The 131422-nt window shown below is 39.2% G+C and overlaps 1 protein-coding gene across 3 annotated transcripts; it reads right to left on the bottom strand.

Moving 5' to 3' along the window:
- Nucleotides 1–5990: 5990 nt before the first annotated feature.
- Nucleotides 5991–110144, bottom strand: RSPO2 (R-spondin 2). 3 transcript variants are annotated; one of them, XM_030967923.1, is made up of 6 exons: nucleotides 109567–110144; nucleotides 53446–53634; nucleotides 47445–47588; nucleotides 46565–46753; nucleotides 8908–9013; nucleotides 8088–8106 (listed from the first exon to the last, which is right to left on the bottom strand). In XM_030967923.1, exons 1-5 carry the CDS (start codon nucleotides 109658–109660, stop codon nucleotides 8949–8951), a joined length of 681 nt encoding a protein of 226 aa, XP_030823783.1. In that variant the 5' UTR covers nucleotides 109661–110144; the 3' UTR covers nucleotides 8088–8106; nucleotides 8908–8948. The 3 variants fall into 3 exon arrangements, with proteins under 3 accessions (XP_030823775.1, XP_030823768.1, XP_030823783.1); XM_030967915.1 differs by lacking the exon at nucleotides 8908–9013 and having other exon boundaries at nucleotides 5991–8106; nucleotides 46565–46750; XM_030967908.1 differs by lacking the exon at nucleotides 8908–9013 and having other exon boundaries at nucleotides 5991–8106.
- Nucleotides 110145–131422: the final 21278 nt, after the last annotated feature.

The following is a 131422-nucleotide window of genomic DNA, read 5'->3' on the forward strand; positions in this document are numbered from 1 at the left end:
TTTCTGAGGTGCTGTCATTTGTAAACTGCTGAACACAGATGCATTTCCATTCACTTCATTTCAGCGACTACACATGGATCTCAGTGGGCACAGCTGGGGACAAGGGCTGGTGACAATTGCTGAGGAGCACACGCACAACAAATGCCATGGGGACTGCAGCCTGGCCAGGGCACCAGACACTCAGAGACCCAGCAGGCAGCAGTGACCCCCAGGCTTTTGTGGACTTGGACTGTGAGGGTATAAAAGCCCAGGGGTGCCTTTGTTCAAGGTCCCTTCTGGGAGGCACCAGCTCAGGCTGTTAATTTGTTATGTAATTGTTAATTTGTTATTGAATTTTCCACCAAGATTAAATTATTTAAAGGATCCCCACATCTTATCTTCTGTTCTGGGGAGCACAGGGTCCAGCTGGCCAGGAAACCTGTTCTGACTGTGGGAGTGTGGGGTGTGTAGCCATGAAGGGGCCTCAGTCCCAGCTCAGGTGGTGTGATGTGGCAGCGACTGCCAGGGTGGGTCCTGGATGGTTAGAGGGGAAGTTTCCTTAATAGTGATGATCCCTGGAATCTGTGGAGAAGATGGGTGGGAGCTCCAAAGCATCTGGTTACCACAGTTATGTCAAAGAAGGCTTGTGACTCAGTCCTCAGCCATGCTTTCTCAACTGTAAAAGACGCATATAGACACAAGAATTAAAAATTACCAGCTGTGCTCTGCCCTTGCTTCTGGCATATGCTCACCTAGTTCTTCAGGATGTTACAGAACAAGCTGTATTTCTTTAAAAAGGCATCTATGCAGCAGTAAGGGAAGACCTTGGAAAATTCTTTTAACCTTAACACAATAGTGTTTCATCCTTTGCCATGATTAATGCTTTGTTTTGTACCATACTATGCACAGTAAATGATATAACATTCCTAATAACTTTTATAATTAATCGTTTTGATTAATTTTCTAATTAATTGCTTTAAATAATAATAAGCAGTGCAATTATCCACTCTGTCACATACCATTGTAGCCAGCATTTAGCAAGGTTTGTGATAAGCTGCTATTGTGGGAAGACAGTTTGGGAAAATTAATGAAACTCTAAGCTTTACTAAAGCAGTTGTAATCAACTTGATATGCTTCAAGGAGCATATCAAGGAGGAAGGAGGTTAACAAAGCCTTGGGAGAGATCTATATTGCTAAAATGGGGCACAAGAAATGCAGAATTCATGGACCACAAGGATATATTTCAGAACCCTGAGATAAAAAAGAAACTAACAAGGACAATTTAGCAATTGTCCTGAAACCCAGTCTGGGTGGACTAATTAGCATGAGAAGTGAGAAATCAATAACCAATAGAAGAGAGAATGCTAATTAATGAAGCAAGTTACATAATTTATGAACATTAATGAACCAATGAAAATTAATTTGTTTGCTAAAATGTATAAATAATGAAAAGTTTTGAAAGTGTTTGTGTATGTTAGGTGGAGTTATCCCCATGCACCTACAATGCTGATTAAAATAATTCTGACTTTCTAACCTATCAAACTGGTTGGAGAGTTTATTTCTAAAAATCTAGATGATCTTTAAGGTTCCTTCTGACCCAAACCATTTTATGATTCCACAATATTGCACTAAAGAAATTAAAATTGGCCTGCTCCATGTTTCAAATCCTATTCCACATCTTAAAAAAGTTGATCCTAGGATTCAAGACTGGTCTTGAATAATGCCTTGGTGGTACAGTAGTCCAGGCTGAAATGCACACATTTTCTTCATGCAAAGAGTCCATGAGCGTTAAATGATTTTTATTTGCTCAAGAAGACTTTATCTATATTTTTATCAGTTATTTGCCATTTTAATAGGGCAAAGGTAATTTTATGATCAGATTATTTGTGGCATGAAGTTCTGTTGTGGAGCTGAGTTCTCCATCTCCTCTGTCTATTCAGCACAACAATAGTAGCATTCTGCTTAATACTACACCAATATCAATATTTTTCAATTCTAGTATGGTAAAAAATCTTTGCTTTTCTAAGTGGATTTGAAGGCTTCCCAGAAAATATATCTGCTCTTTCTTCTTGCATCACACCTAAAAGAATGAAACTGACCAGGGAAAGAATAAGAATGAATATACTTATCAAGAATGCGCATGCTATCTACTTTCTCTCTCAGAATAACATCTGGATTTTCTTTCAGGTGCCTGGCTGTGTCACTTGAAAATACATGCCGAAAAACATCCAAGTCAGCTGTTCATTGCAAAGCATCTGCAGCTTTGGGCTTGTGGGAATCCCTAGAATTATGGCAGATGGAGCACCAGGGAGCAGGAGGGGAGGGGAAGAAAGAGTAGGCAAAACCCCCAAATCCTTGTGCTGCACTGCTAGCATGAAAGAAAAAAATAAACCCAAAATTAGAGTAAAAATGAAGATATATTGCCTCATTTAAATAATCAGCATAACTGCAGTTACTTACATACAGAAGAAACACAATTTTGTTCATCTCATTACAGATATTTAAAATGCTATCATTCAGTATTCACACATATCTATCATTACTACATATAAAATTAAGACTGAAAAATATTTCTTCCACATCTTTCTTCCTGTTGCCAAGTTTCTACAAGCTATCACCTTGTCATTAACTGTCACAGTTTTAGTTCAAAGTCAAATATACCTTTAAGGGATAAAGACATTTTACCTTCCCTGCTGAGATCACTGACTGCCATCATCCACAGTCCCAAGAGAACTGATCAAAGACTTTGATTTTAAACAATCCCATTGACCTGGGATCAAACTGATTTGAATTTATAAATACATTATGAACCATAAAAAAAAGTCAGAAAACCCATTATCTAAACTATCTTAGTAGAGCAGCAAACACAACATACTTTTCCATAAAAGCCTAAAAGAGAAGGTCTACCAAGTCAAACCAACAGTTTAATATTCTCTCTCCAACAGTGGCAATGGGCAATACTGTGTAGTACCTGAGCCATTATCTGCTGTGCATTGATCCCATATTCCCTCAGCATCTGCAATCACTGGATCAGGGATGGTCATTATGTTTACCTATACATCTACCTATTTATGTATTGGATTATAGCTGTGAGAGTTTACATGTCTCTCATCATCTGTTTATAGACCTTTAGTCCTTGAATTTCTCTTTAACTGTCTCTAGAGAGAAAATATCTGACCACAAAAAAAATTACTAGGATCAGCCTTAGAGTTTCTGAGAAAAAAAAATTAAAATAAATAAATTTTTTAAAAAAAGGGGGATATCAGGAAAAACAAACAAACAAACAAACAAACAGCCCCAACTAAACCCCCAAAACTTTTATCTTTCTCATAAACCCCCTTAAAGTCTGAAGGAAAGCTAAGAAACAGTTGCAAGCCATGACACATTTGCTTTCTTGAGCTGAATTTCTATTTTGAAAATAGAAATTCACAGGGGTAGAACAAACCAGCCTCATTTTTAGTGTTTCTTCATTTGTGGTCTATGAACTGGTAGCTTCATCAGTATTGCCCAATTAAAATCAAGTGTGACAGGAGTGTCACTGAAGACACAATTTGAAAACAAGGAGGCTGGGAGCCTTTTCGCACAACCACAGACCTATTACTGGCCCTTTAAGAAAGTATACAGCTTCACTGAGGTTGAAGACATATGTTTATTAGACATAAACAGAACTAGTTTGCATTTAAGAAAATCAGTTGAAGTCTGAAAGAGTTTGGCAATGGACTAAAGGCTGGGCTCACTTTGGACACTCTCTCTAGTCACACTTTTCTTAAAGTTTTTCTCTTGTGAGAGGAACTGCACTTCAAATACTGGGTTGCTCTTCTCCCAGATGTCCTGCAGGTCAGGCTGCTCTAATACTTCCTAAAGTTAATGTCCTTTCCTCAGTCCTGAGGCTGAGGCTTCTCATAAAAGAAACAATGCCAGGTTCAGCACAGAGCTTTCAGTAAAGGACTAAACAAAAAGCTGACAGTGGTTTCTGGGTTACACTTTCAGAAGGGTACATTTTGTTCTTCTTGGTGTCAGTCCAAAATAACTTCAGTCTAGAGCTTACTGGAATTCATGCTGGCTTACACCATTGGACGTGAAAGTGGACCGGTGTCCAAAGACAAATACATTTTGTTGGTGAAGAGAGAGAGTTTGAATTCAAATGTCTCATATCCTCTGCTAAGTGGTAGCATCAGCCTTCAGTAACATCACCCACTTAAAAAAGCATGGCACTTGTGCCAGAAATATCTGGCTATTTTTATTCTATACTCTATTTCATCAGCATAAAGAAGCTGAAGCACCGAATTTGATTTTAATCTGTCTGGAAAAGATCTGTCTTCTCATTTTATGAGGTTTCAATCCAGATTTTAGCAACATTTTTGTTTAAAAAAATTAACATGGCACTTAATTGATCTTTGGTTTGTTTTTAGCTAACATGGATGAAAATCTACTTTTTTTCTGCCCTGCAGTTTTCTGTAACTCATTCTGATAAATGAAGACACATCATGTAAGCTCTATAACTATTCACTATTCCTTTGCTGACATCTTTATACTGAGCATACAGGTCTAAGAGAACAATGTCCTTACACTGACATTCGGAATATGGAAGGTTTGCATTACCATAATGTGGAATGCAACATTGGTTTTTTTCCCCCCAGGAATAAACAAAGAGACATATAACAATAATTTCTCACCAACAAGAGTCGCTGAGATGCAATAAAGAGGAGTCAGCCACAAAATAATTGCTTTAAAGATACATCTGGGGTATTTTTTTATTTATTCTTTTTCTGTTTTGCTTTGGTTTTGTTTTGTTTTGTTTTAATTTAAAGACAGATATTAAGAGGCCAGGATAAGCTAAGACAAACTGAGAATAGAGAGTTCCTAAATACACAGTGCACTAGGCAATTGTCTTTTCTGGGACATGTGAATAAGATATAAAATAACGTATGGTTTTGGAAAAGCACTTTCTACTCATAATAGCAACGTAACTGCATTTTAAAACCAATGACTATAGCATATGAAGTTCTTTGTCCTCCTAATTTGAATTTTTTGTAGTCTAAAATAATTTTCCAATAGTTGAATTGTTAAACTAGGGCATTAAAGCCTCGTGAACACAAAAGTTACACTGCTCTGAAACCTTCTGCTGTTTAAGAGAAACAGATTCAAAAAGCAGTAACAGTTATAAAAGGAGGGAAAAGGTGGCATTTGTACTTGATCCATTGCATACTGGAAAAGAAATATGATCTTTGTGAGTCCACTTCTGATCAAATTTAAATGAAATAAGAGCCACAGTGGGCACAGTCTGTTTTTAGACTATCCAGCTTTGAAAACCTGATCTTCTGCACTTTATCAAGAAACAGTATCTGAAGATAACTTCAAGGTAGCCCTGTTTCAAGCAAATATTTTGACTAACTGATCTCTCAAGGTCATAGATTCATCAAATCATAGAATATCTCAAGAAGGAAAAGACCCATATGGATCACTGAGTCAAACTCCTGCTCTTCACAGGAGTACCTGAAACTAAACCATATTACTAAGAGCACTGTCCAGACACTCCTTGAACTCTGACAGGCTTGGTGCCATGACCACTTCCCTGAGCAGCCTGTGACCAAACACCTTCTCAGTGCAAAGCATTTTCCTAATGTCCAAGGAACCATCCTTTCCAACCCACAAAGTGTGATCCTACAAAACCCCAGGGCTGTGAACACACTGACAGGGTCCACCACACACAGGCAGGATGTCCAGGACAAAGGAGGAGCTACAGAGGTCTACTTAGGGATAATTTTTTTTTCATTCTACACTCCCAAGAAAACTCTTGGTGTGAAGGTGACTGGGGCAGGAGAAATCAATGTACATCTAATGCTCAGGGTCTTTTCAAACAAAATAGTTGTATGGAAAACCCTCACATTTTTTACTCCAGTGGAAGGAAATCTGCATCTCCCCACCTTCTGCAATTTTTCTACATGTATGAAATTCCAAAAGAATATGCTATTTGAATCAAAAAGGACCAAAAATATTTTACTCAGGAGTTTGTGACACCATTTTATTGTATTTTGTAGCATTCTTTCCATGACATGCCTAATACAATATTTGTAACCACTACTGAAAGGCTTGTATGAGGGCATTAACTGAACTTACAGCCAAATTTGATAACCAATAAGCAGACAGACAGCTACAGTTCTCTTTTTATTTTTTTTTTAAGTGAGCATTTTATGTCCAAAATAGCATCCCAGGATTACAGCAATCTTACTGTCTGTAGCTTTATTATGTTCTAGGTAAATGTGAACATACAGTGAAAGCCTCATGGCTGAGTGGAAGTCCACAAGCAGTTTGATGGAACATTCATATGTGTCTAACATATGTACATTTTGGTAGTAACACTTGTCATAGCTAAATGCAAATATATTTGTGCTTACAGATGCTTTATTTCTCTAGTTTATTTGAAAAACATATACCCGATAAAACTAAAACTGGAATTGGTGGGATTTTTCTAAAGTATATGTCAAAAAGAGGTTTGTGGAGGTCTGGGGTCTGTTCTGCTGCTTCATTTTTTTGTGTAGCTTGTATGCAAGTTTTAGGTCTAAAACTGAAATAATTTCTCTTTAGTGACAGTTATTTTAGTGTAGGCTTTCCCTACAGGTGATTTTTGGAAACCTGTCAGGTTTCCAAAAATCACCTTGAATGCTAGCCCAATAATGCTAGATTACCAAATTACATATCCTGTGCCATTTTAATGTCCTACACAGAAAATTATCTCTACCTCTCCCCCCCCCAAAAAATCCCAAAGCAAACAATAGGTGCAGAATAAATTTGTTAAGCTTCTACAAATAATCGGCAATACTGGGGAATTGGTGTTTTCTATACTTCTGATGGTTGACCTTACATGACCTTTATTTGGTTTCTCTTTTATTCAGGGAGAAAAATTATTTGTTTTCTTATCTGACTGCATCAGGACTAACTGAAATAAAATGCTGCATTACATAGGGGAAAAAAAAAATATCCCAAACTACATATACAGTCTTAGATACCAAGAACTTTACAAGTAATTTCTCTCCTGACACTCAAAACTTCTATCATCATCATGCCTTGTCTTAAAAAACATTAAACTTCTTTTTCTGAGACAAAATACATGGGGGCAGAGACAGAAGTACTGAATTTCAGAAAGAATTTGTGGATTACTAGTCTGGCAATTATACTTCAGAGCTGACACTCCATTGTGAGTGTCAGTGCAAGGTAGTTCTGCAAATGTGTGCCTTGCAAATGAGAAAAAAAATCCAGTTTGTAACTATTGAGAAACATGATAAGATTGTTAAAACATAGCCAAAAGTAAACATTTACTGGATTATTTAAAGTACATAACTAGAATCAACAGAACATACCTTTAAATGTGTATAAAGTATTATACATAAAAATGCATAGATGTACAGTAAATATGTTCATTTATATGTAGACAGAGTAATATGTACACACAGTCTCTTGTGCTTGGGGGAGTCTGAGCAGTGAATCCTGCAGAACGTTGTCTTGAAGCAGTTTTATTTCACAACTGTGTCGACGTAGCTGGCGTGAGAACACTGTACATTACCACTCAGTAGGTAAGTCATATCCATTTACTGTAGAAATGTACAAATATAGGAAACAAAGGCCATAAATCCAATTGTACCTACACCTCCAAGACTTCCTTTTCCCACTCTTTATTTAAATATGCACAAGTCCACCTACTGGTGCTGTGTAGGTTTCTTTCCTTGCCAACATGTTGACCAGCCACTCAGAACAATATCGCTGATGCACTTCAGGACCACTTCCACTGATCCAACTCAGTGCACTCTTGAACTTGAAGTCTTCAGGTCAAAAATGAGAGGAAAATATAAAATAAAAAGTATATAAATAAAGCAAACAAGCTTGTGGGCTTTATTTTCACAAGTTATTTGCCACCAATACTGTCAAAGCAGCTGAACTGTAGTGCATCCATGGGCAGGAGCTTATAGCAGCTTTTGTGCACTCTGCAAAAACAAATACATTAAGGAAAATCAAGTCTTTACTGGCTTGTTTTATCTGTTGCTAAAAAGATGCTGTGCTGCTTCTGAGCCCTTTCCATCAAATTTTTTTTCTTCTTTTTTTTGTCCTTTGTTTTTGCTGGCCTTCTCCCTAGAAAAAAAAAAAAAGGAAAAACAAATAATAGCAATGAGTCAGGTAAAGAATCCAGAAGTGACAAAAAAACCCAACAAAAACAACTCAGTGGTACAGAAATTACCAGTAGGGACTGCAATGGTAATGCTGGCTAAAGAGCTTCAATCATCAGTGAAAACAGAAGTTTTCAGCGTGTTACAAAAGGAAGCAGGATCCCTGACTGTCATCACTTGTCCACGGGCACAATTTTTCTGGTATGAGTAACCATGTTGATGCAGGTTTCATTTTTGGCAGGGTAAGTTACACAAGCAACGTTATGCAAGAGCCCAAGGCCCAGAGCCAAATGAGAATGCAGGCTCCTTACCCACTGGAAGCTGGATATACACCTTAGACCCTTGTGTAAATTTGTTTGAGTGAGTAATCCTATTTAAGTCATGTCCAACACATCTGTGATTTCAATGAGGAATTTGGCATTACAGCCCAAGAACTTGGTTGGACGCCATCCTACCTGCTTTGGCAGAGACAGTACCAGAAGTGTTGATATTGCTTATTGGTACATTGTGCCTAATTCTCACAGTATATAACTGTGCAGAAAAAAAAATTTAATTACATGCTTCTACTATTGAAAGTTCACTGAAAAATAAACAAAATTGGGAAATTACCATCAATTCAGAAAAAAAAAGTTTGCAAGCTTTTTGAATGAGAAAGTTTTTCCTGTTTAGCTCTAATAATAAATCAGTGCCCTTTGGTTATCTCAGCAAAGATAGCATGGACAGAAAAAATGTCAGATACAAAGGCCCTCATTGAGCAGTGCATTACCTTTTAAGTATATGCTTAAATCCTATCAAGTCTAGTAGGATTTAAGGAGACGACCAAATGTTGTCGGATGTGAGAATGGTCTGGATTTTCTTGGCAGTATCATATACTAAAATACGTGATCAATGGTAAAAAAATAAGGTTATTAAACTCTAGTAGCACCAACTTTATAAACTTTCAGGAGCACTTAATGAACTTAAGACAGTAAAAAGAAATTCGAATAGCAGATTACACAAAAATGTGAAAATGCATTTTTAATCTACATTGTCAGTACATTATTTATTGGGAAAAATGTTTGCCAGTCTGGTTTTGTCTTATTTCCATATTGTTTCTTAATTAAAAAGGCCCAAACCAGCGCAGAGAGTTTTTCTCTATTTGATAATAATATTGAATAAATCTGATTATAAAATTATCAACATTTATGATTAATTAAAAATATGTACATACTTCAGATTACACATTTGTAATACACTTTCTAGGTTACTGTTCTCTAGGGATTATTGGAGTACTTGTATATAAAATAGGACAGGACATTAAGGTAACGAGCACATGAGTTTAGTCCATATTAAAAATCATAAGGGTCCTTGGAGTTTACTTCTGCTTCTCATTAAAGTCTGGCATTAAAGTTGCTATGGCATTTTGCCATTTTTAAATCTAGTTAATCCTACACAATAAATCCTCAGTCCAACTAAGCATTAATCAAAGCAGCTTTTAAGTTAAAACTCCTTAGTAACAGTGTATCTAATGACGAGGCACGCCTAATGAGGTCAGAGGGAAGGAACACTTGACACAAAGCGGCATAACAATAAGGTGGTTTGAATTACAGAAATTTCAATATAATATTTTTTTATGGAATTCTACTGGTTGGTATATTTTAAGACATCAGAACTTGCATTAATGTATTTCTCAACCCTGTATTCTAACTTGTACTTTCAATATGCGAAATATTTTTATCCAAATCTTTGAAATGCTTATTAAGGAGGACTAGATGAGGGGAAATAATATGAAGTGACCAATTCTGCTGGTCAATTGATTCTCACAAGACCAGCAGAATCATCAGGAGCTTTACTGGAAATTTCCTACCCAGTTTGCTCAGTGATCTTACCTTCTGGGGTTTTTCACTAAATAGACTAATCAGTAAAAGAAATATAAACTTCAGTCAGTGTCTCATCTAGTTTCTCTATGACCTCCTCCAGAGAACTAACATAATTGCTTACTATAAGTTTAAGGTAGTGAAAGATCCTATCATTTTTCCTCTAAAAAACTGTGAGTTGAGCTGATAAAATAACACACAACACAGTTGGTATCTCTATCTAAGCCTTAAAAAGCAGCTCCTGCAATACAAACATCAAACCGAATTGCCAGCACACTCCCCATATGAAATCTTTAAAATAGAAACGAACAGGACTCGAAATCAATGATTTGACATCACTGTGCAACAAGCACATTGCAATGCTCCTGCTGCTCTGCAGCAATTGTCTCCCTCCCTGCTTTTTTATTCCAAGGGACAACAAAGGCAAATTAACTTCTACCTGTGCTGTGGACTAGCTACCCATGCAGAGGCAGCATCCCTGAGCCACTGATAAATGATAGCTTGTTCTTCAGTTAGGAGCTCTTTGGCTGCTCATCATATCTCAAATTGTCCTGTTATACAGATTAAGTTTCATTATTTTCAGGACAATATTAAACCAGAAAGAGAAAATATAGATGATTTGGTGATCCTAAGAGTCCCAAATTCCAAATGTCATTTTAACCAGAAAACTGAATATAAAAGGTATTTCTTGGGTAACCACCAGTTCCCATACTGTTAGTAGAAAGTAATAGAAATTAGAGATTAGCAAGAAAAAACTGATTATGAAGACTAGAGTTCAAACAAAGTATGCTGCTGAAGTCCTCATGCACAACAACTTTTATTAAATGCAGATTTCAATTACAGAGTTTATTTTATCAGCAGAAGCACAGTGAACAGAAGTGTCCCCTGAATAGCTCACCACAGACATCTTTTGAAGAACATGATGTTTATCCTCTGAGAGGATCTGTGAGCCAAGCTATCCCATTTCCCCAACTGGAGGGCAGTGGGACGAGGACAGGCAATGGAGGAGGCTGTCCTCTGGGGCCAGGATGGCAGCAACCACCTCTGCTCTGTGCCATGGGTCAGGCTGTGTGCAGGTTGTGTGCACAACCTTCCCCACACCTTGCCATGCTCACTTCCTGCTCCTTAGAGCAAGAGCCCTGACCCCAGGTTTGTCTCTCCATAGGAAGCAGTAGGGCTCTGCCATGCTTGGCCCTGTTGTGCAGTTGAAAAGGAGTGGAATTTTTTAGCAGCACTCTATGACAGTCTAGAACCTGCTGGGTCACAAAAAAGGTAATTCCTGACTGAAGTAAACGAGGAGAGTGAGCAAAGGGACTCTGCCTCTTTAGAGAGGTTTTATCACCATCAAAACAGAGGGGTTTTATCACCACCAAAACCAGGCTACAATATTATTGTACAGAACAGAAAGCCGCAATACAAGAGAGGGATTTCTTACAAGGAAGGGCATGTGGTGATAGGGCAGGAAAAAATAGCTTCAAACAGAAGGAGGGTTGGTTAAGATTAGATACCAGGAAGGAATTCTTTACTGTGAGGGTAGTGAGGCTCTATTCTTTACTGCAAGTTTAGTGAGGAACAGGTTGCCCAGAGAAGTTGTGCCTGCCCCACCCCTGGAAGTGTTCATGGCTAAGGATGGATGAGGCTTTGAGCAACCCAGTCTAGCGGAAGGTGTCCCTGCCCATGGAAGGGAGTTTGGAAGTAAATGATCTGTAAGGTCCAACCCAAACCATTGTATGGTTATGTGAATATCTGAGATATTAAGTCTGATCCAATTATCCTATCAACCTCTCCTGATCAGAAGCAGAATCCAAGCAAGCAAACAATCCATTGCAACTGCCTAGAATCCACAGTCAGCACTGATCTTTTAAGTGACATTACATCCTTCCTACTGGAAGGATGCTCATCTGCTTGTCATCTGGCAGATGGCAGTGCACCTTGCTTATGCTTTCTGAGTTATAGGTCTCCAGGCATCATCTTCAATCTTTGTTTTATGACTGCTGTCTCTTTTTTTTTTTAATACTTTGATGCTAGCAGCAAGGGGAGCAAATACAAATAATTCATGCTAAGAGCAGGATATCTGAGCACTGTTCAGATATACAGCATACTGTATTCTTATATTTATTTTGACTATGTTTTCCCTTGCATACAAACTAGCTAATTAGATTTTTGTTGGAAAGCATTTTTTATCTCTGACTGTCTAAAACAGGCTCCTCAATTTCTGTATCAAAGTCAGCTCTGAACATGATTTACGCAATTTGTTTAATTCTCTGTAAAGTCATATGTATACACTGGAATCTATAGGGCCCAAGAAAGATGTGAAATGTAGTTGAATTCAGTGTTCAGCTTCCTACTATAAAAGAAGCCTCGAAAGCCCAATGTATCATTCTATATCTTGCATTTCCGCACAGGTTATTTCTGTAGAAGCAATACTGTAATTTAAACTATTTATTCCAATTTTTAAAAAATCAGTTTTGCAATTTGCTTTATAAATTACCAATGAGCAAGTCTTTATTTTTTAAGTAACTTATCCCAATGGGTGGTGTCTTTGCAGTGTTATTCATTAAACTTTTGTTCAGCCCACTTAGTTCTGGTAGGTAGATGGGCAACTAATATGCTATGCAATGAAATATTATCATTAGCTAACCATGTATTTTAATGGCAACATATATGTAATGGTCCAATAACATATAGGTTATAATGCAATTATAACAGGAATTCCTGAAAAACATTATTTTTGCTTATATACCCAGCAATTGTCTGTACAACAAAGAGTAACAGCTACAAAAAAAAAAAGAACCTTAAGTTGGATCTTGCTGGGTTTTTTTTTTTTATTTCTTGTTGCTTTTTTACCATTTTATCAGCATTCCTCCTACAACTCATGCACTTGTGCTCAGTTTTCTCGTTTGTCTTATACCCCAAGCTGAAAGATGCTCGGAAATACTGGGTATCCCTTCTGAATGGACCCACCTGGCCAACTGGGGATACACATTATCTGGTTCAGAAGGAGCCTTTATCACCTTCTAGCAGCTGCAAAGGCAGCTTTCTCCAGACAGAATTTGAGCAGCAGATTCCCAACACCCAGGGCAGTCCTGGCCCTCCAGAGTTAAAAGGCAACAAATGTATTCACAGGGACTCCCAGACACATTTCTTGAGATTCTTGACTCAGCCAGAGAGCACCAGTTCAATGCCTGAACTGTCCATCTGGTGTATAAACAGTGCTGCAGGTACTGCTGTCCTAAGGAATCCTGTCCATCAGGAATTTCAGCAGAGCAAGTATAGTACGCAGCCACATGAGGGCAGCAAATTGAAAACATTTAATAAAAGGGAAGAACAAAACAACCTTCTGCAGTTTTATTTCACAGTGTAATTTCAGCAGTCTTACATACAAATAAATCATCATATTAGAGCTACCAGAATGCTTAATACTCCCTTCCTTATTGAAATGTTTTTCACTTCTATTGATGATTAGTAAATGATGGGATTTACATGTGTGCACCCTTTTCCCTTCCATGGATATTCATGCACAGAACTTTCACTACTAGTAGCAAGGCACAGGGGAGTCCTAAGATAAGAGCAGACCCTGCTAAATACATCTTTTAGTCTTTTCTCCCTTTTGACTTGTCCTTTAAGGAGATAAATGCTGCATGTTTGTACATCATGCTCTTACAGACACAGTTCTACCACAGACCTTGTGTGTGGCAGCATTTCATCCATGTGGAAAGCTAGAAAAGTTATTAGCCATTAGACATATCACTGAAGGATGGCAACATTAGGGAACTAATGACAGCAGAGGAAAGATGATAGATACTCAATGATTAACCAGTCAACAAGATCAGCTCAAGAGAAAGATGGCAGGTCATGGAGTCATAGAATAGAGTCATTAAAGTTGGAAAGGTCATCTAAGATCATCAAGTCCAACCACCAGTAAAGCACCACCACCATGTTTGCCACTAAACCATGTCACAATCACAGAATCCCGGTACCATTGAGGCGCTGGAAAAGACCTCTAAGATTGAGTATAATCAATCACCAGCTTGCCAGCTAGATCACGGCACTAAGTGCCATGTCCAGTCTTTTCCTAAACACTTCCAGGAATGGTGACTCCACCACTTCCCTGGTTTAACAACCTTTTCTGTGAATAAATTCTTTCTGATGGCCAGCCTGAACCTCCCCTGGCACAGCTTGAGGCGATGTCTTCTAATCCTGTCTCTTGCTGATGGGTAGAAGAGCCCGACCTCCGCCTGGCTCCAGCCTCCTTCCAGGTAGTTGCAGAGAGCAATAAGGTCTCCCTTGATCCTCCCCTTCTCCAGGGGAAACACCCCCGGCTGCCTCAGCCGTTCCTCAAATCAGCCTCTGGAGGAGCCCCCTCTGGTAGAACACTGGTCATGCACAGACACAGAAATGCCTCATCACTTACTTTGCATTTGCACCACACATCAAGCTACACATAAACACTGACTGAAAAAATCCAAAAACCAAGCAAACAAAGAATTCAGTCCAGAAATTATTCCCAGAAATAATTTATTTCTCAAGGCTTTCAGTTAAAAATTCTGCATACTGAAACTGCCAGAGAAATGCACAAATTGTTAAGAAATCTTATAAACACACACTCAATGGAAAAAAAATTCCTCACTGCTACAGAGTCATCCTCTTCCTAAAGCATGATTTACAAACCAACACTGACAAGTGGCCCAGAAGAAGGGGACATACAGAGCTTTAGTAAATTTGCAAACTACAACCCATGGGTATCTCTACCAATCTCACCTGCTACTGAATTAATGACAGTTTTCCTAAACTAGTTTGCAGTTGTGGATTTTTTTAATGCCATAACATTTAGGCTGAAATTGTCTGTGCTCAATATGTTCTTTAGGAGGAATATGATTTGGAGGAAACCAGCCAAAGTAAAATATCTTTTTGGACAAGGAGTGAAAGACATTTTTTCTTGAATGGTGACGCAGAAAAAGAAATTTATGAGATGCAACAGAAAGGGTCAAGTGTCAGAAACCACTTCCTCATTTTTCTGGGTGAATTTCTGATGTCATTTGACAAAGTTTTGCTAACATGTATTTGCCTCTGAAGACAGCAGAAGGGATGGAATGATCACACAGAGTACATCAGCTGCCCACGATACCATTTCAAACCCCCAAGGACCAGAATGTGTAAAGGTGGGTTAATAAACATTTGCAAAGCAATGCAACATGGTAACACCGGGCATCACAAAAAGTAAGGAATTCTTTAATCATTCTTTCTTCATCAGCAAGTTAGGTCTTACAACAATTACTGAATAGGAATACAAAAAACCCATAACATAATTATAGCCATCATCAAAACAGATAAAAATAAGCAGCAAATGAAGGCACTTCTTCAGCTTTGCATTGCCAGAACTTACTGGTCTTGTTTTATTCTTTTTGGTGTAATACTGGTAGCTAATTGCATAAATATATATTCCAAGTCTAATGAAATTAGTAATAGACTAAGAATTGGAATTCATTTTTGCAAACACAGAGTTTGATGTTTTGCATGCATTCTTGTCTATTTGATGCCAGCTTTCCTGATGAAATCAGGAAAATTTCTGTCTTGAGTAAACTTTGCAATTTCTACACAAACCATTACAAAAGCACTCAGTGCAAAGCTGATCTGAATGATATCTTACTCAGTTCCTGACACCCAGAATCCTAATAGTTTATTTACAACTTAATAATGTCACAACTTTGGGTAAACTATTATATCTATCCCAACCAGTGTTGGAATATAATATATCTATCCCACTCAGTGTTGTGTATACTTGATGTTTGCATCCATCAGACATCAGCTACTTAGATGAAAGCTAATTTAAAAGATTAGATGAAAGCTAATTTAAAAGATTCAAAGACTAATTCTTCAACTAAAAGGAATATTAAAATATCTCAAGTTCCTGCATCTAAATCCTGCTAGGTTTTTGTTTTGGCATTTCCATTAAGAAATTAAAGAAATTACTACTTAGGACAAGAATAAGCAAAGTGAGGTATTCTTTTTCTCCCAAACTACCCATCTATTTTTCATCTGGCCTGAATACAAACTAACTAAGCAATACTATATAATCTGATGTTCTTTCCTTCTGGACAATTTGGTGTAGTCAGACATTGTTATCTGTTAAAGAAATCTTGATTCCTACATAAAGAATGAATTCACATGTCATAGCCTATTGAAAGTTCACTAATCTTTTTCCTCAAACTTAGGACAAATTAACTGGGAAAAGAGCCATCTTACACAGCTGAAATGCAATGCATTTCCCACAGTGCAGTTTTCCAGCACACACAGTAGATGGCAGTCAGATATGAACTGAAAACTGGCTTGCTCTCACAACATTTCCAGGAATATTATTTTTTATTTGTAGAAGCACATATTCATGAAAGAATATGGAAAGTGAAAGACTAAAAAATTCACAAACATACTCAGAGAAGAAAGCAAGAATAAGCACTCTTGAGGTAGAGGAAAACCAGTAATTTCAAGGGGACGTGGAAACTATAAAACTCTCATAGAAGACCCCATGTTTAACTGAATACACAGATGTTGAAATGTTGGGTGCCACTGCCCTCTCAGTCACAGTTCCATGAAAACAGGCAAGTCTCCACTGCAGCCAAAATGTTTGTCTAATGTAAATTTAGCTCAGAATTCAAACAACACGAATATCAGTTGCATGCAGGGTACTCACTATTCTCATCTTAATCAACACCGTGTCAGACCAGATACTTTGCAAGCAGAGCCAAGCAAAATATTTACAATGGAAAGTTTGGAATTATTTATTTTCCCTCCTTTTACAGATAAATATAAAGCAAATTTCAAAATAATAAAAAAAAAATTATACTGTCAAGAGAATGCATACACATGTAAATACATTCTAACCCTACAGGCAACATTTTTAGGTAAAAACTAATTGGCCTGAACTTCTCTAGGCTTGACTGGATACTAATCTGACTTTAAACTCCTTCTGCTCACTATTTCAAAATTGATTCTTTATTTTTCTTCCTGTTTCCAAGTGAATTTAATTAATTGTATTTTTATCTCATCATACTGGGAATAAAAAACGAATTTTATTGAAGCAACATTTATTTTTGGCACCCCCAAGGCTTAATTTCATACTGGAAATTGCATTTTATTCAATTAAGGGTTTCTTAAGGACAGGAAGATTTTACTGAGAAGCGAATTTTTTTAGAGATATATTTTCTTCTGTGGAATACTGTTTAGTTATGAAGAGCTGGTCCTTTTTAAATTCCCTTCAAAGATTCAGGTCAAGAACTGAGGAATAAATTTGTTTCAGGGTATTTTTATTTTATTTTATTTTATTTTATTTTATTTTATTTTATTTTATTCCTTTTTTATAACTGAAACAGCTCAGAAATTATTTTTATTATCCCTAGTGTTCCTCCTTAATATAGCACAGTAAATCTTATAGATGTTCAGAAGGAGGCTAAATTAAACACCTGACAACAAACTAAAGTACAGTCCAGCAGGAGGACTCCTTCTGAATAATAACAGAAAGTGAATATGAATGTATTGTTTCTAATATGGTGTAAAATTATTGCCTCATTCTTCTCACATAGTGAAGAGCGTACCAGGTGAGCTGTGCACCTGCACTGCTCCCTGGCACTCACTGGATTTCTGGCGTCAGGGTGCTCAGGATGTTCCTGTGCCAGCCTGAATTTGGTCAGGCAGCCTCTGTTTATCCATAACCACTGAATACAGTGCACACCTTTCCCTTCTCCCCAGACATTTGATCAGACCAATGATCCAAATTTAACTTTGAGGACTTCCCCTTGCCTGTACACCCATACACTATGGCCACAGACTTCTCCCTAATAATGCTAGGCCTGCATTATTAAACCCATCAGTGCTAGAGAACATCTCCAGACCCTACCTCCATGGTCTGAACTTTGATCTGGGGCAGCCCTGTCCTTCCCAGAGAGGCAGCATGGGCCAGGGCTGCTCCCGCAGGCATTTCCCTGCCTTGGGAGCTCTGAGCCAACCGATATGGATGTGTCACCAGCTGTGCCCCCAGTGCAGTGCCAGGCCACAGCCCAGCAACTCCACTGAGCTCCTGCAGAGAGAGTGACTGTGCATGAACTGTGGCCAGGCAGGAGTTGCAGGATGTTCTGAGTTACATGGCTTTATCCCTAAAATGTGTTGCTTTCTTGCTTGTTCAATGAGAAGCACTTTCCCAAGACTGTGAGGACCCAATGATTCACACCTGCATACCTGTTCAAAGTCTGTAGATTAAATAATAAATACATAGGCAAATTAGATAATATTGGTCTCGTTCAGAATGCCTACACTTTACATTAATTTAATTGAAAACATGTTTTATTGCCTAAAAATTAAGATGATGCAGTGATTACAAGTGAGAATTGGGGTCAAGAGAACCTTTAGTGGGATTTCTTACATAAACACGAGAAATGAAACATTAGTTTCATATGCTGTTGAGGCTACTAACTTGTTGAAGAAATTTGTCCAATCTAAATCCAAAGACAAGAGAGATGGAGGGTCCAATACTTTGGTAATTGTTCCAGAAATTAATCATTCTACCACCAGAATTTCTGTCCAATTCCTAACTTGAATTTTATTATGCAGATGTTATTTCTCATTATTCCTTTCTGTCCTACATCAGATTTTAGATTAATATTTGTTCATCACCTGAGAATTTAAGCATATGGCAGATTTTGTGCACCTTTCTTTTAAGTTTATTTTGTAGCCCTCATATAATTCTTTTTTTACTTGTACCTACATTTTCCAACTGAACTGTTTTTCCAATAGTTTCTATAAAATACAGGTCTCAGTCTGGATGTCAGAATTCTGAAATTTATTTATTTTGCTTCATCCTTTTTACTAGAGTTATACAGAAAGGAGTTGCATTTGAAGTTTTTCTCTACATATCACAGTGGACTCAAATGATTTCTTTTGAGAAACACCATTTTTGGATGCCATTCCTCATCCTGCAACTATGTTTTCCTAGTTATAACTCCATGATTCTGCAGAATAGTTTTACATTTAACTATATGAAAAGTAACTGTGATTGCTTTATGAATTAACCTACATTTTTCTTTGGGTCTACCCTATAATATAGGTTCCCATTATCCTCAGATTATTTCTTTTTCTAAAAGATATTTATATAACATCTTTTAGACTAAAACAATAAGTAAAGCTTATAGATACAGCTAGAGGCCATCACCACCTTTTCCTAGACATCCAGCCAGCAAATGCTTTAATTTTATTTTGTGGTAAAGATAAAAAAAATTCAATAGATCTATTAATTTCCCGAGTCTGAACGCATTCAAGTATGGTAGGTAGACCTGGACATGACTCCTGTGATTCTTCTGTTAGCTTCATTTCTACAATGAAGCTGCAAATATTAATCCAAAAGGAACAAACTTTGCAGAAGCTTTCCATATATGAATGTACAGGCTTAGTCTCACAAAAAGAAATTCTACTTTAAAAGTAATTATGCTTGGTTAAACTCTTCCGATGGCATGACAACACCAAAGAAAACCAAAACAACCTGGGCTGGACTTAACCGTATGCCTTTAACACCTTTCACATCAGAAGCCGCAATAAGCAAAATGTGGCTTCTCAGAGTGGTTCCACAGAGCCCAAGCCTGTTATTTATCTTCACTATTGAAATGTATGTCTAGGAAAAGCCATCAGAAACATAACTTGAGTATTTTCAGAATGAAATCAGTATTACTACAATTACAGGGAATGTCCCATTTTTGAATCCAGCTGCAGCTGCTGGGGACATTTTTGTCCGAGCTCTTCCTCAGTGCCCACCAACCCAGCAACTACTACTCATAGCTTTGCAGACAGAAGAGGATGCACTAAAATTGTCAGCCCATGGAAGCAAAGTGTGCCTGCAGGAAGGCTCAGCTCCACCCATGCTGCTGGAGACTGGATGGACAGCTGTGCACGTGTGTGTCCCTTCTCAAGACAGCTGTACACGTGTGTCCCTTCTCCAAACAGCTGTGCACGTGTGTGTCTCTTCTCAAGACAGCTGTGCATGTGTGTGTCCCTCTTCCAGACAGCTGTGCACTCCCATGTCCCTTCTCTGGACAGCTGCAGGAACACCTTCAGCAAAGCAGTGCTGGCCTCATGTACAGCAACCACCCCAAACTGAACAAAGGCTTACCTGAACATTTTTTTCCCTAAACTGAAATAAGTCCATGACAATAAATTTATCCACATTATTCACATGCTTAAATATGCTAAATAATGAGTATGTATTTCAACCTAAGTGCATCAGTGTTTAAGCACATTGTACTTAAAAGCATGTACTTTTTACATTCAGCACTGTCCTGAAGAACACAACTAAAAAATGCCTTTTTTTCCCCTTCCAGAGCTAAGAGACTGATTTGCTAGGGGAATCAATGAATGGTCTGCAGCATCTCTGCTGCAGCAGCCTAGCATTGTAGATGCTCTCAGCACCACAGCAGGCTGTCTTTCCCCTCAGATCCCCCTCATATACACAGCAGCTGGAGACACACTTGGCATCACATCATATAAGAAGCAATATAATATGGTGTAATTATTATTATGGCAATAATAATACATGTGGAGTTGACAAATAAGTTTTCTTCTTATTCTGAGATATATCTGCAAGAAAGATAGTACTATAACCTCTACCATCAGTTTCAACAACATGTCAAAACTCAATTGAAAAACTGAAGTTTTTCTTGCATAAAACATTTTAGGGTATATATTCACTGAAAATTCAACTGAAATTGAAGGAAAATGTGTGGATACTTTCTTAAGAAGAAAAGGAAAAAGAATACATGAAATAAACACAGCATGTAGCTTAAAGACTACTTGCCATAAAAGGCTTTTCCTGACTGGAAGTTACAGTACAGATGTGCTTAAAAAACAGATGTACATCAAAGACTGTTGATTAGAAGCACAGAGAGAAGTAATTATCAGTTTCATTTTTAAAAAAAAAAGAAATTCTTTATTCTAATACCAATAAAGCCCTAGTATGTACAGAATGATTCTATGGGTTTAATTAACCATATGAAAAATATAAATGCATCTGCCGTTCCAGCTCCACATCATCAGATTCTTACGGCTACTTTGGTGAGCTTCTAATGTATGTGAGATGTTGCCTTTATTATTTTGTGACAGTATTAGCTGAAATACTGAAACTGTTCAAGATCTTTTTTTTTTTTTTATTGCTTAGAAATGCCTGGTGCTATTAATTCTTTGTGCACCAGAGGTATTTCCACCAGTAGATATTGAGGATGGCAGTCAGAGACTGGAATACAGTACAGCAGCACAAACCACAGTCCTTGCTAAACTGGTGGCCAGCTGCAAGTGCTACACTTTATGAATAAAATCAGTAACCTGATGTGGCTGGCATCCCTGGCCATGGCAGGAGGGTTGGAATTAGAAGGTCATTAAGGTCCTTGCCAATACAAACAATTCTATGTTTATATGAAAATAAACAGAGCTAGAGCACAAGTTTGAACACTGTCCTGAAACACTAGCAGGTTTCCTGGCATGTTTCTTGTGCCAACTGTCTTCCAAGAATGCTACTTTCCTGTTTGTCTGTTCTTTGCAAAAGATTAAGAGATGATGAAATATTTACCCGAACCCCTGAGACCTCACTAACTTCAAATTAACAACAGTTTTTCAAGCTGAACAATTTTTACAGATTAGATGCATGAGTGATAAATGCCTGGACTGGAATACATGGTCCTAAAAGCCAGACATGCAAGCTGTGGTTTAACCCAACAGGCAGCTGAACACTGCACAGCCATTTGCTCACTCCTCTTCAACAGGATGGGGGAGAATTGGAAAAGAGGTGACATTCATGGGTTAAAGACATTCATGGTGATATAGACAATTTCATAGGACAGAAAAGGAAGGGAAAATAACAATAACAACATCAACACCCATGATGGTGATAGAATATGGAAAACAAGTGATGCACAGTGCAATTTCCCAACCAGTCCCTGAGACGTAGCTGCTAGGCCCCAGACAATTCATCCCAGTTTTGTTGTTCAGCATGATGCCCTATGGTCTGGAATATCCCTTTGTTCAGGTGGGGTCAGCTGTCCTGGCTGTGTCCCCTCCCAGCTTTTTGTGCCCCCTCCAACTCCTTGCTGGCAGGGCAGCACGAGAAGCTGAGAAGTCCTTGCCTTAGTGTAAGCAACAACCTTAGTGTTCAGCAACAACTAGCACATAAGTGTGTTATCAACGTTATTCTCATCCTAAATCCAAGCACTGTACCAGCTACTAGGAAGAAAATTAACACAAATGTATGACTTTGGCTGCATACTTGGGACTGGCTGATATAGTTTTAAGTGCTGGAAGGAACTATTAATTTGGACCAAGCTCAGCTAAGTCATTATCAGCTCCTCTCATTGAGGTATGACTGATCTCTACCAAATGCTAATTATTTCATCATGTCTGCAAATACTCATTTCTTGGCCAGCACATTCATCACAATCTGTTCCATATGTTGATTTAAACTGTCCTGTAAGATTAATCGTGGATGACAACTGGATCATTTAGGGTGTGACATACTTATCAAATTAGTTACAAGCATCCTCTCAATTGTTTATTTTCCCTACTGAGACAATTAAACCACTATTACAGCCAGTTTCCTCCTCTCTGAGACTGGAAGCATTTTCTTCTCCTCATTTACCGACTTCACAAAAATCCTTTCAAAATCCTGTCTGAATTTATTATCTTCCCAGTTATGGGTAATATCTTCCAGTTTTCTTCTGTGTAGTCAAATAATTACTTACTGCCTAATGCTAACTAGTTATTCTTTTTTAAACTTCTTTCCACATACACAGGCTTTGAACATGTGATTTCTGTTGCTGCTCTTTCTGTGTAAATAAACTTTAGGTAATAGCTCTTTCCTCAAACCTGATTTCAACAGGAAACGTCAAGCACTAACACACAGCTGAAAAGAAATGTTTGTACTACAAAACAAGCATTTCTCACTAGTTTGTTTGTAAATTACAGGCAATTTAAATCTGAACAATCATTTGGATTATTAGTTAGAAATTGACAGTGTTAAAGCTTGTTTCTATCAGAACTATGGAAACATTGCAGGTAAGAATAACAATGCAGATTAATTCTCATAGCTCCATGATGAACATTCACAACTTGCATTAATCATTATTCATATGTAATTAACTAAACCAAAAGATCCTGCCACCAGCACTATAAACATGACATCTAGAAAAAAAAAGTTGTAAAATGCACATTAGGATTTAATACCAACATCATACCACAAGTTACAGAGTTATTTATATATTCGATTTTCATTGATACACAGTGAGCTTTTCAAAGGAAAATATCTTAGACATTTGAGCATTTCTAGAATACTGAAAAAAATTTACCATTTTAAACTATGGATCTGCACAACAGACAAAACACACAGAAACATTTAAAAGTGATTAGTAAGGTAAGAGCAAGAAATCAATTATTCATTGTCAGGAAATGTGTCTATTTGGATTAAGTAATCATAATATTTCTTTCCAACAAATACAATTCTCTAATCTCTAAACAATTCATTATTTTTAAATACCTCTGATTTTATAAATTAGATGACTGATTTATTTTTTAATATCTGGATAAACATACGAGTGAAATTTTTGTGAATCAAGACTTTCCAAGCCAAGTCTCAACTGTAAGGGATTTTATGATTAAGCATGAATTCCTGGAAAACATGGTTTATCATAGAAAAATTGGCAAAACTTTCATAGTATTTGCCCCAACAGGCGCCACTGTAATGGGCTGCAGATCTATGAATAGGCCAAGTACAGAAGCTAAAACTAACACTGAACAATACAATATGTTACTGAGTGGGAAGATAGGGTTTTCTTTTTTTTTAAATTATAATAGATGGATTGATTTCATCCATAATTTACATAATGAACAACTTAACTAGCCTGATCTCATCATTTCTCAAAAACATTGTTTTGATAAATGATTCTCTTCTGAAATTTCATCTGGCAATGAAATTTTGGTCATCTTTGAAGAACTGATTTATTCGCTTCTTATGCGCAAGAATTACTACTTGGAAACATAATTGAGCTTTCAAACAACAGACCAGATATAAGTTACTATTACTAGCAGAATTTTGCTCATTCCATGCTGGCCATAAGTCTTGAACAATCACTGAAACTCAAATTTCACAAATCCTTAAAAGCCTATGTGCATAATGTTATGGTCTGCAAGAGTCAGCCGGTGGCATCAGAATACAAAAACATGAAAGTGGCGGCTCTGGGTGAACCAAGGATCCACCAAAACCACTACTGCAGCAGTAGCCCAAAACTTACATGTCAGTAACAGTGTAAAAGTAGACAAAGACATGTACTCCCTCTCTCAAGAAGCTTCCCTAACACACGAGGCCTGGCGTGTCCATGGCCATATGCAGGCTCTCACTGCAGAAGGGCTTGGAAACAGGTTTCTGCTGGAGAACATTTGTCCTGTCCTGAAAGCCTCAGCCTGACCTTTCACCACTCAGGAGCTTCTTTGCCACTTCATGGTGCTAATCCTGCATATCTGGTTAGGACCAGGTAACCATGATATTCTGACTTTCAATTTTTCAGCTGATAATAGACCAGGACAAACTTTTTTGTACAGAAGGGACAGCGATTTTGCATGAAACTAAAAATGTATGAAATCTAGGGTTAATAAACAAGCACGAGACATGGATTTAACCTGCAAGTCTCACATGTGCTGCCTGAGACATGAGAGATCAGAAACAATATGGGAAAATGTGAACTGCTGTATGAGATTCCACTAACAGAGAGTAAAAGAAAGAGTGGAGGTGCAGCTCACCATAACAGTGTTTTCATGCTAAAATCAGGATATTTATTACCTTATGCCCTGAACAACAGGTCCATTCGTGATACGATAGGTCATGAATCTACTTCTTTTGCAATGCCAACCTATAGCATCATGTAGCCATCAAGATGCTGCCACTTCAAACTTGCAGCTCCATAGTGTCATACAAAAATGTGTGCATGACTCCATCTCTAATTTAAACTCCTTACAAATCAGACACACAGTGCCTGCGTTTCAGTTATCTGAAGTTTCCTACTATAAAAAATAATTGCATTTTTTGCATATGGCTTTCAAGTACCACAGTTTGGAAAGACTGGCCCAGGATGGTAGCTACAAAACATGAAAGCATGTGGAGACTAATTTCTGATAAAACAAATGGTTAAGACTTCTGTTATAAGCTGACTACATCAGGCAACACACTGAAGTAAGACTTCTATCACCTTTGGGAAAGAAAACAGAAAATTATTTTCACTGTGATTAAATGGGGTCAGAAAAGAGAAAGGCATCTGTTAATATTCTGTTGTGAGGCAAGCCTATTCAGCCAACTATTGTGCTAATGCAAATGGTAACAGTTTGTTGCAGATGTGCAGTGGAACATAATACAGCCAGATCCTCTGGGCTTTTTGAAGTAAGAAACTATACACAGAAGACATTGGTGTGTTTAATAACCATTATAAAAGAGAATTTTAAGCACAGTGCCCTTTGCTTCAACCACCAACACTGGAAATGTTCAGTTGTAAATGTTATTTTGAGGAAATGAAAATGTAGGTCAATTCAGAAATCAAAGTCCAAGTAGCTAAGGGATTTCAGGCTTCTGTATTGACATTTCAAGGCAGACAGAATCTTCTTAGGTTCTAGTAATTTATTATTTGATTTTAATTAATCTTGTAGCAGAGAGAGATAGAGTCTAAAATAGGGAAATTATTTTAGGATAGTAAGAAAGAGACACAAATGGTGCTAATGTCTCAGTTGTAAGAAAAAAGCATACACAGTATAGCAAAGAACTACATTCCACTTTCAGCTACATCAAGTAAATTGCAGACATCTTGCTGGCATTATATATCTCATGTAAGTTCTCACTATTTTTTCCATAGTGCTCTGCTAGTTTCAGAAATTTTCTCTACAATCACCCTCAGTGTTCCAGTGAGGTGCACAGTTTCCCATCAGTCATTTAGTCACATAAATTGCCCTTCCCTGGTAAAGCAACAGACTGAGAATGTCTGGTGGACTAAAATGTCAGGTTCTCTAAATTACATAGTATGAAAGCACATGTTACATCACATTTCGGGGTTTTTTTATGAATAATGGAGAACCATGTCATTCATAAAAAAGCCATGAACTTTTTACCTCTGGCAATATGCTTGTATTTAAGATAGCTAGTAAAACAGTTTTGATACATATACCACCACTTCAAATTTTAAATTGAGCTATGCATAGCAGAAAATGGTTGAAGTTGGGAAGGACTTCAAGCTTAAAAAGAGATGTCATCTGGTCCAACATCTCCTGCTCAAGCAGGAGCCATTTGCCTCAGACTATGTTCAATTTGCTTTGGAACATCTCCAAGGTGAAAGACTCCCCAGCTTCTTTGAGCAAACTGTGCCAGCTCTTGGTTTCCTCACAATGAAAAAGTGTTTCCTGATATTCAGAAGGAACCTCCTGTGTCTCAGTTCATGCCCATTGCCTTATTTCCACTCTCTCTTCAGGTATTTAAACACATTAGTAAGACCCCCTGAGCCTTCTCTCTGGGCTGAACAGCTTTGCCTCTCTCAGCTTTTCCTCACAGCAGAGACAATCCAGTCCCTTCCATCATCTTTGCTTAACCCTTCACTGAGCTCTCCCCAGTATGTCCATGTCTTTCTTATACTGGGGAGCCCAGAGGTGGGGACACCACTCCAGCTGTGGCCTCACCACTGCTGAGTAGAGGGGAAGATTCTCCCTCATCCCATTGGCAACACTTCTAGTGCAGCAAAGGACACCATTAACCTTCCAGGCTGTAAAGGCTGTTATGGCACATTGCTGGCTCAAATACATAATTAAATTGAGATTTCTTATTTAAAGGTTAGATAAATACATCCCACTCACTTAGATTACCCATTAAATACAAAGTGGTATCACAATTATTGGGCAGGCTGATAAAAATTATCACTCTAGATTAGTTACATCAATTAATTTTTTTTACACAGATTGAAGGAGCTTGCAAAATTGAATGAGTGAACTATAGCTTTAATGAGTAAATAGAAACGACATACAGAGTAGAAACCCTTGTTTATTGAAGAAAAATAAAGTACAAGCACAGGAAGTAGAAGTAAACCAGGGAAGTGGGGAGGAATATGGTTAAACAGGGTGAAATGTCACCCTGTTTTTTTGAGATTTTCTAAGCCTTCTGATGTTGACATTTTTGTAGTGAACTTTATCACACACTTTCTGTAAATAACCCATTGTTTTGTCTTCCTTTATGGAGGAGGAGAAAGTTGATGGACTGTTGGTTTGACCAGCATCATTGGAGAGGTGTCACTGTCACCCTCCAATCTGCTGTCACTTTTGGAAAACTATAAATGTTGGGGTCAGAAAATAAACTGCCCTTTTTCTTCCTTCACCTTGAGAACAGTGGTGTGCTTGTGTTCCTTCGTGTCCTATAGTGACAGAGAAATGTGTCAAAAACTGAAGGAAGAAGAAAACACACAGGGGCCCAGAAATAGTTTTGGAAGGTCCAAAAGTGCTAGAAGGCTGGCAGTCACTAGGCACAACCAATGCCATGACAGAAGAAATGTTGACATGGAAATTTTGATGAATTTATGTTAAGTGATGGTTTTTGTAATAATCCATGAAATAAAGTAATTAATAATTTTATATAATGCTTTTAAAATTAAATACTGCAATTATTTTATGGAGAGAAGAAAACTCACATCACTATGCATGTTTGCTAAGCTCAGCAGCTTCAAAGATGGAGGTTTTGGTGAAGCTACAACAATTTCATGAATACTTGAAATTGTGATTTTCAATATGCACTGTGCCAGCACCTCTTTACAAGCATCCTGAGTGCAGAGTTGCTCCATCAAACAAGAGTATCAAATCTCGTCTCAGTACAGGACTGAAAAAATACACATTATTTGAATGGAATATTAGGAAATACTATGAATTTTCTGTTTTCTTCAAGGGACTTAAGAAAACATATCAAATTTTTTTGTGGTTATGTTAGAGAGCTAAATAAAAAAAAAATACCCAGAAGTAGAAATGTCCCAACAAAAATGCACAGTGTGAGCAGCAGCTATGTCTCCTCTCCAAACTGCATTATTCCATTGAAAATCATTTATTTTAGCAACCAAGAATTGGAGTTCTAGGGTTATTTAGTAGCCACATCTTGACATTTAGAAAAATAGCTGTATATCAAGTATCACAATTACACAGTACAATAGCAATATAATCATACAAAACAAAATGCCATCCATTAACCACAATTTGAATATTTTCATATACTTCTGCAATTCCTACTTTTAGCCAGTTCTGGAAGCTCCAAAATCCTGGAAGAAAGTTTGTTCTTATGGCATGATTTTGAGAATTTTTCATTCCTTTATAATGGTAAGACAAATCAAATAATGATCAAGACTTTTTGCAGTTATATAGAAAGTTAAATATTCTTGAGGTCATGGTTAGGATTCTAGGGCTGTGGGTTAATATCCAGATTATATTCAAAGACATACCGTGCAACCATTATTCCAAACTAATATGTAATTCACAGGCAGATAAAACACAAAAATCTCTATCCTTCTATTCCATCCCTTGATTTAAGCCTTGCAAAAATAGGGTATTAAATAGTTGAAAATAAATTGTGTATATTTTCACTGATATCAAGCAATTCCAAGAATAGTGCAACAACATTTTTATTGATAAACTGTTTAAAATTCCCATTTCTAAGCCAGTCAGGGAGGGCTCCTTGTGGAGTGTTCAGCAGGTCTGACAACCAAGCTATTTGTTTAGGTTGAGAGGTGTAACTGTAACATAGTCAGAAATATTTCATAAATTAGGACGCTGCTTCTGAGGAAAACAAGAGAATATGATTTTATGGCACTATTTATAATCTAGCATTTTATAATCTTGAAGTTTAGTGTGAACAAGTATAAGACTACAAAAATCTCCCAGCACGCTCTGCAATGCGACTACTCTGGGCAGAAAGACCAACTTTACGATGAACATTTTCACAAGCCCCTGAGGGATTTAGAGCAGCAAGCCCATCTAGAAGTCAGTGAAGCGTTTTTATAAAAGCTGAAGGAAACTTTGAACACACTCATCCCTCAGAAAGAATACTATTCAGCAGCAAATGTTCAAAAGTGCTCAGCACTCCTTAGGGCATGATAATAACAAAATTGTTATGGAACAAATTTTTGAAAGCCTGAACAACAGCAGCTGTGTATTAAAAGAAACACCAATAGTGAAAGATTAAAATTTTTCTAGCTGCAAGCATCTTCTGGAGTTAGGAAACACCAGGAAGCCTGGGAGCACACAAATGCTCTAAGTTCTGTGCTTGTACACATATATTTTAGTATTAATATTATATCTAAACAGATGACTACTGTCCCAGTCTCTCTAATGTGGGGGTGTTAGCTTTTTGGGATAACCCAGTAAGCTTTAGGTATAAATGAAAACCTTGATATATATAGCAAAATTAATCAAGCACACACAAAATCTAAGTTCCCATAGCATAGCTAAATGTGTTGAGTTGAGAAAAATACAGGCAGAATAATAAATGTTGGCTCTTGAGGCACAGTCACTCAGTCAAAAATGTTTCTACATTTTATTATTATATACACATATAGATATTCAATTTCCTGGTATTTTTCCATCAAAATAAAGCTAGACTGTAATAAGCACTGTTTGAATCAAGGAAGATCCAGATCTGATTTTTATTATTATTATCTTTATAAATTTGGTAGAAAAACCCTTCAAAACTTCCAAACTAGGCAAAGTACCTCTTGCATTTATCTTCAGAAGTGTAAGATCACCCTAAGTACAATTCAGCTCCTTTTTAATGGTAAAATATGTTTGCTAGCTAAAATGAGATTATGGAGTTTGTTTAGTAGTAACTTCTGCCAAGCATAAGCAATGTTTCTCTGAGTTACTACTGACTCATATGGCTAATGGCAGTGACTATTATCACTTCATTTTCTCTAAAATGGCTTAGGCTTGAAACCTCCCACAACTGACCTCTGTGATAACTCATAATTGTTAAACAATCAGCAAGCACTTGCTTTCCAAATCTCATACCTGTGGTAGCATCCATCTCTACCCTTCAACAGCCCTTTAAAATGAGTTTTTTGATTTTAACTTATGCTCAGCTGAACACCATATTCACGTGAACACTGCTGTAATAGGACAACTTCAATCAACTCAGCTTTGAAGAAATGTTTCTTTTTCACATTTTAAAAGAAAGCCATGTTTTACTAGCAGAACATAAATATAACTGAAGACTGAAGTATTTTTATCTGAAGCAGGAAATTGCTGTGCTTAATACAGGATTTGGAAAGTCTGACTATATCACAACTGGGTTTAGAGCAATCTCTTTTTGGACACACAATTATACCTATTCAAGACAAATGAAACTGCTGACAGGAACCAAGGAAGTAAATTACCAGCTATTATTTTGTTCAGTCACAATGCATTGCATTAGCTCATTTTTTAGAGTTTAATAGAGAATATGAATTTCTAATCTTCTCAAATTAGCATGCCAGATAGTGCATTGAAGTGTTCCTTCACTAATAACACTTGATTTTTTGCTGCTGACTAGGTTTTACATAAATACATAAAATGAAATATGTAAATGAAAACCAAATGTTTTCACACAGAAATACATCAGTTTTCACATGAATACCTAAGTGAGACGGTATTTTAGCAAACATTGAAAACCACCACCTCTAAACATGTTCCCTTTGGAGTGGATGTCAGGTTAAAGTTGACAACCATATGGAGTCAAAAATCATAAGCCAGTTCCAAGTAAAATTTAAAACCACTGGCTTTTAGTGGAATAATCAATTTCCAGTGCTTTTCGTTTAATTTCTGGTGTTGAAACATTCAAAGTGTCCATTTTCTCCCACTCTTGCCTGCAGCTATAAAGACTGGAAAAACAGCTAAAACATTAAAAGTATTATGTGGTAGTTCCAGCAGCTAAGCTTTAAGAAATGAGGAAACTGGTGACAAAAATTACACAAGAAAGCAATACAGGGAATTAATGTCCTCACTACTACTTTATTCTCTAAATCGCTTTAGGAAGTAATAAGGTAAAACCTTTTTATACCAACTCCTGCAAGTGATACATGGTAACCTTCACAGTTCAATGAGTTCTGCTGAAGGAAGTACCTGAGATTCCTCAAAGTGTCCACAAGGAAAAAATACTCTTACAGATTTCAGGGCATTTGTACCTTTCCTTTGGCAGCTGAAGCATTACTACACTGACAGCATTGGAGTTTCACTCCCTAAAAGAGGTGTGTTTCCAAAATCACTAATTTTTGGTTGAGGGAGAAGAAAAATTCTGCACATGACACTGTTCTCAGAAGGCATCCACTACCCTGTTGTCTGCTATTGCCTTAGAACAAGACAATTAGAAAAATTACTGTAAGTGGTACAAAAGACAAACACACCAATTCAATTGCTGTTGAACTGACATGAAGCCCCTACCAATTCTAGAGAATTTACACAGCTAATTGTCCAACTAGATAAAGCTTTGGTTCACATAGAAAAATGAACCTCCTATCAATAGATCCACACCCTTCTTTAATAGCCCTGAAAGACGATACAGAGATGCTGACTTGAACAACTGTCTAAAAAGGAATAATAATTTTTAAGTGGTTGTTTTGAAGCATGCTGCTCCCAGCTTTGAAGTGCACTCACTGATGCAGACAGTTATAACTCCAAGTCCAGCAATGCTGTTTAAACTCTTATTCTATACTCAGCTGAGGAAAGTGTATCACTTTTTGGGGTTTTTTTATTATTTCTTCTAGGACAACCTTCACTGAAATAGAGAGAGGTTCTAAAATTGCTCAATGAAGTGAGAAGGACTCTGGTTATATTTTGGCTCCTATTTTACATTCACTTGTAAGTTCTGAGGTCCCGTTACTTCATGGAACAAGTAATAATTACAAAACAGGTAGATTTGCTTCTCATTTAAACCAACCAAGCAGCTAAACTTTGCTAGCTTTGCTAGCTTTGATGGGACTTCTGATTTTTGGCAATAACCATAAAGAAGTTCACATTTATCAATGCTATGAGAGATTAATAGCAATTCATCTATAAAACACCACCAGCCTCTTCCAGATAAGCATCTTACGCAAAGAACTCGGAGGTGAATGCTCTATAAGCTTCTGTCACAGTTTGAGATACTGTAAACCTGTGACACTGTAATAAAAGGGGGGGAAAGTTTCCCTCCAAAGAAATTTAATTTCTTTTATCTCTCTAAAAAAATAATTGAGCTGTTTGGAAGAAAACTAAGAGAAAAGTAAAATATTATTATTTCACAACATACTCCACCCAAAAAACCATTATTCTGGAAAAGACATATGAATCAACTCTTTTTTTTAGAGCTTGAAATTTGAAGAACAATTACTTATATAATTAAAAAACTCCACTTGAAAGAACTGTTCAGCATGTTATAAAACTTCTCTCAAAACACTGTGCTGTTTTTTAGGTCATCTCTATTTCTGAGTTCTGCAGAAATAATAAATCCTCTTCTCTTTTTACTTGCCACAGCTGCAAGAAAAAAAATGAACTTTATCTCCCAGGATTTTTCCATTTATATGTCTAAGGCTCATCATCCACTGGCGTCCCCTGTTCTCAAAAGAGGAATTATTGCAGCGTATGTTGAAGCTGGCGCTGGATTGCAGACACGATTAACAAAGTCTGGTGGCAGAATAATCATGTGCTGAGTGCTGGGAATTAGAGCTGATAGTATCTATTCATCCCACAGAGAACATACATAGAATCACCTTCAGTGACTATGAAAACCTGATTCTGACCTTACATTAGAATGTCAGTAATTTGTATTATTACACTGACACAATCTGTAATGATCTTGAAACAACTTCCTTTTTCTTCAGACTAGCCTCTCTTTATTTTGCCACAGTACTTTCTTTTAGCTAGAAACCTCCCACCACTTACTCCAGTTGCCTAAACAGTGCAATGACCTGAAGCCTGACACAGGACTTACTCAGTAGATATTTTTCATCTGTCAAGGTTTTATGGCCCAGAAATTTCTTCAGCCATCAGTTATCAAATGCAAAGTCTTTTTTTCCTGTTGTAAATACACTCAGAGTCCTACTCGTATATCACTCAGTGCTACATGGCAGAGTTGCAAACTGATTTTTAGTGCATATCCCCTGCACAATGTTTTGCAATGCTTAAGATTATCCTCTATATTTGACCAAATTGTGGTTTTCTTTGCAAACCCTAACAGAAGTTTTTTCTTCTTGTTTAGAAGTTACAAGGAACAGATGGTAAATGAGGAGGTAACAAAATAATATGGTCCATAAATTCACAGCAAAAATAAAAAGTCAGAATTTAACCATCTTTTTGGTAGCTTATAACTAGCTTTGTTTTGGAAACTCTTTAAACATTTGTCATGTCAAGTAGCAGATAAATGTAGCAACTTTGTCGGTATTGAAGAAACTATAGTATAGATGCAATTCTGCTTCAGGGCAGCTATGCTAGATCTGATCAAAGCTGCTTGGCACTTGCCTCTAGTCAACAGCTAAGGTTTCATTCTGCAACATTAAAAGCAACGAATTAAAAGAGTGTGACAGTTTTTATAGTATTCTTTCTACTGTGCTGAACTTTCTGTAGAAGTACAGTTGGCAACCCATTCAAAATGTTCACATTTGTATCTGACAGAGAAGCAGAGTAATTTAAGAGCTGACTGCCATTTTCATCAGGAGTTACTCTAGCAAGCGCCATGGTGTTAACATGGGATATTGATGTCATTGGAAATACCTGTGATCTTTATGATCCATGATAGCTCAAGCAGCTATGTTAGAGTTGCAAGTCATGTCCCTTGTTTGAACTTCTTGCAGTTTTTAATAAATCTGACATGATGTAAAGCACCTGCTTTGGAGTCCTACTGCTGCTGCTGCTCTTTGCAGCTAGATACCTCTGACTTGGCACCTGGTTTGCAAAAGTCATCACACTTATTGTATGTAGATAAGAACACCAAGGAATGCTCACAGGAAACCAATAAAAGGCTTAAAATAGACAAATATAGGAACAGCCAAGCTAATACAGGTGTGTAAGTAGAACAGTCTTAAAACATGATCTAAAAGCTTGCTATCATGTCTGCAGTACCGCTACACAGTAAATAGATGTGCACAACATATGACTGAAGCGTCAAACTCGCAGGTGCTATATAAGGCTGCATAGGCTCAGCATCATTTGAACCCCAGTTGCCTTCTACCTGATACACACTTTTATAAAGAAACACAAACTGATAAACTCTCACATTAAATGGCAAAGATGATGTAAGATACTAACTCTGGGGAGCACATTAAAACATACTTTTGTGTCCCTTTCAAAATCTTAACAGTGACACACAAAATAAATATGTTTATGATAGAGGATTTATTGCACAAAAGGGCCCTGCATTTTGTCCATCATAATTAATACTGCTTCTGTGTTTGATCACATGGTGCAGAATGCTTATACTGACAAAGGGAAAGTATTGAGATATCTCCGTGGTACTGCATCTTTACATGCTACTATTCATTTTAGACTAATTTATTCTTAAGACTGTGCTCAGAAAATTACTAAAACTACTCATTTTTAATGGGTACAATGCAATGTTACATCAATGCAGAGTGGGGATGCCCTGTCCACCATCAGAAATTCTTGTTTTCTCTTACTCTTTTCCTACGCTCAGGTTCCCATTCCTTCACAAAACACTGTCTGCAGTTCTTTAGAATGAACCAGGAATCCAGTGCTCAAGAGGAAATTCTTTGCATTCACCTTTGAGGTGTAAAGCAAAACGTACTACAGGAATCAGTGATGCTCAAACTTTCCAATCTGAAATAAAATTATCTCAAATTATCTCAAAAAGCTCTAGAAAGACAACAATGACACCAAAGGCAAAACCAAGCAACAATTAAAAAAAAAAATGAGTAGCAGATCTGTTCTTCCTTTCCCCTTCTTCTATTGCCCTTCTTCTGCTATGCACAAGAAGTAAAGTTGCAAACATATCTAGAAGCTTCCTGTGAAGAACTTGCACCGCACAGCCTTAATAATCAGTGCAGTTGACTCCAGCCTAGTTCTAGCACTGGTGGTCACACAAATGAGAGCAGCTGGGGAGATTGTTCCTTCACATATTCCCTCTTGGCACTCCCCCTTCACTCCTCTAGCTGTCTGCTGCAAGTTAATTAAATTAAATCTGGCCTGCTGGCCTGCAGCAGAGTACTGGAAGCTGCTGCATTTATGCATTGAGCAGTGTGCCCTTCCAGAGTTATTGTGAGTGTCTCTGTAATAATTAGACAGGAATAAATCCCACAAGAGAATGAGTCCCCCAAGTGATCTATGCACCCATAGAGCAAATCACAATTCTTCATCCCAAACATAGTACCTCATGACCTGAAAACATTATATCTGCACAGCACCATGCCAGATCTAATAAATTGTGTGTCTCAGCAGGGACCATTAACTCCTGCACAGCATTCTGCTGACACTTTTAAACTCTCCGTTTTGTGAGCTACTTTATGTAGCATTGGCTTAGGAGTCTCACATCACTGTAGAACTGCACACTCTTTGTCTGATTTTGGAAGGCATTGGAAACCATTCAGCAAATCATCATGTGTGAACAGGGTTTATCTTCTCCCATTGTCTAACAAAGCCATTAATTAGGAACCATATGTCTGTACCTTCATGAATTTTTTCTAAAGAACCAAAGAAGAGGAAGAGGCATTCACTGTATTTCTCAGATCCTTTCTCCCCTCCTTCTCTTTTCTGGATTCTTTGCCCTCCACATTTGCACTCTCTGGCTGTAGGAAAATAAGTAAACCACTTCTCTGAATTTAGCCTGAAGCTGTGAGGCTCCTGTCTTAGGCTACCTTAGCTTGGCACAATCTGTCAAGCAAGCAGGCCACAGAGCATTCAAAATGATACTCCAGAATAACAAAGCTATTAGGAAGGGTAGAGAGGAGACATCACAATCACAGTTACAGCAGTGTAATGAGTTTCTATCTTAGCAGTCAAGCAGCTGCACTTAGCTTGTATACACTGCTGGCTACTGCACTTGGGAGGGTGATCTAGATAATCTGCATTGGTACTGGACAAGAAGTACTGCACCTGATGGTAACTAACACAAATGATCATTGACATCAGTGACACCAAGATTGGAGGAAACCTGGGCTGCTGTGATCATGCCCTGGTGGAGTTTGTAGTTCTTATGGATATAGGTCAGGCAAAGAGAAAAGTTGGGTTCCTGAATTTTAGGAAAACAAAATTCCAGCTGGTCAAGGAACTGGTCAATAGGACTCCCTGGTCCTATTTCTGTTAGTCAGTAGAAACCCCTGGTTTCCCCCCAGGAAACTTCCCTCAGGGACAAGAACTGGTAGAACTTAAAGGATGCTGTCTATAGAGCACAAGAGCTCTCTATTCCCAGTTGTAAGAAATCAGGAAAGTAAGGCAAGAGAGCAGCATGGCTGAATCAAGACCTACTGGTCAACCTAAAGGGCAAGAAGGAAATCCACAAGCAATGGAAGCAGGGCCAGGTATTCTGGGAACAGTATAGGCTCTCTGCCTGGTTGTGTGGAGGTGCGGTCAGGAAGGCCAAGGTACAGCTGGACTTAAACTTGGCAAGGGATGCAAAGAACAGGAAGGGCTTCTATAGGTGTGTCAGCCAGAAAGAGAAGGTCAAAGAAAGTGTACCCCCCTGATGAGAAAAACTGACAAAACTGGTAACAACAGATGAGAAGAACATTGAGGAACTCAACAACTTTTTTGCCTCAGTCTTCACCAGCCACCTTTCTTCCCGCACCACTTGAGAGAACAGACTGGAAGATGAGGGGAGCAAAATCCACCCTGCAAGAGAAGTTCAGGTTCATGACTGCCTGAAGAACCTGAATGTACATAAGCCTATGGAGCCTGATGAGATGCATCACAGAGTCCTGAGGGAACTGGCTGATGTAGTCACCAAGTCCCTCTCTGTGATGTTTGAAAAACCATGGCAATCAGATGAAATATCAGGTGACTGAAGAAAGGGAAACACTACACCCACTTTTCAAAAGTGCAGGAGGCAGAATCCTGAGAAATACAGACTTGTCAGCTTGACCTTTGCGCCTGAGGATACCAAAGTCAGGATGTGGCCCTTGTACCAATGCTGTGAATACAAATAGTCTCTGTATACCCTAATAGGTTTATTACTTAAGAAGAGACTTCTGTGCAAAGAAAGCCTTATTGAACCCTTAAAAACAGAAAGGCTGCCACACCTGAGGCAGATGGCTCTCCAGACCTACCATACCCAGGCTTGTGGTTTGGCAGAGGATATGCATAGAACTGTGCATAACTGATTGATCCTAAGGGAGAAATATGTAATCTCAGGCAGGTGAGCATTTCCTGGTTTCTCTGCTGTGACTGAAATGGCTGACACCATAATGTACAAAAATAGCTCTTTGGTCAAGAATTAGAAATAAGTATGTATATGACTTTTCCTCCTACAAGTGGATTGTGGTTTCAGAATGAGCAAGAGACAAAAACCAACAGGAGTTACTTCACAAGGGTATGCACAATAAAACCCACCAAGTGCCTTTTATGGACAAATTCAATCTGTGCACTTGGATCAGCCACAGCTCTTTTCAGAATTTGTATTTCCATGTGGATTAGCAGCTGGCTCTCCTTCAGTATTTTTAAATAACCCTGAATTGTATAATTGCCATGGGACCATTCTAACTCATACTCTGGTCATTTACGAGGATTTACACTCTGGTACACTCAGTTATTCATTAAAAACAGATAACTCCCACAGGAGACACTGCATCACTCAATACTCACGCTACTTCTGAAATATGGTATACTTAAAGAAACACACATGTTAAAAGTACTTATCTGGTCTAAGATATAATAATGGCAATAAATAAATAAATTGTGCATACTACCTTTTAATGATTGGGAAAACTATGTTAATGTCTGCCCAAGAAAATAGTTCATATTACTTAAATTAAAAAGGAGGATTGAAGGATAATTTATATTCAGAAGGAAGGGAAAAATGTACTTGAGTTAGCTTTTCTGCACTGCCAGTAATTCCCTCGAAAGCCTTTAAAAATAAGCTGAAAATGTAGCCTGCCAATATGATAAAACAATACATAAATTTCCACAGGCTGTATCATCCTGATAAAGTATGGAGAGTTAAAACCTTGTGCTCAGTATATATAGTCCATTACAAGATATGCTTTGGAGAGTGGTACTGAAGAGGAAAACTAAGAAATCAAACTACAACAATGCTTTTCTACATAGCTGTTTTGCTACTGTCATGGAAGGTACCCTCTACAGATCACTTTAGACAGATTTAACTTCTAGTTTATGCATTTTTAAATTCTGCTTCATTCAAACAGACTGAAGTTGCTTAAGACCTTTAAAATGTAATCCATCAGTTAAAAAAGAAAACCAAAATCACACTTCACTGCAACAGCACTTCAAGGAAGTTTAGGTTAGCTATGTCTATCTAAGTTACAGATTTCAATATAAGTAGTGCATTATTCCACCCATTCACACAAATCCACAAATTTTAATAATTGTAACTGTAACCCATAGTAGCATTGATACAGACAAAAACAGCAAAAAGTTTTGTAGGAGTACAGTGACATAGTCACAAGCTGCCTCAACTCCCATGCAAGAACCACCATCCCACTTCCAAGGAAAATGCAAACCCAAACACTGAACAGTTACCTAAATGACCTAAATCTCAGAAGGATTATTCAATAAGTGTTGATATTGTTTCAGAGCACTTAATTAACTGCTTACTTTAACTTACCTGATTCCGAACACGTAGAAAAAGGAGGATCAGTCAACACCTATATCTTCTTGACAGAGTTTTAAGAGGTACCTCAACCTTCAAGCAATGTGATGCAATCTATTAGCAGAAAAGAGGAGGCATTCCTGCAAAATCTGCCTGTTGGTCCTTGATGGATAGTACTTGGTTTCAGAATTGAACACGACTGCTACTCAAACTGACGTTCAAGTTTATGTGGCTTATAAAAACCATTTCTAACTACTTTTCAAATATGAGTCCAATTGGATTGCATTTTCTCTTTGGAAAATAACTCAGGAATGGATTGGTCCCAACAGTACAAAAGAAAAATAACAGCAATTGTTTAAAAGGCACAGTAAATTTGTTTGTGAACTCATTTTAATGGATATGAATCAAATGCATGCATAATACAGAGAGAGCTATTTGCTCTCTCAGCAACCACCCCCCAAAAAGAAGCACAAAAAATACCCATGTAATATCTTGTTTCTAAGAAAAACGGCTATAGAAAACATGAAATTTTAATGCAGGAAAAAAACCCAGAGTTTCTTGCTTCATTTGAGTTACTTTATAGTAGGCTATCACCTGAGAGGTACACTGCCTAACTTTTACCTGCAAATCTAAGAAGCATCAGGTATAGAAGTGCTCCAATACAGGCACATGCATGCATGTACATCTATCAATGAATGCAAATGTCTTGAAAATAAACCTACAAATTTGCTGTACATTTCTATATTTCCACTTTGAAAAAAATAAAAGCAGCAAGTTGTAAATCATCATCTCTGAAATAAGCATATGAAAAGGAACATAACTAAGACCAAAAAATGGAGACTATTTAATGTCTGAGGGTTGTGAGAGTAATGGCTAATCCTGGTTTTCTCACAACTGACCTGATTTAAGCAAGAGGCTGGACTAAATTACCTTCTATGTTCCTTTCCAACCTGAAACCACTCATGATTTGATATTCACTTTTTTTATTGCTACCAAACAGAGATTAAAAAATTTCTGCTCTTCTTATAAGCTGGTATAAACTTAATTGACTATTGATAATATAACTATAGTTCCTACCCATGTGCCTTAATTAAAGTACATAGTCTAATTGCAGGCACTCCCACTGAAATGAGCAGTAATATGTGTTTCATTTTCTTCAGGATCTAGATTTCCTTTACAATTAGTTTTCACTGGCTGTAGCCCCTTCTGAATGTGATCAGCTAAAGGGTAGAAAAAGACCCACATTTTAATACTTGCAGCACAACATTCTCTGTACAAAGTAGATGTTGACAATCCAGAGAAACAGAATCTGCAGCTGGCAAAGGTCTGTTTCCTGAACAAATGTACTAACAAGCATGCCAGGCTCTGAGGGTTAAGCCACACTGTAAAGTAGTTCTTGTTTCCTGGAAAGCCTCCAAAATACAGCAGACTACTATTTTGTCCTTTTGTGCTCCCACTTATTTGGTCCTTCCCAGAATGGCCATCAACTAAAATACTCACAAAAATATTTCCTCATTACTGTTGCTTTCCCACCCTCCACTGTGCAATTAGGTGGCTTTGGTGGAGTTTACGTCTTGTAAACTGATGCTGAAGCAGGTTTCCCTTCTCTCCTTCAAAAGCTTTGATTCATGATTTGTAAATGAAAATGATGGGTCATATTTTCAGACAAGCTAAGGACAAATCTTCTTGTCCATGGTGATATGCAAAAAAAAAAAACATCAAGGAGGGAAACCTGCCTGGTGACACCAGGATTCTAGCAGAGCCAGCACTCAGTGAAGCTACACTTTATGCAGCTTCTACCTGTCTGGTGGGTGCAAACAAGGGCAGATTTGGTCCAATGTGACTCCAAAATTAACAGAGAGCTGCAGCAGGCAATGACAGTATAATTGTGGTCTATTCTATGTACTACAGTCTTGTTTAAAATGCCAATAAGTTTAAAATTGCCAATAAAATGCCAATAAAGCCATAATTTTAGTCTTAAAGTGGTAAATAATATTCCAGTGTCTTAAAAGAACCATGCAATACTAACAAAGTAGTACAATCTGTTTGTAAATCTCATCATCTTTCCCTAAACCACAATGGTTTCTGGTTGCTACCATCTCTGGTCCGATCATGCCTAAACGTATAAGATAATATTTTCTAAATGGGATCATTTTCTTTTATGTCTAATTTGACACAGACATTTATGTCATGACTTAAATAGCAAAGGAATGAAATCCTAATTTACTAAAAATGTTAAAAAAATCGAACTTTTTTTTTAAGATGATGTGAAAAGTCACAGCAACTCCAAAATACAGTCTTATACCTGCATTTCTATAGTTCTGCTGGTCTTCCAATGTTTTCTTAGACTGCCATAGTGCATTAACTTAAAATAGAAGTGCATTGTTCAATGGATCTTTTAGATCCTATGCATGATTATGAATTTAGAAGTGTGCAGCATTCAGCCAAAGACAGACAAATAACAACAAATAAATCAAGAAATCAGCACTTTGAACTAAGCTTTTATCCTGGTTAAGACTAAACTTGGAAATGCATGAAACAATGGTTAACATTATATTCAAAACATGACACATAATTTGTATATAATTTCAACCAGAATAAAATAGACCAAATGAAGATATTTCAGCACTATAGCAGCCACAATAAAGATTTAGTTTGCTCCTATTCCCTACAACCAGTCATTCCAGCTTGTCTCTAATTCAGAGCAGAAGTTATCAGAAATTTTGCAAAACTCACAGAGGAAGAACAGTGTTCTTTCAGCACATACCCACAGGAGGTGCTGCCCTTCAGACAGAATCACTCAGACTGGTCCCCAGTCCAATCAGCAGGACTGAGACCCCCAGTCCAACATCCTCAGTAGGACTGAAACCATTCAGACTAGATTGTTCAAAAGTTTGTCAAGTCAGGTCTTAGAAACTTCCAAGGATGGTGCCTACACAGTCTACTGAACCAATCCAGCCAAATGCTTGACAGTCCTCATGGAGGAGGCAATAGTTCTTGCTGTTCCTGGACCAGCCTTTGCCACTTAGCTCTCTGTTTCTGTGGCAACATAGCACAACCAATAGGAGACAGAGAATATGGTGGTTATGCTTCCTGAGACCCAGATAAAGAATGCCCTAGCCTTGACTCAAAGGGCAGATGGTGTTTGTAGGTATTTGGCACTGAGACAGTCTATAAGTGCAATATATCAATTAAGGTCTCAAAAGAGTCCCAGCTTACAAACTTTTCAACATTGGATACTACAATGTAGATGTATAAAAAAGCTCAAAAGAATGTGGTCAACTGCCTGATCATTCCCTGAGGTCTGGTGTTATATTTATTTTGACTGGTTTTTATTTCACTCATGAGGAAAAGATTCATTGTAGCTGAAAGGAACTTCATGAAATTCAACAGAGTGCAAAGTCCTGCATCTGGGAAGGAAGTACTCCTTGAAAAAATATGGGCTGGATATGGACTGTCTGGGGAACAGCTCTCCTGGGAAGGTCCTGATCAAACTTGAGCTAAATGTGAGCCAACTTTGAGCCACAGCAGCAGTGAACACTTCCTTCAATCTGCTGACCTGTTAATACAGCATGACAGCAGATTAAGGGAAGTGATCAACTCCCTTTATTTGACACTCATCAGACCACATCTAGAACACCATATGCAGCTTTGGGTCCCTCAGCTCAAGAAAAGAAAAATATTGATAGAGTTTGGCACAGCATCACCAACTCAGGAGCTGAAGTGTTTACCCTGTGAAGAGAGACTGAAGGAACTGGGTTTGTTGAGCCTGGAAAACAGAAGGTTTTGGTGGCCTAGAAGGACCTGGGGGTGCTGGTGGGTGAGAGGCTGGGCATGGGACAGCAATGTGCACTTGCAGAAGTATTATTTTGGCACAGAGTAATATTTCAGACAGCCTGAAGAACTGAAGTCTGATGAGCACTTAAATATCAGAGAGCTGCTTCGCTTGCTTATGTAACACTTAATATGAGTAATTAAACCAATCTGCAGGTTCCTGGAGTGTACAAACAAAAGAGGAGCAACTTCTGAGGTAAACATGAGCAACATACAAATAAGACGTACAAATAAAATATTTATAGTAAATATATGGGAAAACATAAAGAGAGCAAGATTTATCAGCCTATTTTACATTTCTGACTGCTGATTTCCCCATTGGTTTTTTGAAAATTCTGGTTTTCTCTCTTTTTGAACTAAAAAGAAAATTCCTTATCAGGAAGAGACCAGCACAGGTAGAAGGTGGCCTGAACAAGCCAAGTCTCCTTTGTCTAAGTCCAACCTCTCAAAGTAGAATTCACATTACAGTCAAAGCCACAGGGTAACTTACATAACATTAACAGATATACAAATGTGACATTTCCACACAGTAATAGTTAAATCAATAGCTACTGGCACTAAGGAAATATCTCTAAGTAACAAATAAGAAATTAATGTTATTCTTATGTTGCTAGCTTCAGTAGGAAATAAGTTAAATTATCTTTCACTTGTATTCCAGTTTGTATCTCTACAGCTCTGCAGACACTGGAGAAAGTGATAAATCATTCATCAAAAACTGAAGTTGTACCACTGCTATATGGCCAGCTGGGTAGCGCCTTAAAAATATGAAACTGAAATAGTTAGTAGGAAAACAGAATTTGACTCTTCTTCTTTAACTTTCCTTCTATTGCAAATGCATAAAAACCTGTTTTGGATGTTCCCCTGTAGTGTGGACCATAAATAGTAACTTTAAAATATACAGAAGTGGAAAGCACATGACAAAAGTACTTTATTTGACCCTATTCTACCAAAAATATCCTTACTTCCTGTGCTCAGCTTAATCCATCACAATCTTCAATCATTTTAGCTGTATAATCCAATACTTATTCTCCACATTTGTGTGAGTTTATGTACTGAGAACATTAGGATGAAAGGATTTATTAACAGCTTCTCAACTGACATTTACAGGGGATTATGGTTCTTCAGTCTCCCAGAAGTGCTAACCTTACAATTTTTTTTCTATTATTTCTTCAGTTTAAAAGTTCAGTCACAAAATTCCTAACATTAGAAAAGCACCATATTTTTAAAGACTCAGAATCTCTTCCTCAGCAGCCAGAACTGTAAGCAGTGTCTGAGCCTCCCACTATGTCACAGTGATCAAATAGGCAATAAAACATTTTGAGTGTCTCATGTGGCAACCTGCTACTAAAATATGATAAAGGAACAGGGTCTTAGACTAGCCCTATATAGTATAAAGTAAAACATACTACAAAGCAGAAGTTCTGTACAGGGCAGCCTCTGTGGCTTCCTCACCTGCAGAGATAACCAGGTCTGGGGAAGACTTACCCTAGGCACTTAAAACACTACTAACACTCTCCCTGGAGCTTCTTAGGAGAGAGAAAGGAGCCCATACTCTGGGAGGTGTTTTCTAGGATGGCACAGAAGCAGTATTAAACACTGTAGTCAGTGTGGAGAGTTCAAACCTGCAGTTTTGTACACATTTATTTTTATCTCTGAAAACAGATGCAGAAAATTCCGCACCATGGGAGGACAGGACTGTAATCTTTAGGATTTACTGAAGCCCATGAAAGAGCACTCCAAGTGCTACACTGAATTTGTATTTGCAGCAACAACTTTCCTGATATGTGGTGAAAAAAAAGAAAAGATTGTATCATGGATCTTAATAGAGACAATATGGAAATAAATACTAGGAAATAAATATCCTCACTCTTAGGAAAGCCACTGTGCCTTTGAAAATATAAATTTGAGATGCAAATCTTTAAGCAGTGACCTGAATTGCTAGACAAGAAAATTTGAAACAACCTAAGAGAATATGACATAAAAAGGTATGAATGTCCAAATTAACATAGTTACATGAGCATGCTACAGCATTCTAGAATATTATGGTTCACTTAAGCACGCTTCTCAATCTATTTACAACAATTTGAATAATTTGTATCCTAACTAAATTATCAAGACTAAACCTATATTTCTACTTGCTAGGAGTTTTTATAGAAGTTGGATGCTGCATCCATAAAATACCTGCCTTTATACATACCAAGTACATAAATGACTAAATCTGTACCACATGATGTTGAATTGAAAATATTCTGCAATTTTTTTCAAATTTTCCACTGCAAGCTAAACTGCCTGCTTTTGAAGGCAAATGAAAAGAAGGAAAACGCTGATTGGAGATTTAGTAGAACTTGTCATGGGCCCTTTTTATTTCCTTTCATTTCAGCAGTAAAACATTTCCTCAGTTGATCTGATTACTAACCCGATTTGGGATCCAGAGTCTGTTACAAGTAACTGGATCACTCAGCAGGCTGCAAGCACTGGTAAGTGCCACTACCTTGATGCAGAGGCAGCAGACTAATATTCAAAGATACCATGACTCACATACCATGGCAGCCCAAATCAGCCTTCACTTTTACCTTTTCTTCTTCTTTCCTACAGAGATGTTAATTTTGTAGGTTCCTTTGAGAATGCCTTTGAGAATTCTATTTAGGTTGCAGATTAACTGTGCTGTACAATGCCCTCTGTGCCACTATGAATGAGCCCTATGTGTGCCCATGTGTGTATGAATACAGGGAGTGGGATAGGGAAGTACATCATAGACTGTCAACCTAGATAACAGAGAATCAGCTTTATATGCTCTTCCAGACTGACTTGCAGTCCTAGACACAAAAAATGAAGCTTACAGATATTTAATCTGTATCCATAAGATAAAATTCTATGTATAACATACATACACACTGGTAGGCAGAATGTTCAAGCCAAGACAGACACCTTCAACAATCCCAGAATACAAAGCAACTTATTTATGTACCTTTTCTAAGACTGTTTCAGGTTTATCTTATTCATCATGTTATGGCTTTCCTCAGGATTCCTCAAACCTTTATTTCTTTTTTTATTTGTCTGATTTCACAGTTGACCCAGCTACCAGTAGGAGGTTTGACTTGAGATCTCTTGAAGTCCATTCTTTATTTAACCCTGTGACTGAAAGGAATGGCATCTTGATCACCTGCTGATCACCCACCTCTCCTTGAAACCTGTTTAAGTTGTCAGAATCCATACCTGAGAGGTTAAACTTTTCAACTTAAAAGATAACAAAAACTCTCCAGCAGTGATGTGTCTTCAGTTTGGAGTCTACAAAAACCAAGCCCAAATTTGAAACTTGATTTCCTTTCTCACATCAGCATCACTATTTAAGTCTTGGAACACCATGATAAAGAAATTTGATTTTATTTACTTGGGCCAGTTGCCATAGGCTGGTCTCAAGCTGAAAATCTTGATATCTATCACTGTTCTGCTTGTATCACATCTATCACAGTTTGGCCTCGCTCCAGAATATTCAAAACAAATAACATGTTCTAGCTAATGGTTCCAGCTAACAATGCCATGTGTAACTAACTTCTTTTAATTTAAATACCCAGCACACCAGCACTGTGTGTGCCACCTGCAGAGTGGTTTAGAGTCATAATCTTTCCTGCCACGTGCAGAGTAAGTAGTTCTTCCACCATCAGCATCATCTCCATGCTGAAGCTCAAAACTGCAACCTGTTACAGGTCTTCCATGAGGTACCTCTTTGAAAAATCATCAGGACCACACCAGGAAAAACACAGTTTCACAGTCTGCTGAAGGACTGATTACTCCCAAGCCGAGAATTTCCCTGGAGTCTCTCTATACAGACTAGGAATTATGTACTATTGCTGCTTTTCAACCTTGTCTGGCAGAATAGAGACAGAATTTGGCCTTCAGCTCATAAAGATTTTTCTGGCATGGGCTACACTTACCTCCTGGACAATGCCTCATGGCCATTTTACACCGTCTGGATTCTGCAATGGTTGGACATAGTATTGTGTCTTTTGCTGGCTTCTTCACAATTTGTCTTGTTCTCGTTTCCAGGCCCCACTTAAATCCACATGTTTTGTTATTTCTGCTGCAAGTTCCCCACTCACTCCATTGACCCACTTCACAGCCTTCTGATAAAGCAAAAGAAAACATAAGTAAGCAATTCTTCTGGGTGTTTTTTTGGTTTTCCTTTTTTCTTTTTTTTTATCAGAATGCAATGTACATTGTTAGAAAACAACACTTGACAGTTTTACCATTAGCAGGTAAAAATCTAGAAACAAAATTAAAATGTCTTACAGAATCTGAATCTTTTTAGCCAGCATCAACCCAACCAAAAAAAAAAACAGAATATAAAACTGTATGTTTGATATGTTATGACAGTTCCAAATATTCAAAAACTCTCCTAAGCTAATGAGATTGACTTTTTTTCTATCTAATATATAGATCCTATTTGGTTGTCACCTGGGTTTGAAAACTTCAGAAGTTCACATTTCCAAGTCCTCTCCATCATGAAATGCAAGAAATACTCTTGAAAGAAAAAGTTTGTTCCGACATAAGTCCTAAAATCTTACAAATTCCCAGCTGAAAATCTTCATGAAGGTGATTTTACAGTTAAGAGGACAGAACTTTGTGATGCTCAAGAGAGAGAGTGACATTCCCAGTGAAGCGTATTTTAAAGTTTGGAAAAATTTACTAGTATTATCAGTAAAGAAATCAATAATAATTCCTTACTGAATATTTCCTGATAAGAAATACTAAGCATGATCATAAAGTAGGGCATATTTAAATATGGCCACCTGGCAAAAGAGCTACGTGACTCACCCACACATTCCATAAGCTCTTCCAAGGCTGCAAATCCAGCGGGACATCCTCGAAAGCAGCGGCCTCTGTGCGAGTAAAAGCCACTTTTGCATTTGGTACAAAAGTCTCTGCTAAAGCAGGAGTCACAGTTTTCTATTCTGCATCCTAAATCAAAAGGATCATAAGGAACAATGAGACAGCAAAGTTAGGGCAAGACTGAAAATGAAGGGACTTATAAAGCGATAAAATAGCAAAGACAGAAATGCTATAATACTGTCATCCTGAAATCCATCTGGTACATAGACAAAATTAGAGGTAACTGTGTTTCCCACATTTTCCTTTATGTCCTTATAATCTTATTTTTCTAAATCAAACTGTAGATAAAACCCCTAGTTTAATTATATTTGAGTTAACGACATCTCTGTGGAGGAAGAATGTTCAGTACAAATTATTTTCATGTGTAATTTCGATGAAACTGAGATGCAACAAATTATTTTGGGAAGTATGCATGTTTTATATGTATTGTCTTCAGTTTATAATTTATCACTGAAAGCAGGATACTTTTTCTTTCTATGAGTTGACCTTAAGAATAGCTGAGTGGATGCTTTCATGTAGTGTATCTGATGTCTGTGTCTACATATATGCATGTGCAAGAAGCCTCATTTTTTCTGGATTTAGCTCCTCTCTATAATTAAGATACTTATTCCACAAAAAATAACCATTCTTAAATGACTAGGAGACATACACCATAATGTATAGAATAAAAATTAAAAAATAAAAAAAAAACCAAACCAAACAACTATTATCTTTATGAAATAGTGTATTTCTCAGAAAATTTAAGAGGAATATGACCTGCAATAGATGACAGACTCAGGTGTAGGCTTTTCAGAAATATCCTATTCCATATTAAAACATTTCAACTTGGAAATGAGCTAGTTATTAATGATCATATGTATACCATACACACCTACAAAAAATACCAGGGAAAAATATTCCAAAGATTAAGAAGGATAAGCCATTATATTTGGAACAGTAATGATCATTTTATAATTAATTTCTTAAAAATCTAATCCTTCAGCTAACAAAATTAAATAAGCTACAATAGCTGTATCCTCTCTTCAGCTATCTGAAGCCACAACAAGAAGCATTTTTTATTCATGTTATGCAACAATATAATAATAATTTTGGTAATTCTGTCACTCATTTATTTTTCATTCTTTTATAATGGAAACATAAGCACAAACCATAAGGTCATTATTCTGAAATAGTAATTAGTAAATATCGCAAATCAACACTTCAAATTTAGCCAATATTTATGAAACAGATTTTAATATTTATTCTTGAACTTCAGTAGGCTAAAACAGGGCATCCCACAATACTTAAACAGTGTGTGAGTGAGTGTGGTTATGTAAAATCCTTTGTTAGCAATTAGGGAAATATGATTCTTTTTAGATCAGATTTCTTGTGGCATTGGGCAAAAAACTAGGCAGATTGAATGAAAAGAAAAATGTATATTTCTAGTGGTGTTGATCTTTGCTTGGTTAAAAGGAATGTGAGCATCAGTTTGAAGCCTTGCCCTGACAAGGATAACCTCCGCTGGCTCTATTTAGGCACAACCACACATAACCTGAATGTACCAACTCTGGCATCCAGCATTCTCCAAAGGGGCTTTTAGAACTCGAGTCATATAAGCAGCACGACTTGGGCTTCTTGTCCACACTTAGGGTCATAGGAAATTCCTTAGAATAATAATTTCTTTTCACAAGAGTTGAACTAGTCCCTAAAGAACAGGATCCTGGTCAATGTCTACACAGTGATTCTGCAAAATCACTTTCCTAGATTAATGAATTGCAATGCAAAACCAACCAGGTGAGCTGCTGTGGAGATGTACCACAATACTTAATTGCTAATCTGGTTTGTTACACTCAAGATGTACTGCAAGTATTTTATTAAATGTAATGCTTGAGTCAAACATCCTGTGTATTTAAGTATTCAGAAAAAACATTTTCCTCTTGCTCACTCACCTGAGACACTTGAAAAGAAATCAGGGTTTTTACAAATTGTGTAGTCCCAATTTAAGATGCAGACCAGAAGATTGAAAGAAAAATCAGCATCATGCAACCCTCCCTCACATCCAAGTGACACAACAAATATTAAACAACATTTTAACCATTGCTTTCAAAAAACATGTTGGGAGTAACATGCTAAAATTTTCTCTGTGTGTGTGGAAAAGGAACAAAAGGAAAAACTTTCAACAGAAGTTAACATTTGACATGATACAGACATGCTGGGCGGGTGGAAGCCGGCCTCACATTGCACAGGGGATTCCCTCCATAAAACTATCATTCATTCAATGAATTAATACATTCTCTTTCAGTTTTGATCGTACTTCAAAACTCCCATCTTGTTTGTATTTTCTTCTTTACCTGCAATGCCAATTTCCTTTTGTGTCACAGCAGAGTCCTTGAGATAAATATCTTTTAGAAGTTTTAGTAGGTGAAGGTTGGGAGGAGTGAAGGTTGGATGAAGGTTGGGTGGAGATTTCCACCAAGACAGTTTAGACAGTTTATTTTCATTTTTTTCCTATGAAAATAAACTACTCCAAACATGAAAGACATATTATTTAATCTGTATCAGATGCAATTTAGGGAAAAATACTGAAAGAGTATTAGGAATACTGTAAGAAATCTGAAATAAATATATTAATTCATCAGAGTGATATTCATCATAATGTTTAGGGTTACCAAGTGCTAATCATAATGATAATTTAACTGTAGCTGAAGACAAACTATGAGTGACAAAAACCTGACTCTTCTACAATTTCACCAACCCAGACTGTCCCCATCACCATGACACTCACTCCTTTCAACTCCTGCTTCCATCCCTCTGCTGCTCACTAGAACAGCTTTGGTGCCACAGATCCAACTTCACACCACCATCCTGAAGTGTCCACTGGCTCTGCACTGATCTGTCATTGACCAGCAACACCTTCTGTGCTATTTTTTCTGGTAATTGAACCCCCTGACTGCTACAGTTGCAATTACAACTGTCTCAAAGGGGCGTATGCTCTACTATACTACTACATAAGTATAGTTCAAGCAACAGCATATTCATGAAGTCCTGCTATTTTGTAACACTGTTAAAAAATTCATTCCCTTTCTTAATGAATTGAATTAACTACATGTGTTTAATAAATGCTCAATTTGTTTAAAAGTTTCTCTTGATCTTGTTTTTACTGAAGATGAATGGAAGGAGAAATTACAATGTTCGGTCCACCTAGGAGAAAGAGGGAGAACCTAAACAAACAGTCAACCAAAGCTGAAGAGAGCTGTAATTTCTAATCTCTGAGTGGTTTCTCCTCCTAAAATTATATAGGTTACCATGGCCATGTACTAAGTTGAAAGGTTCAAGACAGGTTTGATACATTAATCAATGCAACCACCAAACTGACAGGTTTCATCTTACTCTTTAAATTCGGTTCTGTTTTTTCCTCATGAGATTATGTCTTGTTGGAGCAGTTCAGTTCAAAGTCATTAATTATTAAAAAATTATTGGAAAATTAACAAAATGTTACTCATCTCTTGGGCATTCTTCTACAGGAGAGATTCAATACTTTCCAAGTTCATGTCCAAAAGGACTGCATTCTCATACTGCAGTGTTCAAGGTGGAAATCATATCCAGCAGGAAACTGCACTGATTTCTAGAGACAAACAGTCTCAAATTTCATTATTCACTGTTACTAGAAAAATAGTCTAGAACCACTTAGCAAATTCTAGGAACACATACTGCTTACGTATAGAAAAGAAAATTTGTCTTGAAATCCAAAATTTCCATCATTTTAGAGCTGTTACACTTGGCTGTGGTATTTATTGTGTTACATTTGGCACTGACAATGTTTGGCTTTTAAAATCAAGACAACATTTTCCATAAAAAATATTTTTTATAGCTTCTCTAACAAAAATGGGAGTGTTCCAGTAAAAAATGTTTAAAAGCTTTTGTGCCTATGAAGACATTATTAAGGCAGAAATTATTTCAGCTTATGTAATTCAAACCCTGTAACTCCCATAAGGATTTTAACATAGCCAAAATATTTTATTATTTTTAGCTGAGACAATGCTATCTGAGCAATGGAATCTGTAAGCATACCTAAGAAGAACAAGTAGGAAGAAACCTATTAAATTTTTAAGGATGTTTATTCCAACTCAACTTCAGCCAACAAAATGTCTGTACGTCCACAGTGCTTCATATGTGCAAACCAAGATCACCAAACCAAGAAAAAAAAAGAGAAGTGGTGTGTAAATAGTTAGCAGTTACACTAACATAAAAATATACAATACAAAAATAATCAGAGGGGAACCAGGACTGGTCCATAAATGCAAGTGCATCATTGTTCTCACAGGGGGAGACTTTGAAAAGCATGAGGATGAGATAAACATCAAGTGCTCAACACATGCCTGTATGAGTTAGACAGAACTTGTATTTATGCTTTTCAAAATCAATCCTGTAATTCAGGGGACAAAGCCATGTTCCATAAGTGGTAAAACCAAAATAAATATTATTTTGAATTCACCCTCAACCTTCTGCAATTAGCTTCTCTATTTTTTTCTTTTCAAGAAACCAAAGAATACTGCCAATAAGACCACTTTGCCTTTCTCACAAGCACAGTACAGGCTAATAGAAATAAATCAATCTATCTCCTAAACCTACAAATATATTCAAAAACATTTTTACATGGGAAAGTATTTACAGCCAACTTTCGAAAGATTTCAAGTGCAGAAGTTGAATTCAAAAATGTGTTAGGAAAACTAAGGCAAATATTCTAAATTACTTTACAGAATGGATGCATAAACCATATACTGTCTCATTGAATTTTTGATCAAAACTTAACCACCTGGTACAGATTAGGCAGCACTCTGCAATATTACACAACAGTTGGGAACACTATATCCATGGAGCCCACGCAGGGAATGGGGAGAAAGAAGTGGGATAGCTTGGGACAGGTCCAAGCATGGCCATAAGTGCTCCTCATCCAGCCAGACTGCCACTGAGTGACCTCATGTGAGTCTCAAGATGATGTGTGATGTGAAAACCAGCACACGCTTTCTCACAACGCTGTGCTCCCTATGACACGGCACAGCCCTAGGGGAAAGGTGCCACACATTTAGCAGACACTTGATTATTGCAGGAAGAAAAGAAAAGCTATTTCTCACTTCAGGTTCTTATGTCAGGTGACCTGATTCTGGTTAGACTATGACAAAAACATTCTCCCCCTAAATAGGAATAAGAGGTAACAGCAGTGATTAATAATCCATATGGGTAATACTACACATATGAGCATATGGAAAAATCGATACAAATCAGCACAACTGCCAGACAGATGTGAAATAATGTGAGATACCAGAGCATTCGTGGATTTTAACAGTTGTGCTTCTAGGCACAAACATGCAAACAGGGAATCCTGTTGCACATTAGCAGGTTGTAAATTTCCAAATAAAATGTTTCACTAAAAGTGAAAGGTTGTTTGTTTGTTTTTAATAGTACATCTGTTTTATTAAATTAGCAACACTTACATATTAAAGCATGTCTGGTGTGAGGTGTCTGGTCACCTGAAATTTGTGTGGGAACAAAAAATATGACAAAAAGGCCACCCATATATTAGTGTTTATACTGACCTGTACCTACATGTTAAATTTATTCTGAATCCTTTATATTTTCATATAGTGGGAATTTGTTTCTTAAAACTAGGAGTATCTGTGTGAATCATATATTTTTTCCCTAAATTACCCCTCTAATTAAACTAATAATAATAACAATAAAAAATAGGTCGATTCATCAACTAGTTAATCTGCTGAATGTTAAATATGTCAGAATGAGCTGGGACATTCTTTAGCAAAGAAGTTTAAGATGATCTTCAGATATCTGTGAAAATGCAAATGTGTTTCACAACCTACCATCTTAAAAACCGACCACGAATTATAGCCTTCTGACAAAAGTGAGTGTAAGGGTTGAAGAAATAACTCACTTGAGCATCTGTTCATGTCTGGCGTTCTCAGTCCGTAGTAGCCCGACGGGCAGGAGTGCAGGCATTCCCCGTACTGCCTCATCCCTTCTCTTCGCAGGAAGAAGAATAACTTGTGCTGGCATCTGATACACCCATTATCCTTTGAACAAGATAAGCAACCTTTGCAAATTGGATTTGGTCCATAGTTAGCTGCAAAATAAGATGAATTACACTTTAAGGTCATTTGGAAAGTATTTTAGCTGGAGGTCCTCTATCCTCTAAAGTGTTACTCATCTTTTGCATGACTACAAACAGTTTTGAAAGGAGAGTTCTGAGAGTGCACTCACTTTCAGACATCTGCATGGGCACTGAATAAAAAGAACTGCAATCTCTACATTTTCAATTGTATGTAGGGCAGTTTAAGGATTTTACACACATTTAAAATACAGGCACAGGCAAGCAGAGACCAAGCTTTATAAAGCTCACAGTATAAAGCTGGCTAAAAATGCAATGCTGCATTCTGTGAAGCTGGGGACATAAGCAGACAACAGCAACAAAATATAAGAACTTCAGCATCCTGACATATACACATGGAATGATATGCCTGTGGAAACTGATCAACACCACTAATGCAATTTCTGATTTGTGAAGCAAGCAATATTCAGAGTACAGAAGCCTCTGCAGAGCAGGTGCAGCACTAGCAATGTGTGCTGCCCCCTCACTCTCAGGGTCCTAGAACAGCTGTCTTCATACAGACTCTTCTTGACCTGAGTATCAAGACAAATTTTTCAAAAAAAGAGAAGCAGTTTTAAGAGCCTTCTTCTCTGGGCTGAAAACCATATGCCATTACCAAAGGAGCACAATTAGTGCAGGTTACCATTTTAGGTCACCAGCTGCCGTGCATTCAAGTCTACGCTCTGATTTTGTTGGATTATTTTCTTTTTTTCTTTTGAATTGCTTGGCTGATAACTGCAACACAAACTTCAGTCACATCACTCTTTGTTCTTATGAGCTTTTATTATCCTGCCTTTCTGCAGAGTTGCAGAACACTCCTTTGTCCCCATGGGCCATCAAGTCCTTCTCAGGTGCTGGGTCAGCACAGTAGGTCAGCAGAGGGAGAATGACTCAAGACATTCCTGAAACCAGCACAACTTCACAGGTCTGTTTTAAATAATAAATTGCCTACAGGACTTCACAGAAATTTGCCAGCTCAAACCTGGTTTACCAAAAACAAAAGAAACATATTATGCAACAAAGGAAAGTGTCTTTGGGGTCCCAAGAGGTTTTTAATAGAGGCCACCCAGGGAGCAGCTCACCAAAAAGGCCTATGTTTAATTGTCATATTTTTAAATATTTAAAATTATTCACACCCTTATGTAGTGATCTGGTACTTTTACCTCGTATGGCTGGATAACTAAGGTTGTTCAACTGATGACTTCACCAGCAGAGTCAGGAAAAAAACCAAAGAAAAGCCCACTACCCTCTGGAACCAGTAGCTGATAAGCTTTACTCTCACCTTCACACATCTGCACACCACATTCCAATTCCCTCTCTGCTCCCATCCCCCATGCAGGACTCACTAAGTTCAGCATGACAGCATTCAACTCCAGTCTTGGACAAATAATCCTAGCGGGTGGCAGGCAGGACAAGAAGTGAAGCAATCTGGTGTGAAACAGCTCAGTCAGTGGGACACTTTGTGAGTGTTGGAATACCGTGGTACCAGTCTCACCAGGTGAGATCCTCTTGAAGGGAAAAGAATCCCTTCAAGAGGATCTCACCTGGTGAGACTGGTACCAGGGGATATCCCCCAAAGGATACGTATGATTCTTCAGCACTCTGTTAACCCTTTTGTAATGAGACACCCTAACAGACCAACCGCCTTACACTCCTAAAACAGTTCCCACCTCCTGTTGCCTAAAAGACTTGAGATATAACTTTTCCTACACTTCATCTTGTAACTATTTTCATTCCCAACCAACTTCTTCAAAGACATGCAAGACAAACAAATTATGAACTAGGCATGGCTGCATCCCTCCTCTCACTGTGGGCAGGGATTGCCTTGCTGTAACCACATCAAATAATATCTGACCATGTACACAAAACAATTGTTCCTTAACACATAGTGGGCAATCCTGTAGACTTCTGACTTTTCTTTTAGTCTCCTTGGATGTCACTCTCAGTAAATCTTTACCTCCAGCTTATTCAAGGTTCCCCAGAGAAGCCTGTATTATAACAAAAGAGTTAAAAGGAATAAAGCAAAAGCAAGGATGCAAAATGCCTGAGCTCACTCACTACTCAGAGTGTTTTTTAGAGTTCAAAACAGCTGAAATCATGTATATGATTTTGTCTTGGGGCCAGGCCAATTGCTGAACAGCATCAATTTAGATAAAGGCTACCATATACATATATATATACATATACATATACATATACATATACATATACATATACATATACATATACATATACATACGGATAAATGTTATACATATGGATATAGCTAAAGGGAACAAAACAGCAGGCCTGCTGGAAACAGACAGGGCAAAACTGTCTCAAAGAGAGAAAAAGATCTTTCCACAGGAGTTAGCAGGGCTCACTGAAAGAGCTTTGAAGAGATTTGAAGGGAGAAAAGGATAAAACAAGGCTTACTGAAGTCTGAGAGCAGTGTGCCAGTGCCTGAGAGACAGGTACTAGCAGGGTATGTCAGTTTGCTGTCAGTGGAGGTAGGGGTGTTTTGGCTCTCTAGAGCTTAGTGATGGGAGGATAGGGTTGAATGGTTTTGAGTAAGAATTGGGGGAAGGCCAACAAGGCAGATGTCATAGTGGGAGTTTCCAACAGACCCCAAACCAGGAGAAAGAGGCAGATAAAATATTCTATAAGTAGCTGGGAGAACTCTAACAATCACTCACCCTTGTTTTCATGGGGAACTTCAACTTACCAGATGTCTGTTCGAAACACAGCACAGCAAAGAGGAAAGAGCCTAGGACATTTCTGGATCATGGGGGCACATAACTTCCTGACGAGGCTGGTGAGGGAGCAAACTAGGGAAGGTAACTGCTGGACCTGGTTTTTGGGAATGGAGAAAAACTTGTGGAGGATGCGATGGTTGGAGGTCACTGCGCCCATCCTGGGCATAGTGATCACCAAATGCTAAGTTATGGATTCTTGGTGAGGTAAGGAATGGGGTCACCAAAACCTCTACTTGGAGCAACAGAGTCCAAGAAGGCTAGAAAGCCTCCAAGAAGGAAATCCTACAGACACAGGAGCAGGCAGGTGCCACATACTGAAAGAGGATCCAGGGGGAAATAAGACTAGCTGAACAGAGAGTTTTGGCAGGAACTCAGGAAAAAAAGCAGAGTTTATAACCTTTGGAAGAAGAGGCAGACAATTCAGGAGGACTCCAAGGATATCATGAGGTTATGCAGGGAAAAAATTACAAGGGCCGAAACCCAATAAAAACTGCATTGCCACTTCTATAAAGAGTAATATTTCTATAAATACATTAGCAACAGCAACAGAGCTAAGGAGAATCTCCATTCCTGATTGAACATGGGGGAAAACACAGTGACAAAAGATAAGGAAAAGGCTGAGGTACATAATGTCTTCTTTTCTTCAGTCTGTAACAGTAATAAGACCAGTCTTTTTCTGGTACCCAGCCCCCTGAGCTGAATGACAGGGACAGAGAGCAGAATAAAGCCTTCATAATCCATGGGGAATGGTCAGCAATACCCCTTAGACCCATCCAAATTTATGTGGATGAAATCCACACAAGGACACTGGGGGAGCTGTTGGAGGATCATTTACTGGTCAGCCAGAGAGGTCCCAGCTGACTGGAGGTTGGCCAATGTGACACCGTGTAGGAGATGAATCAGAAAAAGGATGAGGTAACTACAGGCCCATCAGTCTGACCTCAGTGCTGGGGAAGGTCATGGAGCAAATCATCTTAAGTGCCATCATGCAGCACACACAAGACAAGAATGTTATCAGATCCAGACAGTATGATATGAAAGGCAGGTCCTGCCTGACTGACCTCACCTTCCTCTGTGACATGATGAACATAATAGATGAAGGAAAGGCTGTGGATGTTTCTACATGGACTTTAGTAAAGCCTTAGACACTGTTTCCCACAGCATTGGCCTGGAGAAACTGGCTGCTCATGGCTGGGATGCTGTACTCTTCATTCAGGAAAAAACCAGGCTGGATGACCAGGTTTAGAGAGGCTTAGAGAGTGGTGGTCAACAGAGCTGGCAACTGGTCACCAGTGCTGCTCTCCAGGGCTGAGCGCTGGGGCCAGTCCTGTCTAATGTCTTTATCAATGATCTGGACCAGGGGATGGAGGGTGCCCTCTGTCAGCCTGCAGATGACATAAGTTGGGCAGGAGTGTTGATCTGCTGGAGAGTAGGAAGGCTCTGCAGAGGGATTTATGGACCAAGGCTAAGAGTACAAATTTCAGTGAGGTCAAGTGCTGGGTCCTGCACTTGGGTCACAAGTACAAACCCATGCAATAGGGAAAGTGTCTGGAAAGCTGCGCAGTGGCTGAACATGAGCCAGTGTGTGCCCAGGTGGCCCAGAAGGCCAATGGCATCCTGGCCTGAGTCACAAATAGTGTGACCAGCAGGAGCAGGGCAGTGATTTTACCTCAGTACTGAGCACTGGTGAGGCCACACCTCAAAACCTGTGCTGGGTTTTTGGCCCCTTATTACAAGACACTGAGGAGCTGGAGCATGTCCAGAGAAGGGCTATGTTGCTGGGGAAGGGTCTGGAGCACAAGTTCTATGAGGAGCTGCTGAGAGAGCTGGGGTTGTTTAGCCTGCAGAAAAGGGTCAGGGAGCACAAAATTCTCTACAAATACCTGAAAGAAAGCTCTAGCAAGGTGGAGTTCAGTCTTTTCTCCCAAGTAAGAAGCAATAGGATGAGGGAAAATGGCCTCAAATTGTGCCAGGGAGGTTTAGATTGGATATTAGGAAAATGTTTTTCCATGGAAATGGTTGCCAAGCCTTGGAAAGGGCTCCCCAGGGAAGTGGTTGAATCACCATCCCTGGAGTTATTCAAAAAATGTGTAGATGTGGTGATTAGGGACATGGTTTAGTGGTAGTCTTGGCAATGCAGGGTTAATGGCTGTATTCAATGATCTTAAAGGTCTTTTCCAACTTAAACAATTCTGTGATCTTGTGAAGCAAGAATTAAGCTCTGGAGCAGATACAGATCAGGGATCCATGTAGGTTTGTTTGCCATCTTCTCTCATGGATCTCCATGAAAATTCTGACTTCTTTGCCCCAAAATATGTCTGAGTTTGACTCTAGTGTCCAACTTTCTTTTATTACTGCCACATGTTACTCTTCCCAAGCACACTTTCTGTGCTTGTGGTAAGATGTCTTTATTGATAACCCTTTCTTTCTTCAGGCAAATTTAATTATGCTGACTCCTCTTGGCTTCAGCTCCATAGAAAAGGAGGTAACAGCATAAAATGATCTTCCATTATCCTATGCTAATATTTGTTCAGGAAATGGATGGCACATCTTTCACAGCTTAAGGTCAACTCGAGATATATTAAAGACTTCAGTAATATATTAATTCTGTAAATTGTAATTAAATATATTAATTCTGTAAATTGTAAACCATGAAATCTGGACCGTCCTCATTCTTCATCTCCTAAGCAGACTTAAAAAATTATTTTTTTAATTTCTATAGCTGTATGTTTTTAACTTCTTATAGAAATGCGTTGAGATTCAAAACTTGTGAACTGCTCTGAAATCCTCAGATATATTGTATTTATTGTTACTTAAATGAAGAATTATTTAATTCATACATTGAATTTGGACAGTGTTCAAAATCATCAGTTAATTAATGGTCACATATTGATGAATTTTCCTGTAGGTCTCCTAGCTTTTTTCTTTCTTTAGCGCCTTAAGAAATTAAAAATCACTGAAGAATTATAATGGTAAAGAGGAGATAATATGATTTGTATGTTGCATTACAAAGAGCAAACTTTGTGAAAGAATCTGAAAACTTCCCACTGTGCTGCTTAGGCATTAGACTGACTAATTTCTGGGTAATTTGCATATAGTAAATTACTGTAAAGCATGTACCACTGAATTTATCTTCTTCCACATTGTTGTTGCTTGTTTTCTTTTCAGAGCTTCATGAGAAGGTCTGAATTCTGCAACCTTTCCATTATTTCAATTTCTCCCAGAGCCAGGGAAAGTTGTGACATGATCTACTAACAAATTACGTTGACAATGAACATACACATTCACAAATCAAATACCATAGCACTGGTTTTGGGGTCACATAAGGATGCCATCGTGAAGACTCCCACTTAACTGTGCATCTTTTGACCCTATATATATAGGCCATAATTAAATCCAATGAAATCCTCCTTGCCTCAAATTCTTCCCTTCCCATCTCATTCCCGATCTCATTCCCATTCCCAATACATCCAATTGGATGTATGGTTATCACATACAGCTTCTCCAGTTCACATATAATTGTTCTTTGAGGAGGAAGTGAACACCTCCGCCCTTAACAGAAACATCTATACACTTCCTTTTTAATTTCTTCAGAACTTCTATTTTCCCCCCTTTTTTTGCAATAAAAAAATAAAAAGCTTATAAAACATGGTCTATCACATTCCAGATTAGTGACTGCATCACATGCAATGTAAAACTTCATGCTACTCATCCTTATTTCAACCCTGCCAGGAACACCCTCCTCATCTCTGCGTGCCAGGCAGGCAGGTCTCCTCCAGCCAAATCCCTCGTGGAAACTTGCTCCTTCCACACGGCCCACAAATGTTAACCAGTGTCAGAGTGCTGCTGTCATCACATCACAAAACTGGAAATGCACACATGCTGTAAGTTAGCACCATCCTCTGGCTCTCAAAGCACAGAGGATTGCCCTTGTTCTCTGTGAAGACTGTAAGCTCCCTGCAGCAGGAGTAACATTTTGTACAGACACATAAGTGTGTACACAAGTGTGAACACTGCATATAAACACAAGTACACACCTTAATACAGGTAACACATTTTCTATTCCTTCTGCTTCTACAACTATAGTCCAGAGCACGTCCATAGTTAAAGAAAAAACATTTACAGACTTGATTCCCCATGTAATGCCTTTATTTTAAATCTGGTATTAAATTTGCCAAGTTTCAAAAGGTTACTTGAGAACACAGACTAATACCCAAACACTGAATGAAACACTTCTGAACCCTAAGGGTGTTCAAAGTTTCATGGTTTGGATCCATATCAAGTAAAATCAAATATCAGCTAATTACTTTAACTCTTGTCTAGATCAAATGTATTTAAGCCACACTGCTGAAGCAGTTTTAAGTGAGTTGTTATGACTATTTGAAATCACAAGAGAATCAAATGAGTCTAGCCTGTTCCCCACAAGAATACAAGTTGTTCTGTAAGCAAGAGAACCTAGAGTATTTGATTTTCTGTGATATTACTGTCCTGCAGCCCATACTACAACTGCTTCTAATTTGTGTCTTTCTTGTATACCCATTTGTTGGGTGTCACAAAGCTCTTTTGAACCTGGTGTTTCAGCTCACCACAAGAACCTGGTATTTTTATGCTTCTGAAAAAACCAGGCTGAAATAGACAAATGAATCCAAAACCAGTTGGAGAAAGAGGAGATCCTGGCAGAGAAACAAGCATTAAAGTCATTCCCTAAACATTTCTTCAGAGAGCCAGGCTAACATGCTCACTATGCCCCTAATATCACTCTGTATCTGCTCACTGTGTCTCTCTTTGGCAGTGTTTGGTCTTTTGAGTTCTCTGAAGCCAGAAACTGAGCTTGCTGATACAATGGCCAGCTTAATGACACTCTCACCCTAACTGGGATTGCAGCCACAGGAATGCTGGTGACTGGATTTCAGTACAGATCTAGCAGAAATGTCTCCAAGACACTTATCGCTGTAAACACAAGATGTGCAGATGGGACTCAGAGGAGGTGAGGAACTAAAAGACCACTGAAAGCTGCATTTATTGCAAAATAGTAGATTTCATAATCCTGAATTCAATTAATGCTTTGAAGACATCCCATACATATCTCAATAAAGTACATTTGTGCTTGGCTTATGTCTTCAGGAGTGCCAAGGAATTGAACAAAAAATACAGCCTTATAGATAAACCAATACTACATAGTATATCAAGGCACTGAGCCTGTAACACTGCAAGTCCACTACAGCTGAAAAACATCTGACTGGGTATGAACAGAAGCTGGCCATGAAAAACACCTATTTTTCATTAGAACTTGGTAAAAGCAAAAGTAAGTTTTAGGCAGAAAACTTCAACTTAAAAAAAATACTAATTTTTTTTCTAGTAATTATCTTTAAGAGAATTTAAAAATTCACGGTCAGAGGGGATTTTTATGAACAATTAAGCCAATGCCCTGTACAAAGAAGCCACAGAACTTTTGCTTTACTGAAACGTATCATTTAAGACCATTCAATCTTAATTTTTAAATTGTTAGTGGTAAGGAAACCACTACAACCTTTGTTAAGATATCACAGGGGCTAATCACTCACACTGATGAAAATGTGCAGTGGAATTTTGAATTTCAAGGACCAACCACTGGACCTTTTTATATCTTTGCCTGCCAGTTTGTTAACAGTTTTTCAATTATTTTTTTCCCAATGCAGATCCTCTGATCAGGTCAAGTCCAAGCTTTCTCATGGGTAAGATAAACAGAGCAAGATTCCAGAATGTCTCACCACAAGGCAAAGTATCCAGTCCTTTGATCAATCCCTTACAATTTTATCAGCAGGCTTATGGATACTCAAAAAAAGCTCAGCATTGGAAAAGCAACTGTACCAATGCCAAAAAAAGAAGTGATATAACTTCTCAACTTTTCCTAGATTTTACTCTCCTGAAACATTCATGTGTTATGGTTTTTTTTTACTAAGAAGATACCATTTCCCAAGTACCATGTTGCTCTGGGTAGGATACAGCCTTTTTTTTGTTGTTATACAGGAGATCACCCAGTGTTCCTTCTCAGGCCACCAGGCCTTCACCACTCAGAATTATTTTCTCTAAAGTTTTCCACAGCTGAGGAAACACATGTTCCCCACTCTTCCTCTGAAGGCAGACTAACTGTAGAGAAGCATTTCACTTCAATGAGTTTGGTATAAATCTCATAAAATGTTGCTTGTAAGTGAGCAATTTTACCTGGTTATTATTCCTTCACTTCCTTTGGAGGTCTTCATTATATTTTCAATATCACAATTTTATGCTAAAACTACTCTCACTTATCAGCTCATTTCATTATCTCATTTTTGATATAATATCTTTCTGGTTATTCTAGTGTAATCTTCCAAGAGACTTGTCTTCATTCCATCCATACTCAAAAGACAGTGGCATTTTATTCCACTTCCAAATCAAAACATTTTACTGTTGCTACACAACTATCCAGCTGAATACTTCAAGAATTTTCTGTAGGGTTTTCCCCACCACCATGACATGGAGAATCACTGTGAGGATCAGTTTGATATTATTCTCCTGCAGCACCCTGGCAAGTCTCAAGAAATCACCTACATATTGAGACATTTTGCAATATTTAGTGACTCTAGGCATTAGCACCATTGCATACTGACTACCAAGTTCAGAAGTCTACTTTACCAATAAAATGACATGTATGTTGGTTTCAGGATGCTTGGTTACTAAGATGTTTTGAGAACATTACCAATTTTCTTTCCAGCTGGGATAAACTGCTACAAACAGAGGCATCTCAGCCCTCTTTCTTCATTTGAACATCTGGATCTTTTAAAGGTATCTCTCATAGTTCACTTTCTGGATACCTATTGTCATCTGGAAACATTTAACTCTTCTTGTCCTCTTCTATTCACTGTTCAGCCTACCAATCCTCACTTCCCTTAACTCTACTGAATACTGTTTCCTTCTTCTACTTGGGATGTGACTTTTCCTCCACAATTTCTCTGTTTAGTTCCTAGACATTTCCTCTTCCCCTGAAAATGCCTCTTGCATTTCCCCACTAGTGTTTCCCCACTAATAGTACTTGTCTTTCCAGTATGGAAATCTGGAGCTGTCACCAATTTACATTTTATCCATGGAAAATTCATTCTGTCTACAGGATGGAAAAAAAAAAAACGGAACATCTGTTGCAGGTCACAAACACCACCCCATCACCTGCCTTCCTAAAAACAAGTACAGAAATAGACAGAGAAAGTGTCATACTCCCTGTTGCAATGTCCTAGGAAATATTAGCTTTTACTGATATTTTCTGTTCACAGATTCACCAATTTTATTTTAGGTCTTCCTGTTACAACTGAGAGTAATTCAACATACACACTTGAAACACTGGCGATAAAAGGTCCAAGTATCACAACCACAGAGTATACTCAGAGACAAGAAAAATAAAAAAGATAAAGTAAAAAAGTCCTGCTCCATTGTGTTCATGCAAACAGGACAGCCAAAGTGCCTGTCCAGAAAAAAAGAGCAACACAACAACCAGGCTGATTCACAAATACCACTCAGAGGTCATTTCTTTCAAAGCCTAGTTCCCCAGCCATTCCCCATCAAGTACTCATTTTGGTAGTCAAAAGTCTTACATGACACACATTCATGTGTATGTTGCCAATCCCATTTCTGAGTTTGAGTTTATAGGCCAATCCATTTCATATACAGTAAGAAATTAAATTACTCCAACAGATGAACCAGCCACTTCTTTTAATCAACTGAAGTTCTTGATTTGTAAAGTGGCTGCTTCAGTTTTCATCATACTGAGAACAGTCTGTCCAAGATGACCTCTTTTCATCTCTTTATGAGTTGATAGATTGTTGCTTTTTTAGAAATCCTGTAAGTCTAACAGTAGCAAAGCACGGACAATATCTGCCAATTGCATACTATTTGCGCAGCTCTGGGCAGTTTTGTCTACTCCAAATCTCAAAAGTCTTTTCTTTTACGGTTTCTTCAATCTTTGCAAAAATATTCATGATATAAGCTTTGCATAAACTTCCATTAGGTTTTAGGATACTTTGTAAGCCCCAGATAATGTGATCAAATGTCAGTAGTTTCATGTATAGTAACCTCAAGAAATTCCAATCACAAAACTCAAGAGGACTTTTAACATGCAGTACTTTTGAAAGATAACTTGTCTCTCAAATGCTGTTATTTAGATTTTACATTAATTGCACTTCCTCCTTTTTCCATGTCTATAGAGTAAAATGTAGAAATCCTGCAAAACAGCTCCTTAAAGAGAAGCTGCTGTTCTTCCTCAAACCCCAGCAATTCAGACAGGGAGGAAGAGCACCACAATCATTGACTTTGGCCACAGCACAGATTATTTATATCTGATGAAGACTGCACAAATCAAGTGATGGGACAGAGGCCAGACAGCCAGTCTGCTCTACCCCTCAGATCTACCCCAATGTTCAGTCCTCTCTGAAATGCACTTCAAGCAATGACAGGGCCCTTCTGTCTTAGTGGAAAAAGGGCTGGGGGTAAAATAAGTGGAAACTGAGAAGTTACATTCACACCCTAACATAAATTGTAATGCTGTGTAAATTACAGGGTAAAATACAGCTGCTGCTCCCTGGCTGGAACGCTCCACAATGGCTCCCCGTACACATGATCTGCAACCAAGAGGGATGGAATGGACAGTGGAGAGGAGTGGAGACACCACAGCCAGGCTCTGTAGAAATCCTTGGAGGGAGGGGAACTCAATGGTACTTTGCAGCTGATAAACTACACAGCACCTGTCAGCCAGGGGAGACAGGAGAATGTGTCCAGCTGCTGAGCCAGCAAGTGTGGTGAAATTGCTCTCCTCAGATGAACTCAGTTCACTGTAACTTAATTAAAATATTAATCTCCATCCAAAGTTTCCTGACTCCAAGATATAATCACCCATCACTCTATATTTTGACACGTGTTCTATATTTTTGACAGTATTTTTAAGAGCAAAGCAAGGTAATTTTACACCACTCAGTAACAAAAGTATGTATGACTAGAGCCACTCAAGCTCCACCTAAACAGAAAGAAATAAGTAAGTGAGAATGGGGAAATGCTAGGGAAGACTCCATTGTAACTGCTGGGAGCAGCCAATGGGCTGAACCTGTTTCTCCCCCCTGCCAGGGGTAAGAACCATACTCTATGCACACTGAATACTTTTATTGAGGATTAGCAATATTGCTTTGAATACATTTTTGCAGTCAGATACTATCCCTGGCAATTCTTGACCCTTAATCTGTGACAACTTTATACTAATAAAGAGTGTTATTCAGTAAACTGTTAGTGTTGAATCGTTCCCAGGCACAAGCAGTCACTGGCAGCAGGTAACACACTCAAAGTGGGAAGACCCACTGAGGGGTCTCCCTTATGCTGTTGGCGAGTGTCCCTGCCTCAGCCAGTCAAACCACCCTCTGACCCAGGAGTGCTCAGTGAAGGGTCCCTGTAGTGGGACGCTGACAGACTGGCTGGGCACGAGGGCCTCAGCTTTCCTGGGACACTGACAGACAAATGAAATACTAAGGGTTGAGGAAATCTCCCCACACTAAGGGTTAAGGAAATCTCTTTTCACAGGGCAGTGGGCCAGCAGGATGGTTTCAGTGAAGGGACAGCTAGAGCTGCCTTCCATCAGGCCACCACGCAGTAACTCACCGGTCTCAGCTCTGCTGCAGACAGTGTGTATCTCACCAGGAGCGTGTCTGCTGAAGAGCCTGCTCACACAGGGAGCCTGCACAGAGCTGACCTTAAACCATCTCCAGCAGAAGTTGTGAGGTTTCAATTTCTGGGTTCTCCCAAACAGGTTTTTGAAAAATCACATTCCTCAGCTGAGGTTTTATCTCTTTTTCACTTGCATCTAATCTACTATGTCTTACCCATATATGAGGCACAGGACCTCCTTCCAGACTCTGTATGTGGGAAGAGATATGCAGGGAAGACAGTACATGAAAACCACCATATTCCCCAGCTTATTTCAAGTGGGTGTTTTATTTGCCTTCCATTGAAAATAAATTTCATTGGGAAGCATGAGCAGATGCTCAAACCGAGGCTGACAGTTACATTTCTAATACAGAAAAACAGTCATGCTTCTTCTGGAAGCTAGAAGAAGTCTTGAAGCTAGACTAACTATAGCTTGGACCAACTCTTTATATATAGTGCTGCTGTGAAAGCTGCAAAGGGAAACAAAACTTAAAACAACAAACCCTCCTTTACTCTTTCCTCATAACACCATGCCAGTGGAGAGGCCTGGCCAGTGGAGTCCACAAGGCAGTGTTTTTTCACCTCTCAGATGGTTAAAATTCACTTGGACACCATTCTCAGACTTTTCCATTTCAGATTCCCATGCTATAGTCACTCAGAAGTGCAGAGACTGTCACAGTCTATTCCTTAATTACAAAATTGCACAGAAATGCATTTTTCCTGTGTATGTATTCTGTGCCACTATCTGATAGCACATTCAACACAAATTTCATCCAGCATATTGCTGGTGCAAATCAACATCTGGAACACAAATCCTATTGAAACAAAGTCCCAGGCATTTTTAAAAATTCACTTTTTTCCAAGTCTTTTAATATCTAGAATATTTCAGCTAGCTGCTGTCAATAAGATTCATCTTAGCATGCAGGTGAATAAACAGAGATTTAATTTTTCTCCTTTGATGGTGGGTTTACTTTGTCTTCCATTGTAAGTTATAACTTTTGCAAGCACTGAAAACTGCAGGGATCCAACGTAGAGGCACACCAACAAAAACACAATTCCAAATCCAGATCCACCCAAACCACAGAAGACAAAACATTATTGGCAGCACTGAAGCTATAGATGTGAAGATCCAGAACACTGTTTAAGACACAAAGTAAAATGAGATAGAAGACTTTATGCATGATGGGTGATATTTCACTTTGCTTTTTCATACTTTACCAAAAAATTCCTAAAAAGGTAAAAAGACTGATGAACAGAAAAAAAATGCAGTTAGAGAAGGAGTTTAAACAAAGTCTTTCTTTTCACTTCCTAGAAGATGAAATGAAACATAGTTTAAAAGTCATAGATACCAAATCTGGACTCATACAGAAATTCCAGCAGAAATAAACAGAAGCAAAAAGTAAGTAGTCATTTGCAGTTACATTAGGTACCTGTAAACTAATGATCACACCTTAACTATTGATATTGTCACGTTTTATTGTTCAACAGAACTGGCACATAAAGGAGATGACAAAGGAAACAAAAAAAAAGCTTGATTGCAATTGTAAATCTGTAACAGTGAAGAACTTGCCTTAGTTCTCCAGATTATACAGCAGTGAGCACTCTATGAATGAAGAAATTCAAGGTTTAGATAGCTGTGAATAGTCTGAAATATTTAATGTCCTCAGATGTAAGTAGCTAAGTAGGAAACTTTATGTAAGGTTATATTTACAGTATCAGAAGTTTTGCAGAAGGAATGTTGCACAGCTCTTTACATTGAGCAAAGCTCTGACCTAGGCTTCAGTGAGGGCCTGTACAAGTAGATTTGTCGGATGTCCAAGTCTGATGGAGGGCACCATGGTTTCAGGCTAGGCACCATAGGCTGAGAACGATGCTCTGACCACACAGAAGAAAATTGCTCCTCAAAGTATTGTGGAGGACTAAGCTGGTCGTTTCCTGGTAGATTTGTCTGAAGAGAAGCTGAGTAGATGCAGCACTGCATTTCCTCAGTATGGCAAAGAGTAGATAATGATTATGTTTGCACTAGAAAACTGAGAGCACTTAAGGTTCCATGTTGTCTTCTTGGGCTGAGTCCATTACAATTCAAGTTGAATTTTTGTCAAAATTTTCCTGAAGCACTAGGCAGAGAGGAAATATTGTCTTATCCTTGCCCAGGAAGGAAATTCAAAGTAACATGGTTGCTGTGGTTACTCCAAGAGTTACTCAGTTTGAGTAAGTCCAGGACTTCAAGTGGTGTCACAGCAGTTTAACAAAGGCACAGCCATTTCAAGCCCCAAATAGATAAAGCCCAATTAACCTGGTCTGCCATCACATCTGACCCTGCTTAGAGATGGAGATTGCTGAAGGAAATCCAAAATCCTGCCAGAGAAGTCAGCTCCACAGGACCCACCCTGTGAACCTACAACCTGCATGCAGAGTATCAGATTTCACTTCTTGCTTGAAGAAGGAGGCAGCTTGAGCTACATGATGGGGGAGGAATAGATAACAAAGCACATGAGGACATGCAAACTTTTCTGGATGTCCAGGTATATTCCTTTACACAGGGGTCCCCGTGGAGGGAGACAACAAGTATCAATGAATGAAATAGAAACAAAGCATTTTAGAAAGGTGTTGTAACTGCAAATAAGGTAACAAGAATGGTGTCTTCACAGCTGGAAGTACCCTTTCCCACAAAAAGTAAGTCTTAAGAGACAAAAATTTCTTACCAGAGTGTCGAAGATTGCATGCAAAATGTTTTCCATTACCATCTGTATGGCTGATTACCTTGTCAAGTGAGCAGTTTGCCTTATCTCTCTCCTTGAATGACCACATTCACACCTCCCTCGGGAGGGGACCTCTGCTGATAACAGGCTATTGAATATCAGTGCATGACTGATAAGAACTATAACATCCCATTGTAAGATGCTCTGCCTAGAGGGAGGAGCCAAGCATTGCTACCCAGATATACTCTGAGGTTCTGGAACACCAGCATGGCTTTTCTCCACGAGATTCCCCAGAGGAGCAGCAGCTGCCTCTTCCTCCACTGGATCTTCAGAGGAAAGAATACATCCTTCTCTACAGATCCTACTTGCTCCAACAGAACCACACCTGATACTTCAGAGGACTGCAGCCACATTTTCAATCGGACTGCCACCAACACCCTGACCAACAGGGTGTCAGGTTGGGTTCTGACTCTGTCAGTGTTGTTCTAGTGGACTGCATTGTTTATTTTATCCTTTTTTTTTTCTTCCTTATTAAAGAACTGTTATTTCCTGCTCCCATATTTTTGCCTGAGAACCCCTTAATTTAAAATTATAGCAATTCGGAGGGGTGGGGAGGGTTTACATTCTCCATTTCAGGGGAGGCTCCTGCCTTGCTTAGCAGACTCCTGTCTTTCCAAACCAAAATACGAGAGCAAAAGACCTATAGGAAGCAATGCAGCTTAGCTCAAGTGACATAAAATTCAGGAAAGAACAAGAAAATATCCACTACTGGCCAATGACCTGCTAACAATTCCCCACAGAGATAACTCTTGAAAAGAGCAGAGACAAATTAGTTTATAAATTACACATAGTCTCATATTTCAGGGCTCAGTCAATAACATTGAAAGGTTACCAACTTTAACATGTAACCAGAAGATACAGCTTCCCAAGAACAAAGGAAAATTATTTTTCTTCCTCTGAATGATCAGAGACTGACGATAATGAAGGGGAAATAATATGCTAGATCAAAACTCGTGTCTAATTCATATATATCTCCAACATACTCAGAGTCAAACTAGTTACCAGATTACATACAGAAAGGAATTTTCTTCCATCAAATCAGCTCAGACTTGCAGCATGTGGCATGGTTTACTAGCTGGGACTATCTGGGCAATTTTCGTTTTAGTTAATTCTCACTTTTCCAAGGACCAGAAGTGGTTTTTGGCTGCTTGGTCACTGTTGTAGTCTGTGACATATAGTTATGTAACCTTGAATTGAAGTGCTTTGCGCCAGTTTGAATCTTTAGTCTTCATACTTTGGAGTAAGAGGTAATAATACTTGTCACTGATTTTAGTAACAGTCCTTCCTGGTTGTAACAAAACAAATTAAAATATGCTAAATAAATCACTTTATTTTTTATTCCCTTTTATTACAAGGCTGCACCTGTGAGAGGAAGAATGAACTAGCTCAGTGAGCCCTCAGTTTAAGATAAGACACACCTAAGTTCAAGCAATAATTTGGGCATAGCTGTTTTATGACTTGGGTGAAGAACTTAAGCCTTTCTTACTCTTCCCTCTTTCTTAAAAGTGAGGTAATAGAACTTCACTATCTATGAATGGAAAGAGGGTCAGTAACTTAAAGTAAGAAGCTACATGGGCTTATATTTTATTTTAAAAAGAGAGAGAGAGAAAAGTTCAATCTATTAAAAATTGAACAATTTCATTTCTGGAGCATTTCATAAAAGAGAAATTAATCCTCCAAAGTTCTCCTATCAGTTCTCAAAATATTTCATTCTAGAAATCACCACATGTAAAAATTACATAAGCCACTGAAATAAACAGTTATTGAAAATGCAGAAAAATTTTGCAATGAGGCACTGAAAACTTGGTAGCTAAATAGATATTCAAACAGTTTTTTCATGATTGCTGTACATAAACAGACTTCAATCATTTCAACTAAGACAGTAGCAGTCAGGAATGCTCCAGTTGTAAGTCTCTGGTACAGTTTTCTGAATGATAAATGTTTGCTGGTAGTTTTCCAGAAAGAAAGGATGGTGTAGTACAGCCTTGGTGCAGCTATGGCTGTTAACCTGCTCATGATTACAACTCCACTATGAGATATTTTGACTCAAAGTAATTAACTGGAATAAAGAAAAATTCTCTTCCCAGTGAAAGATGAACAGAGTTTTCTGTAAAGATAGGAAAAAACTCTCTCTCAAGAAAGCCTGTGGAGAGCCCAAATAACAACATCTGAGTAAAGAAAATCCTGGCCACACTGTTATTGAACAAGAGAAGCCTAAAAATTAGTAGTAATAAACATGCTCTCCTATTTATTTGTCCAAAGTCCCACATCAAGACCTAAAACAAAAAAAATGTAATGTTCTTCATTCACAAAGCTATGTGTAATTAAAAAAGCCTTAGTGTGGCTAAGTCTGGGCTCTAAAATGAGAAGTCAAAATGACTGAGAACAAATTTACTTCATTGCATGTGGAATGAAAGCTCATGTCCTGGGAAGGCGAGTGCACTCAAATGATCCCTAATAAACCCATTTTCTTCACAGTTATTTCATAGGAAGATAGCAGTATATTTAAATTCATTTTTCACTTTGTAGCTCAAACTTAGTTGAGTTTTTAGTTTCTAAGATTTTTAGGGGGTATTTGTAATATATAAAGCTGCAGCTGAGAATCATAAGAATATTTTCATTTCTACCACCAGAGGTATATTTTTAGGAAGTCATAGCACATTTCTTCCCTCCGCAAAAAAAATCATAAAACACATTTGTATTCAAATGTCTATTTGAATACTTTACTTAAAATGAAACCTCAAGATACATACTATCTATAGTATTGGGATTTTGTTTGCTTGCTTTTATTATTTTTCTGACACTGTGAAGCACACAGAAAACAAGCTATCCTAACCTCAAGTATATTTTTTAAAAATTGAATAAATGATGCTGTGAGAATATTCTTCAAAGTACAGTTCCTCTCCAAAATATGACTGCTAAACCAACAAAGTGGTGTTCCACAGCTGAGTCTCAAGGACTTGCCAGAATAATTTGCTCGTTATGAGCACGTGAGTGTACTGTGTACATGCCCACATATACAGATGCATTTACACTCCCTGCCAAAACCAGCCCTACAAAACAACTGATTAAACAATGTCATAAAAAGGGCTTGTAATTCCCTTAAAGGTTTTGTAGTCCCTATGTCTTCTTTCAAACTACATTAAAAAACATGGCCTTCATAATTAAAAGATGTAAGTAAAAGCAGAATATAGGTTGCAATTTTATTTCATTGTTCTTAAATACACAAGAATTTTTTGTCACAATGCTGACTTTGCAAAGCCAACAAGACAATCACATTTTAACACTGTGGAATTAGAATGACGGAGAATGAATGCAAGACAATCCCACAGAATATCTTCTCTTATCTTATAAAAGATTTTTTATATTTACAAGGTTATATTATATATTTTTTTATTTTGAAATCATCATGCCTCAACATAGTACTATTCACTGTTATCTAAACATTCATTTTCTGCAGATTACAATCATTAAGATGCAGCATAACCCTAAACATGAGGCAACACCTAATTTTCATGTCCTCTTATGCTTAATAAATAACATCACTATCTCTTTATAGTCAGGGTCATGGGACAAGACTCAATGGTCCAGCTCACTGAGATCAAGCACCTGGCATCTGCTCCACAAAGGGACAAGGATGGAGCATCAAGCCCGGTGCAAACAGCAGCTCCTGGTGCCTCCCCTTGGAGCTGTGAGCTCCCGAGCCTGCACCTCTGCCTCCACACTGGGCATTACAGGCAGCCAGCCACGAGAAGTTTGTGATTACAGCCAACTCTTTACCCGCCTCCAGCTACTATCTCCATCCACCTCAGCAGGAGCATTGGCCCATGTGATTCTGACCCTGAATTTGGGGCAAACCAAGATCCAAATTAACTTTGGGGCTGTTTTCCTTTTGAAGAGACTTATCTTGCATTTGCCTGAACAAAAAATGAAACCATTAAGTTTAATCAGATCACAATAAAAGATAAAGTAGATGATTTAGAACTACCATGGCAAATGCAGGGGAGATACTCATGTGTGATTATCAGAGTCAAATATTTCATTGTAGCCAGAGGAGAAAACTGAATCTTGAAAACAGCTCCCCCTCTCTGCAAGCTTTCTGTAGGGATTGTTTGATGATGCAGTGCAGTCAGGTCAGACTAGGATTCTGGCCAAAACATATCAAATCTCCTGAAAAGAAGGAATGAAAGGGGAGAGGGATGAGGGATTTATATATACACACATTAATATATATAAATAATGGCACCTTGCTATGCCCATTCTCTCCTTCTCCACTCCTCATATATACACCATTCCCCATGGAGCTATTAAACTCAGTACAGCCCCTTAAAATTACTATAACCATCTGATTTTTATAACTTCCCACTCCAGGCTTTCATTAACCCCAGACTCACTTGATGCCAAGTCTTCCTTCCTGGAGCACCAAGGCTATGTGTGGAGTCCAGCTGGCGAGTCAGGGAGACATTGTAAATTTGGAAGAATGTGCTGGAGCTACTTAAAGTTGTGGTGAACCAAAGGAAAAGGACCAATTTCACAAAAGATTTAGGAAATGGTTAGAAGGTGTTAAAATATCTATCAAGAACTTAATTTGTGAAATGACATCCAGAGCGCAAGAAAATCTAACATTAAGACAAACCAAAATCATCCACCCAGACTTGATTCTGCACAGTGACCCATAAAAGCAGACCCTGAACAGTCACACCTATCATCATACATTTCCTGACTTCTAGAAATGCAGCACCAACACAAAACAGCAGATTTCCCAATCTTGTTGATGTGCCTCTTATTTCAAAGCTGCCAGACTTTAATTGCTTTTCAGCAACAACCTCATATGGCATGCCTTGGCTGGGAACATATTTTTATAGCCAGTTATAGCTCCCTATCTGCAAATGGAAACACTGACAGGTTTCTAATTCCAAAAATATTATCAGGAGCCATAAAAACATGAGTCTGCTTTAAAACATAACCTGTGACCTAGAAAGTCATTCTTAACACTTTGTGTTTCAACATTTTGCGTGCTTTTTCAGGGTTGGTGAAATGTAAAAATTAGAAACTGAAAAAGAATCCCAGGTGCCAAAAGAACAGTTTTCCCTCACTCTCCACTATGGTCCTCATTGAACAGCTGGCTCCTTACTCTCCAAAGCTGTAAAGAAAAACATAATTGCAGCATATACCTGCACAAAAACATAGTGGTATGCTTAGCTCTGCTTTGCTGCAAGCACTGTAAAACATATTCATTTTACTTTAGCTTTTTAAAATTATTCATATATGAAAAAGACAGAAGGGTACATGAACAATTTCACAGAACAATTTGGGTTGGAAGAGACATTCAAAGGTCTTGTAATTCCAACCCTCAGCAATAAGCAGGGATATCTTCAACTAGAGCAAGTTCCTCAGAGCCCTGTTCAACCTGAATGTTTCCAGGGATGGGGTGTCTGCCACCTCTCTGGGCAACAGGTTCTGGTATTTAACCGCCCTCATTGCAAAAAACTTATTCCTTATATCTAGTCTGAATCTACCCTCTTTTAGTTTAAAACCATTATCCCTTGTCCTACCACAAACATCATTCTTATGTTGGTGGCCCCAGAGCTGCATGTAACACTCCAGGTGGGATCTCAGGAGAGCAGAGCAGAGGGGCAGAAATCCCTTCCTTGCTGCCCATGCTGCTTTTGATGCAGCCCAGGATTTGTTTTTCTGGCTGCGAGTGGCCCCACATTGCTGGGTCATGTCCAGCCTCTCGTTCACCAGCACCCCCAAGTCCTTCTGGGCAGGGCTGCTCTCAATCTGCTCATCTCCCAGCCTGGATTTGATACTGGGACTTGCCCAGTCCAGGTGCAGCACCAGCACTTGGCCTTGCTGAACCTTATGAGGTCCCCATGGGTCCATGCCTCAAGCCCGTCCAGGTCCATATGGATGGCACCCTTCCCTCAGGCACGTCATCCACAGCACTCAGCTTGGTGTATTCCACAAACTTGCTGAAACTGTACTTGATCCTGCCACTGTGTCAATATTGAAGATATTGAACAGTACTGGGCCCAGTGTGGGCCCCTGAGGGACGCCACTTGCCACCACTGTCCATCAGGACATTAATTTGTGGACCACACATCCTCTTCACAGCACTGCTGCAGTTTATCTACAGACAGCTCTAACTAGATTCTGAAGAATTTGCCTCAAAACCAAACTATCTCACATGTATCTGTTTACACAAAATCACACAAAATGTTCTGGTTACTCTAACTCACTCATAAAATAAACCTTAATGCTAGAGACATGAACTCTGCCCCACTAAAATTCAAATCAAATCACCACAAATGCTTGACTCTGAAAGCAACATCTAATCTGCCAATTCAACAATGATTGTTAAATGGAGGATTAGAAAAAATTATAAAGTAGAAGAGAATTTTTTATGTCACACTATCCTTCTACACCACTAGTGTGGTGATTTTCTAAACAAAGTTATCGAAGGTATTCTGTTCCCTAACTACATAACTCTTTGCCTGAATCAACCTAATACTTCAAAATCCTGTGATACAAACACAGTAATTCTCATTTGCAGAGAGAATGCATATTCCACTTTACAGATCTTCCTGTTTCAAAATCAGTCTTCATTCCAGAGCAGAATAACATAGGAATAAATAATTCAAAGATAAGCCAAGAGCTTCCTTGCACCAAGAGCAGGAACACGGGCACTTGGGAACTGGTATCACAGGGCTTCCCAGGTACTCATGGCCTTCCAGCATATTTAAGGCTAAGGGAAAGCCCACATGGCTCAGCACCAGGACACACCAGTCTGCTCTCCCCACAGTGCCTGGGAAGCCAGTGGAAAAAGCAGCCAAAATCCTGACAGCCATGGAACGCTGTGGTAAAGTGAGAGCTGCAGTGCACAGGAGCTGCCGCAATCACCACTCCAAGCTCCGGCCTCCACAGCATCTTTCCCGACTAAAAAATATTGCCCCAGGGAAGCCCATCAGACTAAGAGGGATTTATATGGCAGTGGTTTCTGCAGTGATTCCAAGATGGTCTAGACTGAGTTGTATGTAATGACCTGCTGACTGACAATACTTTAAGTACACCCACATTTATTTGTCGACTAACAGTCTTCCAGCCATTGTGCTCATTAGTAGCCATGTCTCCCTGACTCTCTGGAAGCAGACAGGCTGCAATAGAGTGCAAACACAAACATAGTGCATATTTTAGAACCAGCTTACTTCTTAACCATATCCACTAAATTTTACTTCATTCTACACGTCTCTTTCTCAGTCCACAATAAAAGATATAGAATTAAGGAATTCTGACTTACAATTGGAAGAAATTATAACTAATACTAAATAAATCACCTTAGACCTGAAACAGCACATTGGGAGACACTTAGGAATATGAAGAAGTTACTTAGGATATGCTTTACTGCTGAACTTCTTGGAGTAAGACTAGAGAACATGTCAATACATAGTCTACATAGAAGTTCACATATATCTACCATCTTCTTTGAAAAGTTGCCTGAACTCTCTGTTTTCCTTAAGAAAACAGAGCCTTACTTATAGCTTCCTCCAACTGTAACACCCTTAGCTCTTAAATCGATAGTTTTACTACCAGTGATTAAAAAGTGTATGGGTGCTGTCCAAACAATGGAATTGTGTTAAAATTCAAGAAATTTGTCAAGAAAATTAAGGACTTTGCTATTGCCAAATTACCATTTCCCCCTCCCCTTCAACTCCCCCCACTCTATGTTGCTGAACTAATTTTGGAACATAACACCTATCGTGCTTGGCTTTGTCCCAGACAAATCAACTTGAAATCATAATTTACCATTTATGATGCCTTTTCAAAAAACATTTGGCTACCGAATCCCAGAGTCCTTTTCACAAGAGTTTACTTGAGCAAACATGGCTTTAGACACCAGGAAAACAAGAATCAGAGTACTATACTGAAATCTTCTGCAAAAGTAAATGCATTTTCATTATTAAGTGATAAAATATATGACTAAAACTTGTGTGCAGTGTTTTGATTGCAGCCTAGAAGCATTATATAGCTAAAAACCTTGTTAAGTAGAGGAGTGGGCACACATATCACAGAAAATATACCTTAGCAGTCTTCTGTTTATGTCAGTCAACTAAATGACATATGCTTTGCACCCAAAAATGGTTAAAAGAAACCACAAACAGTGCACAGCAAAGCAATACTGGATGTAGACTCTGCAATGTTATATCACTTATAAAACAAAATCCTTGAACTAGAAACTGCATTACAGCCACTGATACCTCAGGAAGCTGCGGTTTGCTGCTTGGAACGCTTCATTCATGTATTATTTTTAGGAATGTAGACATCTAAATAAAATTTTGTAGGGACACAAGGTTATCTAAGGGTGAAACTTAGTTTATCATATCCAAGAACACGAGAGAAAAGGAATAGAGAACAATAAGTGATACTAGGGCAGTCTTTTTGAAGAATCTGGTGATTAGGAGAGAAAGAAAAGCTTGTCGTGACTCTCTCAGTCCAAGCTGTGCTCTTAGAAATCTGTACCACCACGAAGCTTAGAAGGAGTCTCAGCTAAAGAGATGATATTTTCAACACCACTTCTTTTCAAGAATGGATTTCTTCCCCATAATAGCTGGTTAAGAAGCAAGAAAAGCCTTGGCTGGAAATGAGCAAGCCAAAGAGTTTTTCTGGGTTTATTCAGATTGCTTTTCATTTCTGGGTTTATTCTGGTTGCTTTTCATTTCTACTTAAAAATGAGTAAGATCTTTCTCATAGCTTTGTTCCTACTGATGGCACAGGTACTGCTAGAGTCTGCTGCAGACACAAGCACCCCCAAAGCCTTCAACTGGCCCATCAGAAACCTCTTTGTTGTACCAGCATCCACTTATACTTCTCTTTTCCTCATAAAGGAAAGTTCCAGACAAATGCTGTCTTACCAGGTCCTCCTGCAGCCCCTGTACAACCACCTAGTAAAGCATGGATCTCTGTGGAGCAGCCAGTATTCTCTAGATAGGTGCCCAGAGAATTAGGAATATGTCAGTTAGGAAGTAAGCATTTACATTTCCAAGTGCCCAATTAAATGGGTTCTGTAGCAGAGAAGCAGGTCACTTCAACTTTTTACCCCACTGGGACATAAGCTTGGCTGCTCTGAGGGCTCATGGGAACATCAAGGGCGTTCAGAAGGAGTTTCAACAAGTTTGTAGGGAGATGGGTGTGCAACAATTTTACAGGAGGAGAACACATATGGGGGAAATAGACAAAAATTTCAAAAATGAAAATTATTCCATCACATCCACCATTTTCCTGCTATTCCACCTTGAATATATCACAAGCAATCTTACTCCAGGCCAGGATGCATTTGACTTGAGATCTCTACTTCAGTTCTTTACTGTATGAGGTGCATATTAACAAAGGAGAAGCAGAAATTCAGTAACAAGGAAGCCCAGGCTACAGTTCAACAAAGTTTTGTATGCTGCAGATATTTTCCCTATCTTTCTTTCTACTTGACAATAAAATGTGTAGTAAGATGCTTAAAACCATTCCTACTACCTTCTTTTATAACCCACCCCCATGGTCTTTCTTGGCTCCACAGCCCAACTTTGTTTGATGGAGAGGCTGTGGGTTACGCATTTAAACTCTGTACTGAACCAGTAGAGCATTTACCAGCAGTCAGCTGATTTAGTCATTTAAATCATAGGAATTTTATATACTTTGGGGATTGCCTTTCCGCTGTTTGCACTTTAGAAACTGTGCCGTTCCCACCCCCATCAATCCCGCTGTGTACAGGAAGTCACACTCCTTTTCTATCAGTGGGATTTTATGCTTGTGTGTGTCTGTGTGCCTGTGTCTGTATCCAATGTTAAACCACTTCCTCAGGCTTCAAGGAAAGGTTCTTGAAGAAAGTGGTGTGCAGAGGAGTGGATGTAGACCAAAATTCCCATGCAAAAAGGAAGATAAAATAAATGCTAAAGCAAAGGCAGTAAAGGAGTTTGTTAACAGTCTGTTTCACGGTGCTTCTTGAGTTCAGGTCTGACTTATACCAGCTCAGATACACAACTGACAATGGATTATTGGATGAATTCTTCTACTACGAAAGCCCTCAATGCTTTTAGAGATGCTTCAAATTTTGTCAAAGTATGTTCTCTGACAGTCTGCAGTTCTGTGCTTACTTCCCAAATGTCAGCTGTCGTTTGTGCATGATGTTGGGGCAGACTAGCTAGTAGGATCCAGCTGGAAGTTAACAAGCTGAATCTGGCTCAGTGCCTTTTCCCTGGAGGAGGCAAACCAGCCAGCTGCCTCTCGCACAGCTGGGCTGGGAGCATCTGCCACCCCACAACATCACAGCCTTGGAGAAACCTGAGCACTGCACTTTTCTCAAGCGGAAGAAGGAAGTCAGCAGAGCTACAAGTTACTGTTTATCAGAGGGGCAATGAGGAGAGAAGCAGCAGAGCTTGGCCTCCAGCACAGTTCAAGGCTGCCCTGAGCTTCTGATGCTGCTGTCTCCCAAGAAGGAACCCAAACCTATTTCATATGCCCAGTGGTTAAGACCAGATTGCCTCAGGCTAAATAGAAACTCGACCATGAGACCTCCCGTGATATGTTACCTGTAAAGTCCTCAAAATGGAAGATCAAGAAAAAAGCTCGTTGGAATCAGACCAAAAAGGCTGAAATTATTAACTCCTAATGCAAATCCTCAAACCTTCCCTCTTGTTTTGCAAATGGATAGATGACACTTCACACAGATTAGAGATATCTTGAATGTTTTTCATCCCTCTGGAGAGGAGTGTCACAGTGGCACTCAGCTGGAAAGGCAGGGAGTTGCCAGGCTCTCTGAGGCACAGAAAGTGTTACTGGAGTCCTCCTGGGCAGCTGCAATATTTCTGCCCATTCATCATCCTCTGCATTCAAAGGCCTCTGCAGCTCAGGAGATCTCCCTCCAAATGCACTTTTGGCTTAAATTGTTTCACCAGCAGAAATTAACAGCCTATGGTGAAGTGGGACTTAGAACAGAAAAAAAGAAGTTAGATATCCTGAACATGTCTGAAAATGTCACTTTTGATAAAGAGGACTGATCAACCAATTTCTTTTTTTAAACAATCTCCACCTGCTGGCAGTAGGTATGTTTCGACACTGCAATACAAGAGAATGCAATGAAAAGTACCTGACCTTGGAAACAGGAATTAATACAAATTTCAGAAAACAATGCCCAGAAAGGAAAGCTATACATACACACACACTCAATCTCTGTGGCTAACCAGGTCCACTGCTGGCAGCAGAGACCTGCTCTTCTAAGAAAAGGGAAGACCACGACTCAGTGGGACTAAGGAGGAAAAAAAAGGCAGACAAAAACCCAGACTGACATGGGCCCCTACTGCAATACCCCAAATCACTTCATTCTCAAATAGAGAAGATAATTAAATAAAACTGCATTTAGTAAAACGGGGAGAGACTTAAATATATTATTTTTGTTACAAAGTAGTTTGGAGAGTCTAAAAGCAGTTACTATATCAGTTTAGTCTTTGAACTGTTGAAACAAAGGATTAGTCTCATCCCCTTTTGGCCACTGCTCTTGCAGAGCAGCAGTCTCAAAATATCATGTATCAACATAAACAAATAAAAATGCATCCAAAAGTGAAAAAGCACATCCAAATGTATCTAAGTGTCTTCAGAAATATCAGGCACAAATTCAAGAGAGAACAGACTGGTTTTTGATAAACTGATACATAAACTTCTGACTGTATCCAGAAAGTGCACAAATGGAAGATCCTGGTATACAGCTGGAGAAAAAAAAAAATAAGAAGTTAAAGTTTCTAAACCACAAAATAACATCTGCTTACATATGTGGTGCAGTTTCGAATATGTTCCTGTGAGAGCTCCCATCTTTACATACTTATTGCGCAGAGCTTCTCCATAGATTAAGAACAGCAATTTTCTGAAGAAAGTACCATGATGGAGAGTCAAGGCTAAATTCTGCTCAGCTCCAATGGTAGTTGGAGGAATTCACTACCAACTTAATCCACCTCACCAAGCAATTTCATGAAAACACTTCCAACATAGACAAAATGGAAAGTGTACTGACATTCCTTACTTCCAGTGGTCTTGATATCAGCCTTGTTTGACTAGATATTTAAAATCAGTTATGTCTGTACACATTAGAATTTGTTTGGAAACATGAGTATGGAAAGTAACTTTCAAAGTTATAGCAGAGTTTAGGCAATATATGGTGCCTAACAAGCATGCTTGGGACAATAAATCAATCAATTAAGCCACGTCCCAGAGATCTGTTCTTTCACTTGACCTCAAAGAGCAGGTACCTGTTCCCTCCTCAACAACTGATGTGGCACAGCAAAACACCCCAACCCTTCCCTAGCTGCACTGAGTAATATTTATTAACAATTGCTAACAGGAATAGTAGGTGTTTGAAAGAGAACTAATTAATTTAAGGATGTGTAAGAAGTTACAACACATGAGACTCTAAAAATCTTACCTTAATGTACAGGTGCATACAAGTCTATATGTTCACCTGCATGTGGCCAGTAACTTTGTCATGAGCAAAATTACACACTCAGTTGTATGCAATCAGATCATAAAATGGAAATTCTCAGTTTTCCACTCAAATACCATTGGAAATCCCTATTTTTGTAGTAGAGAGGGGAAAAAATCCCAACACTCAAGAAACTAAATTAAAAATCCTCATAGAAATAAAAATTAATTTGCTGAATATATTTTCAATAAATCCTTCAAACCCATGAAACACAAGTCACGCCAAGTCTCAAAGAACTTTTAAAAAGCACTTTACAAACTCCTTTTGATCAACGTTGGAGTCAAAAAACCCACCTACAAGGTCAGCAGTAGGGAACATCAAGAAATACAGGGGCCACACAGAAGCACTTGCCTACACAGACAAAACAAATACAACACATATAAGATTTCAACACATTTTCAAGTCTTTTTAGAGTTGGCAGAAAAATACATGTTCCCTTGAGTCTCATTGAAATTATAAACTTTACCCAGGCCTCAGCTTTGAGTCTGTTGAAATAACTGTGTTTTCCATAGTGTATTTTGTGTTGACTACAAATGTTGGAAAAAAGTACATATGCTCTTTCCTTTTTATTTTTTTCCTTTTTCCTCTTTGCTGTCCAAGTCAGTAGGTGAACATATGGGACTATGCAAAGAACAAACTATCCCCCACTGTGGAAACTCTAAAACAAACACATCACAATGTAAGTACTAGAGATAAAGAGCAGTGACTACAATCAAAATTAAAAAATTGGAGTTAAACAGAAGGCAGAAGCCTGTCAGGCACCAGTCCCAAAAGCAAAATAATTTAAGAGCCAACCCATTGCCCCACCCATCTACCAAAAAAAGCCCAGGGTGGTAACTATATAGAGCCAGACAGGAATCAGAAAAAAACCAATAACCTATTTACACATACAGAATACTGTGGAGAGGTTAATACTGCTGTGCAAGTGAACATACTAAGATTAGAAGCTTAGCAGAGCATCTTTCTAGGCAACCCAGATATTTAACATACTATGGCAAGATGCTCCACAAACAATATTGCTGAACAATTTGAAACTTTTAAGTTGCTTTGACAGAATTGGAGACAAGCAGTTTTCTTCATTTGTTCAGGTATTTTCATCAGCTCATTGGCAGTTGTGAGAAAAAGGATGTCACTCACAGAAGTGTGTTAGCTTTGTGCACTGGAAGGCTTGCAGGATATATTGATAACTTTTGTGAAGGTCAGGATTAGAAAATATGGGAATGAAGAACAGGACAAGACCTGTGCACGTTGCACAATGTAAAATACATGTTTAGGTTTCATCTTAAAATTGTTTTTCTACCATAGCCCTTTATCATAATGGAATGATGCTTCAAAAAAAAAAATCACTGAAATTTCAGTCTTTAGACTCTATCAAAACTTCCCAGACAGGAGCCCATCCATTGGGATCCCAAGCCTTGACAAAGGTATTTCTTTTCAGAAATTCACAATTCAAATTTTTTGTTGCTCTATGATATTAAAACAAATATTCTGCTTTACTAAAGTTTGTAAGGTGATTTAATTTCCAGCACAGAGATCCTGGGTCATTCTCAAGTCATAAACAAGTATGCCTTAGTAACAATATTTAGTGAGCTAGGGATGGGATTCACATCACCTAACTTCAGCAGCTAAAACCTCAAGGATTCATTCTTAGGATGGCCCTTTGGATAAGACCAACTACCCTTGGAGACACTCATCACATTCCACTGACTGGAGAAGAACCTAAAAGCTAAGGGGGATGAGCATCCCTGATGAGCTTTGCTTCCCTGACTAATGGCTAAGTCAGACAGAGCCTAACCTTCAGATGGCTACAGTTAAATGAAATGTGTTCCTCTCTAAATTTCAACCTAAGCCAGTGTTGTACTTTGCTGTACAAAGGGGGCTACACTTCAGCTGTAGGTGCAGATTGGGCAGCAGCTCCAAAAATACCTCATTTACATAAATATCTAACTGAAGAAATTGAAAAGCTGCAGTAAAATGTGGATTATTACTATTATTATTTCCCTAGAGGTTTTAAAATATCTTTCTTTCTGTACATTTGGCTGGGAACTATGATCACTGATCAGCACATGAGTTCATAACATCTCACTGAAGTTACCTCCAAATACCCCTTTTATTGCAGTTTATTAATCACATTTAAAACTCCTTAACCATGTAAGAAAATTACTTTGGGCTTAAATTTCAGTACAATTACCTTTCAGTGGCTGAATTTCCAGCTTTGAGATTTAAGGGGATTTTCTGGATTTTAATGCTTTTTTGTACATATGTGCCCTTAGCATTACTGTACTGTTATGCCGTAGGAAATGAGGGACTTGTACTTAGAGAACACCAGCTTCTTGTTAAATTCAATCAGCAGACAAACAACTGTGTCTTTGTCACAGAAGCCCAAGTTCAAATGCATAAGGATCAGATAATGAAGAAAAAAATAATCTTGTATGACACAATATGCTTTCACTTTATTTAAGAAGTGAATGCACAAGTATCTAAATCAGATGTTCTGGAAGCAAAGCAGTTTAAATGAGTGTATTTTATAGCCTAAAATATGCTTAAGCAGTTGCATGTTTATAACAGCATATACCACATTAAAATTAAGTTAAAATCAGGTTTTTTGTGTAGTCTTAAATATAAAAGAGAAGAAAATAAAACTAAAAATTAAGCTCCAGAAATCATTTTAAAATTTAAGGAAAAGGGGTTAAAATAATCAGACTTCATTTTCAGAAACAAATTACCATCTCAACATCCTTGTCTTTTATGTTCTGAATATGTAACAGGAAGTGGGAATTGTCAGAGGTATGTTCAACTATGCCTAAATTATAGCTATAAAGCCAGCTAGCCTAGTTGTTAGAGAACTTCTAGTTAGAACCTACTCAGATTACATGCAGATAATAAAAGGAATTAAGCTAGGAAGCTGAAGGGGTTTTTTGCCCAAGTTATTTAAACATGAATCCAATTACCGAACTTTCATGAAGCAGCTGTCTCACTCCATTCAGTTTTCCCTAAAACAAAGATGATATGGCTGTATCACAGTGCTGAACAATCCTGAATTAATGTGGGCAAAAGAAATCTCTTCTACAATATTCAGCTGTGGGAGGGGGTGTGGAAGAACCCCTTTTAACATAATAAAAATGATGATGATATAATGAATAATTATTATGGGATTTTATAGCTGGAAGGCATGGTAGTTATTTCAAAGCCATTTGTAACCAACAGCCTTATAAAAAGCTAGAATGTATTACATATGTGCAGAAGGTAATTGTGAGCATGTATTAAATCCCAACATCTGAAACAACCAATGTATTATGTTTGATACTACAGTAACTACTGCTAGATGAAAAAAGTGAATTTACAAATACCTAAACTAATTCATAATCAGCCCTTTTTGAAAGGAGAAATTATGACTTATAAATAAACTTTCATGACAGGAGATCTCTACTGTCCTTCTCTGACGGCTATATCATTCCCTTTCAGCATCAAACTGTTTTTTTGGTGAAATGCAGAACCTCCAAAGGTATTGCCAACACTTAAGATATGGGAGAATGGGACCCTAAATATACAGATCCTGGGTTCCTGTGATAAATAAAAGAGCAAGCAATAACATTTCTTTCTTCACAAAACAAACAAAAAAAAAACTATGAAGGAAAAATAGATGAAGCAACATCTAAGTTTGCAGTTTGTATAACAGCCTTGAAATGCATGGGCTACTTCACAGAGCAAGAAGAACTGTTCAGATTTTTTTGCTTTATTTCCCTTGCTTTATAGCAATATCAGCAATTCCAGTAAGTTTTGAGGAAACTGTTTTACTTCATTATCACAAGGCAACATTGTGATATCACTCAAGAAGTGGTCCATATGCCTTCTCTGTCTCTCCAGGATTTAAAAATAGACCCCCGCTGCTGTTACTCCCATGTAGCAAAAGAACATTTAGGTTGGTAAGTGATCTCCCTGTCTTGATCTCTGCTTGTGAGCTTTATCATCTTATTTCCCCCACGTTGTTTTGCTGACGAGGAGCAGAGAGTGGCTGGGCAGGCATCTGACCTCCAGCCAAGGTCAGCCCACCGTGCTCAGACACATGCAGCCATCCTGAGAGGGAGTGTGAATATCCATGTGGACTATGGAAGTGGGAGATGCATCTGAACATGGGGCAGTTGCTTTGAAAAGAACTAAATGCTCTATGACTTTGAGAGGGTCAACTACATGTAGCAAAACAGTTCCTTTCAAAATCAGTCTACTTTTTTTTAAGAAAAAAAAAGCTCAGCATTTCATGGAATTAATAATTCAATATTAAAGAGATTTTGAATGAAAATAACAAAAAGATTGATATTTGTTAGTTTTTCAAAAGAATCTTGGAAAAGACAATTTTTACATGCTTGTTTTCTAAATTTTTTAATTTTGACACCTCAACAGAACATAGTAAGAACTTCAAAAGTATGTAGTAACTCCCTCATATGTGCTCACATATTTACAAATATACACATTTACATACACTATTTTGAAAAGCACAAATCATTTTAATTCAAAACCAGATTATTATCTTCCTGTCTAGGCCCTTTTAATAGAGCCATGGCCTTTGTTTTTACCAAAACACGCTTGTCTTTTTAGCATTCACCTATGTGAACGTCCAGAATTCCTGCAATCAACTTCCATCGATGGTTTCTGCCTGCCCCCTAGAAGATGTGTTGGTGCCACTGGGCAATTTTGATCCACAGAGCAGTAGACCCAGACAGGTTTGAATGGAGAAGCAGAATATCCTGGTGTGATCTGGCTGTGCACATTTCTCACCAGCCTGTGCCCAGGAGTGCAAATGAAGGAGGGCAAATTGCTGCGGTTTTCAACATGCTCCCCATGGCAATATTGATCAAGAGTCCAGGGATCTGATTTTCAATATGCAAGAAGAACATAGGCTAGGCCAGGCAGCACACATGTACAGTCACTGGGTTTGGAAATACTCCCAAGCATAAGCACAATTTTCGGGCAAGGGGAGAGGGAGGGGAAACAGAGGGGGGAAGGAGATGCAGGCCATCAAACCATTTAAATAATGTGGCTGTAGGCTAGCTACCCATTAGTATTAGTTATTTATAACTCAGAAGTTATAAACAGAGCTGTTTTATTAAAATGCTTAACCATGAAACAACTTTTAAGAAATAGTCATTAATATTTGCATATCACAAATTGTTACTGATACAGGAAGATTGCATTCCATATTCCTGTGTTCCTAGATACATCTACTATTCTAGTCTTCATTCTGAAGGAGCATAAACTAAGGTATGCATTGAAGCTATTGTTTTAAAATGCAAGTGACATACTTGAAAAGCTGCTGCTTGTTCAAAATTAGTTCTTCCTCATATGCAAGGATATTGCATTTTAGTTTCCAGGAATGTAAAGGGACAATGCAACCAACACTGATGCCTGTTCATTGTAGCAATATAAACTATATTCCTGTTAGTTTGAATCCATTAATGAATTAATCTTTGTCAGAAGAGTGTCTATAAAGGAGGTTCTTAAAAGACCCTAAGGACATTATAGCACTGATGGTTTACCATTATGTGGTATAACAAAGTTTTACTTAACCAGTTCTAAAAGCAGACATATGGAGTCCATTAAACCCCTCTCTTTTTTGTGGTGTAATTCTGAATGGCTGTATTATACTCTTTAAAATATGGATTGTAACTTCCACCACCAATTAATGAGAGTTCTACACAGTGCATGCAATTTATAAGATGCACAAACTTTGTCCATCAGCACCTAAAACTTAAACACTCTTGAGAACTGTATTTCAGTTAACTGTTACAAATAGAAGGTTAACATGATGAGAGCCGAGCAACTTTGACACTGATTAAGTCAGAGACACACAATTTTGTTGCTGTTAAAGTCAATGAATAGGTACTTCTCCTGTAAATCTCCTGATATTTTGAGGAGTTTTAGGTTTGTTTTTTTCAAATGTATAAATTGTTATCCTCTGTCACACATGCATAATCATTCTCAACCACAATATTCCCAAGTAAAGAATTTCCATTTAGTTCTTAAACAAATATTTTAAAAAAGAATCTCACATATGAAACTAATCAACTCAACTGATTTCCCTTCCATAATAAAAACTCCCTTCTCCACTGTTCCTTCCACTTGCTGCCACATTCTACTCCCTTACGTTAGCATTATCTTTTACCACCTTCATTTCCTTATTTATACTCTTTAGTATTAAAGATTAAAGTATTTAGGCCTTGATCTTACATGTGGTTCCTGAATTCAGTGGAGTTCATCACAGACCTACAAACTACCTTGCACTATACCTTACTTCAAGATAAGGGTTATAATAAACAAACCCAAGAGGCAGAGAACAAAGGGCAGACTCAAGATTCAAGGGACTGTGTTCCTACCCCAACAAGGAACAGCATGGAATTAAAGTTTAAGAAATATTTAGAAAAATATAGCTGCACTGCACCTGTATGAATACATATATATAAATATGGACTGTCAATCAAAATGTATGTCAACCAAAATTACAGCAGAGGGTAACTAAAAGAGATAAGCACAGGAAAACTTCCTTATTTTTATTCATCCCTTTATTGCTATGAAATGTAGTTAAAATGCTAAGATTTAGTAAATTGCTCAAGCAGTTAAGAAGGAATATTTTCAAAGTTATAAATGGAAGTAAAGGAACTAACTCTGTTACTGACAACTACTGACAACTACAAAGTCCATACAACCACCAAATTCAACTTAACATACACTGAATACCAAGAAGTTTGAGCTTTTGCTAGCAGCTCCAAGAGAATCTGAAAGTCCCCAAATAAAAAAAGCATCACACAGATGCTGGCAGATACATTGAAGAAAATGGGAGGGAAGAGAAGACCACACATTCCTGGCACTGGAACAGACAGGCTGCTCACAGAAGTTACGGATGGCCCATCCCTAGAAGTGTTCAAGGCCAGGGTGGACAGAGTTCTGAGCAACTTCTGAAAGGTGTCCCTGCCCATGGCAGAGGGGTTAAACTAGATGATCTTTGAGGTCCTTCCAACCCAAGACTTTCTATGATTCAAGACTGACTGTTTTTCTCACATGCCAACCTGCAGCCTGTTAATTGTTACAAGGTCACAAAGATGAGGACGTGCAAAGTTCTTTACTGGGCAGATCCACGTCCCACTGAGCCCATCATCTGCTCAGTTCACATCAGGAGGAGACCAAGAGCAGGTGATCATATCCTGGAAGATGTTGGTGGTTAATACACATCACCTGTTAAACATTACAAGCACAGCCAAACTTAGATGAATGTAAGGTTCCCAATTAAATGTTTAAATCATACTATCACCTGCACTTCATAATGACACTTTTGCAGCTTTTTCATTCCTGCTTTGGCCTCATTGGCTTATCCTGAATATGAAGGAGAAAGATCCTCTCCACCCAAGAGAATGAACCCAAGAGAATACTTTCCTTTGAAAACCAGTTCTTACACTTTATCTCCTTTCTCCAGTTATGAAACCTTGGATACTTAATACAGCAATCATATAACCAAGAATTAAAAATCAAATATAACACAGAGCAAATATTCTCAGATGAGTCACTGTACTCTCTACATTCTCGATTTGTTGGTTTCTTTGCTGAGCAATCATCAGCTAATTACTGGGCTAACTATAGAACACCAAAATAGTTACATCTGCTCAGACACAGCCACGAAGGAAAGAAAAGATTTCTCATTTCATACTTGAGTTAAAATGAAAGTGTACATAATGATAGCTTTCAAGAGATCTCATTACAACTTTGCTTCAGCTATTCTTGATTTTTGACACAAGTATGTCCTTTATGTTTTTGAGAGGACTTCACAGCTCTAGTAACTAATGCCATAACCCTACCTGCAGGGTACTCTCCCAGGTCTTGTAATACATTTGAGCAGCTTTGGGTTCCCCAGTTCAATATCTGGAAAATTCCAATAGATCAGGTAACATTACAAAAACAGAAACAATCCTTCTACAGAACATTTGGTATGACTTTTTTCATTGCTTTTGCATCCCCCACACATAAAGTGATCAAGGAATAGCAACAGATGCTACCATGGCTGTTGACTGGTCTTTTAGACATAAAAGTCTACCTGGTGGACAGGACAGAGCTGGCCACCATACAGCAGCCTGGGATTCATAGCCAAGATCTCCATACCCAGGAAGCTTTCTGGAGTGTCCTCCACTGCATCAGCAAGCTGTTAAAATCATCATTGTATCAACACAGAAATGTATCTCTCCCCACTGACAGTTGTTCAAATGGTGCATTTGGCAAGAGTACTTGCCAAAAAGGCGACTGGCTTTTGTTCAAGGAAAGCAATGCAACACGGACAACAGGCAAGCAAGTCATGCTGCAACAGCAGCTTTTAAAAGTAGCAGGGGAAAACAAATACCCTAAACTTTTTTCTGAGGGTTCTCATCTTTTTTTTTTTTTTTTAATGAACTATAAGAGGAATCTGCTACTGTCACAGCACAGGTAGGGCTGCTGGTGGATATTCAGTTTCCAATTATTTGTTACAACACAGCTGAGAGCAATTAGACAGTTTACATATGACTGGTAGGAGCCCAGTGCACATTATGTGGACCATCAGGTCCTGCAGCCTAAACACAGTTCTTGATTTAATGGATAAATGAATTTTGCTAAACCACTTCAAATAGAGGAATGTTTTCTGAATCTGTGTGCAGGCTGTTAATATAGTTCTATGAAGTCTCATTCCAAAGAGATCACAGCACACTTTGTCAGATGCAATAAAAACTGCGCCCCAAAATCCCACACCAGTGAATTTGGTACTGTTTTCTGGGGCTGCTTGTAAGCTTCTAGACTGACATCTTGTTTGGCAATTATTTTTCTTTTCACTGAATGATACTTTCTATGATAGTTGTCTGCTTTTCATGGAAAAGGTTTGGGGTTTTTTTTCCTATTTCTTTGCCAAACCTCGACCACCAATAGAAAGCACCTTTTTGTTTTTCTTCACCAAGTACACTGATTCCTTCACTCTTTTTCCACATTCTGTCCTGTGGAAGCATAGTGTTCTTGGTCCTAAAAGAGAGGTCTGAGGATTAAGAAAGAGACAAATTAAGAGATACAGATTTACTCTATCTCTTACTGCTCAATTGCCAGTGCCATGGAACCTGTCTGATTCTTACAAAAGCCATTAATGAAGAACTGAAATTTCTGCTATGCTGTCTCTTAAGAGGAAGAAAATAATATAGCACCACACTAATGCTATACACTAATTTTGCTGCATTATTAAATCAATAATTAATTTCTCATTAATTTGGTTATTTCAAAAGAATATCTCTTCCATTTATAAAAGGACTGTTCTTTCACTTATGCAAATGTACTAAAAATATGTCTGGCTTGGAAGCCAACACACAGAAATATCTTCAAGACAAACTCCATGGACTAGAAAGGGAAACTTTATAAAAAAAAACATGATGACTTTCAGTATAAACAATACAAATCTCTACAGCACACAGTGGGCTTGATGTAGTCTGGGTGAAAGAACCTATTTCAGGATAACAGGTCTATTTCTGGACTTCTAAAACTTTTGAAACACCACAAATCACCACTGTAAGCAGTTGCGTGAGCAGGCAGTCTGGTCCTGGGGCACCTGGTGCAGAGACCCTGGTGGGGCCCAGCAAGGAGCTTCAGGTTTCTGCAGGGCTGGAGTGGAGGCAGTGGCTGAGCTGAGCCCTCTCTGCATCCTGTCCTGTGCCAGAGGAAGGGCCTGTCCAGGAGCAAGTGCTGAGGGACAGGTTGTCTCCTGGGGCAAGTCCAGCTTAATAGAGTGGGATTTCTGGAGGAGCAAACATCTCCTGAAAGCAGCTGTGAGCTGTGAGTCCAGCCCACACATTTTGTGCACCATGTGGGAGCTTGAATTGATTTAATCTGGAAAAGAGGATCTAAAAAGGAGTCTAAGCTGTCCTTGGCACCAAGTGAAAATTTTGTTAGGGTTGGTCCATGTTGGCCATGTTTCCAAGCTCTCCATGGCTGTGCCAGATAAGATGGAAAAAGGCCGGGGAGCTGCTGGACAATGGCTTACACAGGGAAGTCCAAGCAAGCGCAGAAATGTATTGCTGAGTTTAGCAACAGAAATGGAAGAACCACTAATACCAATGAAAACTTGCATATTTCTCATAGCCATGGTAAGGAAGAATTGGTACTGGCTGCCCAAGGAAGCATTTGAGTCCTCATGCCTGCAGGTATAGAGAAAACATGCAGATGGGGCGTTTAGGGGTGTGGTTTAATGGTGGACATGGCAGTGCTGGGTTAACAGCTTGACTCACTGATATTTGAAGTATTTTCTAAGGCAAATAACTTTATGATTCCATTATATAATGAGGACTCAATCAATATTCTCTCTTTCACAAATTTCAAGCAGAAGTCTAATATCTTGACAATCCAAGAGGAAAACAGTGCATGGGAAAATTAAAACTGTATTCAAAGACTTTCAAGCTTCCTTTCCACGTGCATGCTCCCCACAGATAAGATACAAACATTCCAATGTGGAGACTAGGGTTTGGAGGCTGATTTTCTTCACTGAGCAGCTCATTCATTGGCAACTGAGACCACTACCATCCCTTCCAAAATCCTCATAGCAGAAGTTATGGTATCATTAAGAATTCATTCTTTCTCACTTTTTAAGTGATCTGAGCAACTCTCAGATTAAATTTGGGAAGGAAAACCAATCCCATATTAAAAGATCATGGCAAAATAGAACAGCTTGGATTTACTGCTTCATAGACTAGAATTACTTTTTATTATTTTTCCCAATGCACAAAAAGTAGCCATTCTCATAACTGAGGAGTCTTTTTCTTCTGTAAGATTTACTGATTAATTCTTCTCATATTCTTTAATTTGCCCTGTTACTTGCTTCAATGAAGAATACTGAGCTGAAGGTAATAAAGGTACTGGTCCTGTCTGTTTAAGCTGCATCCAGCCAGATGCAACAGGCATCAACATCTAACGTCAAACAGTTGAAATTTCTTAAGGTCTTTTGCTCTTAAACCCAACACAAACCAATAGCAGATGAGCCTTGTCAACAATTTGCTAGTTGCTTAGTACACTCCAACTATCATGTTCTAGGCTGCACACTACATATCTGGTTGGCATTAAAGTGCATAATGAAGAACATATTTGCATCCTGTATTTTTCCAGTTTTAATCACTACATTACAGGCTTAACAGGCTTACAGTTCATGTCAGGAGCCAAATTGTTCTAATAAAATATAAAGCATTTATCTACTGAAAGGCTGAAAAGAGCAAAGTTTGTTTATTGCCAAGTCTGAAACAATGCTAACTAGAGCGTGTGTTACTTAATCTCATTCATGCCCATAAGATTTTACATGCTAAGTCTAAGCTGAATAAATAAAATTCAAAAACCTGAAGGAAATCCCATTCTCTTATTTTTATTGAGCATTAGTAACAAGCTTGCCTCTGCACTGGAAATAGCCTGTTTTCCAGCTCACTTCAGCTACATCTAAGGCACCTAAGGCTAAGGTAATCTATAATCTATGTGAAATGGGAAAACTACTGGGCAAATAAGCAAAGGAGAACAGTCCTACCAGAACCCAGGAAAAGCACTGGATAAGCACAACTTCTTCACAAACACATCCAACTGTGACAACATTTCATCTGACACTTGTAAACCAATGGTGATATTCTCATTCCACCCAGGTCAGCATAAGATGAGCAATTCATCTCACAGGGCCAGAATTCTCCCTATATCTTTGCCTTAAGAAACTTATTTTGCTTAATTTAAGCAAATTGAAATACTATGCACTAAAGTCTGATCGTGAGATTCTGACCATTGTGGTGCTTCTAGGAAGAAAGCTTCCAAAGAACATGCCAGATAAAAGCACTAAAAGAAGAAAACATGTAGTGCTAAGGAAAAGATCTTCCAGGTCATAAATATGCAAACAAAAAAAAAGCATGTAGCAGAATGCAAGCAAAACCAAAATACTAGACAACAGAATTTAATTTATTTCTCAGATGTGCAGAGTCTTCACCATTGTAGAGCTGCTGCAAGACTATGCAAGGAGCAAATGTCCCATTTTCCAGAAAAAGTAATGTGGATACAGGACATTTTCTGAACAACTTGACCAAGGTCACATATGCTGAGAATCAGATGCACCTTCTGTGCATCTGAGAGAGTTCCTTATCACTGCAGTCATCCTGCTCTGAATATTTAGCAAAAACAAACAATCATTGCAAAACCATAATTCATAGAACTCTTTAAAAAACCCAAATTACTAGATTTAAAAACTTCAAAAATTCCTATGAAGTTATCTTCCAGGACAAAAATGAACCCATGAAACCACTCTCAATAAGGACAGGTATTTTGGATGTTGGGAGACAAGAAGGTGGAATTTCAAATAAATATGGAAATTTTAGCAATATGCTCTGAGAAAATTCTGGATTTGCAGGCAAACAAAAGAGTTCATAGACACTTGGACAAACAGAGAAGGAAGAATAAATGTTATTTATGTTGCCATAGCCACACGTGGCTGAGAAGAGGAGCAGAAAACAATTTAACTAGAAAGGGGAAGATAGAAAAGCAGAATAGGTGTCTTTAAACATAGTAGAGAAACACTGGATTTAAAAATTAGAACTCTGAAAATATGAAAGTATCTGATTTAGAAAAAGATATATGAAAAAGACAACTCAAACTGAATGTTTCCACACTACACAAACCTACACTTAGCTGCAGGATATCACTTGAATGCAATCCAACATCACTGAGCTTTATACCCTGCTTGTACTTGCCACATTCAAAACATCCACCAAATCTTCTGTCATCCTGCCTGTTGTCAACCCCAGGCACCAGAGTCTGAAAGTTCAAAGATGATGGAGCAGACTTAGAAATCTTGTACTAGAACAGATGGAGCATATTTGCTTTTCAGATATATTCATATTGCGATCTCCACATCTTGCAGGAATACTATTAAAAATGAAATTAAATGTACTAGCTTCTGTATTTCAGATCCACTTAAATCACAGCAGGCTTGGTGTCATCCTGAAAAATGACACTTAATGACTACTGGGCTTTTTTAAATTCAAATGAGAACTCCCTCATAAAGAAGATGAAAATATATTATATTTATTTACCTGTGTACTCGGAGTGCTTACCATTCAGTACATTTGAAGCAGAAATTAGAATTAGTATTTGGCAAGGGCCAAATGATGATTTTTTTTCATGATTCCATGGAAATGCAAATACTGTCTTAAAAACAGACAGGTCATATGTTTCTAAAAAACTAAAAGCTACTTGGCTGACATTACACAGTTTGCAATGTGAATAATGAAAGACTGGAGAATTAAAGAAAAGATAGTGGAAGCTCTGAGGAGGAAAAGACAAAAATGGTATCTTCTTTTCTTATATTCTTAATACAAGAAATACACATTTCTTAATTTTGGGTATACCTTAAATTTTTAAAGCTAAGTTTCCACTTTCAAATAAGGTAAATTTAGTAAAGTGTCCAGCTTAGTAATTCTAACTATGGGCCTCTTTGAGACATCTTCATTTCACAGCCCAGTTCTGAGGTATCTGATAACATAGTTATCTCAGTTTGGAAGGAAATAAAATATAATTTGGGGAATTTTTTGAGAATACATAGATTCTTCATATAGCAATTAAATCAGACTACTGGAAATACCTACCTTCAACGGAAGAGCTCCATCCTTTGTATCTGAAAGTTTAAATGTCAGGATAAAACCCCATTAAATACTTTCAGACACTTACCTAGTAATGAAAAGAGGCAGTAGTAGTTTCTGCACCCCACAGAGCGCTGATGCAGAGTCAAACAGATTTTGCTATCTCAGTTCTGATAGACATGACAGCACAAAAGGCTTCATATTAGATAGAGCAAGCACTTTCTAAAGCTCCTAAATCATTGCCATGAATGCATTGTTCTACATGCTGGAGAGTGATCAGTCAATAAACTTGGAGGCAGGAAACTTATTTATGTGCTTATTATCCTTCATAATAACCATGTAAATGCCTAGAGATTAACACTCTAGGACCTGTTAGCCGTGCATATCACTGATATAATTTAAACTGCACTGTGATAAAACACTACCCTCTACACCAGAGGTACTGAGGCACTGAAGAGAAAGACAGATCTGCAGTAGCTGCTTGAGCTGCACAACATTTATTTAAGAAAAACAGAGGGAGGATAAAAACTTGTAGACACACATGCAAAAATCTGTTATGGGGTGGTGGGGTAGAAGAATCTGGTTTTAAACACACTGACCAGCTCTGTTGGTAAGAGAACCAGGCACCTTGGATTCAAATTTCATGCTCTCACCACTAAACCACAATCCCTGCAGAGCATTTAAGTAAAGCTGTAAAATGGAACATCAAACAGCAAATGCAAAGCTCTAGGATGTACTTGAATATTATCAAGAGCATTCAACTAATCAGATTTCTTCTTAGCTAACAATACACAAACAAAATAAAAATTATTCCACACAGTAGAGTATCATGGGGATCTCTACATGATTACTACAAGGACAGTGTTTATGTTACAAGCTTAGAATGAACGAGAAAAAAAACAAGAAACAAATAAATAACAAGCAGTGATAACTTTGTTTGTGGCTAAACAAAATGGTGAAATCTTAGTTACAATTTCATAATTTAGTGGTATGAGATGCAAATGCAAAAGAAGGTTAACTCTAAATAGTTCTGACCTTAAATCATTGCAATATAAGTCTCTTGAGAGACATGCTATTCCTCCACAGCACTGCATTTCATTGTGTGCTTTTTCTCATTACATATCCACCAAACTTAACTGTGACTTAAGGTATTTTTAAGATCAAGCCCATGTTATGCTGATCTCCAAAAATATAAACTCAATTAACATTTTGTATAGAAAAAGAAACTCTGCAACAAAAATTTTACACTGAAGTCTTTATACTGAGCAAAAGCATTGCTCACTCCAGCAGCAGTCAATGCTTTAGAGGAAGGGATCTGAAACCTCCTGTTGGTAAAGGCTAATTCATCTCCCAACTAAGAGTATTCCCAGTCCCAGTGATATTCAAGTCTATATCTAGAACCATGAGATTAGGTAATTCCTCTAAAAAACCCTATAATTTTAATTAAAAAATTGTATTTTACCTACTTTACCTTTCAATAGTCAAATTTCAGATTTAGCAGGAATGGCTATAGGGGCCTGCTGTGGTGAACATCTGCCTAGCTGCATGATGTTGGCACAGTCATTTAATTTTCTTCAACCCCTATCCCAGCTCTGTAGCAGACTTGAATAAACCAAGAACTTGTGACTTTTTTTTTCAGAGTTACTAGGCATCTCCAGTTGTCACTCTTTTACTTCATTTTGTAACCTCAGGACTCCATTTCCGCACCTCTAAGAGACGCCCATCACTTCAGAGAGGTGCACGGGAAAGCACTCTGAGCACTCTAAAGCACTTTCACAAATCAGAAGAACACCTGATTTTCAAAGACACAATCACAGTAATCATGTTATTAAGAATAAGGCCACTGGGTTTGCTAACACCACACAATCAGAAAGCAAATACCATGGTGGATGAAGCACCATTGCTACCAACTACTCCACTGGTCTTCTCTTGGAATTGGAAGTGTCAGTGCATGTATTTTTTTGAAGCTGTCCACATCTATGGATATGAACTACACATGTAGCTGCTTATCATCTAGAGCGCATACACTGAGCTCCCAGCAAAGATAAAAGCAACAGAATGCAGATGAAAAAAATGTTGACTTTAGTAATTAGAAAAAGCCAGCTGCAGCTAATAAGGAGAAGGAATGTTAAACTGAGACCTTTTTTTTTAAACTTACTGCATCTGAGACACAGAAGCCAAGTAAATCACTGGACTCTTTCACTCTATGACTGCTGGTAGAGAACTGTGCATAGAAAAACTACTGTAGTTGATCTGGTAGGAACACAAGCCCTAAATGGAGGTCTTCATTCAGGTCAAGCTTTGGCAAATTCTAATCCTTCTCAGGTGACATTACATGTATTCAACCACATCCAGTTGATCTCTTCAAATATTTTCCTTCCTCTCCTCCTTAAGCCTTCCAGAGCGTGTTTAAGTAGCACAGACTAATGTTATTTTTACCCAATGAGCCTCATGTTACATCAGGCTCAATACACAGCAGTTTCACTTAGTTACTGCTTGGAAAGCTGTTAGAGAAAAGCCCTCTTCCAAAGCTGAAATAAACCCCTACATATTGATGCCACTGCTAATTACAATAACTGAAATAAAAGTTGAAAGCAGTAAGACTTTTTCCAGAAGTCTGATGAAAGAGTTAAATTAAAGAGTTCTCAAATATAGCATCAGCAAGCTGACAACAATATCCCAGAGCAAGCACCATCTCAGGAATATCCACTGTGCCCGAGAGAGATTTACATCACCCCCAGATTTACAACAAAATGAGGGAGACCAGAGTTAGGTCTAGTATCTTAATTATTACATTCACAGTGCACTCTTTGGTATCTGTAAATATTTGAGTGAAGAAAAATGGGGGAGCAAGGAACTTGTGAGATGAAAAATCACCAGGACATAGAATCCCATTTTTTATGACAACCAGAGCCACTGCTAGATACCAAGAATTTTCTCTGGGATGATTTTAGTATTCCAACAACACTAAGGGGATTGTAACTGTGCATGATTCTGTCACTTATCCTAAGGATTCCTAAAGGGAATGAATTGTCCGTTTCCTCTCCACAGCTGGCTATTACTAAAAAGAAAAAAGCAGGCTCAAGCCAGGTACCCAATATATTTCCAAACTATCTTTCATAGAATGGCTGAAGTTAGAAGGAATTTCTGGAGGTGAAAAGAACCATTTGGTCCAATTACCCTATTCAAGTAGGGCCAGACAAATGCAGCTGCCCAGGACCACATGTGGATGACTTTTGACTATCTCCAAGGACAGAGACTCCACAACCTCTCTGGACAGCACATATCAGTCCTCAGTCACCTGCACTGTAAAAAAGTATTTCCTGATGTTCAGAGGGTACCTTCTGTGTTTCAGTTTGTGCTCATTGATTCTTGTTCTGTCACTGAGCACCAGGCAAGAGCCTGACCCTGACCTAATTGCAGCCTCCCTTTCAGGTACTTTGATGAGAACCCCTTTGTGCCTTCTCTGGGCTGAACAGTCCCAGCTCTCTCAACCTTTCCTCGCAGGAGAGATGCTCCAGTCCCTTAATCATCTTTGTGCTCCTTTGCTGAACTCTCTCTAGTGCTGAGGAGCCCAGAGAAGGACACAGCATTCAGCTGTGCTTCACCATGGCTGATAAGGGGGAATGATCCCTGCTGGCAATCCAGAACACCAGGAGCCTTCCTTGCAGCAGGGGAACATTGCTGACTCATGGTCAGCACAGCACCCACCATGTCCCCCAGGGCCCTTTCTGCCAAGCTCCTTTCCTGCTGATTGCCCCCCAGCTTCCAGTGATGTCTGGGCTTGCTCTTTCCCCGGCGCAGGGCTTTGAATGTCTTGTTGAACTTTGTGAGGTTTCTTTTGATTTCTCCAGCTTGTTGATGTCCCCTGGATTTGGAGTATTTTCCAGAATACTGCTGGCACAAGATGCAAATAACAAGATATTTTTAGCAGAAGAACAGACAGTATAATCCTCTTCTTGTACTCAAAGCTGAGAAAAACTAGATTCCCTTTGACACAATACACAAGTCTCTGTCTTGGGTTGCAGAGACCATGCAAAAGAGATGGATAGAGCATGTACAACACAAATGCAGAATAACAAAAAAAATGGTCTTTCTTGCTCAAAGAGATATGGATGAGGCTGAACACTAATCTGAAATGGAGAAAATAATTTTTTTTCTGCAAGTACATGCCCTCAGCACAGAGGGGATACATAATCCAGGGAATATGGCTGAATCTGAGAATCAAAACTACAGATCAGATACCCAACCTTGTCTGCCAATAAAAAGATTATTCTATGCCTCTTCTTCCTCTCCATGTGCCAGTTTTGTTTACCTGACTCCTTCAAAAGGAGTATATATATTTTTAGTACTCCACATGTGTACAGCACTAGACTAGGTGTTCTACAAGATCTGTTTACCTAAATATAAGATTTTGCAGATTTTCTTCTCAGTTTCACACCACACATTTTGCATCAAAGTCATAGTTGCTACTTCTATAAGAATCTCCATCAAAAAAACCAAACCAACTACAAAAAAAAAAAAAACAGAGTAAAGTGGAGTCAAAGTAAGCTTTACAGAAAACAAAAAAAAGGAACTTTAAACACTACAAAAAATATTGGAGATCCCTCTCATTTTAATTCCTAACTACAGCCATAAGCATCTCCTAAAACTGAATTCCAAAACAACTTTGAAGGTCACAGACAAAATTCAGCAAACTCCGTGACTAATAAAAGAATTATGATAACTACTTGTAATTCTGCAGTTCCATTATAGCTAAAAAGATAAATCATGACCCAGCGTCATCTCAGCATTAGCAAGATGCTGCATTCCAGCATACTGCAATAGTGCTGTAAGAGAGTTGGAAACAAAAGCACCTGTCTAGAAGCACCACTTCAATTAGATGCTGACATTATTTACATCCCTACTGCCATAACATTTCACACTGAATGTAAATGTTATGTTAGCATTTACAGAAAAGAGAAATTTATTTTCTGTTACTATTTTTATGGATGTATATAAATATGATGAGTATGTATATGAACATACACATGAACATACGAACCACAAGCTTTACACATAGGAAGACTAACAAAACAGATAGATTGGCTTCTGACATCCTGAAGGTACCCTCTTACCAGGGAGACAGAATTCCCAACACTGAACCATGTCAGGTAAAACCAAACCTATAATGTATAATAGTGACTGTACCCATGTACAATCAATATCTGCTGAACAACTTAAAAAAGACCAAGACAGATGCATGCAGGCCAGACATATTTTACACAGCCCAGGAAAGAAACTTAAGTTGAAGAACTGTCCTGCTGCCACAGGACTACATCACAACAGCAAAGGCACTGTTGCCTTTGCTACAAAAGGTGCCTTCCCTCAGATGTCCCTTAGAGAGTCAGCTTTCCTAGCGCTCAACAAAGCAGGGGAGAGAACACTGACCATTTTGGAGAAGATAGGAGAGCAAATTTAGAGGTAGAACCCCCTCCTGAGAATGTCCCCGGTGAAAGTACAACACATAACCTGATGCCAACTAATTAATAAGCAAGTGCTCTCTGAAATGCTCTTCAGGTTTAGGTTTCTTGCAAGACTGAAACATCTCAGATCAAAGGCTAGTTGTAAGTATTGCAAAATAACTACTAAAAGCTTTATTAAAACTGAAACCAGCAGCTGCGGTGTTGTGCTGTGAACAGAACCTCGTGTGCAAAGTGATTGTGCCAGCGTACAGCTACTCTTGCTGAGTCAAAACTGAACCCATGCCCATCGCATTATTAGTGTGCATTGTGTAAAATGAGGTGTGAAACAAGTCTGAACTAGCTCACATGAAGGGTCAAAGAACATGCCTGCTATGGGAAGGGAATCCAGGACAGATTTCTGATTTCTGCTCTGGTGACTTTAGTTCAGAGGCTGTCATGTCAGCAGGATCAGCACTGCAGGGCCTCAGCTCAGCTGGGATGCTCAAGTACCACCTCAATATAGATAAAGCAAAAGATGATGGAACTTTAGTGCCCATTCAAGAGAGTCACAGCCACATGCTTGGCAGTGGAAACACTGTCTAAGTTGGAAGGTTTATAATAAAAACATATGGTACCTACTAAAATTTTTGAGTAATTCCAGAAAGAAGAGCAAATCAGTAACATCTATCTTTAATAAGCACAGCTGCTGTTTCAGTTGTTTCCATCTTGCCCATAATGTTTTGGTATGGATGTGATGGGTGTTGTCAGTGCTGCTATACACGTGCAGATTAATCTGTGCATGCACAACAGCCATTTGTCTGATGTGGCCAGTTTGGGGTTTTTCTGGTATTCCAAAGGTGGCAACCATACGCTGAGAAGACCATACATTACTGCAGAGTATATGCTTGTGTGCAACATATTTCAGCCAGCATTTCAACTCAAAAAAGAAAATAATGTGCTTGGATCAGGAAGTTTTTATTTTATGGCAGCACAGCAATTCTCTAACACAAATACACTTGTCCCTTTGCAGTGTAAAAGCAGTGCAAGTCTTCCAAGATAAAAAGGCACAAACACTGTCTTCATTTCTGCACATGGTCTACTTTGGAGTTAGTGCTCATGCAACTGTCCAATGATTAAAAAAAAAAACCCTAAAAGCCAACATCACAAACATTACTTATCTTCCATGTCCCTTCCTCCACCTCGCTACATCTATGTTTGGGTCCGGTTTTCATCACAATGGAGAAAATCTTGACCACACTCACAAAAAAATAGACAAAATTTTCTGTAAGGTAAATTTGAGACTCAGTCCCTAAATGATATGCTTTTGATTATTTTTAGATTTAAATCCTAGAGAGAAAAAATATTTTTACAAACAGAAAATCACAGTAAAAGTACTTTCATTTTTGGTTCTGCGTTTATTGAACATGAGATTTGCCATTATCCTTATCAAATCACACACATAATTCCACTGAAAGTGTGGAGGTGGGGAGGGTGGTGTTTGAAACAAAATTACAGAACTGCATACCTCTTCTAAATATTCTGTGTGTAACTTGCAATTGCTTACATTTCCCTAGTTACATTCTTATGGCCATCCCATAAAATCAACAAAAAAAGAAGGAATGGAGACAACATTTCCTCACAGAAGGACAAAATCTTAGAGATACATCAAGTACTTGGCTCTACTGAAATTTGTATTTCAAAAAGAAATACATAACAGATTAATTACTGAAACAAAGAACATGAAAGGGTTTTGTACTTCTCACCAGATTTTAACAGATGGGATCTTTAAAACCACCCATCGATCACATAATCAAGGTACCTCAAATACTAATTACTTCTCTGCTTTCCCATAAAAATTAATCTCTTCCCCACATTATAGTTCTATTCCTTTTTTTGATATCCTTTTGCACTTCACAGTTTGCACATTCAAGTCCACAAACAAGAGGAAACTTCAGAAAATTTAACTGCCAATCTTTCATATGCTGTCCCCTAAAAAAATTTAAGCTTAAATTTGAATTAAATAACAAGCACTTGCATCAAAAGATAAGATTAAAGTAGAGCTATACAAGTTCACTGGAGTGCTTCATTCAAGGGTATTTAGGTAGAAACACAAGGATGAGACAGTGCCATCTCTACACATCCAGAAGATGCTAGCAGCTGCTCCATGGACCACAGTTAGACAGACAAAGGTCAGAGATGTGTGCAGCTCTTTGAAACCAAAGTGCTAAGAAATAGAAATCCCAAAGTAAGGGCATACAACTAAAGTCTCTAATCATTTCAGGCTCAGAGGAAAATCTACAGAGGAAAATATGATATTCCATCATTTCACAGGAGTTACGCTTGTCATCTCCATTCCATGTTCAGAACACAGGTTTCACACCAATTAGGTATTTTGAAATAGCATTATGTATAAATACCAATTTATTTTAATTCCTCCATCCCACCCACCCCCTCCACTGTAGCAACCTCATCAGAAAGGTGACATTAGAGTATCGGCAAACTTATGCTTTCACTCTTGCCTTTCCTGTGCTTGACACTGTGTTGTATCACCATCTGCCTTTTTGCGGCAAACACTGCAGAGACCACCACCCTGATCCATTTCAACTTAATTTCTCCTCAGAGTTTTGAAAAGTATTAGCAAAAATGGACAGGAGCCACACACAGAGAGAGTAGAGTGGCACAGCTGGAATTCAAGTCAGACTTAGAAGTGACCTTACTGCCCACAGATATGCAAGACTCAACAAGTGTAACACTGAAGTCTGATCAGTAAGTGGTCTTCATGGGTGGAGCTGCCTGGACAAAGCCATTGAGTAGGCAGGAAAGAGAGCTCTGCATCTGCCCTATGGTGCTCACCAGCAGCAAGATCCAACTGACGCTTCAACACCTCCCTTCCTAAGATGTCTTAGTTAGAATCCAAGTATTAAAATGTGATACCAAGTCTATTCCATCTTTACACCAAAAATTACTTGGGAACAGGTTTAAACCCACCACTGCTGTCCCAAAAAGTGATAGATTTACTCCTCTTGCACAAAATTTCTTTGCAGCACACTGACACCAAAGCACAACATCTGCTAAACACGTACTACAAATACGAGTATACAAACCATGGCAGCACCTAATTTCAGTTTCTAAAGCAGTCCATGATGAAAGGATCAAGCTGTTACACTTGTGCATTACCAACAGCCAATACTTATGAAGTCATGCTCTTCAATAAGAAAAGGATTAGCAAATACTTGGAGCCTAGACAAATACAGAAGGTTCTCCAATCGTGCCTGAACAAAACTTAGAGGTGGAAAGAAACGGCATGCTTGAGGAACTGAATTTATTAAAAAATAACGTGAAATTAAATCAATCTCTAATACAGGAGAGATAAGAACTTTCAGGGACTGTATCTGTTAAAGTTAAGAGTTGCACCAACATTTAATTTTAATATAGGTAGTGGATCCTTTCTCATTGAGGGCTGATTTCAGTTTAGTTCAGGGGCTAACACTGAAGACATGTACAGCTGAACTACATTTCAATTACAGATAAAGGAAATTAAGTAATTTTATATTTATTTAGCTAGAGGTATGCTTTATCTGATCAAAGGCAGGCATCTACCATGGGATGAGTTAAACTGCACAACAGTTTGATGGACTGCACCAACTAGGTCAATCATAAAACAGATAGACCTTCATGTTCCAGATAGTTACCTGTAGTCACGTGAATCCCACCCCAGAATTCAAAATCAAGGATGCATTTTTGGAAAGGATGTTATGGTAAGTTATAAGCTTTCAAGTTGCAGATATGGTAAGTTGGGCAATGTTTTCAGCCTGTGATGATTTGCAGGTTTGACTAGACAATCCCTCTAGTTAGCTTAAGGTTTTGGTATTAAAAAAAAGCTAGATTATCAGAAAAGAAATGCAGGCCTCAGTGGGGTAGTCAGTCTTGGCAGAAAGAGCAAGAGAAAGACAAAACCCAACAGAAAACAGCCCTTTATTTCTTTATTCTTTGAATTTTAATAGTAAACACCTCTCCCACTTTCTACCTTTTAAATAATTTCATATTTTCCATATTGTTAAAGGCAGTTTATGTAAACAACACCATTCTAACATTAACATAGTAATTATGCTGGCCTGTATATTGTAAATGACACATTGAATTGGGAAACTGCATTCTTGCTTTTATCATCATAATGTCCCCATATCACTTTCAGTATCTGTCACACATTTTGAGTTGCTTTAGTGAAAGTTTTCAGCCAAGCCTTAGAAAATCCCTTCCATCCCCCAAAAGGGGAAAATATACAGTTAAGACAAGTTTATCAAGCATACAAATCTAAGCTCTTCATCATAGTGTAAATCTTACAGCAGGTTTGAACATGAAAGATCAGACTTCAAGGTCTGATCAGGCACACCCATCTAGCCCAGCATCCTAAACCCAACTGACCCATAATGGGACCTAAAGGGATGGATACAGGCAAGGAAAAGCACACACAACTCAACACTGTGCCAGAACATGTCCCCCAATTCTAGCTTCCCCAGTAACGGGTCTTGGGACACCCAAAGGTCCCAAATGCACAGGACCTGCCCCAAGATGTCGTGCCCAGGCTCCACTGGCTAAAGAGTCACGTACATACCAAGCCCAGAAGTAAATCTTATAAAGGAGCACTAAAAACCAACTTTGGGAAGTTGAATCAAACACCTAACCTTAGATGTCTCTGTTGACAGTGAATCCTTGTCTTGGTGCTTTGAGCATTCTCCTGCAAATCTTCACAATCTGTTGGAGCATTGCTTATCCTCAGTAACGCTGACTGCATCATTAGCTAGTTCAGTATTCAGTTATTCACACAAATTTTGATTTCTGTCACAGTAATAAGTGTAAATAGCCAAAGGTTTAAAAGTTGTAACTTTTCAATGGTTACAGAGTTAGGGTATTCTATTGCTGTAGTACCAATGTATGTATAAAGAATGATCAGTAATTATCCTAAGTACAGGTCAGAGGAACAGAAGCTATGTTCCAAAGCATTTCTCCCGACCACGAGTGCCTGGAAAATTACCACTTGTGTTACACAACTCAGTTCTTTCACAGGTTCTGTTACAACTGCTTAATGTCACACCTGAGGGAAAAAAAGTATCTCAAAGTACTGCTTCCACATAGAATTTTAAGTCTTAACCTGCAGATAAAAAAGTTAACTGTCCTTCAAACATAACATTTCAGCCTCAGAGAGGAGGATAGCTAATAACAGCTAGAATAGTTGGATAATGCTAGACATTAAAAGTCATGTAGTATGACTTTTTCTGAGAAAAATTACTCTTTAGGAGCTAGTACAGTCCTTGTAAAAGTAGATGTGGTATTTATTTCAGTCAAGTATATCCAACAGAGTTTATTTTTCCCTAATGCTTAAATCATCTATCTTTCCCAAAGCTTGACCATACAATCCACCTGAGACAGGTTCCAAGATTATCCCAGGTAAATACCTTGTTAGGAAAGATAAATCACAGTCCCCAATATCCTAGCAGGTTTTTCTTCTAGTTGAAAATCCATGTAACAATTTCCTATAATAAAACAGGTTTGTAGTCAGGATTCCCATCTTATATTAAGATGATAAAAATTTAATTGACATAATTTTGAACCCAGCAAATGTGCCCCTCCATATATTCATATTCTTCAATAAATTCTGTGCACAAAGCTATGCTGAGGTCTGAGAAACACTTGGGAAATTTCCTGTCCCAGGTACTCCTCCTGTTTCCACCTGTGGATATTTTGCCATCACCACTGTCACTCATTAGTCACTCATTGCCACAGGTATTCCACTTTTATGTACCTCTAACACAGAGTGTAAGCATCTAGGAGATAAGTATTCACCTTAGCCTTCATGACACTCCATGAATAGGAATCAAATGTAAAGACACAGGTTTTGAGTACTTGGATACTGTGGTTTTACAGCCACAGGTTTTGAGTACTTGGATATAAACAACTTCTGGTTTAACTATGCGAATGTGTCCCATTCACATTTTTTATTACTCCAACATTGGTCTTACAAACTGTAGAGAGCCTCTCTGTAGACTCTTGAGTTTCCCCATCAATGCAGGCACTGACTGCTATCATATTGACTTTTTTCCCCTTAGGGAATTTTGTTAGGATCTGATGTTTGACGGCTGTTTATCATGATGCCTATATTCTCTTCTGTCAAAACTTTTGCAGAATACCATCATTCCTCCCCGAGGGTCTTCATTTCTATGTACCCCCATTTTGACTTGTGGTACTCTTTGGAAAAGTTGTTTTCATTACATCTCAAAGGGAAAAACCACTGGTCTTTCACGTACCCTGTGATATTCAGTGAAATGCTAAGATGTGAAGCTGCCCATCTTATAATGACTGCTAAAGAGAAATCTGAAAAATAAATATAAATCTTCATTGAAGAAGGCTTACAAGAGAAACAAAAAGTCAAGTTATAGAATTCAAGAAGAAAAGGAAAGATTAGACTAAACCAGCTGTGATATTACACCACTGGGCTTTCAGCTAGGTAAGCCTTAAATGGCTTTTCAAATATCTTCTGCAGGAAAGGCAAAAAGGCCTTAATTCTGCTCAGGGCAGTGACTTCCAAAAGGAGAATTTGGTGAGGTGTTTTAAGGAAAGTAAGGTTCTGTTCTGACCAACTATGCAAAGCAATATTCTAATGAGCTGAAAAAGTAACTAAGAGCAGCAGTGGAATAAGTAGAGCCTGTTGATTATTACATATTTATCAGAAAAAAAATTTAGTGAAGTGACAATAACTAACAAAATGCAAATCAATGCAAGGTAGGAACCACTTTCTAAACCTTATTTTATTATTCTGCTTTTACTGCAATGTTGCAAGCCTTGATTTGGGAAAGGGTTGCAAGCAGACTGTGAATGAGGAATCCTGGGAACATCTCCCCAAATTTACTTAAGTCTTCTTTAATAGAGTATTCTACACCAGCAACAAATCCAAGCAAAAGCCAATACAGGCATATACACTTAAAGTTTATTGTACATTTAGCTGCTTTAAAAAATCAGCTATACATGATATTTGCCCATAATTCCAGACTGAATGTAATTGACTCCTACCACACAAGAGACTTAATCTATGCCAAAAATTGTATTTCATTAATAAAATGATATTATGGAGCATCTGAGATCATGTAACAGACAAAACAGAATGCCAGAGAACTTTTAACTGCCAGTACCCCACAGTGACTGCCTGATTATTTGCAGATGGGATATGGAAAAATTGTGAAATTATTGGAATTTTGAGTCCTGTACGAAAGCATTACTTCAGACTAGATGTGTCATGGCAAATACCTATTATAATTTGAATACATTCTTAGATTGTGCTTTCTGTGCTTAGAACTAACTATGCTTTCTTCTTTATACTTATTAACTGAAAAAGACTGCATTCTTCAACGCCCAAAACAAAACCCATAGGTGACAGCACAAAATAGAGCCAGTAAGTCAACTGTCAATACTGATCGTATTTATCCAATAATTAAACTAAAAACTAATTTAAATCAATCTCCTTTGGAAAAGCCAACTGTTCAACAAGCACAACAATTGGTCTAGGATCAATCAGTGAACATGAGATCAATTAAAACCAGCTTAAGTTTTTGTAAGAGGACAATTCACACAACTTGAGTTAGATGTCTATTCATTTCAGTACTCCCACAATGCAGCCCTTAAGCTCTGTTGTAAAGCAGAAATACCACTATCACCCTCCGCTGTCTAGCCAGCACTCTAAGTAGTTCCACATTTAATTAAAGACACAGTATAGCCTTTGTTAGCACAGATAGTCTGGTCACTTTAAAGGACTGCTATCGTTTTAGCCACACACACACATAAATTAAACTCTGGAAACCATCAAAACCAAACTGCCTAACAATTTTATTTGCACCTACTCTGAAAGTGATATATGCACAAAAGTGCAAACTATTTTCTTCTCACAGTTTTATTACTATTTGTAGCAGCTTAACACTGGAGATGTTAAGTCCCTCCACTTCCAAATAATACCACTAAAAGTGCAATTCTTTCAGAAATTTCTCAACAGCTTGAGCCACTTGATTTTTCAGCGAACTTTAGAAATGTGAAGAGGATGCATGGCCAAGAAAATAATAGCAAAAGGGATAGAAAATAATAATTCGGAATATGTGAATAATGAAACGTTTTATAATAAGGCGAACCTCCCCACCGCTCAAAAAAAGAAACCAAAACAAAAAAAAAAAAAAAAAAAAAAAAAAAAAGTAAAAAAGAAACAGACGAAGCCTCGGCCAGGCTGCCAGCCGGAAGGCGCTGCAGTAACCTCTCCGTCCACACGGGAGCTGTACTGGCATATTGCACCGCTCCGGCTCAAGGCTCCGGCATCCCGACATCAGCGTTTAGGGAAACCGATGAAGCCCCAACGCACCGTTTATGTCTTTTCCTCCAAGGGATCTGCACGTTTTCAGCAAAGCTGGCGGCACAGAACTGCCCCGGGCGCTGGGCACGGCGCGGTGCTCTCCGCCGCCGCGGCTCTCCCGGCGGACAAGCCCCGCGGGAGCGGCACGGCGGTACCGGAGGATGGAGGGGAGAAGCCGCCTTTCTGCCTCGGAAACGTCCACGGAAAGCAGCTTCCAAGTCCGTCCCGTGGACACGCCACTCTAACTGCGCGAGCTAACGCGATCCCAGCCAGCCGCGAGCCGCTGGAGCAGGAGCGACGGCGACTTCAGCGATGTCCCCTGCCCGCCGCGGGCAGCTCCCAGCGACACCCCGGCTCCACCGGCCACGGGGGAGGACACGCCGTGGGGGCCGGGGGCCGTGCGCCTAACGCTCGGCATTCTCGTCCCCGGCTGCCCCGGGCTCCAGCCGGTCCCCTCCCATCGGAGGTCACGTCCACGCCGCTCCTCCCGCTCCCGGCTCGACCTCCGCACAGGACGGCGGCGAGCAGCCCCGCGGAGCGGTCCCCGGGCCGGCACGGCCCCGCGCCCCCGGCTCGCCCCCGCTGCCGCCCCACGTGCCCGCCCGGTGCCCGCGGAGCCGGAGCGCGGCTCACCTGCCGGAGAGCTGCCCTTCCCCGCGGGCGCTCCCTCCCGCGGCTGGCCCGGCCGGCGTCCCGGGTGAGCAGCCGGCGCCACTCACCTCTTTTGCTGCGTCTCCAGCGGCCGGGCTGGCAGTGGCCGTAATCCATGCAGTTCAGGATGACCAAGGCAAAGGAGAAGAGGCGAAACTGCATCCTGGGCCGCTGGGGTGGGCAGCCTCCTCCGGCGGCAGTGAGGGACGGCGAGGCCGGCGGCGTGTGGGGCGAGGAGGGGCCGGCGGAGGGTCGCGGGGCAGCGGCTGCCGCTGGGGACCGCAAGAGTTTACACGCTTCTCGCCGCCCTTCTCGGGCGCTGCGAACTCACCGCCGCTTCCAGCATCTCCCCTGTGCTGCGGGGAGAGAGAGGTGAAAAGCTTGGACCCGGGCTCTCCTGGTCCTCCACTGCTCTGGCTCTCCCCAAAAACAAACAGACAGAGAAAAATCACAACCCGTGTCGGGGCAGGAGCGGGACCGCGGAGCGAAGTCACCGAGAGCCCCAAGCCCGTCCCACGGCGGAGAGCGAGCGCTGCCGCCGGCCCCGCGCTCCCCGGGACGGGCTGTCAGCCGGGGCACAGCGCTATTTATCCCGGCGCGGGGCGCTCCCCGCCCACAGGCGCTCAGGTCGCGGCACGGCGGGGCGAAGCCGTCCCCCCCTTCCTCCCGTGGCGCGGCCCCACGGCCGCCCCGTCCCGCAGCCGGGTCCCGAGCGCGGCTCCGCGCCGCGGGCAGCCCCACGCGGGCCGGCGGCGGCCGCCGGGACGCGGGCTCGGCGGGGCGGGCGGCGGGGGCTCCCGGGCACATGCAGGCGGCGCCCGCGCCGGGCCCCGGCCGCCCGCCTCCGCCCGCTCGCCTTTTATGCGGCGCGGCGGGGGGCGCGGGTGGCGGGGCCGTGCGGGCTCCGCGGGGATGCGCGGCGGCGGCGCGGGGCCCGGTACGTGGGTGGTGCCGGGCCCCGGCCCTCCCGCCGCACGGCCCTGGCGCCGCCCGCCCCGGCCCGCGCCCCCGCCTCCGCCGGGCCCTAACGCCGGCCGGCCCGAGAGCCGCTGATGCTTGCGCCTGGAGGCTCTTCCTCGGCGGGCTTCTCCCTCTCCCCGCAAAGTCTCCTCGTCCTTTCTCTTTCTCTGCCCTGCTCACAGCCTGGGGAAACCTAGTCCTCCTCACTTCTCGCACCGCTCTTTCTCTCTTTTTTTTTTATTTTTCCTTTCCTTTCCCTTAACTTCTTGCTAACTATGTGTTTCAAACCTGGATTTAAGACCTTGATTGATTTATTCTGCCCACAAGGGGTGCCTTGGTACTGACTTAGTAAAGTCTGATCTCACACATTTCGAAGTGTCTTCTTTGAAACACCACTTCCATTGTCTTGCCAAGATGACTCTGGAAGTCCTTAAGTGTGACTTCAGTAAGTGATTTGTACTTGTTTCTAGCCAAATCTCTACTTGGCAAAGGTATTGTAAAGTTAGTAAAATGGGAATCCCAATAGTACAGATAAGGAAGGCTGAAACGAGGGAAACCAAGAGTTTCCAAGTGTATTTAGTTTTGATACAGGAAGATCTGTTAATTCTTCATAGCATCCACTAGACTGTGCCATTTATTTCTCTGCTCTTCACTCACAGCCTGTTCCCCAGCCAGGTATGGACAGACTGTGGCTCTTTGCTTGTGGTTCTCATCCCGTTGTGCCTGACCTAATGAACCCTGTAGGACCTGGGGCTCTGTGAAGCAGGTGCAAAAGCTGGGAGGCAGTGTGGATCTGGCGCAGCTGGTGCAAAGCCAGGTCTAATAAACCCAGCTAGACCCAGCATAGGTCTGTGCTGGGTGTTTGTGCTCCTCCTTCTTGCCCCCTCCCCCCAAACCCTGCACCAATACCTGAGCTGCCTCGTGATGGAGCCAGCTAAGTTCTCACAAAAGCAGATGTACTCTTTCCACAGCGGAGCTGGCCTTAGAAAGAGCATAGCTGCGTTCATGTGGCACTGTGCCTGAGCTAATATGCCGTGTTAGATCCAAGCTGGTTTTTCATCCATGACCTGAACAATCTAACCATAGATAAGTGAAGTCTGACTATATGGTGTTTGCCATACCATCCTGAGACCTCAGAATTTTTGACTGCATTTATTGTATAATATTCCTCTGGAGCAGAGAAGGATCAGTATCATCAGTTTCCATACTGAAGACTGGCTTACAAAGACAGTAAATTACTTGCCTGAAATCAAAAGGGGCATATGAGACTGTGTCCTGAATTTCCCAAGTTCTCAGATATTTCTGTAATCCCTGTGCTGCCCTTTTTATATTTTTCTAGTGTAGAATAGTAGCACTACACTAGTTTAATCACTAGTATAAATTACAAAGATTTTTTTAAAGTCACATTCCAGTAGGGATTGAGTTCATCCTCAGCAATTTTGCAGAAGATACCAAGCTGAGTGATGCAGGTGACACACCTGAAGGATGGGATCCATCCAGAGGGACCTGGACAAGCTCAATAAGTGGGCACATGGGAATGTCATGGGATTTAACAAGACAAAGTGCAATGTGCTCCCTGGATTGGGGCAACCCCCCGTACCAATACGAGAGCAGCCCTGCCAAGAAGGACTTGGGGGTGCTGGCAGATAAGAGGCTGGACAAGGAACAACAATGGGCACTTGCAGCCCAGAAAGCCAAACGTGTCCTGGGCTGCATCAAAAGCAGCATGGGCAGCAGGTCGACAGAGGCAATTTTATCCCTCTACTCTGCTCTCAGGAGAATCCACCTGGAATGCTGTGGGGTCCCCAGCGCAGGAAAGACCTTGGCCTGTTGGAGTGAGTCCAGAGGAGGCCACCAAGATGATTAGAGGGATTGAGCACTTTTTCAGGAAAGCCCAAGATAATTGGAATTATTCAGTCTAGAAAAGAGAAGGCTTTGGGGTGACTTAATTGCAGCCTTCCAATACCTGAAGGGAGCCTACAAGAAAAGAAGTTTTACAAGGGGCTGTAGTGACAGAAGGGGGGATGCCTTCAAACCGAAGGAGAGTAGTTCTATATTAGTTATTAGGAAGAAATTTTTTACTGTGAGGGTGGTGAGACACTGACACAGATTGCCCAGAGAAGCTGTGGCTGCCCCATCGCTGGAAATGCTCAAGGTTGGATGGAGTTCTGAGCAACCTGGTCTAGCAGAAGGTGTCCCTGCTCATGACAGGAAGGTTGGAACCAAATGTTCTTCAAGGTCCCTTCCAATCCAAGCCATTTTATGATTCTATGATATGAGTATTTTCTGATGCAAAATATTTATTTATTATAACTGCCATGATGGGGTTACAGTGTGTGAGATTCCATTGTGCTGTGCAGAGCGCCAGTATCTTTCAGTGTTGTCATAATCTAAGAATTACAAAGATGTGACCTGTCAACTAATTAACACAGATCTAAGAACTCAGTCAGTCAAGGTCAGTCTAGCTCAGTGTCAGTGATATCCAAGTGGGTTTGGAGTGGATGCTGAGGGAAAGAATGTCAAAAAAAGGCATGTGTGTATGTGGTTTATGGTCTTTTTTTCCCCAATCTACTTACTTGATGAAACTTTTCCGTAAAACTTGTTGCAACTGATGCCATAATTTATTTCAGTCAAGTGTGTTTAGTGTCAACTGGAGCTCTCCAAGACGTGCAGTCCCTGTATCCACTCGTGTTTCATGTGACATGTTGTGTACCCTAGACAGCTAAAAGTGAGCCTTTTTGCACTAGTACTATCTTTAGAGTATGTGCTTGTGATTTTCTGACGCAGAAATAAGAATTGTACCAGCACCCAAGAGATCCTCCCAAGTTTTAATGCCAGGGAGAGAGATATCAAAGTACAAGAAGGGGAAACCAAACATAGGTGTTAACTACACTTTTGTGAGGACTCCAGGAACTAATCTCCTTTACTGTTTCATGTCTACAAGCCCATAATTATGTGTCTTTGACTCTACAACAGCTTTCTAGAGTTTTGGAGTCATTTTTGCCAACAGTGATATCAGGATCTCCTCACTAACACAGCTCCACTTCTGGAAGGGTCTGAAATAAAAGCATGAAAGGACTTTATGACAGGTGTCCTGCTGGCACTGAAGATGACTGATGTCTGTCAAAGTGTGGTGTCAGTGGCCTGGAAGCCAAACCAGAGTCTGCAGAGCCCAGAACATTTTTTACAGTCAGAGGGGGAAAAAGTCAGGGGCTCCAAGAGATTAAAAATCAGAGGAAGGAGAGTGCTGGGATGAGTTCTGTAGGACATGGCAGACCTCTGTCTCTGCAGGTTCACATCAGTTACCAGGGAGGAATTGAGTGTAGGTCAATGGCACCTTGTGTAATGTGGCTCTAAAGAACACTGCACTCATTCTGAGGCTGGCTTTGTCACAGGCAGGAACTGGGAGAATTATCTGAGCATGTTCAATTAACAGTCATAGAAAGAATGCTTTAGTCAAGGCCCAAGTGGATGATGTGGCAATGATTGAAATACCAGATGATGACAGTCTGGGCAACAGCTTTAGCAATGGGGATAGCTAAGAACAGGTGTATTTTACATAGATCAGTCAAAACTCTTAGCAGCCAAATTAATGCATATGAATAGTGCTGAGATGATTCATTGCACACTGTTCAGAAATCATATTATTTTCTAGAACTAAATTTCAGTTCATAGAAAATTAATTTTTATGTGTTGTGCTCCACAGAGTTTTCATTGACTGTAAAAGATCTTACCTTCTACATTTCAGCTGTATTAAAGCCAAAGCACTGCTGCTTTTGTGATATAAAGTAATTGTAATTGAATCTTTCCATTCTTTATTTGGCTCCCTAAGATTTGATCTGTAAGTATTCTAACTTCATAATCTCAAAATGACCAACACTAAGGTTTACTTTAGAAGAAATTTCTCCATATTCTTGTATCTGGGCAACTCATTGCTATGTAAAAATCATGATCTTTCCTAAGACCAGAATCTCAGTAATAACATATAATTCTTAGCAGCCTTACATCGCAGTAGAAAAGACATATCTATTTTCAGTGAAAGAAATGAACAAATCTGACAAGCTTTGTATCTAACCTTCAAAAAGAAATATATTTATATAAAACCCAGCTTCAAACTTTTTATTTCTAAGTCATTTTTTACCTTCTTTAAATTCTTAAAATACACTTAATTCATTAGTTCTTCAAAATGTCATCTGAAATAATAATAACAATAATGGAATATTGTCTCCCCAAATCAGAGCAAGACTACTGGAGAACCACAATGTCTGGGGCCTGGAGCACTAGTCCCGTGAAGGAGAGCTGAAGAAGCTGGGCTTGTTCCAGAATCCTGAAGGAGAGGATTTAGAGGAGACCAAACAGTTCATTTCCACACCTATGAGGCGGTTACTGAGCAGGAAGTGCCAGGATCCCTGTGGAGGTGCTGGACAGAAGAACGGGAGACAGTGGTCATGTGGAGATTTGTGCTGGGTATAATAGAAAATAATTTTGCCTCTGAGGATGAATAAGAACTGGAAGTGGTTTGCCCAGACAAGCTGTGGACTCTCCTTGCTACAACAAGGCCTTAAGCAGCCTGGTCTGGCCTCTGCTGATTGTACATGCTTTTAGCAAGGGGTTGTACTCAGGACCCCCAAGGTCCCTGCCAGCGTTCGTGATCTGTCAGTCCTATGAAACCCACGAGCTCCCAAAACAGGCTGAGAGGACTGCCCTGCACACCTCTGGACACCCACATCTCTTCCATCCAAACCCTAGGGAGATCGAAACATTGTCACTCTTCTGACTCTTCTCCCTCTCTGAAACATGATCAAATTCCTCGATTTTTTACCTCCTTGTGCAGACTTTGCTCTTGCAGAGCTTCCAACAGTGTCCATGAGTGATTTGCCTAAAGAACAAATTCTTCAATTCATCAAAGCTGTATGTCTTTATTAAGGGCTCAGAGAAGAAAAGATGGGGAAAAGGGGTTAACATCTCTAAAATAACCTCAGTAGCTCTCAAATATAATTTTCAGTTCTTTCTGAAAAAAAAAAAAAAGAAAGAAATACTAAAAATAGTAAGAAAAATATATTCTAAATGGTGTGTATCCTCCTTTCCCAGTTTGGACTGGCACCACAGTACCAGTTCCTGCTTGCCAGCTTTGGACACAATGTTTCTCTTGGAGTGTGCAAGAGCCAGTGTCCTCCTGTGTGGATGCTGCATTCTGAAGGTGAGAGTTCAAATTCCAGCCTGGCAGCTGCAGAAAATCTACTTCTTTTGGAGAATGGTGATTTTAATTTGCCAGCATATAAGTCAGAAAATTACTGAAAAATTAATGTATAGTAAAGTTCGGGCTTTCTGTTTTGCAATGCTTTTCATGGAACTACAGCTGCAGAGGAGGTTTGCAGCACACATATATGGGTTTAAATCTCCTCTAATATGGCCTCAACAAAATGGCTTCACAAGGATCTGGAATGCAAAGATGAAATGGTGAGCTGGTATTTGCATAGTTTTTTTACAAAGATTTTACATCATGTACCTTAAGCTTTATGCAATCACTGCTTTATCTCTCATAAACACAGAAACGCACCCCTCCCTCCACAAAAAATCGTAGAGTAGCTGAATTTGGAAGGGACCACGGAAGATCATCTCTTGCTCAAAGCAGAGCTAACTTCAAAGTTAGGTCAGGTTACTGAGAGCCTTATCTAGCTGAGGTTTGAAAAAGTTCAAGGTGGAAGATTCCACAGGTTCTCTGGGTGACTTCTTCCAGTGCTTGACCATCCTCATAGTGAAAATTTTTACCATATCTCCAGAGAAAACTTTCCTCATTGAAAGTTGTAATTATTGCCCTTTTGCTTTTCTCTGCAAATCCCATCTTCCTATAAGCTCCCTCTTATACCTGAATGTATATATATATGTTTGTAGATATACATTTATATATTGAATTATATATATATATAAAATAAATATGTATAAAATTTTATATATACTTATAATCTATTATGTTTTAAATGTATGTTTACTTTTTATTTCTATTTTGTTTTCCCACTGTTTCTGTGGGTTGCAGAAGGAAAAGGAGCAAAGATGATTGTGTACCTGTAAACACAGAATTGTTACCACAACAAGCAATGACAATCAAAAGTGGCTTTCAAAATCAGAAAAGTGATATGATGGAAACTTTTTTATTGAAATGTCAGAATTTATGACTTATTTTGTTGTAACAGAAGCATTGTTCAGCATAGACATATGTTGTATTCAACATCTTTTCTTAATAGCCTTCTAATTTAGTAACTGGCTTTGGAGATGTCTTCCAAGTATAATTTAGAGATATTTACTATTTAATGTTAATAAAGGCTAAATGTTAAATGTTGTGATGGTAAGTGCATGTTTTCTCCAGCATATCTATTTAGCAATAAAGTGGTTGCAATACTTGTTGGAATATACAAGAAGTATGTCTGCCAAATGATAATAAAGAAGGGAGTTTAAAAAGAATTTTGGACAGTTGAGAATTCTTAGATAAAATCCTGAAATTTGTGTAGTTAATCTACACCGAGTTTCAAAAGTAAAATTGTCTCCAGTAATAAAAAATTGTGTTCAAGACAGTTTTATAATCTGCAAAATATTATACTTTTCCACTGTCACATAATTGCTTACTCCTTGTCTTATATACTGAGCAAACAGCTCATGAAAACAAATTAAAAGAGAACTCATGAGCATTCCCTCTGAAACACTGTCGCCTCCTTTAGCCCAGCTCAGGAGAGAACCTGGAGCAGTAGGTGATCCTACACTGAAGGAGCAAATAGCGACAGGAATAGGAAAGGGGAGCATGAGCTCAGTGCACTTGGGCTGCCAGTCCCCTACATGACCTTGTACAAATACCTATGCAGAAACCCAGGGTCTTGGTGAAAGGGCAACAAAAGAGCTTACATTCAGTTTTGTCAGAGGAATTGTACAGATGTAACTGAAGACGTATTTTTAAAATGTGAGAGCCACAAAATACAGCTTTTCATTTTAAAAAAGTGCAATAAACCACAGTAGAATGTTGTTTTGTTTGAGCTTTATACCCTGCCAGTCATAATGGGAGCTGAATATCAGCTTTTACTTCATTGCAAGTTTTGGAGAAGCGTACCATATCTATCTTGTGGAACCAAAATTAGATTGATTTCTTTCCTTAAAATAAAATAGAGATAAACCATAAGGGGGGAAAAGTGAAAATTTGAGGTCATCATTCTTCAGAACAATTCTTCAAAGCAAAATTAAATTAGAGAATAGGGCAGAGAAACTCTGATGGCAGCCATTTCAGCAGCACCCCAGGGGCTGAGAGGACTGCTGGAGCCAAAAGCATGAACCACAGTACATAAGGAATTGTAGCCTATAACCATGCCTATCTTCTGATGATCAGCAGAAAGCCCATAAATCATGCTCCTTAGGGACTAAAAAGGCTTAAATAAGTATTAAAGGACTCAGTCATGCACTGGCAGAATAATACATATGATAATCTAGAAGATTTCATTTCTACTTTATTTTGAACATTTTTCTCTGTCCACTGAGCCCTTCAAAGCAGAGGAGTATGTGAGGCCATGCCAAATGCAGATATTTCACTCTCCTTTCCCTGAACTCAATACTGAAGTTTTTTATCATCGCTTTGAGGGATATTTTCAGATCAGCTGGACCTCTGTGTTAATTTTCATTATTTAATGTCAACTTCTCTCCTTGGGGAAAATACTAAGTTAGGATTTTTTTTTAACTAGCATGAAAATTAACAAAGGGAATATTACAAATCACATGGTTCAGTCTAAAAACAGCTACTGATCATCTTCAATGCCCTCATGACTGCCCCAAACCTTCTTTTACTCCAGTGCTGGTTTGGCACACAGCTGGCAGCTGAATATTTTCTGACTGATAGCTGGCTTGGTGAGTACAGCTAATAATATCCCTGGGCCCAAGTCCACTCCCTGCTGTTTTGTACTTCTGGGGAGCTGCATCTTGCACAGTAAGCAATTGTTGAAGTATCAAAATCCACATTTTATCTGCCTCTCATGAGGGATGCAGAGCGATGTAGCTGGGACAGTTTCAGGCAAGGGATTTTTAAAAGGGAATTTGTGTTGTGCTACTGCTGGCCCCTTACAAAGTGTCAGCTTCAAAAGTTAAGATGTTTTTTTAATATTAGGGAAAGATAAGGTACCTTGTCTCATACCCCTTACACATATGGGATAGAAACTACGGACTAAATCCCTGAAGAACATATTTGAATGTCTGCAACTAAATTTTACCTGAATTGCTGCACCTAAATACAAAATAGAAATAACCAGTAATAAATAATAATAATAATAATAATAAATACCTTGGCTTGCTTCTCAGCTGGATGTTTTAAATGCCATAGCACCACTTAGCTTGATTTCAAAGATCCTGGAAACTTTGCTTCTACCTCAAACTGGCAAATGTGGAAGGCTGGGATCCTCTTCAGCAAACACATTCTCAAACCTTAATTGCAAAACAAACATGAAATGTGCATTACTATTTTCCATCTATGCACCTAGCCCTGCCAGTGTGGTTTATCAGATGCATTCTGAGAAAATATCCAGGAATGGTGTCCTTGCAAAACACAGCTGTGGTGACTTTGTTAGACAGCAACAGTACCCTAACACTACACAACTGACTATTTCCCATTTGCTTCATGATATCAAAACCTACATCTCTGAATGTATCCTAAGTAATTAGTAGTGGAAGGCAGAATGGGGATGAAGTGATCTAAACAATCCCAGGAAATCAGGATTTGTTAGACTAGAAAGAAGCAGGAGAAAGAAGCCCACATTCTAGGAAAGATCCATGCACGGCTCCCTGTTTTCTGACCCCCAGAAGATTTCTGTTTACATTCATCAGTTACTGCCTAAAATATTACATGTGTCCCACTACAGAAAACCGCCTTGGAATGGGGGGCTGAGAGCCTTCAGTTATAAATTCCCTTAGGGGCAATCAGCCCATGACAAGCTCTGTCTGCAAACATTGTCCATCAGGCATCTCTTGATGATTCCAGCTAGGGAAACACACGGCTACCAGTGCCTGGGGAGCAGTACATGTGGAATCTGAATTACATTGTGGATAAGGACATCCTTGAGTATCAATATCTCACCCCCCAGCTGAATGGCTCAGCCTGTAAATTACTGCACAGAATCACAGAATAAGCTGATTTGGAAGGGACCCACAAGGATCACTGAGTCCAGCTCCCAGCCCTGCACTGCAGCATCCCCAAAAGTCACACTATGTGCCCAAGAGCATTGTCCAAACTTCTCTTGAACTCTGTCAGGCTGGTGCTGTGACCACTTCCCTGGGGAGCCTGTTCCAGCGCCCAACCACCCTCTGGGTGAAGCACCTTTTTTAATATCCAACCTAAACTTCCCCTGACACAGCTTCAGGCCATTCCCTCGGGTCCTGTGACTGGGCACCACAGAGATTAAATCAGTGCCTGCCCCTCCTCTTCCCCTCATGAGGAAGTTGTACCCACAGTGAAGTCTCTCCTCAATGTCCTCTTCTCCAGGTTGAATAGACCGAGTGACCTCAGCTGCTCCTCATACAGCTTCCCCTCAAGGCCCTTCACCATCTTTGTTGCCCTCCCATGGACACTCTCTAACAGTTTAATGTCATATTGTGGCATCCAAAACTTCCCCCAGCACTCGAGGTGAGGCAGCCCCAGAGCAGAGCAAAGCAGGGCAGAGAAGAGCAAGACAATCCCCTCCTGGCTGCCTGGCTGGTGATGCTGTGCCTGATGCCCCCAGGACACTCTTGGCCCTCCTGGCTGCCAGGGCACTGCTGGCTCATGTTCAAATTGCCATTGACCAGGACCACCAGGTCCCTTTCCATGGCATGGCTTTCCAGCATCTCAATCTCCAGTCTGTCCATACATCTGGAGTTGCATCCCAGCAGCAGAATCCAGCACTGTCCCTTGTTGAACTGCATATGTTTGGTGATTGCCCAGTTCTATAATTTGTTGAAGTCTCTCTGTGGGGCCTCCCTGCCTTCATGGGGCTCAACAGCTCCTTCCAGTTTTGCATTGTCTGCAAACTGGCTCAGTGTCCCTTTCAGTCCCAAGTAATTTATGAAGATGTTGAAGAGCACAGAGCCAAGGATGGAGCCCTGCAGACCCACTAGGGACAGGTCCAGTCTGATGTCACCCCAGTCACTGTAACCTTTTGTACCCTACCTGTGAGCCAGTTGTTCACCCATCACGTGATGTGTTTATCCAGCTGTGTGAGACAGTATCAAAGAGAGATATGACCTAACAAGGGGTTTTTTAAAAGAAAATTGCGTATTTGGGTCTGTTCTTTGACAAAATGGCCGTAGGTAAGTGCACAAGGTGACTATATTTTTCAACCCTCTTCACCAGTTAAAGCAGCATCTCCTTTATGGTGGCTCTTTGGAGAGGTGCAGGAACGCTGCTGCTTCCCAAATATCTTTGATCAGAACATCACTGACAAGAAACTGTAACCCAGCTCCCCTAACAGTATCCTTAGTAGCTCAGTGTGATGCCTTGGACATGTGTCAGCTTTTGAGCACATGTGGTGGGAGCAGAGGTGTGTGTAAGCATAGGCTTACAGCTACCTATGGCTTCATGACTTCTAAAAAATGCCCTTCACAAGTCAAGGATGAGACCATGATCAAAAAGTGGCCCAGCACTAGCACTGTTTGCTGAGCCTCATTCAGGTGCCTCAGAGTGAGCTGTCTTCCCATCCAAGATGCTTTGTGTTGGTATCTGCTTCTCTAATGCCATTTGATACACTGACGCAGCCAAGTAACAGCTTGCTGGGTCAGCCAAGGAGGCTGTGGCTCTGTGAAAGGCTGTGTGAATATTGCTTTGCTACCTCAGCTTATAATTCACACATAATGCTACAGATTTTTTTGAGAGATGTTTGATGCTTAAATTATGATCACTTGCAGGAAGACGGTGGAAAAGAAAGGCAGAGAATACCACATAAAACCAGTCTAGCTAGGTGGGTTCTTCCATGCTCCTCTTTTTGTAATAAGAAATGACTGATATGAGTGTGCCCGCATTTGAATTCCCAAATTTCAGTTCTCTCTGTTCTTGGATGTGGATCTTGGAGCAAAAAGCAGTGGGCACAGACAATGTCTAAGACCAGGATGATAGGATCACATATATCATCATCTATATTTGTGAGGAAAGTGTCTTGCTAACTTTTTATCCAAAATGACCACTGCCTGCTTGGAAGACATCTGGAGAAAGGTAAATGGCATTATCTGTGGAAGGGACAGGAGCAGGAGCTCTTGCCCAGCCAGCAGCAGGGCATCCAGCAGCTGCTAAAACAAAGGAAACCAGAGCTCACAACTGTAAAATCAACTATTATTAAAAGGGAATATGGAAAGAGGGGAGAAGTTTTGAAAAGCTTATGTGAGTTTACAGGGAGGAAAGGTAGAAAATCATACTTACCAGCAATAAAGTAGAAGAATGAAACTCTTTGTAAGACTTTGAGCAAATTTTCCCATTCCACTGATGTTTTTCTCACTCTCTCTAGCCATATATCATTCTTACATTAAAGTTTGCCCCTGAAAAACGTTTTGCTCTGAGAAAACCCTTTGCTCCTGTAAAATGCAAAATGCAAACTACCTTTAATGAAGATGATTCCTCCAGGACCCCTTCCATTCATGTTTATGCTCAGGGTATGACTCAGATGTTCACATGGGACTCCATCTTCAGAGGACCCATCAAACCAAGCTTTCTTTCAGACCTGCATTAGAACTCAGCCCTGTCCTGTCCTGTGCCAGACCCTGGCCACAAGCATATTGAAATTGCTGGGAGAAATTTATTTTGGACATTTCCAAATATTGTTCTTGTGTGTATGGTTTGTTCTAGGGGAGACCTTGGACCTATGTCATTCCAGCCTTGGAGAATACACTTCTAGCAATTTCTGGGGCCTGATTTAACTCTGGCACAGCTGCATTGCCATGTTATAGGTTTGTATTAAATCTGGGTGTGTTGCAGTGTTTGGTACTGGCACATTTCCATTCAGTGGTCTCAAGTACGAAGAAATTATCACAGAATTGCAGGATGGCTGAGGTAGGAACTGACCTCTGAAAGTCACCTGCTCCAACCTCACTGCTCATCTAGGAACAGCTGGTTGCCCAGATGGCTTTTGAGTATGTCCAGGGAACACTTTTGGCAACCTGTGTTTGATCATTCTCAGAGTAAAAAAGTTTGATCTGCGCCGGTGTTTGATCCTATTCAGAGTAAAAAGGTGTGGAGGGGTTGTGTTCAGATTGAATGTAGTTTTTTAGGTTTGTAACCACTGCCTCTCAACTTGTCACCAGACCCCACTGGGAAGATTGGCTTTCTCTTTTTCATCCCGTCCCACCAGGTATTTATTTATACATATAAGATCCCCCTGAGCCTTCTCTTTTCCAGACTGGACAGTCCCAGCTTTCTCAGCCTCTTCTCCCAAGTGAGATGCTCTAGTCCCACTCTGCTGGGCTCACTCCAGCAAGTCCATGCCTCTCTTAACTGGGAAAATGAGTGGTGGGTCTTCTGAGCTGGCACAGAAAGGCCAAGTGAGATGGACACTTGTTTTGAGGTGTCAGGTCTGAGACTGCTTAGGAAGCCTGAGGACAAAAGATCTGAACCTGTTTGGGGACAGTCTAATGAGGCTGATAAACTGTCACGATTGTACAATCCCAGATCCAGCAGAACAGAGGCCATAAAAATTATATTATAAATATTATTTTAACATCTAACCTGGTGGTGTTGTTTACGCCAGGCAAGAGATTTGGCTGAGGTAGCTGCAGTATGTTTAATTAAATGCCAAATTGTCAACAACTGTTTTTCCATTTGACTCTGCAGTACACACAACATAATAATTTTCATTATTTGTTTTTTCAAACTTCCAGCAAGATGCTCTGTAAGGGGAGAGTTTTTCATAAAAGCAAGCAGTACATTAATAGAGAAAACACATCAGAGCAGCTAATGAAAAAAACTTAGTATTTTTAGTAAAACAATATATGTTAAAACCCAAACTATATACATCATACATGTCCAGTGTGAGACAGGACAAAAAAATCCTGCAATACTTGGTAACTTGTTCAAACAAGCAGTAGAAGAAAGCCACCCTTTGAGCAAACCACCTGAAGTAAGCAATTAGCAGAGCTTTGCTAAGAGCAATTCCTGTTGCAGATATCTCTTATCTGTCAGATATCACTAGCTGATGCCTCAGTTAAAATAAATCCACTATGTTTACACTGCTGGAGAGTTTTTGTTACACCAAAACCTTTCCATAAACTGCATTATATTGTATACAAGGTATAGAAAGCATTTGTTTTGGGATTACTGGATTCCCAAACAATAGATTGTTTCTTTTTCTTAGATAGAAAAAGAGCTAGTTTTGCTGAAAAAATCTGGTTTGCTTTGAAAAAAGCACTTAAACATTGATTATATGGAAGCAATTATCAAACTTCCTGGGGTAGACCTGATCCAAAAATAATTTAGGAATTGCAAAACCGGAAAAGCCTCCTAGTGAGAAGTGAGATGCTGAGGTTCAAATCCTTGTTCTAAAATCAGGAAAAAGAGGGATGTACGCCTGGTGTTAAATGTCCTGGGTATGCACTCAGGCTATACAGCTGACAAATCACTCTTCTTGGTTTGTTTTCCTGATAGGACACATCTCAGAGAACGCCCACCAGGTAGGATGGACTCCAGGAAAAGGAACACAACTTCAGCTCCTGCAAAGTTCAGCCTGCATGTATGAAATTGGGCTTTAGCCGTATGGGGAATTCAGAAGTCTCAAGGGTTAGACTGAAGCTGTAGAAGGCATAGCAGGTTTAAATCTTGGATGTAGGCGCCTGAAAATGAAGTGATTTTCTATCACTGATTCAGCCTGTGGGGTGATGACAGATGGAGCAATGGTTTTCAAAGATATTCCCCACTAACTGCAATCCCACTACCTGGCTGAAGAAAGGTGGTTGAATACTGTGTTCTTACATATTTCTGCCCATGAGAATAACACAACTTTTTCTGCAAGCCACCACATCTCTTCTTTCTGTTTTCTTTATTAGACTCTTGTTGTAACAAAACATTATAAAATGCCATTCTCTCAGTTTTAGAAGATCTGAGTAAAGATTGCAGGAAACCTGTCACAGACTTGATGCCAAATACAGAAGTACAGACAGCTGTGCTGTTCACCTGAAAGCAAGATAATTTTGGGAACACACAGTGTGCCTAGGGCAATACTGCAGTAGGAATATAGCACATCCTTACTTTCTGATATTTACAGGGCAATCCCAACATTGCTATAGTTTAGGGGATTTTTAACACACAAATTAAACCTTTCCTGAAAGTGGAACTCCAAGGGTAAGCCAACAGAGAGGTGCTAGTAGAGCACCAGTGGTTTGGGATTCACCATGGGCTGTGTACACCTGCTGGGAACCCCCAGGCCTTCCTGGGCTTCTTCTTCTGCACCACGTCCTGTGACGTACCATCCTCATTGCTACTTATATCTTAATGAGATAGCCTAAGACTCTTTGCTAAAACTTTTAGGGGCAGACTGGGAGAATGTAAAGAATAGGCTTAAGGCCCTAATTTTTCAGTGAACTTTATACTTTTTCCATTTATAAGTTTGACAGATGCATCTGGAAACACCATGTGGAAGGACCTTGAAAGCAGGTCTGGAGTTGGAAGTTCCTGACTAACACAGCAGTCACATTTCTAGTTCCATATCCCAGGCCCTTTGACAGCAATCAAGACACACAAGCCACCTATAGTGCTTGGAACAACTATGCTCTGGAAACTTTTATACTCATTTTAGATCAGTCTAGCAATAATAAATTGATTCTTAAGGTTCCTGGCAGGCTGCCCCAACATGAGAAGCCTTCTATCCCTTGTTGAAACACAGGATCGTTCAGCCAGACTTCTCTAGCTCAGGGAGGTTTGGACTGCAGTGACTTCTTGCTCTCAGCCATCCCCACATTATGTTATTTATTTGTGGCATTTTGTATAAGAGCTCCTGTGCAAATTAGAGCTTGAAGACTTTGTCCAGTGCATAGCAAGAGCTGTAGCTGCCATTCCCCCAGTGGCAAGTCTTCTTCCCTGTCACTTAATAAATCACCATTCCAAACACAAGAGAAAAAATATAAATATGTTGGAAATTTAAAATTGGATCTTTTCTGTCATTCTTCTCTCATCACAAATAAATCAAAAAGAAAAGAAAGATGCTTGTGGTACTAGAAGCCTTTGGATTGTCATAAATACTAACCAAAACCTCCAATAAGCTGCCAACCAGACTACTTCCCTCAAGTTTATTATTCCATTTCTGTTTCTGCCATGAAACTCCTCAACTGTAATATTTCTATGCAAACAGCATGGTGTGCCCAAAATATCTTATCTTACATTAGAGAGAAAACAATTTTTTTCAGGGAGAACACTGTATCTTTTCCCCATATGGCTACAACTATGCAATTCCAAAATGGTTTCTCTCTTGGCAGGCAGGCAGGATACCTAATGAGCCAACACACAGACAAGAGATAAAATTAAGAGACAAACAGCAGAGAATGTTTCATCCTCTTTCTTTTCCCACCATGTTTTGTCCAGGTTTTATGTCCCAGCTATTACCACTAACACCAACAAATATTTAGAAATGACATTTCAACCAATGTAACTGGCCAATATGCCCCATGCACTGATGCAAATTTAATACTGCTCCCCGATATTCACGGCTATCTGGAATTTTTATCTTGTCTATATCTCTGTTCTAATTTCTTCCTAACTTTGCCTAGTACTTTTTGATTCTTCTTATATGACAGCTTCTTTTCTTTCTTTTTCATAACATGTCCTATGTTGTTTCACACTGTCCTTGTACTTTCCTCAGGCTCCTCCTCCCTTTGTCTTCTCCTGTTTCTTTAGACAAACCTTCCAAACACTCTTCTGGAGTAGAGGCTTCTCCCATGACTTCCCTTTACATCCTTTATCTTTACTCCCTTATATGGGTCCATAATAATTCCTCAGTTTGAAAACAATACAGATGGAAAAACCCACAGGAGGAAAACACCACATCTCAAATTCCCAGCTGCTCCAGAACTGGTGATGTTGAGTTGATGGTTCCTGCATCACAGATATTTAACTAATGGATGGATGCCACTCGTTACCTAGATGGAGCCTGCCAGCTGATGGATATCCCTTTTATATCCTCTCTTTTTTTCTCACAAGTGTGGCACTAACAGAGAGGGAAGGGGAGGGCTGTGTTGTCTCTCCCCATGGGACCAGCTCAGAAGCTGTAGGAGAAGTGAAGATAAAGAGAACATGGTGGGGTACTGGGATATGTGGCCTTAAACTAACACCACATATATCTCTTTGTGGCTCCCTCTGCCTACACATACAACAGTCCTGCTGAGGCTGGCTCTATTCAAGAGCAAAGCATACACATGATAGCTTATTAATAATATTTCATATCTAATTTTTTCCTTTTTTTCACCCCAGGAACACACTTAGTATTTTATCAGCTTTCAGTTCTGTTGACTTCCACCAAGATTTTTAGGGAGATTTTTTTTTCCTTGAGTTGGTTTTGGTGGTAAGTAGGAGTGAAGAAAGAAATTCAATAAGCCAGCAGGCAATTGCTGCATTGGCAGTGTGTATTGCTTTTCATTTTGGAATTGGCATGAAGGCTGTCCAAGTAACATAAGCTCTCGTTTTTGAGAGAATTGACAGATAAATTATATACACAAGATGCAGTTGGATAGTTTTTGGGGGGATGAGGATTGAGTGAAGTCAAAATGGAAAGCTCATTTCACATCAGGGATATTCCTTCACTATTTTATTGACACAAGACACCTTTGATCCAAAAGGCTTCTATAGCACTCCACTAAATGTAGCCAAAATTTGAAATAATGTGGCTGTCTAAATTAAGTGCCTCAATCTAGAATTGGCTATACCAGTAACAACTCAATAATCACAAGTGTTTGACCTCTCATAAATTCTGTTTACTTGGCGAGGACACTGCAAATTATTAGTACCTTTAAGATGTGTAATTATAGTTTCAACTCTATATTTGTTGAAAACACTCATTGAATTTGTCCAGGAAACTAATATCTAACCTTGTTGAAAGCCAAAATAGATGAGTGTTCTTGTTACTTTTAACCTAATTTGAACCTCCTGGAACTCAGAAATTATCTGACATTTCCCATTCTGGGTAACATTTGCTTTATGTACAAATCATATAAAATATTGGATTATATTTTTACTACTAATAATTTCCAATAAGTGTTTTCAAAGCTTTGGAAGCTGACTGCCCTGAGTGAGTTTTAGATCCTTCAGGGAGATTTATAAGGCAATATGAAGTGTGGAACAGGGAAGAAATTAAATAAGCCTCTCCCAACATATGCAGTAAGGAAGGCACAGCACCAAACAAATAGTACTAGTTAGATCAAAAATAAACCCACGAAAAAGAAACAAACAGGTTGTTCCCTGTTCTTTACACTGAGCAAACTTTAAAATTTCTTCATTTAAATTCATTAGGAAAAGGGTTTTTAAATCGAGGAAATCATACAACACAGGGTTTGTATAAGTGAGAAGGAGGAACTGCAGCTTGATATAGGAAAAACTATTACTGTCTAAATGTCATCACCTTTTGTCTCTTCAAAAATACCTCAATCTGGCATCATAGGAGGAAAAATGCACCTTAAAGCAGAAGAAATAGGGAAAAAATGCCTAAATTATGCAATTATTATCAAATTCCACAATGCATTTCTGTGGGCCCTACTGTAAAATATGAAAACATAGAGAAATAATTTACACCCCAAACTCCAAAGAAGTACTTTGACTTCTAATTCCTAAGAGGGGACATAAAGCATATATTTCTTTGATGTGAGATTAAACAAGAAATCTCTGTCCATATGTAGAATATTGATCCTTCTACAGGCAGCCTCACTGTTCAGTCACATGTAAAAGAACTTTTACATGTTCTTTACAATGGCTCTTTGGCACAGCACAATATTCCTTAAATACCACCACTCCAGATCTCTGCAGGAACACAATTTAGTCTTCTCAACATGGGTGTAAAAAGATAATTGCCTTAAACAATTGCTTCTACATGCCCTGCCCAGGGTCCTTATAAGAGAAATACCATCTGCATGTTCCCAACTCTTACAAACTCACACAGTGCAATTTCCAGCCTGTGGCCACTTCAGCCAAGGCAGCTGGAGCTGAGCAGCATGGTCAGCACCTTTCCAGATTCTACTGCAGTGTGTGCAAGCTCTCACAAGCACCTCATTTTTTTAAGGCAAATTCTTGCATTTACAGTAGATGTTCACTGCAACAAGTTCAACCTACTTGAAAACAAGCTTAAACAAGAAACAAGCTTAAACCTTTATGTTCTTTGCATTAAAATTTCTCCTCATTGCCAACTTAGCATATTCAGGGTTGGTTAGCTCCAGGAAGATGAGATCCAACATGACAATAATCTTATTCCTACACCCCTTAAATGCCTTAAGCTGTGGAATGCATATACTGCATTACGATTTCACCTCTTGCTAAAGCTCAGCTTTGCTCAGTGGCCATAGTGCCCATATGAACACAAACCCTCACACTGGAGATACTTTGGGACACAGGGATGGAGAAGTTTAGATTTTTCTACTGGCACAGGGCAGATGGGTGAGGCCTGCTATGCCTGGTCTAGTCTGCTACCATGCAGCCTACTTTTTCACAAGGGGAGATATAGATTATTCATACCCTTCATTCAAAATATCCTCCTGTCACTGAGGATGCACTGATCAAGAAACAAATGGACTACTTCTGAAGATGTGTGTGATGTGAAGGCAGATGTGATTATGTGACCTATTCCTTTGCCTAGGCTGCTAAACCATAGCCATCCTCTGAGTGAACAATTAATGGAGAGCTGTATTTTTGGAGAGCTGTACATCAGTGGTGGTTTTGGTCTTGGCAAAGCATTACTCATTCTCACACAAAATCAAAGCATTCATTAGGAGCCATGCAGATTTGTATTTTCACATCTTTAAATTATAGTTTATTTAGTCAGGGTTGCATGACACAAGTAATCAGCTGGCTACTCATACATGGCAAGGAATTTGTTTCACAATTTGGCTTCTAGTGCCAGTTGCCATCCTTTCTAAGGACACTCTATTCATGAATCCAGATGCAGGGAGCTCACATGCACCTCCCAAAGTTCCTGGGTAGCCAATTCTTGGTACTAATCACCTTACTGTGCTGTTATCCACAGGCCTCAGAAGTCTTGTTCTACAGAGGAAGGCACCTACTTGTTGCCATCTTGTTTATTTACAAAGATAGTTCATACACCAAATCCTCTGCTGAGTTACAAAATGATGAAGGAAAGTCCACTTTTTAGCTCCTCTGTGCTCTTGGCATTTTCTGTCGATTTCCTATGTTTGCTCATTCCCCATTGTGACACACAACAATTCCAGCAGTCAGTGCTCTTTGTTGGCACAACAGAGTCTTAGGCTATAAAACCGAGTGACGACTTGGAGTAGAAAATATGTCTGCCTTTCCAAGCTGCAGGTGGGATTTAGTTTAAGCTTTTATTTTAATGTACAGCTTACACTCATCTGAGTTTGCTTCTCTCCTGGATATTACAGATTACATAAACAATTGCAGGGAAGAGTGGAAGTCCCTCATGCAGTTCTTCCACTCTCACCTGCTATAAAAGGAGCTCTCTACCAGAAGCAGCACTGCTGCCTTACCACAACCTCCTGTTAAAGATCCTTGAATGGCTTTTGCAGGCTTAATTACTGATGGCATTTCTACAATGGGAATTGAGAAGACATTTATTGAAACTATTAAAATTTTATTAAAATAATTACAAACATGGCAACACATCTTCTCTAAATAGGATAGATGAAATATTTTAACCCCCAGACAGTCATAGCTTTACATGTTACAGCTGCTTAAAGGGAAAACAGCAATCTTTATATTCTCCAAAAGAGGGAAAACTTGATATTATAAAATTGTATCTGCTCAAAAAGTTTATGGAAAAAATAAAAAAACCCCTTGATTTTAAAAGTCCTTGGAGCAGAAGTACAAAATTTCTCTCTTTCACCCTTCACCATTCCAAAACCTAAAGGAAAGAGAAGAAAGTCTTAAAACAATCTTCCTCTCCCCTTTCCAAATCTTCTTTTAGCAGTTACTACAAATAATTTTTGTAAAAGCAATGCCAAAACAAGAAACGGAGTAGACCTTATCTTCATGTAATTTAGAGAACAACTATTCTTGGATGTTTATAAAATATTGCTACTAATGAGATTGCTAAAGCTTAGTCAATGGAAAGTTATGACAGAATTTGCAATTGTTGTGCTTGAAGAAAGCTTCATCTACTGCCAACCTACTGCAAACTCACGCTCTGGCCAGCATCACCCTCTGCCTGAGAATAAACTTTGCCTTCCCCCTTCTACTGTCCCCTGCCTGTGTAATTCAATCATAACTCAGTTCTTTGTGAAGGTGTCCCAGATTGCCAGTCAGGGAAGGCAGCACATTTTCCATAACCACAAGGACAGTCCCAGCCAAGCACACGTTCAGCCACATGGAAAAGCCCTTGGGTGGCTGCTGGCAGAGCTGAGGGCTGTTGCAGCACCATCAGGAGAGCCTATGACAGGGTTTGTCCTTGGAGATGGAGATTCAGTCAAGCTTTCCTCTCTGAACAGCAGCATTGGGACATACAGAAAAAAACCAAGCGGACTGAATTCTTACTGGGCTGCTGAAAGCACAGTGGATTTACTTCACCAAGAGGTACCTGGAACCAAAGTCCTTCATAGCAACATTTTGAATGAGGCATTCCCCTTTCAGCCATTGAAACCAGGTGAAATCTATCAACTTACAAGAATGATTTTTAGAAACATTACTTCATATGTGTGGCAGCAGGTGGGCTTCAGAACACATACACCACTCTCCAACTATACAGCCACCCTTCTGTTTCATTTTTTAAGAGGGACAAGAACATGTTTTAAACTTCTAAGAAGAGATGAGGGGTACTGACA

The sequence above is a fragment of the Camarhynchus parvulus genome, chromosome 2, assembly GCF_901933205.1.
Source record: "Camarhynchus parvulus chromosome 2, STF_HiC, whole genome shotgun sequence".
Lineage (NCBI taxonomy): Eukaryota > Metazoa > Chordata > Aves > Passeriformes > Thraupidae > Camarhynchus > Camarhynchus parvulus.

Excerpts from the sequence above, each read along its gene's own strand:
- RSPO2 (XM_030967908.1), bottom strand. The coding sequence starts at position 109,660 with ATGCAGTTTCGCCTCTTCTCCTTTGCCTTGGTCATCCTGAACTGCATG. Across the intron at positions 47,589-53,445 it reads AGACATGAACAGATGCTCAA|GATGCAGAATAGAAAACTGT; the intron begins GTGAGTTATTTC and ends CTTTTGATTTAG. Across the intron at positions 8,107-46,564 it reads CATGAGGCATTGTCCAGGAG|GGAGAAGGCCAGCAAAAACA; the intron begins GTAAGTGTAGCC and ends TTTTTTTTCTAG.